The sequence below is a fragment of the Muntiacus reevesi genome, chromosome 3, assembly GCF_963930625.1.
Source record: "Muntiacus reevesi chromosome 3, mMunRee1.1, whole genome shotgun sequence".
NCBI classification, from domain to species: Eukaryota; Metazoa; Chordata; class Mammalia; order Artiodactyla; family Cervidae; genus Muntiacus; species Muntiacus reevesi.
In genome coordinates, this window is record NC_089251.1 from 32,489,775 (window position 1) to 32,603,537 (window position 113,763).

A 113,763-nucleotide genomic window follows, 5' to 3' on the forward strand; every position below is an offset into this window, starting at 1 on the left:
GAGGTTTTGAGGGACTTGCATGGGCCTGGGGCCCCACAGGGCTCTCTCCCTGGAGTCCCTCCCAGCCTCCCCGTTCCACAGCCAAGGAAACGGAAGCCCAGAGAGTAAGCAGAGAAGCTCCCCTGACTCAAGTTGAGGTGACTTTGCAGGCATGAAGCTAGGGATGGTTCTTAATCCTGCCACAGAGATGGGGACAGATGACCAGCCAGGGAGACCACGGTGGGGACCGAAGGGACACAGAAGAGAGACTCAGCATTGGATTGTGGCAGCAGGCAGCTGAGTCACTCCTAGAATCCCAGGGCGCCCCAGGATCTTCGCTCTCCCCAAACCCATTCCTACCAAAAGCAGAGTCCAGCTCCTCTGGGGCCCTTGGGAGTGTTCCAGGCCCACCTTTCTATGAGGAGAGAAAGAGCTGAAGCTCCAGTGACCACCAGAGTGAGGCGCAACAGACGTGGCAGGACGTCAGGGGCCCTTTCTGTCCACCTTCCTCCCTGCTACCCCCGCCCTCACTGGTACAGGATTCTGACTTTGGAGGCCCCTCTAAAATCTCCCCTTGGCCCTCTATGGGCTGAATTGTATCCCCCCAGATTCCTTTGCTGAAGTTCTAACCCCAAATATAATGTGCCTGTACTTTGGGGAGGTAATTAGGGTAGAACAAAGCCAGTGGGGTGGGCCTGAATCCAGTGTGGCTGGACTTCTTATAAGAAGAGGAAGTTTGGACCCAGATGTATATAGAAGGAAGACCATGTGGAGAAACAGGGAGAAGATGACTATCCGCAAGACGTGGAGAGAGACCTCAGAAGAAACAACCCCACCGGCACCTTGAACTTGGACCTCCAGCCTCTAGAAATGTGAGGAAATAAGTATATGTTGTTGTCTAATCACCCCCCTCCACCTCTCTACTGCTGCCTGCAGTACCTTGTGTGTCAGCAAACGAATACAGCCCTCACCTACCATCTGGATCTCACTGTTACAGCGGCATCCACAGGATGACGGGCTTGTTCGACAATGGAAGTGAGCACTGGGTCCATTACAGACAGTGGGTGTGAGGGGGGGTGGGAGGCGGGGAGAGGAGGTGAAACGTCACAGCAGACCTAGGGCGTGGGCTGTTCAAGGCAGCAAGGCTGGGGTCCACGCAGGTGAATGGGAAGCAGAAGGAATGGGTCCCTGTGCGCTTGGGTGCACGAGTGCATGCTTGGTCAGTCAGTCATGTCTGACTTTTTGCAGCTTCATGTCCACCAGGCTCCTCTGTCCTTGGAATAATCCAGGTAAGAATACTGGAAGTGAAAGTAAAGTCGCTCAGTCGTGTCCGACTCTGTGCAACCCCGTGGACCCACCAGGCTCCTCCGTCCATGGGATTCTCCAGGCAAGATACTAGAGTGGGTTGCCATTTCCTTCTCCAGGGGATCTTCCCAACCCAGGGATCAAAGCTACATCTCTTGTGTCTCCTGCATTGGCAGATGAATTCTTTACCACTGAGCCACCTGGGAGTCCCTGATGTGCTTGGGAGGGAGTCCCAGAAACCCTTGGCCTTTTCCACTGGCACCTCTGGGGCAGAGGACATTGATTCAGAAGGAAAACTGTAGAACTCACAGCTGGAAGAGAGCTCTGCAAGTCCCAGACTCACCTCTGACCTCCTGGCAGGGAAGAACAGCAGGCCTCCGGCCCAGGGAGAAACCCAAAGGGAAAGCAACCCAAGTAGATCATGACATCTGTTCAGGCATTTAAATTAGAAGATGACTGTAAAAAGAGAGGCCAAACACATTGGTAAAGAACCTTCCTATCCTTTCACACAGCTGAGACACACATGTTCTTCCTGACAACTCGGAGGGGGGTTGTTGCACACGAGGTAGTGAGATCGCCAGAGTAGGAAGGAACCCAGGCCTGGCACGGACAGTCTGAAGCCTGACTCTGACTGTGGCTCTGTGACCCAGGCAAGCTACTCATCCCCCGTTAGCCCCACTGCAGGCTCTGGCAGCGCCCACCACCCCATGAATGGCAGCAGTGGCTAGTTTCATCACAGTTCCATAGCAATGCATTCAGGGAGGCTGAGCAGGCCGTGTGGCAAAAGCTTACCCACTCTCTTACACCCAAGTCACAGACTTGGACACCCTGGTACCCACCAAGGAGTCGTGGCCACATAAATGAGGTATCGGCCTTAAAAATTGCCTTCACAGCCCTATTTCAGGATGGTTACATAAGAAAGGCTCAGAGGGTAGTGGCCTTGGGGTCTAGGACTTGGGTGGGGCTTAGGCGGTTTAAGCAACTCTGAAAGGTTGTCACTAGCTATTGAATAAAATCGGTCACCCTCAGTTCCCAAGCAGAGACACTAATGTACCATAACATCTCGAATTTATTTGGTGTCTTTCTGCCAGGAAGATCAAAGCACTTGAAAATAATTTCCTCTAAACTTTTCAGAGAAAGAAGCCAGTGGGGAGAAAACACATTTCACCTATGAGTTCTGTTTGACATCAATCTCTGAGCCTTCATAATTCTATATGCTCTAACGAGACTTTTGCACATCTCCTCAGTGGCATTCTGAGCAATAAACAGGTGAGGCTGACCCCATTTTACAGATGGGTAAGTGGGAGCCCAGGGAGCCTAAACTGCCTTTCCTCAGTGAGGACTTTCCCATCGTGCACTGCTGCACATTGGTACCTCCGTACACTGTCATGTTTGCTAGTTTCTCCTTCCAGGGACTCCCCTGAATTCTTCATGTATTCTCAAAGCCTTCTCCACTCCCTTTGTCCCAGGACTCACTTTCTTCAATCCTCTGCACCTCTGTCTGCCTTTTGCATTCAGCTTCTTGCTCTTCACATGGCCGTGTCTTTGAACCTGGAAAAACCTTCCCCCAAACCCTGCTGCCCCTCCTCTTAGCCCTGCTGGCCCTTCCTCTCCCTGACAAGTTTCCCCTGGACTGTGGACAGTGGTTGCTTCTATCTTTTCACCACACACTTCACTCTTTGCATTGCAGCTGCTCACCAGGCACCATTCTGTCTCCTGAGTCATAATAGCCACCAAACACTGAGGGGCCCACTGCTGCGGGCGCTGTGCCATCCATCCTTAAATGCCCTTGAGAGATGGATAATGTTAGCCCAGGCTACTGACGTGGTAATGCAAACATTCAACCTATAGCAGAGTAGACATTCAGAGCAGCCCCCATACTTCTATAGGTTTTACTTCCAGGAACCCCACTGAAGTTCTCATGGTGAAAACTGGAGAAAATTCCCCTTGGAGAAATTTCTGGCATGGGATGGGAAAAGTAACTATTTTGAAATAAGCCTGGAGGGTTATTCATAATAAGGACCTTCCAAGGGCAATTATCCAGTTTTGGTCCCCTGTAGACTTTCTGTCTCATGTAAGGAAAGAATGGAAAAAAGCTTGAGAATTGTTTCTGTAGGTCATAACCCAGGAACTCAGTCCTGCTTAAAAAAAAAATGAATGAGATTTAATCATAGGATTTTAGAACACTCACCAACACATTTCCACCACATCAACAGGCTCCAGGACAATAATAGCAGATCACAACTGAAAAAGCTGCAAGTCACAGGATCTATTTAAGAAAGGGTTCCTAGTCCCTCTTACACTGTTGGTGGGAATGCAAACTAGTACAGTCACTATGGAGAACAGTGTGGAGATTCCTTAAAAAACTGGAAATAGAACTGCCATATGACCCAGCAATCCCACTCCTGGGCATATACACTGAGGAAACCAGATCTGAAAGAGACACATGTACCCCAATGTTCATCGAAGCACTGTTTATAATAGTGAGGACATGGAAGCAACCTAAATGCCCATCAGCAGACGAATGGATAAGGAAGCTGTGGTACATATACACTATGGAATATTACTCAGCCATTAAAAAGAATACATTTGAATCAGTTCTAATGAGATGGATGAAACTGGAGCCCAATATACAGAGTGAAGTAAGCCAGAAAGATAAACACCAATACAGTATACTAACGCATATATATGGAATTTAGAAAGATGGTAATGATAACCCTATATGCAAGACAGAAAAAGAGACACAGATGTACTGAACAGACTTTTAGACTCTGTGGGAGAAGGCGAGGGTGGGATGTTCAGAGAGAACAGCATTGAAACAAGTATACTATCAAGGTTGAAACGATCACCAGCCCAGGTTGGATGCATGAGACGGGTGCTCAGGGCTGGTGCACTGGGAAGACCCAGAGGGATGGGATGGAGAGGGAGGTGGGAGGGGGGGATTGGGATGGGGAACACATGTAAATCCATGGCTGATTCATGTCAATGTATGGCAAATACCACTACAATATTGTAAAGTAATTAGCCTCTAACAAATAAAAATAAATGGAAAAAAAAATAAAGGTCACAATGTTTAACTTAAAAAAAATAAATAAATAAAATAATATTAAATTAAAAAAAGAAAGGGTTCCTAGGGAAACCCAAAGATAACAGGGGAAGACAAGAAACAAAGAAATTAGAGGAAACAATCTTTGGCACCCAGAATGATTATTCAACACAGCCCAGCTTCTACACAGATTATCATAAAGCCTTGTATTGAAAGCTTAACTACCTCAGTTTCTCTCTTTTTTAAAAGATTTATTTATTTATGACTGTGACTTCATTGCTGCATGTGGGCTTTCTCCAGTTGTGGTAAGTGGGGACTACTCATGGCAGTGCATAGGCTTCTCATTGTAGTGGTTTCTCTTATGGAACACGGGTTCTAGGCATGTGGACTTCAGTATTTGCGGTACATGGGCTCAGTAGCTGTGGATCACAGGCTCTAGGGCACTGGCTCAGTAGTCGTGGTGTGTGGGTTTAGTTGTCCCACGGCATATGGGATCTTCCCGATCCAGGGGTTGAACCCATATCTCCTGCGCTGGCAGACAGTTTCTTTACCACTGAGCCTCCAGGGAAGCCCTACCTCAGTTTCTCTTGTCAATGCATCATGTCGGGCTTTCAACAAATATGGTAGATATTAATCCAACTATATCAAGAGTCACTTTAAGTGTGAATGTTCTAAGGATACCAATTAAGAGACAAAAATTGTCAAAGTGAGTTAAAAAAAAAAGACCTGACCACATGCTGTCTACAAGAAACTCATTTTAAGTATAAAGACAAACACAGATTAAAGGTAAAAAGATAGAAAAAGATACACCGTGGTAACACTAATCAAAGTAAAATTGAAGTGACCATGTTAATCTTAGACACAGAGACTTCTGTACAAGGAAATTTATCAGAGACAAAGAGTTTCATTACATACTGATAAAGGGGTCTTTTTTTTTAAATGTAGCAAGACATGACAAGCAATTGTAACAAATACACTATACTAATGTAAAATGTTAACTATAAGGAAAATTCTGTGGTGTGTGTTTATGTGTTACATGTCTTGGAAGATATATGGAGACTGTACTATCTGCTTAATTTTTCTGTACCTCTAAAACTGTTCTAAAAAACAAGGTTTACTAATTTCTAATAGGTAATACACACTGATTTTTTTAACTTGGAAGAATCGTTAAAATAGAAAATAAAAATTCTGAAGACTTTATCATCCAAAGACAACTGATACTGACAATTTGATAAAGTGCTACCAGACTTCTTTGTGTAATCTTTTACTAATAGAAATTTCTTTATATCTATATTATACCCTGTACCTTCGTCTATCTTCTATTATAGCTGTCTGTCTCTTCCACAAGGTCTTAAGTTCTCCAAGGGCAAGAACCACAACTTAATTTTCATATTTCACATGGTTCTTGCCGTAAAATCTGGACATAGTAGGACTTCAACAAATTTTTATTAAACTGAATTTAATAGAGAAGAATCTTCCCCACATCAAATCTATACTTTCTGGGGAAAAAATTTACAGAATGATTAGGGAGAAAATATATATATATGTGAGAAACTCTTATTTTAGAGTTTACACATTTAGATAGATAGAGATGGGCTGGAGACCTTAACACAACAGAACCAAGGAAAAAGAAACACACAATTTACCTTTGAAGACTTTTGAAGGTGTCTCAACACTGTTACACTTTGGTGCTCACATTGCTCAGAGGGCTAACCTCTGACCATGCTGTCCAGGAACCAGGCTGGGAGACTTGTAAAGAGCATGTGGCTCTTCCAGGCTGGATCTGCAGAGCCCACTGTGAATGCATTTCCTCATGAGAACGAGCACCTGATGGCACTTATAGTGTTAACACCACCTGTCTGTGCTGGCCGCTGGGCAGGGACCCTATTCCTCTTCAGGGACCTACCTAGACTTGAATAAGCACACAAAACCTGTTGAGTGGATAAAACATTCCACATACAAGATTAGGCCTAGTCCTTAGGGTTTTTTCCTTTTCATAGCATGGCAAATTCTGATTTGATTTTCTCCCTTACATACTCAATATGAAGAATCCTCAAACAAGTAAATGAACCTCCTTCTCCACCTTAAGTCAGTTTGAAATTTAAATTTCCATTTTCAGAAAAAGTGGTACATTTGTCTGGAAGAATTTTCTTTGATAAACTTCGTAATTCTTTAATTTATCTGTTCTTGGAATATAGTGGAACAACAGATTTTACAAATTATACCTGTCATGATTTCTATCAATTCAGGTGATATGTAAGGGCTGCTGACCAACTCCCCCACACATACGTCAAAAAGAGAGCAAAACCAGAGGATTATTTGGACCTCAGGTCAAATTATAATGACAGTAATAACTGGTGTTGATTTAGTGCTTTATATTCAATTCAACAAAAAGTTGGTAATTTCATAAATGTTCTCACTTGATTAGCGCCCTAAGGTATTGTCTGGTCCCTGGGCACTTTGTCTGGATTCGAATGAGCCCAGTTCCCAGAATAAACAGAGCTCTGCTGACATGTCTCAAAGAATACCTAAATTGTAGCCAGTCTGAGCACAGGCTCCCCCCTAAGAGAATAAAGCTGGAGTGAGTCAAAGGGAAAATCGTGTGTCTGTCCACCTTCTGGTTCTGGTACCCAAGATGTAAAGCACCTACTGGTGGGCTGATGGCCATTGTTCCAATCCTCCTCTTTGGGGAGTCCCTGGCTGTGGTCCCCTGGCTCTCTGCAGGGAGTAGGGCACTGAATGTTAAGCCCAGAAGTCTTGGTACACGGTGTCCTTGCCAGAAAAGGACAGGAGAGGGAGGCAGGTGGTGGTCTGTGCTTGGATAATAATGAGAATAATTGCTAATAATTTGTGAGCAATTAATAGAGCAGATCTGATTTATTAACTCCTCATAAGCCCTACAGAAGTAGGTAATCTGCTATAACAGTACATTTCAAATGTATGGTGCTTTACACACTTAATTTTTCACCTGTTAGTTACAAGCCATCAAATGAACACTGAACACCATGCATAATCCATGGCACCTTGTATATTACCGCACTTGCTCCCCACACGCACCCTATCGCTAGGCTCTGAACTGTCCTTCTTGCGCAGCGAAGGGTACTGAGACTTGGAGATGCAGCATCACTTGATCTCACAGCTAAGTGAATGATTCAGGCAGGTGTCCAAAAAGTGCCCCACCCTTCCAAAGTCTGGGCCTTCATTCTGCCTCTTTTGACCTTCACAATAACAGAGCAGATAATCACTGCCCTACAGTTAACGAAATTGAAGGCGGGAAGAGAAGGGGACGACAGAGGATGAGACGGTTGGATGGCATCACCAACTCAATGGACATGAGTTTGAGTAAAATCTGGGAGTTTGTGATGGACAGGGAGGCCTGGTGTGCTGTAGTCCATGGGGTCGCAAAGAGTTGGACACGACTGAGCGACTGAACTGAACTGAACAGTTGGGAAGCAGAGTCTCAGCTGAGGCAAGAGACTTATTCTGGGTCACCCAGGCATTTGACCTACTGGCCACACAGACCAAGTCCTTCTTCTACATGCTCCAGAACACTGTAAGATTGAACAGCAGGACACCTGGTTCCCTGGTCCCTCCATCGGGGCTCTTCTCCTGAAAGTGAAGAGGCAAACTAATCAAATTCAACAAAATCTCCAAGCTGGGTGGGATGACTGCTACCCTGAATATTACAATGTGAATCCAAATCACCATTGTAGGTTTGAGAAAAGGGCAAGTGTGGACGTTCAATAACAAAGCAGTGTGGGCTAAAGAAACAAACAGGGATCTTGGAGTCAGACCTGGATCTTGAATTCAGCTCCGCCCCTTTGAGCTATTGGACTCTAGGTGAGCTCCTGGCCTTTGAGATCCTGTTTCCCTCTTCTCTTCCACAAGTGGGCTTCCCACTTCCAGTTCCCTTCCCACTTCCACAAATGGGCTTCCCTTGTGGCTCGGCTGGTAAAGAATCTTCCTGCAATGCAGGAAACCTGGTTCGATCCCTGGGTTGGGAAGATCCCCTGGAGAAGGGAAAGGCTACCCACTCCAGTATTCTGGCCCGGAAAATTCCATGGACTGTACAGTCCATGGGGTCGAAAGAGTTGGACACAACTGGGCGACTTTCATTTTTTTCCCTCTTCCATAAAATGGGTGTCAGGATATCTTTCTCTTAAAGGGATTAAAATATTTACATAAAATATGCAGAAAAGCCTAGATAAATGTTTGCTTTAATTCCTATTGAGAAAGGTTTTGATTAATGCAACTATAGAGGAAAAAATAGCTCAACAGAAGGGCTGGTTTCATAAAAGAGTACCAGAAAAAAAATCAGGTGAAGGCAGTAATGGGTGGTTGGTTTTTTTTTTAACTGTTGTATTGATATTTCTTTGGACTCATTTGACACATGAAAATCCAACTCCAACTTGGTGGCTAGAGTGAGGGGATTCTTTCCAATATTCTCAGCTCCCCAGGTCTGGTCAAGGGTTAATAATGCTTTGTGTTGTGGAGGGTGACAGGTGAAAAACAAAAAGATGACTAAAGATTTGACTCTCAGAGTAACTCTTTTGTTCTCTGAAGGTGTTTGTATATATGTGAGTTGTGTTTCTTGTCCTATTAATCTTGCTAATAGATTGAATTTTATTTTTTAATGGAGAAAATGGCTTAAAACAAAGCCTCCTTATCCTTACCTGTATAATGTTTGTATTGTGAGACTATGAAATTTCTAGGTTCCTTCTGGCTTGAAGAATCATCATATGAGTGTGAAACAAATACAAATTTAAAACTGTAGATTTCCACAATGGGGCCAGGACATTTGGTAGCATCCCTTCTTTAGGGTGGTTAACGATCACTCACTTTCCAAGAGAAGATAAACTTTTATTTCAAAACTAAACTTTGAAATTTAAAAATAAAGGGAGAGGAGTGGGAGGGGGTGGGAGGTGGGAAGGAGGTTCAAGAGGGAAGGGACATACACAAAGGTATACTCACGGTGATTCATGTTGATATATGGCAGAAATCAAAACAATATTGTAAAGCAATCATCCTCCAATTAAAAGTTAATTTAAAAAGAAAAGAAAAGGTTTCCAAGGTCAGAAGGAAAGATTTAAAGTTTTGAAGAGCTCGCCAGCATTTCAAGGGTGGTGATAAGCCACAGGAATTTACTTTGCTGTTTTCAGCTCAAGCACTGCCACCCCCAGCCTCCCCGGGTCTCCTCTCCCGTGACTCTGTGTCAGGCTGGGTGGCCACAGCTCTGGGGTCTGAAACTTTCAGTCTCACTCTCCTCTGTTCCTGTTTATCTGATTTTCTTCATGCTTCCTCTGTTTTCTCGCAATGTCCATTTGTCCATCTTGCTGATGCCTTTTTGGCCCCTGCCTGGTGATGCTGACCTGAAATTTGACTGCTAGCTCACAATTTTTTTTTTTTTTTAATTGGCTAATGAGTTCTCCAGAGTAGGGTTATCATGGAGTGTGAGCCAAGGGAAGAGGTGGAAAGAGAAAGCAGAGGAAGAAATTTAGCATGAAGGTCCTCAGGGATGTTGGAGAACACCCTTCTCAGAGGACCAGGTGAAACTAGGAGGAACCTCTGGGTGCCAGTGACTTGTCTCGGCTTCCCTTGAGAGTCATTCAGAGTCACTATAGTCTGTCACCTTCTGCAGGGGAGGGCAGGCTGGAGCAGGAAGAGCTCAGCTTTGCATCAGGTAGATGGGGCCCAGAATAACATGGTTCTGCTGCTCTGAGTCTCGGGATGTGGATCTCCTTGTCTGCAAGAAACGAGCTGTGCTACTGCCATATGTGGGGTGGTGGAAAGGCTCAAATGTGTTCTAAAAACACCTACCTAGAGACTTCCCTGGTGATCCAGTGGCTAAGACTCTGAGCTCCCAATGCAGGGGCCCCAGGTTTAATTCCTGGTCAGAGAAATAGACCCCATATGCTGCAACGGAGAGTTCACTTGCTGCAACTAAAGATCCCAAATGTGGCAACTAAGACCCAGTGCAGCCAAATAAATAAATATTTAAAAACCAAACAAATAACACCTACTAGTCTTTCCTCCCTCCCTTTTTATGATAGTCCTTTGCATGCCAATTATTCAGAAGATTACTATAGGAGACTTCCCTGGTGGTTCAGTAGTTGAGACTTTGCCTTCCAATGCCACATGATGGGGGAGGAGTGGCGGGTGGTGTGTTGATCCCTGGTTGGGGAGCTAAGATCCCACCTGCCTCAAGGCCAAAAAACCAGGACATAAAACAGAAACAACATTGCAACACATTCAAGAAAGACTTTAGAAAAGCTCGACATTAAAAAAAAAGTTAGAAAAATAAACAAAAAACTCTTAGAAAAAGAAAAAAGCATGCTGTTAAGGCAATTTGGAACCCCTAACACATTTTCTCATAAAAGCCAGTAGTCCTGAGTTTTGTGAAGGCCCTGACTCCAGCCTACCTTGCCATTCCCCTCTCTTCCCACCTCCATCCACAAACTTGACTTTTAAGCCATGATGGGATCCTCAGCTGTCTTCCCCTCAGCTTTGCTACCCACAGACTTTTACTCCATCCTGAAATCTCAGACCTCTGCTTAGAAGAATCCAGCAAGTCAATATCCAGGTGAAATTCAAATCCAGCTGATGATCTTTCACCTAAGCTGGTCATGGGAGCTTTACAATCAAAGTCACAACATATTTCCTTTTGTGATTGTTATAATGGTAGCACACTGTTCAGTATTCAGTAACCACTTTTTGTTGAATAAATGAACAATAATAGCTAAATTTGTTGAGTGTATGCTATATGTTAGGTAGTATACTATGCCTTTTATATGCATTTCCTCATGTAATTATCACAGCAAGGTTAAAAGAATGCATTATGTTCCCCACACTCAGGGCTTCCCAGGTGGCGCTGATCAGTTAAGAACCCCCCTGACAAAGCAGAGACGTTAAAAGATGCAGGTTCTACCCCTGCATCGGGAAGATCCCCTGGAAAAGGGCACGGCAACCCACTCCAGTTTTCTTGCCTGGAAAATCCCATGGACAGAGGAACCTGGCGGGCTGCAGTCCATAGGATCGCACAGAGTCAGACGCAACTGAAGCGATTTAGCACACACACATGGTCCCCACACTCTGGGGAGCTAAGGCTCAGATGGACCAAGCAACTCTCTCAAATTCAGGTATCCAGAAAATAGAGCAAATATTCTAACCTAGAAATGTGCGAACCCCAAACCCTGTTTTCCTTCTACTTTCCAAGAGATAGAGCCTAAGTTAAAAATACATAGAACTAAAATCAACAACTAAAATCAATAACCTCATTTTTGGATGTGGCTTTTAGCAATGCCCCAGGCCAACAAATTACCTCTAGGCAGCTCTTTTCTGACCTGGGGGAGCAGGCCCAAGAAAGCAAAGAAAGCAGAAGTCCAAACGTGAGGTCCATTAAATGCTGCAAAGAAAGCTTACTACCACTAGAGGGCTCCCTCCTCCTTAGGCAAAAAGTGCAGCCTGGCCCGTGCAAGTGGACCCAGCTGCCCTGAGCCCGCTGCACTCCACCTCCCTCAAGTTCAACCCATTTTACCCAAATCCCTGGGACAGCAGCAGAAGTTGGCCAGCCTTAGGGGAATCCCTTGGTACTTCCCCAAGCCGGAGCAGTGGGGGAAGGAGGAGCCATTTGCCCCATGTTTTCACAACCACATTCCATCCTCCTCTGGATTAGAGATGCTTTGAGGTCGTCAGTTGAGGCTTCAATACTTTGGCCACCTGATGCAAAGAGTCGACTCATTGGAAAATACCCTGATGCTGGGAAAGATTAAGGGCAAGAGGAGAAGTGGGGGCGACAGAGGATGAGATGGTTGGACAGTATCACCTACTCAATGAACATGAGATTTTGGAAACTCCAGGAGATAGTGATGGTCTGGGAAGCCTGGTGTGCTGCAGTCCATGGAATCGCAAATGGTCGGAAATGACTTGGAGACTGAATAACTAACAACTAACAGTGTTCAATGCAGGAGGCTGGGGGTAAGGGGGTGGGGTGGGGGTGGGAGTTGGTCTCCCTGCATAAGTTCAGGATGTGAGAAGGAGCAGAAAAGAAAACCTTCCTCCCAGGAGAAGTGGAGGCTCGGTGGTGGTAATCCAGAAGTGAGGCCCAACTCCCAGCCTGGTGGGCTGCAATCTCTGAGCCAACAGCAAAGGAGTACAGAGCAAGGGACCCAAGGAGACTTCACTCCCATGGGCTCTCTGGAGGCCGGGCACCCTTAGATTTTGCTGAGACGGGGTTGGGGGTTGGGTGGTGGTTGGTGGGAAGGCCTTTGGGTGTAATGAAGTACAGTTTTGTTTGAAAATATCCTGCCGGGAGAAACATCTCTTAGGGCCATGGTTGTGCGGCTACAGTCAGGGAACTCTCCCATCTTCACCACTTCCCAGGGCCCCTGCTGGGGAGGGGCTTCTGCAACAGCCCCTTGGGGTTCCCAGGGTTGGAATGAGGACTCAACGCTGCATTTTAACACTGTATCAACAGCAACGCATTAAGTGAAAACAGTCAAATTACTGAACTATATCTAAGCTATTATTACAACTACAGGAAAGAACAGATAGCTGGGTAAAGGGTTGAGAGGCTATCTGGAAGGAGATAAAGGCCTGGCGATCCTCCCCTCTTTCTTTTTTCTTTTTTCCCCCTCTTTAGACTTGCTGACTTTGTTAGATTATGTGTAAATGCAAAAGTTGAAGAAAAAGGGTGAAGCGAAGGTAAATTGAGTTACAAAACATTTCCAAAGGCTTCATTCACCACGCCCTGGTAGGAGGTTTCAGAAATGGGACGGGCAGCTTGGACCTGAGAGCCCTGAATGGAGAAGCGGTAGCCGAGAGCATGAACTCCGGGTTCGAGGCCCCAGAAGGGACAGATGCGAACTGAGGTGATCCCGCGTGGCCGATCACTTTGTATATGGGAACATTTTCCTATAACTACATCCCGCCCTCTCCATCCTACAATTCCGCCGGGCGCCCAGGGTAGGACTGGGTCTCGGCGGTAATCAGGCGGTCTTAGCCCGGCCTGCAGAGAAGGGCAGGCCCGGCAGCAGCCAGCAGACGGGGAGAGGCGGCGAGGACATTGTTCCAGCTTCTCGGGTGGGGTCCTGCGGGGGGAGGGGACGCGGTAGCCGTCCCAGGGGACCCGTGCATCAGCGCGTTCAAGCGCCCGGGCTTTGTGAAGTGTCTTGAGTCACCATGGAAATCCGAAGGAACGCGGAGAAGGGCGCCCGGGGTCGGCTGGTTCTCGGGCCGCGCCCTTCGTCCCCTCTCGGACCCTGGCCCCGCGGCAGGGCCTGTCGGGAGTTGTAGTCCCCAGGCGGTGGCCGCGCGCGGCGCCGAGGATGCAGGGCGCCGCCGGTCCCCGCCTCCCCCTAACCTGCTAGCGCGAGGTGGGGAGCGCTGGGGAGGAGCTGTCGCTCCCGTGATTGGCGGAGGCCTCCTCCAGCCCCCACCCAAGTCCCCTCCCCCGCTCGCGGCTTCGGACTCCGAAGCCCCCGCGCGCCAAGGCGGCGATCAAGCGAGCGCGCGTGCAGCCGCGCCGCCCAGAGCACCCGCAGCGCCGGCGCCGCGGCGAGACAGGAGGAGAACCCACCCACCGACAGAACCCCGCAGCCGCGGCATCCCGGAGGAGTGGGTGATGGCAGGGAGGGCGGTGGGCTTATTCTCCCCGGGCTGGGACGTCCATCTCAGACAGTCTGTTTCTCTGGGAGGAGCACAATAGGGCTGGGGTCGGAGTGCGCCCCGAGAACCGGCTGCTGGGAACGTGGCGGGAGGTGTGGTTTGGAATTCGGGGCAGCCTTCTCGGGCTAAATTGGGACCCGAATCGGTTCCTCTTTGTAAGCCTACAGAGTTCCCGGAGCGCCGAGCGGTACCTTATTCATAGTAGGCGTTTAATAGATGCTCATGGGATTGCAAAAAACTGGGGTGAGGAGGCTGGCTTGGTGGAAGGCGTTCGCTGCTAGCAACACAGTAGACGCCCAGCCTCGTCGAGGTGCAGTGAATGGCTGGAGGGCTGGGCGGGAGCTTCTCTGGCCGTGGGCCCGTCCTGCCCGATACCTTAGATCTGCGCGCGGTCCTCTGCCCGCACGGATCACCGCCAGCCCACCCCGCCCCCCCACCGCCCCCAGCATACACACACACACCCTCTGACCCTCTCGCCTCCGGGTTGGAGTTTGCCCAGCCTGGACCGGACCCAGCGGTCCGCCCACCCGTCCGGCTAACGGGTGGACTATTAGCCGGCCGCCTCTGGAGGCACCTGTCTGAACCACAAAGGCCGCCTTTCGCTGCCCAGCCCAGAGCGGGCGCCAAGCTGAGTCCCTTCTCCCGAGCCCAGCGCGGGAGCCCTCCCGGGGGCATCGATCTTGGCGGGAGACGCCCCAGGCCGGGGGAGGAGGCAGGAGTCCGAGTTGGAGAGGAGCTGAGATGGAGAGAGGCGGAGGCGAGGCCTCCGTTTGAGCAAAGATGAGAAAGATGGAAGATAGGGATGGGTGGGAGGAGGGGGCACTGAAGACAGGTTTGAGGAAAGAGAAGGGTCTGAGCAGGGAGGGTCGGAGTTCGGAGCAGGTGGCGCAAGGCGAGGCTGGGGCTGATGAAGAATGTGGAGGGGAGGAGGGATGCGGGAGGGTGGAGACTGCCTGGGTTAGAGAAGAGTAGACGCTGGGGAGGAGGAGACCCACGCGATGAGAGGGAGGGGTCTCCCTGGGGAGGGAGGTCTCCCGGGAAGGGAGGGGCAGGCAGCTGGAGGTGGGGGGAGGCGGGTCTCGGGCCCAAAGACCCTTAGCCCCGGCGAGGGACCCGGCGGTCCTGTGGCTGGCTGGGCGTGGCTCTTGGACCCGGCGACAGACTTGGGATGGCGGATCGGGGGCCGAGCCGGCTGTCCCTACGAGGAGCTTTGTCTCCCGGCTTGACACCAGCCCTTAGGGACTCGTTTAGGGTTTTGTGATAATCCGCAGCGCCACAGGCACACCCTTTTCTTCGCAGAGCTGAAAGGCTTGGTCCAGCGGCAGGTGATGCCAGGGAGGCGGAATGGGGACCGCCTCCCGCCCGGGAGACCCGGAGAACAATAGCCGGCACTGGTGTCCTCCACACCACGAGCTAGGGCACCCCTAGAGCCCGACTGTGCGGTTTTCCGGTGCAGAAAACACTCCTGGAGAAATCAAAGGGCACGTGCTCTTCTCTTGGGGTTTGTGTTAGGGCAACAAACCCCGCTGGTAATTCTCTGATGTGAGTCGCGCATCCCCGCCCCCCAGACTGTGGGACCCGCAGACAGACGCCGCCCCTGGCTTTGGTACCTTCTGGCTGCGGCGCCGCCCCCTGCCCCTTGCTGCTGACCAACCACCGAGACGGTCGGGGTGGGGGAAGACCTGTGGAGGTCGCCTCGGTGCTGAGCGGGCTCCCTGAGTAGCCGGCTTTGTCTGACGAGGCGGACGCGTGTGCTGTGCGTTCTGAGAGGGGGCAATCAGGGCTGGTGCGATTTGTGATAGAATGGAGAGAAGCAGTCGTGGAGATCACCCGCCACGGGCGCAGCTCCTGGACTTTAAGCCGGCAGCTAGGGGACCAATGCTTCCCTTTGCCGGTGACCACACCCAAGCCAATGTATCCATCCTTTGCAAATTTCACTTGTAGTGTCTGCTGACCTAAGAGAGGGACGACTCTGTGATAGGAGGCGTCTTCTTGCCATGGAAAAGCAGATGGACAGAAATGGAAACACAAAAAGGAGCTCAACAGAGCTTTCCATGCATTCAGTCTTGCTTGCTGTCTAAGCATCTTTCACACCAGGCTAGCAGCGTCTTAGCATGTGAGATGACAGCCAGAAACCAACGTTCAGTTTTACAGGTTTTCTTTGATGATTGTTCAGTTGATATTAAAGGTGACTCTTTAGCATAGACATACTTTTAAATGGTTATTCATTTTATTTTTATTTTTTTAAAATGGTCATTCATTTTAAAAAGACAAAACAAACAAAAAGCAAGCCAGAAGCGTTTTTATTCCAAGAGTGAAGGAAGAAGCTTGGCTCGATGACAAGCAGACCGTCATAGGAAAAATCGCTGTGACATATTTGGCCTGAAGTTGACTGATGAGCCTTTGGGCTCTCATAACCTGGCTTTGAAACCTCAGGATTTTACTCGGGCTGGTATAAGGTGAGGGACTGTGATGTGACTGTCGCCTATTGCCCAGCACATATGGTAGCTGCCAACGTGAATGCTTCCTACCTGCGCTGTACCCAGCAGTAGCAACAGTAGGCTCTGTCCTGATGCTTTTATTAAAGGATGATGTTGTGCAGAGGTGCCTCTCGGAATTTACAAAGGACTAGCTGGAATGTTGTTCATTGGATGTATTTAACTAAAATAATAGACCGATCTATCTCCAGAGTAAGTGAAAACCAGGAATCTCTATATTGGATCCCTGGTGGCTCAAAGAGTAAAGAATCTGTCTGCAATGTGGGAGACTGGGGTTAAATTCCTGGGTCGGGAACATCCCATGGAGAAGGGAATGGCTACCCACTCCAGTATTCTTGCCAAGAGAATTCCATGGATAGAGGAGCCCAGAGTAAGTGAAAACCAAGAATCTCTATATTAGAATACCCAAAATCTGGTACTAAAGTTTTTTTTTCTTATGAAAAAACTCCCAATGAGACATATTTTGTTGGCTTGTTCTTCTTGAGAGAATTTTATGGACTTAAGGGTGTAATCCTATTATTTTAGAGCACTGTGTGAACATCCAGTCCAATTTTTTCCTCATGGGGAGTCAGTTCATAGATAAGGAATATTAGTATGACCGGCCCATTTCTTCAAGGAAGATAGAAAGCAGTATCCTCCTACCTGCCCTGTGAAAATGCCTGGGAGACAGATAAGAGAGGCAGGTGGCTGTAGAAAAGAACCTTATGTCCCTCGAGTGCCCACATAGGCAGCATGTGAGATCTTAGTATCCTGACCAGGGGTCGAACCAACACCTCCTGCAGTGGAGGCATGGAGTCTTAACCACTGGACCACCAGAGAAGTCCATAGAGTGCCATTCTTAACTCCCACCTCCCTGACTTTGGGAACCTCAGCTCGGTATGCAAAAGATGTTTGTGGGACATGAACACTTGGCCGTTTTCAGCATAACCTCTTCAGATTTAAGTCAGGGTAATAGTATTCTAAATACACTGCATGTTTCCACCACTGGAAGCAGTTACCCAGCGAGGCAAGTGTGTACAATTGGCCAAAATCAGGTTTGAGGACTTGGTATAGGCTTCATCTGTGGTACCTCTACCTCTTCCTGTCTTTCTGCCATGGATATCTGAGAATTCTCCCTCTTTGATAATAGCTCCTTTGACAATTCAGCTTCAGGGAATGGAACTGTAAGCCAAAGGCCATCACAACTGTGGATAAATTTCTGGAGTAAATCAGAATTTAGTTTAATATTGAGAACCAGGGGAGTTGGTACTATTAGAAAAAAGTATGTAAGACCCAGTCTATCTTTCTGGTGTCAAAGCTAATCAAATTCTGATAGAATCTAATCCTGTTCACACATTTTTGATTTCTGAGCTATAAGAAAATATTTCAGAAAAGTGTTCTAAAGACTTAATTGACAGTCACCTAGAGAAGAACAATGATACAGGAAACCTTTGTCAATGTGAAAACCTGTAAGGAGAAGTTGGTATAAAATGTAATCAAATGAGAGTAATCAAGTAAGAAGGTATTTGATTTTCTTGTACTGCTAGTGAACAAATAAGAAATAATTTCAAGATCACTTTGTCTTTAAATTTTTATATGAAAATGAAAGGTGCAAATACTGTGGTATGACTTTAATGAATGTTGATATTTATGTATAAAAGCAGATACATTATATACTTAAAAGAATTTCATGAAAGAATATTGTATATGGTTTGTTCTACTTCAATTTTGGAAATTTCTTCCATCTAAAATAAATGGACTTAACCATAGCATCCCCGACCCTCTCATGCCCTCTGATCAATCACAGCCCAGTTCTGTGCTGTTCCTTTGCCTCCTCCCACATGGACTCCCTCTTTACAATCCAGACTCAGAGGCAATGTACACAGGAAGGAGAACCTGGCTCTGAGCCAGAAAGCTGGAAGTTGAGTCCCAGCCCCAACACTTGCTGTCTGTCCATCCTTTTTTTTTTTTAATTTTTTTTTTTAAAGATAGCCCTATGTTTTACTTCATATCTGTGTCATCGTAGCTCAGTCATGTCTGACTCTTCGTGACCCCATGGGCTGTAGCTTACGAGGCTCCTTCGCCCATGGGATTTCCCAGGCAAGAGTACTGGAGTGGGTTGCCATTTCCTTCTCCATGTCTGTCCATCCTTAAATGACTAATTTTTATCTTAAGGACTTAGTTTCTTCATTTATTCAATGAGGTTTATATGAGTTAACATATGTATAGCCTGAGAACAGAGTCTGGCCCCTAGTAAGTTCTCAATAAATGTCAGTTACCGCCGTCAGCACCATCATCATACTCTCACCCCAGAATGTGTACCCCTAAAAATATTTCGATTCCTTGTTTAATCTTTCATCCCCAGAGGTCAGGGTAAGCGGCTATAGGGTTATCAATAGTGGGAATAGAAAGAATGATTAGGACTCTGTTCTGAAGGTCCCACTCTGTAAATAGTAGGAATAGCTCTGTGTTGACTGTCAGCCTCCTTAAGCACAGCTGTTTTGAGCAGCTGAGGACTTGCAGAGTTAAGAATGTTCCAGAACTGCTCTGACCCAGCTTTGCCAAAACTTTCCTGTGTATAGAGTTGGCCTGGCAACTGCTCCTGCTCCTACATCATCTAAAGAACAATTAGGCATCCTTAACTGGTTGAGACAGCTGTTCTGAGACTGTTCTGTTGGTATGGGAAAGAGTGATCATGTTTGGTTGATGGCAAATTCTTAGGAATAAAAATATCTCAAGTTTTCTACCTAAGAAATAAACTCAGCAGCACAGAATTACCCGTTTAACAAAAACTTTCAAAGTACTTGCTCTGTGCTAGGTGTTGTTTTAGTTACTATGAGTTGAGTACAGTACTGTTATTATCCCCATTTTACAGATGAAGCAAATGAGAAGTGACAGAGAAAAGCTTTGCATCCACTGGCTCTGCTCAGAGCCTATATGAGTCAGGGTTCTCCAGCAAAACAACCAATAAGGATTGGCTTATGAGACTGTGGGGGCTGGCAAGTCTGATGTATGTAGGGCAGGCTAGTGGGCTGGAAGTTTTCAGGTGGGAGCTAATGTTGCAAGGACCCCATAATGGTTAGTCTTAAAGCAGAATTTCTTCCTCTTCTGGGAAACCTTGGTTTTTCTCTTAAGGTCCTTCAGCTACATTCGACTACATTGTATGAGGCCCACCTACATTATTGGGGAAAATCTTAAAGTCAACTGGCATAACCATACCTATAAAATACCCTCCCAGCAACACATATAGATGTGTTTGACTGAATGACTGACTACTGTAGCCTAGCCAAGATGAAACACACACAAAAAAACTATCACAGGGTCCATGCTTTTTTAAACACTACCCCAAGCTAAGAGCCTTATTTGCAATAAACTAAAGAATTAGCAATGGCCTATTTATCCCACTACAAAATGCTGCCCCTTACCTTGTTGAAAATACAATTTGGATCTCTCTTTTTCACCCATGTAGCTTCTAGCACAAATTGTTGCTCACAGCAAGCATTTAATAGATAATATTTCATTTGACTCAAGTGAATTTGAGGTTTTACTAATGACTAGATTCTAGATTTTCTTGAATCAAGGCAGGAGAGGTACTGCCCTGGCAGTCCAGTGGATAAGACTCACTTCCCCAGCAGAAGGCACCAGCAGGAGGCACAGGTTCAATCCTCAGTTGGGGGACTAATATCCTGCATTCAGGACCGGCCAAAAAACAAAACAACGGGAGAATATCTGCATTCTGAATTAGGCATTGTGTCACTCTTCACCTCCCAACATCTGTCCATTTTCATTGGCTCGGCAAAGAGTTTGGGGTCTGTCACTGTCTCCACTCCTTGTGAAGGTGTCTTGTACAGAGTAGCAGTGCCTAGGACTCAGTCACACTACCTTCGTGTCCATTCGGTGTCCCCTGACAGACATTCCCTTTGTTGATTTCAAATCCGCCATGGGCTCCCTCCAGTTTCTCAGGCCTTTGGTCTTTATTCCCCCTGCCTTTGTCTGGTTCTTTCCTTCCCTTTGTCATCCCCCAGAGCATGACCCACTATTGATGGAGAAGTCGCCGCCTTTCTCATTTTTAGCACTTTAACCAGATTTATGTCTTTGTGGATCGATACATTCATTCTGTTGTAAAATTCAAATGTAGCCCCCAATTTTTTTCCTTTACTGCTTTTTTTGTTCCCTTACTGCTCTTTTTCAACAAATGTGAAACTCAACTTTAAGGAAGTTACTCAGAATGTTTTTAAGTTTGGCATGTTGCCGGTTATATGGGCCACACACTACATAAAATGGTAGTCTGGGGGGCTGAGCGTGTATTTTTAAAGTATTCTCATTTTTTAAACTTTTTAGTAAAGTGTAACAGATATATAAACCTGGAATGCTGCAGTCCATGGGGTCGCAAAGAGTCGGACACCGAGCAACTGAACTGAACCGAACAGATATACAGAAAAATATACAAATCATAAGTGTATAGCTGACTGAATTTTCACAAACTGAACATGGCCATGTAACCTCACCTGATCAAGAAACAGGTTACTAGCACATACCCCAAAGCCCCCCTTCAGTCGCCTCCTAGTCACTAATCTTCCAGCGTCTCTAACCACTATCAGCATAGATCAGCTTTGCCTATTTTTGAACTTTTTACAGATGGACACATACTGGGTACTCTTTCAGAAAGTGGCTTCTTTTGCTCACTATTACATTTGCTGCATTTCATATGCTCATTTTCATTGCTACATAGCATTCCATTGTGTAAAAGTACCATAGTTTACTATGCATTTTGTTGTTAATGGGTATTTGGCTAGTTTTTGTTTGATGCTACTGTGAATAGTTTTATTGTGACTATTCTAGCACACATCTTTTGGTGAACAAACTTGTGTTTCTCTTGGGTATATATTTAGGAGTAGAATTCGGGTCAAGGACATGCATATGTTATGTTTTAGTAGACCGTGCCAAATAGTAAGACTAATGGTGAACTTTTTAAAAAAAGTCAATCCCAAGGCATGCAATGCTGTGATTAAACTGTTTTTAGGAGCCCTAAATGCTGGCATGATTTTGTGGCTTGATCAGAGATTGGTTTTAAACTCTTACTCTTCAGTAAAAAATAGAACTCTGGCTATGTCTGGCTCCACAGTAGCTGAAATGAACATTTTAAAACTAATGGTTGTGCTTGGGCTTGCTACAACTACTTCCTTAACTTCTGTTTCTTAAGGAAAAGCTGAGAATCAGGTTATAGTTGCAGTGTGGGTCCAAAGATCATTTAGGAGATGACTAGTCAGATTTGAACAAGAATAACAAGCGATTTTTATTCTGCTAACTTTTCTTATATTAGGTCAAATTGCAGTTTTGAATTGTGTGATTTTGGTGACTTAAAAAATTCTTCAAAAAGTACCAACTTGGAATCAGAAAGTTCAGATTTTTTTTTTATTATAACTATTTTTTGGCATTTTTCTGTTTTTCTTTTAATTTTATTTATCGATTTATCTTATTTATTTGGCTGTGCTGAGTCTTCATTTCTCTAGTTGTGGCATGGTAGAGGGGGCTACTCTCTATTTGCTGTGCTCAGGCTTCTCATTGCGGTGGCTTCTCTTGTTGCAGAGCACCGGCTCTAGGTGTGCAGGGAGAAAGTTCAGATTTCTTACTTGGAAATAAGAATTATGGCATATATCCCATTTTTGTGGGTTTTTAAAAAAGACTTAAACTGCACAATTTGGGGGAGGGGGATGTTAATCTTGTTTAGGGTTTCTCTGGTGACTCAGGTGGTAAAAGAATCTTCCTGCAATGCAGGAGACCTGGATTGGATCCCTGGGTTGGGGAGATCCTCTGGAGAAGGGAATGGCTATCCATTCCAGGGTTCCTGCAGGGAGAATTTCATGGATAGAGGAGCCTGGCAGGCTACAGTCCATGGGGTTGCATAGAGTCGGATACAGCTAAGCAACTAACACTTTCACTTTTCACTAATCTTATTTATTTCCTTTTTTCTCTCTTTTTAATTCAAGTATAGTTCATTTACAATACTGTGTTAGTTTAGTCATACAGTAAAGTGATTCTGATAGATCTCTATCTGAATATATATATATATATATATATATATATATATATATATATATATATAAAACATACATATATATTCTTTTTCAGATTCTTTTCCTTTATGGGTTATTAAAAAATATTGAATATAGTTCCCAATGCACATTATTTTTACAATAGGATTATAATGAACATGAACAGTAGCCTCCAGATTGTGGATATAGGCAAATCCATCTCGTCTCCATAGCCAGTCTTCACTGTTGGCCCAGGAGAGATGGCAATGATAAATGTGGCCAAGCAGATCAAGGGCAGTAGTTTAGGTACAATTAGAGGATGGTGGTAAGAAACCTTTGCCACCAAAGGAGTGTGACAAGGTGGTCATGAACCCCTAACTTGCCTGGTTTTTTACGACACTCATTCACAGCCCAAGTTGTTCCTGAAAAAGAATTTTCTCTTGCCATGTAGCCTGCCATGTTTGATTGGTCCTCATACAAGCAAGTGAGATCAGATTTATCCACTGCTTTAAATATAGATTTACTGCTTAATCTCTAAGTCCCTTAAAGACATGGATATTTTCATATCTCTTTTAATATAGGATTTAGTTTCACACTTTAAAATGTATACTCCTCCAATATTTAATCAGTTATAAAACCACTTATAGACCATTTTGCTGGTACAGCTAGTGAAATGTTTGCTTGTTTCATCCAACTCTCATCCATATACTCAACATAATTTTTACAGAGTTGTAATCACAACATGAATCCACTATTGTGGATACTGTATTTTGTTCTTTCATTTGACATGAGAAAAAAACTTTTCTGTGTCTCTGCCTAATTTAGAAATGTAAACTTTCAATGACTGTCTATTGTTTCATTGAAATGGGCTATATTTGAGTTTACTTGTGAATATTTAGATTATGGTCGATTTTTAAATTTTTAGGTAGTGTTTACATCATTGTGAACATCACATACATGATTTTTTATTACCCAGCTGATAATATGTTTTTGAGAATCAAGATTCCCTTTAAAAAAAAAAAAGGAGTGGTGTGGGAGATGCAATTTTAGTCATAATACCGGATAGTTTTCACATGAGGAGAAATGTATAAATGCATGTTAATTCCTTGAAATGGATAATACATGTCATAGAATTTCCTGATCAGAGAATGCCTTCTAATTAGTCTTAGCTGGCAAGTTGTTTATCAAAGAAGTTGTGTAAAGGTAGGAATAATGTAAGAATTTGTGTAAATGTAGAGGTAATCAATCATTTTACAAACAGTACCTGTAATAATAATTTAGAAGACAAAGGACTCCAAGTAAAGCCAATTTTACTAATAAATTCTATAAAATTGTATTATCTTTTAATAGCAGATAGCACCAAAAGTTGGCCATTGTGGAAGAAATCAAATGGTCACCAAGTTGGGAAGAGATGAAACAGTTGTGAGAGGCATCCAATACTTTGTTAAATTCTAAATATCTGCCAGTAGAGTGCAAATAGCCAGGACCCAGAAATGACTGTTGGAACAGTCTGGCAAGTGAGAGGTTTACTCACAACCCAGTAACTGGACTTAAATTGCACTGAGTTGTTATTGGAGATGGGCTCAAACTTCCTCTCACGTATTTTCTTAGTGCCTGCAAGGAACAGTGCAACTTCCAGGAAGGAACTTGCACATGGGAGAGAGATGGAGTTTGAATCCTGACTGCTACTTTCTAGACACGAGAGACCTTAGACAAAGTCACCTGATCTTCCCAAGCCTCAGTTACCTTGTGATTTAAAGATCATAGGTTTATGAGGAGGACTCAGGGGAAAATATGCAGGGAGCCTGGGGGTCACATCGTAAATACTCAGTAAGTGGAGTTAATGTATTCTCCGGATGCTCAAGTTAGGTGCTTTTAGATACACAAAGATATATAACAATATTGTCAGAGTACATGCTTGTCAAGTGAACAGGCTGGACAACATGATAGCTGGTGCAGAGGGAATAGAGAGGACCTGAGAAGTTCAGCCACAAAGGCTCAGTTCCCTCCTCTGTTCAGTGAGAAGGTGGAGACTAGATTCTATCTGGCAGCTCAGATGTCCTGTACCAGCCATGCTGTGCTGCTGCCGAGACCATCATGATTCCTTCCTAGCTCGAACTAGCAGACTTGCAGCACCATCTATCAAAACGAAAACTTCTTACACCCTTTAACACAGCAATACCGCTTCTGGGAATTTATCCTAAAAATGTATAAGTGTATGTGCACAATGAAATATAGGAAAGGATATCGTTGCAGCATTATTAGTACTAGCAAAAAATAACTTAGACCCAACCTAAATTCTCAAAATTGAAGAGCTAGTTAAATACATCATGATCCACCCTTACAAAGAAATTGTTTGCCCCTCCATATGTGGGATCTTCGTTCCCTGACCAGGGATCAGACCCATGTCCCCTGTGTTGGAAAGGCAGTCTGGACTACCAGGAAAGTTCCAAGGCAGATAATTTCTGATCTGATAAAGAACAACCTCTAGTACGTATCACTGAATAGGAAGAAAGCAGGCAGGCCAATATTAAATGCATGTTGCCATCTGTGTAAAATGTATGTATATATGGACTTCCCTGTAGTTCAGATGGTAAAGAATCTGCCTGCAATGCAGGAGACCAGGGTTCGATCCCTGGGTTGGGAATTTCCTCTGGAGAAGGGAATGGCAATCCACTCCAGTATTCTTGCCTGGAGAATTCCATAGACAGAGAAGCCTGGCGGGCTACAGTCCGTGGGGTCGCAAAGAGTCGGACATGACTGAGCGACTAACACACATGTAAAATATATACATATGGGCTTCCCTGGCAAAGAACGTGCCTGCCAATGCAGGAGTCATAGGTTCGATCCCTGGGTGGGGAACATTCCCTGGAGGAGGGTGTGGCGACCCACTCCAGTATTCTTGCCTGGAAAATACCATGAAACAGAAAGAACCTGGTGGGCTACAGTCCATGGGGTTGTGAAAGAGTCAGGCGCAACTTAGAGACTAAAAACCACCACCAGCACAGTGGGCCAGGTGTCAGGATAGGGTATTCGGGCTAAAAAGAACCATAGACAACACTTAATCATTTCACAGAGGAAGAACCTCCAGGGCAATTTAAGTCCAGTGAGCTGAGTCAGTGCAGACAGTTTCTGATACTCTTCGGTCTCCAGTGACAGGCTAAGAGACCGCTGGATCCTCCTACGGAATTAGTTCCCTTGTGTAGACTGTTCGTTTCATTCTGCTTTGCATTCTGGTTACCTGTGGTCATGTTTTCTCTGTAAGGACCATAAAGGCAGACTCCTGAATTCACACCTTGGTGTGGTCTCTTCCTGTGACTTGCTTTTAACCAAGAGAACACAGTCAACATGATGGGGATATCATGCCATGACTGTTACATGATTTAAGACCCTGTCTTGTGAGCAGACTTGCTCTAGAGACATGCTTAATAAGTAAGTGGCTGTGCTGGGAAGGCCCGCTTGGCAAAAAATTATGTAGCCTCTGGGAGCTGAGTGGCCTCTAGCTAGAAGCCTGTGTCCATAAGGAAATGAATTCTGTCAACCTGAGTGAGCTTGCAATTGAGTTCTTCCCTGGCAGGCCTCCAGATGAGAGCACAGCCTGTCCAACACCGTGACTGTAGCCTGTGAGGCTCTAAGCCAAGAACTTAGGACTCCTGACCCACAGAAAGTGAGGTAATAAATAGGTGTTGTTTTAAACCACTACGTTTATGGTAATTTTTAAACAGCATAGAAAAATAATTCACAGCTCTCCTGTATCTCTGTTTCTAGTCCATGTTTTCTTCACCCATTTTACCTCCTATGAACCCACTGCTTTTTTATCATTATCTTTCTGAGTCTTTGCTCCCCGCCACCCCACCGCCCCACGCCTCCCTCCCCCACCACATGTGGAATCTTAATTACCAGACCAAGGATTGAACCCACGCCCCCTGCATTGGAAGGCGGGTTCTTAACCACTGGGCCACCAGGGATGTCCCTTTTCAGTTTTAATTGTTGACATTTTTTCCTTTCTTTTTTAAAAATTAGACTCTCCCCTCTCCCGTTTCCTCTCTCTTCCTCTTCTCCAACTAAATACCACCTCCTCACCCTCACTCATGTTTCATTCCTTATACATCACTGTGTATAAACATATGCGTGCCTGTGTGCTAAGTCATTTCAGTCATGTCCAATCTTTGTGACCCTATGGACTATAGCCCACCAGGCTCCTCTGTCCATGGGATTCTCCGGGAAAGAATACTGAAGCAGGTTGCCATTTCCTTCTCCAGGATCTTCCCGAACCAGGGATCAAACCCTGACTTAGGTCTTCTGCAATGGCAGGCAAGTTCTTTACCTCTAGTGCCATCCGGGAAGCCCATATTAATATAATATACCTAGGTATTTTTCACCTTTGTTCATTTTGCAAGAAGAGGATCTTTTTATGTTTATGTTTATGTGTAGATATCATGGATACATAATTTTTATTGGTAAAATATATCATCTATACAACTTGTCTTATTACATCTTGGAAGAACCTTTAAGACAATTGGTATAGATCTAACTTTAAAAACTGCATGATATTCTATGGCATGGATAATATGATATTGTGATATAATAAGAATATTTGGTTGTCATTCCTAGTTGGCACAGAGTTCATAAAACTCTTAATTTTCTGAGTGATTGGGATGAGAGGAGTGTCTTGTTATTCATAATAAGCCCCTTTCAACCTTACCTGAGTTTATGCTAATAAGGTAACTCTGAGGCTGGGAGCTGGTTGTCAAGGGAACCAACTAGGTGATTGATAGCTGGAACTTTCAGTCCCACCCCTCAGCCCTCACCCCACTTCCAGGGAGAGGAAAAGGAGCTAGAGATTGAGTTAATCACCAATGCCCATTGATTTATTCACTCGTGCGTTTGTAATGGAACCTCCATAAAAATCCAGAGGAGTTTAGAGAACTTCCTTATCGCTGAATGCATTGAGGTGTTGAGAGGGTAGTACACCAGTGAGGGTATGGGAGCTCCAAGTCCCTTCCCCAGCTCTGGCCCTGTGCGTGTCTTCCATTTGGCTGTTCCTAAGTTATATCCAGTGCTCTGCTGTGCTGTGATTAGTCGCTAAGTCGTGTCTGATTCTTTGTGACCTCATGGGCTTGCAGCCCTAAAGGCTTCTTTGTCCATGAAGATTCTCCAGGCAAGAATACTTAGTTCTAAGTTAAGTGTTTCTCTGAGGTTTGTGAGCTGTTCTGGTGAATTAACAAACTTGAGGAGGGCATTGTGGGAACCCCAGATTCATATTTGGATGGTCGGAAGTACAGGTGACAACCCAGGGGACTGGTGTCTGCAGCTGGAGACAATCTGATGGGACTGAGCCCTTAACCTGGGGAGCCTGCACTAACTTCCAGTGGTCGGTGTCGGAAGTGTTGTAAGTAGAGACACAGTTTTCCTTTGGAGAGTACCACAGATTTTTCCTCCATTCCGCACTGGTGGGTATTCAATTTGTTTCCAGTTTTCTAGTTTCACCCTACCAGCCATGCTGCAGTGGACTTTCTGTACATGTCTCCTCGCATTCTTGTGCTTTTATTTCTATGGATGGAACCCTATGAGTGAAGTTGCTGAGTCAGAGATCTTTTTAAAACTTTAATAGAGGCTTTCAGACTATTTCCCAAAAGCATGTAATAATTTTACATTTCTATCAACAATGTCTGTCCAAGCTCTCCCAGCCTGCACCCTCTGCCCCCAAGTCCTGCCAACATCAGGTATCACCCTGGATTTTTTGCCAATTCTAATGAATGTGAAATGATGCCTTATTGTGGCTTTTATTTACATCTCCTTGATTACTGGTAAGGTTGAACATCTTTTTATATGTTGTTGGTCATTTAGATTTGCTCTTCTATGTTACCTATCCATGTCCTGTGGCTATCTTTCTCTTGGTTGTATTTTGCTTATCAATTTGTAAGACTTATAGCTGTCATATGCATTCTACATGTTTTCTCAGGCTATTTACTGCTTATTGACTTTATTTCTATATCATTTTTATATCAAATTATCATTTTCTGTAATATCACATTTAAAAATTTTTATAAAGTCAGAAATTGACTTTTATGGCTTCTTGGTTTCTAGATTGATGTAAAAGGTCTCCCCTGCTACTGGGTTGTACATGTATTTTCCTGGCCTTCCTTCTAATATTTTTAATTGCTTAATATTTTACATTTAAATTAAAACCAGATGGATTACAGATTTGGATATATGCTGTAAGGTAAGGGAGCCTGCTTAATTTTCTTCCAGACAAATAGCCAATGATGCCAGCCCCATCTATTATCAAGTAAATCATTTTCCCCCTGCTGAACTGAAATATCTCTTTTGTTGGATTTAATTGAAACCTGCTACCAAGCACCTTACTCTGTTCCAATTATTTGTCTCATCATATGCTGATACCATACAGCTTTAATTACAGTAATTTCATATAGTATCTTTTATTATTCCAGTGAAGTCCTTTATCTAGCCCATAGTGTTTCTTTTCACAATTTTTTTTACTCTACTCAATTCCATTATCCATTTCAAAATAAACCCTTTGGGAATTCTAATAGGAATGTTACTACATTTATCTATCATTTTGCGGAGAATTGACATTTTATAATATTAGCTTTTCCTGTCTGAGAATATATTTGTTTCATTTTGTTTAGATCCTATTTTATGTACTTTGAGAAGTTCTATAGGAGTCTGTGCCTTAGTTTTTTTATTCTTGGTCTCTTTTTGTGTGAATTTGTATTGAGATATAACTTGCATACAATAAAATTTACGGATTTTAAGTGTACAATTAACTGATTATTAGTGTATTTAAAGAGTTACGCCACCATCAGGCAATTTAATTTTAGAAAATTTCTATCACCCCCAAAAAATTCATGCCCATCTGTATTTACTCTCTTTCCCACCCTCAACACTGGGCAGCCTCTGAACAAAATAAATACAAACAAATAAAATACTTTATATTTAGATTTGCCTTTTCTCAACTATTCTCAGTGTTTTTTTTTATGCTTAAGTGTTTTCCAATGTTTTTCACTACTGTGAACACAACATTTTTTCTTATTTCTATTTCTAGCTGGCTGGTTACTAGCATAGGAAATAATATTTTACTTTTATTATATTTACCTTATAATTGGTTATTTTACCAATTTTCTTAGGCTTTCTAGGTATACAATCATAGTATGTGTGTGAAGTCACTTCAGTCGTGTCCGAGTCTTTGTGAACTCCCCAAGCTCCTCTGTCCATGGGATTCTCCAGGCAAGAATACTGGAGTGGGTTGCCATTTCCTTCTCCAGGGGATCTTCCCAACCCAGAGACTGAACCTGCATCTCTTAAGTCCTGTGCATTGGCAGGCAGATTCTTTACCACTAGTGCCACCTGGGTACCACATAGATTGTATGATTCTAGGTATACAATCATAGCATAGCTTACCTCTTTTTCCATGTTTATCTTGAGGGTTTAATTATCTTACTTGCATTTTTTAGGAAATTGCAAACATCATTCAATAATTGTGGTCAGAGAAGGCATCCCTGCTTTTCTCCTGATTGTAATCTATGTGTGTGTTCGTCACTCAGCCATGTCCGACTCTTCAACTCTATGGATTATAGACCACCAGGCTCCTTTGTCTGTGGGATTCTCCAGGCAGGAATAATGAAGTGGGTTTCCATCCCCTCCTCCAGGGGATCTTCCCAACTCAGGGACTGAACCCAGGTCTCCCACATTGCAGGCAGATTCTTTACCATCTGAGCCACGAGGATAATGTTCCTTAATGTTGGAACAATAAGCTGAGAGGAGGGAGGTGGGGAGCATGAACTTTGTTTAGGGATGGTTGGGGATGGGATGACCTAACTGGAGAAGCGATATTTAGACATCTTCCTTACCATTATCAGTTGGAGGATGTCCAATATATATTTGTATTCTCTTTTAGGGTAAGTCAGAGCATCAAATGTAAATTTATAATTGGACTATATCACTTTAACCTTCAAAGAAATGTCATTGCTAAGTTAAGATTTAATAGAATTTCCCCAGCCTTTTATTGATGTTTGCTCTATATTAAAAATGGCCATTGGGAAAATATTTCTGCACCTTCTGCAAAACTGCAAATACATCTATGCTTATTTTCCTCAGAGTAATCCAATAAATTCCTTCTAGAATTATCTACATAGAGAACAGAACTGCTTTCTCTAAAACATTCTGACTGAAGCCTTCTTTTGACTGTTCCATTAGATAGAGGGGAGCAAGAAATTATTGGGGATTCAAAGTGTCTTTCCTGGTGGGTGAATCAGAGCTGCCCTTTTATTCAATAATAAGAAGAGTTTTCACCTTCCCTCCCAAACCATTTCCCCAGTTACTTGAACTGCCAGGAAGCTTGGCATTAAATATAATTCCTACTAAATTACATCTCTTCTTTTTCTGAGTTCCCTTTAGCAGTCCTTTTTTTTTTTAATGTGTTTTGTTGCTTTTAGGGTAACTTTGCTGAGGTGTAATTTATATGCAATGGACACAACCATTTTTAACATTCATTTAAGACATATTTATGTACCTGAGTAATCACTACAATTGAAATATGGAATACTTCTATTGCCACCCAAAGTTTCCTTATGCCTCTTTTATATATATGTATATGTATATATACACACTTTTGTAGCCATACTGCATGGCATGTGGGCTCTTAGTTCCACACCAGGGATTGAACCCATGCCCCCTGCGTTGGAAGCAAGGAGTCTAGTCACTGGTCCTCCAGGCAAGTTCCCCCTTGTGTCTCTTTCTGTTCAATCCCCTTCCCCTTTCCTCCCCAACCAGTGATGTGCTATCATTGTAGATCTGTGTTTCTCTACCATGGGAGTGGAGAAGGAAATGGCAACCCATTCCAGTATTCTTGCCTGGAGAATTCCGTGGACAGAGGAGCCAAGCAGGGGGCAGTCCATGGGGTCACAAAGAGTCGGACATGACTGAGTGACTTACTCACACACTCACTCACTCACTCACTACTATGGGAGACTTTGCCCCTTTAGGGGCCATATGACAGTGTCTGGAGACATTTTTAGTTGTCACAGCTGTGCAGGTACCACTGGCATTAGTGGGTAGAGGCCAAGAGTACTGCTAAATATCCTACAATGCACACGGTAGTCCCTGTAGCAAACAATTAACCAGCCCCAAATTTCAGTTGTGCCAAGACTGAGAAACACTACTAAATCTATAGATTGGGCACACAAATGATAGCCCACTGCTCAAATCTAGTCTCATTGCCTGTGTTCATACAGCCCATGAATTACAAGTGGTTTCTGTATGTACTCCAGTGTTAGTACTGCTTTCAATAAGCATGATGTTTTCAAGGTTCACCCATGTTTTATCATGAGTGAATATCTCTTCTCTTTTTATTGCTAAATAATGTTCCATTGCATGGCTTTGTGAAAATAATGCTGCTATAAACATTCTTGTGTAAGTTTTTATGTGCACATATCTTTTCATTTCTCTTGGGTATAAACTGAGAGTGGAGTTTCTGGGTTGTAGGGTGATTCTTTGTAACTTTTTGAAGAATCACCAGATTGTTTTCTAAAGCAGTGTATCACTTTACATTTCTACTGCAGTGTATGAGGGTTCCAACTGCTCTCCACATCCTTGCCAACACTTGTTATTATCTGTCTTTTTTATTATAATCATTCTAGTGGGTGTGAAGTGGTATTGCACTGTAGTGTTGATTTGCATAGCCTGATGAACATCTGTTCATGTGTTTATTGGCCATTCATGTATCTTCTTTGGAGAGATATTGATTCAGATCCTTTCCCTATTTTTAAACTGGGTCATGTCTTTTTATTACAGAGTTGTAGCAATTCTTTATATTCAGAATTTTCTTCCATTCTACATAAAAAATTAGTAGTGTTTTCACGATTTGTTTGTCCATTTACCTGCTAGTAGACACTAGGGTGGTTTCCAGTTTGGGGCTATAATGAAAAAATTACTACAAGGTAAGTCTTTGTGTGCACATATCTTTATATCTCTTGGGCAACTACCTACAAAGTGGGCTTGCTAAGCACTATGTTAACTTTATAAGAAATTGCCAAAATATCTTCCAAAAGAACTGCACCATTTTAAATTTCCACCAGCAATGTACAAGAGCTCCAGTTGTTCCATATCCATTCTAACTTTCATGTTATTGGTCTTTATAATGGGCAATGATATTTCATCATGGGCTTCCCTGGTAGCTCAGCTGGTAAAGAATCCGACTGCAATTCGGAAGACTCCGGTTCAATTCCTGGGTCAGAAAGATCCGCTGGAGAAGGGATAGGCTACCCAGTATTCTTGGGCTTCCTTGGTGGCTCAGCTAGCAAAGAATCCACCTGCAATGTGGGAGACCTGGGTTCTATTCCTGGGTTGGGAAGATCCCCTGGAGAAGGGAAAGGCTACCCACTCCAGTATTCTGACCTGGAGAATTTCATGAATTATATATAGTCCATGGGGTTGCAAAGAGTTGCAAATAATATAAAAACCTTCATATTATTGGTCTTTTTAATGGGCAATGATATTTCATTATGGTTTTAATTTGCACTTCCCTGATAATCAATGATGCTGACATCTTTTTATGTGCTTATTTGCCATCTGTACCTTCTTTGTGATGTGTCTTTTCAAACCTTTTGCTCATTAAAAAAAACTTTTTTTTAATTTATTTGGCCACATCGAGTCTTAGTTGCAGCCCATGGGATCTTTGTTGTGGTACACAGACCCAGTTGTGTAGACAAACTTAGTTGTGGCACAGGTGCTCTGGAGCATGAGAGCTCAGTAGTTCCCTCTGGCTTAGTTACCCCTGCTGGCAGGGAACCCAGGCACATGGCAGAAAACAGCAGGTAGAGCACAGTGACCGGAGTGTGGGCATAGGTGGTGAGAGGAGGCAGTTGGTGGCAGGAGTGTACCAATGGGTGGAGGGGCCTCAGATGCAGATGAGCAGGCCCCAACTCCCAGATAAGGTGATAGGCAACAAGAAGGATGAATATGCCAACCTACTGGGAATGAGATAGCGGGCCCTTGACCAAGCCAGACCTGGGCAAAGGGCATTGAGTACCTAATGTGGAATCTGGGGTTCTGACCTCCAGCAGCAGAAGAGGTGGAGCACACAGCCAGGACTTGTCCCGAGCCAGGTGTCCTAACTGGGTGCCTTAGCATGTTCAGCTCCAGTCTTTAGTCCCCAGAGGTAGCCAGGGACCGGGAACCTAGGGAATCTGGCCAAGCCTTCTGGGAAGGAAAGGCGGGGGGGGGGGGGGGGGGGGGAATAAATTGTGTTTATAAAGGTAATTGGGCATCTATCATCCATTCCAATCCCTCCTCTTTTCTAGTAGGAGCAGGTGAACAAGAAAAAGAGGAAATGCTGGCATTCAGGGTGAATTAGATGGGCAGACAACCAGACTTCTGTTACTCCCGTTTATTTGCTTTCAGAGATACAGACTTATTCATCCCTTTTGTTGGCAGTTACTCAGCAGGTGCTCCATAGCCCAGCAAGGGCTGAAGGAAAAGCTCATTACCTCTTTTTGTTTAAGTGAATGAAGGTATCTCTACTTTTTCAGACTCAGCCACCAGGAAAAGCTTTTGAACCCCAAACAATCCATCACTCCCTCTCTCCAACTGTTCATTCAAGAAAGGCAGCAGCCAGATGGGCTGGGTTAGAGAGGGTGTTCAGCTCCTATTTTGCAGCCATTTGAAAAGATGCTGTCTTGTCTGGGGCCCAGGTGAAAAGACTGAAAGAAGGGGGACATTCGCTATTGCCTGTGGAGGTGGCCCCCATCTGCTCACCTCCCTGAAGACGCTGCCCCTGATGCTGGCTTGTCTTTCAAGATGGGGTGTCTTTCACTGAAATGGGGGACACTGGGAGAGGAGCCAGGTGCCAACAAGAGTGTGATGAGTTTTAGATGCGATGAATTTGAAGGGCCAGTGAGACATCTGAGCAGAGCAATCCCATAAGCCGTGAGATACTGTACTGATGAATAGTAGTTGAATAAATGTACAAGAGATGTTGACTTGTTCATGGATTGCCTGCCCTGGCACAGACTTCCTCCGGTGCTACTGCCCCCTTGACCAGGGCTATCATCAATTCCACAGCTAGTTTTTTATTTTAAAAAATTTATAATCAAATAGTACAAAGAGATTGAGTCCTGATACAATTCTTTTTCTCTAAGACTGCAGCAGTTAATAGTGTTTTATGCAAAAAACTCATTATGTGTGAGTTTATGTACATATATATAAATATTTCGTGAGATTTCATATATATATATGAAATTTCATTTACATGTAAATACACAAGTAAATAACGTATCATGGTCCTGTTCTATAGCCTACTTTTCTTCACTTAATGTTGGATCATAGACAACCTCCCCTGTCAGTGTTTAGAGATCTACACAGTCCTTTACAATGGCTGCATAGCCTTCTGTTGTGTGAATATGCCATTATTTATTTAAACAGCCTTCATATTGACAGACCTTCAGCTTGTTCTTAAAATATTTGCTATTATAAAAACAATGCAATGAAATACCCACATAATACATTTTTGTGCGATGGTCCAATTATTTTCTTAGAAGTTTTTGGATGTGGAATGCACATTTCAAGTTTTCATATAGATGTTCAGATTTCCTTCTGGTAAGATTGTGCCAATTTGAACTGCTGTCTGAGTGCATGCTTTTCTCATTTGTTCTGGGCATTGTTCTCTCTTATTTATAGTAAGTGAAAATTATGATTTCATTGTTTTAACTCACATTTCTGTGATTATTAATAAAAATTAGCATCATCTGCTTTTTAGCTGTCTGTATTCCCCCCACTCCTGTGGGTTACCTATTCATATTCGTTGCCTATTTTTTTTTATACTGGAATATTTGTGTTTCTCTTAAGATTTATAAGTGCTCTTATGTATTATAGGTATCCTTGACTATATGTTGCAAACATGACATAACCAGCTTTTATTTCTCTTTATCATGATATCTTTTGCTGCAACACCGTTTTTCATTATTTTAGTTATATCCATATCAATCTTATGTTTTATAGTTTCTGGCTTTGAATTATGCTAAGAAAAGCTTAACCTATCAAAAAATTTATAAAAAGTATCTTTCTGTATTTCTTCTATTTTATACTTTTATTTTTTATGTAAAATGCAAATATAATGATGTCACTTCCTTGCTTGCCATATCAGCAACTCTTCCTGCTGCCCTCAGCATCTAGTCCACCCTCTTGGCATAGCCCACCAGACGGTGGATGATCCAGGCTTTGCCTCTTCTTCATCCTCATACATCACATATATCGACCATCCCAAATGCACCTCTCTCCTGCTGTTTGGAATACTCGTGCTTGTCTTCTCCCCCACCTTGCTGGTGAACTCCTAATTAGCTATCCAGACTCCCCTCAAGGGCACGTCGTCTGAGAAGCAGTCCTTTATCCCAGGCAGTGTTAAGTGCTTCCTGCCCACCCTCCCCGGCACTGACACAGCTATCATCTTAACTCATATTGAAATTATCCATTTATGAATTTTTTTCACTACAGACTTGTGAGCTCTGGGATTGGGGGGTGGGGTTCAGCATCTGGCACTTAATACAGTACTGTTTAGCAGGTGCTCAGCCTGCCCCTGTGATGTGATTTGCATCTTAGCAAGCTCAGTGCACCAACAGTGTGAAGGCTGGGGGACCAATTAGAAGTATCCTGGTAACAGTGATATCCTATCCAGGTAGCTGACAAGGACCTGGACTCAGGGGGTGTGTTTGGAGAAAAGAGGATAAAAAACAGACTTAGTGGGTAGAATGGACACTGAGTAGAGTGTTTTGTTTGCTGTGTCTCCTAAAAGTTTAACACACAAGTGATTAAAACTGCTAGCCCATTAGCATGACTCACACCTTTTGACTCTAGGTTTTTTTTGTGTAGATTTACCCCTACCCCAATTCCTTTCCATGCAGCTGTGTCATCTAAACTAATCATCCCCTCCAGTCTGTCTAGGGAGGTAGCCTATCATCTCCAAGGGCAAGTGTGACATTGTTTTAATTAAATACCCTGTGTTAAGAGCCTTCACAGCCCCTGACACATAGTACTACTATTGCTGCTCAGTCATCAAGTCATGCCTGACTCTTTGCAACCCCATGGACTGCTGCATGCCAGGCCTCCCTGTCCCTCACCATCTCCCAGAATTTGCCCAAGTTCATGTCCATTGACTCGGTGATTCCATCCAACCATCTCATCCTCTATCACTCTCTTCTCCTTCTGCCTTCAATCTTTGCCAGCATCAGCACTCAGTAAATACAAACTCACACTCTGGGCTCCTCCACCTCCTTACCTTGGGAGATTGGGTCAGTGGCCATCCTCTGACTGATCTAAGAGATTCCTAGAGAGAGAGGCTGAAATCACTGTTTATTATTGTGTTTCCACAAAGCACAGGCGTGCCCTGACAGCTGGCCTCCATCTGTCCGCAGTTCTCTGCTCCCTCTGTTTGCCCAGGCTGCCGTTCTTACTGTCATCCCCACTCTGTTTTCCTTTTCCTCCAGAGAACCACCATGTGGTCCTTCCCGAGCTTTGCTCCTGCCTCTTCTATTCTGTGAGCATCTTGTAATTAACCTACTGCATCCTCATGCCAAAGTCACCACCACTGTCACTCTTCTCCTAGCCTCCATTTAGCCTGTGACAGGTAAGAAGCAGGAAGACCAGCCCCCACATCATGGTTCTACCCCCCAACTGTATTTGGCATCCTTCTCTGAAGGCTCCAGGGCCCCCCAGACCCCCCAGGGCCCCCAGGTCTCATTCAGAAGCCAGAGCCTCTTGCTCTATCTACACTCTGTGACTTTACACCCTGGCTCTCGAAGCCCCTTCCTCATCCCTGCCTAACCTCTCGGCCCCAAGGCAGTTCCCCAAGTGCCATTCCCAGCCCATCCTTGCTTGCTTCTGCCTCTTGTCATTTTTTTCATCCCAAAGAATGCCTGCTTTGTTCTTCTGCCCCCAGGCTTGCACCAAACACCCTCACAACCATCACAGAACTCTCTTTTGAGACCCTTCCTTGCCATCGCTAGCAGCTGGTTCCTGTGGCTAACACTTCGTACTTGTAAAATGCTTTCCCACCACTATCTCATATGACCAATCCTCCTGCTTTCCTTCAACTGACATTTAATGATCCCGCTCTGCGTTCCAAGCCCTGGGAAGGATAAAATAAGGTATAGGCTTTGCTTTCAAGGCGCTCTAGTCTAGTCCATTTGAATTCCAACCCAATTTCCTCTGCCATAAAATGGGGATGATAATGTTTAATGACCTCATAGGGTTGTTGTAAGATTTATTTGAAATTATGTGTGAGCCTGGCACAAAAAGAGCTTAATAGCACTGGTGTGGGGGTGGTGCTGATGGCCACTTTACAGCTGGGAAGAGGGGCTTGGAGCAGTGAAGGATGTGCCCACAGTGACACAGCTAGAGGGACGAACCCAAGTTTGGTACTGGTGGCACTGCTCTACCCATTCCCCACTCCATCTCTTCTTCATACTCTCCCGGCTTCGATTGTGTCCCACTCACTCTCAGTTGCTGGTCCCTTAAACAGGTCTCTGAAACGAGGACACCATCAGGTTAATGGGATCACTACCCCCATCAAGGGGAAGTTGGTCATGTTCACCCCTAGTCCTTTCTTTTACCCCGCTAAGTATGCCCACTTGCCCCAACACGCCTAGAGCACGGTGCTTCCCGCAAGTGCCCAGCTGCTTCACCCATGTGAGCTAGTCTCCAGCAAGGAGTTGGTAAACTTGCAGTGGCTCACCCACCCTACTGTGCTCATCTCTGCAAAGCTGGGTTCCATTAGTCCCTCATGTCCACAAACACTGATGAGATTTTCTTCTCAGGCTCCAGGAATTCTGGATCGGGGTAGAAATATCCATTTGCCTCATGATGGTGATGAGTCGGGTCCATGAGAAGGCAGCTGGCAGAAGCAGGCACGGGAGGGGCAAGCTCATTGATTGAGCGGAAGCACTAGTGGTGTAATTCAATGGCTGGTAAAAGCATCGCGTTTGGGAGAGGGCTGGAAGCACATTTTAAGCTCAAGATGGAATATCTGACTCCTCTTTAAAGGAGTCAGAGAAAAGAAGTGTATGTCCTTCTGAATCTACTTAAGAGTCAAAATAAAGGAGGAGATTGGTTTGTCCTAAAGCCTGGTCATTTTAGACTTTAGGTGGTAGAAGGTGGCAGCTTGATGGCAAGACTTCCTAAAAAGAGGAACTTTTTCACCTTATGTCAGTCTTTTTCAAGCAATACAGAAGGATGTTGTTTTAAATTATCATATTTCTTTTTTGTTATAAAATTAATATGATATTATATAGAAAATTTGAAAAATTAGAAGGGGAAAATCACCTATAATCCCATAACAAACCTTGTTGTTTATTTTCATCTGGTCTATTTTTTGTATGTTTATTTTCATCCAGTTGTAATAATGCTTGATATATCATTTTTGTGTACAAGCATGCAGTTCAGTTTTTTTTTAATTTTTAAATATTTTGTGAGGTACATCCAGAAGAGCACAGATAATACATGGACAGTTTAAAGAATAATTGAAATTGTTTTAGTTCCCACCCTAGTAAAAAACTAGAGTATTTATAGCTCTCAAGAAACCTTGTGGTTGTCCCCACACATAGTCCCTTCTCCAGGGGATCTTCCCCACCCAGGGTTAGAACTGGCATCTCTTGCATCTCCTGCATTGGCAGGTGAATTCTTCATCACTAGCACCACCTGGGAAGGATTCTACTACTATATGCCTATAAATCATTTTTGCCTGTTTTTGGATGTTAGGTGACCTTACTTTATGTGTCTTGCATCTTTCCTTCTTTCCTTCAATTATATTGCTTTCAAGACATTGTATGTGTCTGTGGTTAGTTCATACTTATTTTCAATTTAAAAGAGAGAAAATCATTTTTATTTTCCTGTTCTATTTCTTTGCAAAATGCAGACTTTATCAGGTAGCCCAGGTCTGTGATGCTTTCACAGTTGAGAAAACTCATTCCTTTCCTCCATTTGTGTCTTTCCCCTCTGCCGCCTGAGAATCTTGGTCTCAGTGAGAAATGCACTGCCCCCTTCTTCTGGCCACGGACCTGGCCCTCTCTGCCATTTGGCTGGCGTTCTAGGCAGCAGCCACTCTGTGGGCCACTAACTCCCTTAAGCTGCAGCTGCTGTCCTTCCACGGGAGCTGATGGAATTATTTCTGGGGACTGGGGACAGCTGGCGAGAGCATGGACAGCACAGCAGGGCTGAGGAACCTCCCAGAGAGGGGTGATCAGAGCCGGGAGGGTGGCAGTGGCGGTGGTGACTCTACTGGTCGTGAAGAACCAGGTGTTCTCTGGCTAAAGCCTCAATCAGGAGGCAGGAAGTCATGTCTCCAGTGTGTGTGCCCCTTCCTCTGCCCTTCTTCCAGGGCCCTGGAGCAGCTGGGCTCATGGAAGGGAGATTTTGCATATACTTACTGGTGTTTGCTGGTGTTCAGCCTCCCAGGATCTCATATGAGCCTCGTGGCCTCAGTGAGTCAGTGGGTGCCTAAAAGGAGCTGGGTTTTTGCCCAAATGCAAAGACTGGCCAGGCCAGGCCAGGATGCCCACAGCAGGCACACGGAGAAGCCCGTCCTGGATCAGCAGTACACACACTCACATACGCACTTGGCTTTGCCTTCTAACAACTGCTCGATTCTCGTAGCTAATCTCATTGAACAAGTGGCCTGCAGCTCCATTTCTTACCACCCTCTCATGGCTAATCCTTTGGAATTTCATTTTTGCCCTCTTATGCTGCTCATGGTGCTTGCTCAGTAAGCCCACTCCTCCGGGCCAGGCTGGGCTGATGAACCCATGGGATTAAAAGCATTTACTTGATCTGAGCTTGTTAAGGACTCACCCCTGTTGGATTCATATATGCCATCCCAGAAGCCAGGCCTGCCCCTTGGGCTCCACTCATGGCACCTTCCTGGTCTAAGCTGGTAGTTCACACTTTCTCAGGAGCAAGCCCTTCCCTGGTCACCACATTCACGTCCATCACTTGACAGACTGCTTACTGAAGAGGCTGCCCTGGTGCTGGGCTCTCACCTGCAGTCTTGCCCTGTCCTGCCCTACCTGTCCCATGCTATCTTCTCTACCACATGGTGACCAAGGTGGTGGCAGTATCCCAGATGCAGATGCTTCATGGTCCCCAGTTACAAACATCCTGGGCCAGCTGGCACCTGCCACCAGAACCTAGATCCTGCTCAGCCCTTGGGTTATAGAGCCCGTGGGGTGTTAGCAACTTCCTGCCTGGCCAATTAGACGCAGAAATAGTGTGTTGCTGCTGGATGAAGGATCCAGTGTGTCTCGGGGGTGGGGGTGTAACATCGGCCACAACCACTCTAGCCTCTGCCCTCCCTGTGCTACCCCTCAGCCTCACTAGCTCTTCCTCCTGTCCAGGCCTGGAGGACCCAGTCTCCGGGTCCCCACTAGTCTTTGATGAGCCCCAGATGAGAGATGGAGGACCTACTCTTTTATCTTTCCCAGTTCTTCTCCCCATGGCTGGCTTCTACTTCCAGAATCCCTCAAAATATTTCGCACAAAACTCTGAGGTGCATGCCAGCCGTTCTGAACACTGATACTGGCCTAGGTTGGAGAGGAATCCAGAAGTCCCAGATTTCTGGATGGTTGATGGGAACAGTGCAGTTGGTTTTGAACTGATTGATGCTGCCTTGGGACAACTCAGCAGAATGGTCCAGTGGGCCTTTGGATGATGTTAAAGTGCCCCATGTGTGCATGCTCAGTCACTTCGGGCATGTCCAACTCTTTGTGACCCCGTGGACTGCAGCCTGCCAGGCTCCTCTGTCCATGGAGTTTTCTAGGCAGGAATACTCAAGTGGGTTGCTATACCCTCCGGGAATCTTCCTGACCCAGAGATCAAACACACTTCTTCTGAATCTCCTGCATTGCAGGCAGATTCTTTACCCACTGAGCCACCTGGGAAGCCCTAAAATGCCTCACTCCTTTGTTACTAGCATAGTGGAGGTTCTCCAATTTCTGCTTCAAGCAGAGAATTAGGTAGTAAAGGAAGCAGTCAGAAGTAGGTGAAGCATAACTTTGGGATATGGGAAGAGGTAGTCATGGGGTGGGAACATCTGTGATCTTGTCCTTTTTTTGTTACTTGTCACCTAATTGTTATTAGTCATTAGTTCATACAAATCCACTAGAGGAGTAGTTACCTCCGAGGAAGGGGATGTGAGCTGGGATGAAGGAGGTACCAGGATGAATGGTAATGACGATGCTGAGTTCACTGGGGTTTGTGTCATTATTCTTTATAGTAATACCTTACACGTAGGTTATAAAATTGTTTAAAATCTACTCAAGAGTTTATAAAGCCAGTTAAGAATTAGTGATAAAATTACACTGCACTTTAAGATTAGTTAAGAATTGTTTAGTGCTTTACTACATAGAAAGCAATTTACTTTTTTAAAAAATCAAACTTATTAATGTAAACACTTAGCTGTTTCCCCACTCACCTCAAACTTCCCTTTTTGGTTTTTGTGCTGTGTTGAACCATTCATTTGTTCTCATTTTTCAACGCCAAGAGAATCCCCTTTCAAAATCATCCCAGGATGCGCTAAGCACAAACACCCCTTCAGGAATGGCTCTCTCATTAGTCTATTTCTCTTCCCCATGTGCTAATCAGAAGAAAAATAGCTGCATAGTTTTCTTTTCTTTTCCACCCCGCTGACTTATATTACCTTTTGATCCTATAACAAATGTTATCAGCTTGGAGCAAGGGACCAGCCATCGCTGTTCAGCGTGTCCCCCATGACCTGATGGCTTCACCGCCCTTCCAGCCTCCACCCCAGGTTGCTCTTAGGGTCGGCTTAAATGCACAGGACCTTCATGTCACAGGGCAGTTGTGTAACTCTTGCATATTACTGGCTATCACAGTGACCAATTGTCTCTAAAGATCACATGGTTTCCTGTGGATTCTACCCAAAGGGGAAATGTGAGTCTTCAACCAATGCCTGTTAAGAGGGAATATACATCTTAAACCAATACCTGTTGGGTTAGTTTCAAGGTCTGTCTCCCTGTAAGAAGTGTCCCTTTGCGGTGTGTCTTTTGACTCGGATGTTTGTGCCGAGAGCTGGAGCCACTCAGCTTCCACCGGCTGAGCGGCTGGCAGGAGGCAGCTGTGCCGGACAGACTGCCACTCTCCTCGTCTCACACCTCCCTGCAGGCTCGGGGAACTGTGGAAGGTGTTGACAGAAGCAGGCAATTCCAAACGCAGTGTTGGGGTTGGCATTTCCTTGGCAGGACTTACATTGTGCACGTTCTAGGAGTGTGGGGTGTGTGCATTTCATGAATGAAAAGCAGAGCTGCTGTAACCTTGACTGTCCAGTGGGCAAAGTGCCCCCCCCCCCCATGCCTCACCCAACCATGCATTTCTTTGCTGGAGCTGTTCAATGACAGTCGAAACTGCAGGAAGGTGGGCAGTGTAGGAAATTCACTGTCATCCCGCAAGATGGTTGTGGGAGAGCAGATAGCAATAATTGTTACTATTTTAAACACGAAGAGTCTTTCTTAAGAAAGACTTGGCTTCCAGCTCACAGCGTTTTTCCCTCCCCACCGGCAAGTCCCTCTTTCCCCAGCCAGCATGTCACCTTAACTCTGACCCACTACTGGTTCAAGAACATAAGGATTAGGAAACTGGGAAGATATGAGCTGTGTACACTTGGATAAATCTTTGCATGTCAGAGGTATCCACCATCATTCTGAGGAAGACATCATTGCTTCCCTGAATATACTGTAAGATTCTTAAGCTCCCTGATATTTGTAGCAGAACACCACCCCTTTAGTCCTGGACTGGTTCCCTTCGATTCAAGGTCCCTGTAGGTAAAGTCCAGCACTGGAGGGAAAGGCAGGGTCCACTTGATGAATCTGTGTAGCTCTATAATTTTATACCTCTGAATTATTTTTTCTAATAGCATTTAACTATCTGGCGTTTTCCCCCATTTCTTCCTGGGAGGACAGAGATGTGATTTGGATGTTTTTGTTTCAATAGAAGAGCTGTATGATCAGTTTTTGGTTAAACCAATGGGAGTGTAGGATATAGCCAGAAGTCTTTAAAGGAGGTGTATTTATTTTAAGGCCCAGTTTTACTTAATGATGATTTGACTATAATGTTTATTACTATGTAATGTGGTATCTTAGTCACCTTGAGCTGCTATAATAAGAATACCATAGACTGGGTGCCTTAAACAACGGAAACTCCTTCCTCATAGCTCTGAAGGCTGAGAAGTCCAAGATCAATGTGCCAGCCAATTCAGTTCCTGGTGAGAGAGTTTCTTGCTTGTGGACAGTCTTTTCTCTGTGTCTTCATATGGCAGAAAGAGAGATCTCTTGTGTTTCTCCTTATTAGGAAACTACAAGATTGTCATGACCTAAGTAGCTCCCAAAGATCCCAACTCCAAATACCATCACACTGGGATTAAGGCTTCAACATATGAATGTGGTAGAGGTGAGCCTAAACATTCAATCCATAGCGTGTAATAAGCCAGTGGGCCAGACTGGCTCTGTATATAGTTATGGGGCTTCCCAGGTTGGTGCTAGTGGTAAAGAACCCACCTGCCAATGCAGAAGACATAAGAGATGTGGGTTCAATCCCTGGGTCAGGAAGATCCCCTGGAGGAGGGTATGGCAACCCACTCCAGTATTCTTGCCTGGAGAATCCTATAGATAGAGGAGCCTGACAGGCTACAGTCCTTAGGGTCGCAAAGAGTCAGGTTTTGGAATAAAATCAGTGACTCAAAGCATCATAAATGAGTAAAACCAATCCTGACCTTTTTGACTATGCCCACTGATAAGGATGTTCTCTGAATATGCTGCCCCAACTAGAGCAAAGGGAAAGACCATCATGGCCTATAGTATTTGCACTTTTTAAAAGCATGAGTTTCAACAACTGTGCTCAAATCCTTTCTTTTTGAGGGGACTCTCCTAGGAGGTCCAAGGTATCTCCCCATTCACACATACCCCTCGCTTTGTTATGTACATATACACATAGTACACGCACAGGCAGCAGGGACACTGTGGGGAAAGATGCCAGTGTGTCTCTCTTTTAGCAAAGACTAGCAGGGAAAACTCTAGGAATGAGGTGCTAATGAGGTTACTGGAGGAGGTGAGAATCATAATGAATGTCAACCATCACACAAGTCAACAGCAAGGGGGGACCAGGAGGGATGAGACATCTTGGTGATGCAGACCATTTGGAAATATGGAAATGTGTGGGAGGACACTGGTATAACAAAAGACATCCCTCCCATCACCAACCTGCTGGTCTCACCCAGTCACAGCTCTGGCATCTGGTACCTGGTGAGAGACACCTAGTTTAAATCAAGTTAGATTTAAGGTCTTTAAGCAAGAAGTGTCCCCTTGACACTTTAAAACTTAGTAATGCAATTATTTGTGTCTCTCTAACTCACTAGACTGAGTTTCTTTTCTTTTTTTTTTTTTTTTAATACTTTTTAAAAAAATATTTATTTATTTGGCTGTGCTGGGTTTTAGTTGTAGCATGTGGGATCTAGTTCCCTGACCAGGGACAGAACTCGAGAGCATGAAGTCTTTGCCACTGGACCACCAGGGAAGTCCCAAGACTGGGTTTCTTGAGAGCAAGTCCTGTGTCCTTTCAGAGTTGTCTCCAGTGCTTGACACTGGGAAGGAATGAAGTTATAGAATATTTCATGCACACAAATATTCATTTTTAAAAATATAGTCTCCAAAAACACCTTGGGCAGGGAGTTTAAGCAACCATGCTATATTATTATCCAAACACACCCGTCTAGGACTGGAGTGTTCCAAGGCCTTGGTAACCCCCAAAACACTGAAGATTTTCAGGTAACTGTGATGACAACACCCTCCAATCTGAAGCTGTAAGTCTGCAAGAGGGTTGGAGGGAGCTGATGATTCTATGCCAATCAGACCCATCAGTCGGGCCACTATTTACACTGAAGCCATTATTTACAGGATTGGTTTCTGGTGGGGGCTCTTTCTGGCTGGTAGCTGGCTGCCTTCTCTCTGTGTCCTCAAATGACCTTTCTTCTGGGCATAAGCACGGTTCACAGGGGTGAGAGTGGGTAGGGGAGAGAGGGAGAGCTCTCTGATATTTCATCTTATGAGGACACTAATCCTATTTGATCAGGGCCCCACCCTTATGACTTCATTTATCCTTAAAAACTTCCTGAAAGGCCCCATCTTCTAATATAGCCACTCTGGAAGTTAGAACTTCAGCACATGAATTTGGGAGGAGACAAACATTCAATTCATAACTGCTCTAAACAGGATGGTCTGGCTTTCAAACCCCACTCTGTTATAAGCCAGCTATATGACCTTGAAGAAGTTCCTTTAACTTTTCTAAGCATCAGTTTCTTTGTGGTAAAACTGGGGGCAATAATAGTATCTATCTCAGGGCATTGTAAGGATCAAAGAAGATAATGTATATGGTGGGCATTGGGAAGGGTCCAGAATATAGTAGATGTTTGCTAATTGTTAAGATCATTATTAGAATCCTCTAAATTCTGAGAAAGAGTTTCCTCTAAGGTAGTCCTAGAAGTCTAGTCCAGTCTGGAGTTCCAGGACTAAAGTAGGTTTCTGTGAATGGGATCCCCCAAGCAGAGAGGCTGCAGGACTCCCCGGATTTGTGGGAGCCCAGCCTCTTCAGAGCCTGGTTAGCCTTCAGGGATTTCCAACGAAGAAGTGGAAAAGGATAAGGTGAGTCATGGTGGCAGTCCAGATGTTCTAGAGAAGGATTTAGTGTTACAGCTGTCGGGAGCAGGTCTTTTTTTCATCTCCTCACATAGTCAGGATGGCAGAGGGAGGGACTGAGCCCACTGGACATTAGTGAAGGGTCATGTTGGATTCTTTCTGGCTTCTTGTAGCTTAAAAAACCTTCTTAACACAACTTTTTAGATTTTAAAGGGTAATACAAGTTTAATGTATAAAATCTGAAAAGTATAAAAAACTGTCAAGAACATAAAAATCATCTGAAACCCTTCTACCCAGAGTAACTCTGATAACCTTCCCTGTAAGTCCCAGACCCCGGAGTTGTATGACCTCTGATGGGTTACCTGTTATTTCAAAACCTCTATTACCTTCTCTTAAAATAGGTCTAATACTTCCCGCCTTGTTCTTACTTCTTGGGGTTGCTGTGTGAATTAAATTCCAGGCACAAAGTGTTAGCTTACTAAGAGCCTTGTTACTATTGTTACTATTGAAGAAGACTCTCTTGGCTTATGATGATTCCAGCATCACAGCTCAGACAAGAAAGCCCAGTAAATCATTCTTAACATCATTCTTCCAGGGTCTCCACCCTCCAGGTGTGTGCTATGAGTATGTGTTTTGGATTAATAAGCAAATCAATATTCTCATTTACCATGCTGACATAATGACTGTGCAGCAATTTCCCATCATAAATATTCCTATTTTCCATCTTACTTAAAGTTCTTTTCAAAGGTGAGGATTATATATTTGCACAGAGGGTTGTGTGTGTCTTATCACCATTATTTCTTGCTGAGAACTTGCATCTCTCCTTTTGTGGCCACTTCTGGTCTTGGAAGGAAGAAATTGCATCTCTGAAGGCTTTCAAGGCTTCCTTTGGCCAGAAAGGTTTTGTTCATCACCTAAGAACCAAATTCATTTCCTGATTATTGTGCATTAAATTAAAATTCTAGCTTTCAGATTTTAGGACAAAAGTTCTCCTGGCATATGTCAGCTTTATTCCAGCTTCAAACAACAGGCTTATTGCTGTGACAGTCCTGGTCTCCCCGTCCCTCTGGCCTCCCGGATTCCTCCCCTCTGCCTCTTCCCAGTTCCTTCCACACTAGGGGAGGGATCCCTTCTCCCCAAAGGTCAGAATGATGCCTGACAGGGACCCCATGTTCATGGGAGACAATGTAAGGAAAGGAGGCTTACTCCCAGCCACCTGTCTTATTTCCCAGCATCTCCCAGCAGCAGACCCCAATGGACCAGCCTCTCCTAACTGCAAGAGGACCTGACAGTCTAAGCTGAATTCAGACTGCAAACTTTCTTGGTGTGGAGATACCATGCACTCCAGCCTGGTCAATTTGACAAAAAACCAAAATAAACAAACAAAAAAAAACTGCCCAGCCAAGTGAGTTCAGGAGAGCAGGCTAAGCTCTCCAACTGGCTGACTTATTTCCTTACAAGAGTTATTCCTTCAACAGATTGTAAGACCTTTACATGCTGGGACACAGGCTTCCTGTACTTTGGCTGGTGGCAGGCAAAATAAAATGATGAGGATGAGAGATAGAGTGACGCTTTCTTTGCTCTGTTCACGGTGATGTGCTGTATTGGAAGAGGGATGAAAGTTGAACATTATCCTATATACAGAGTTGCCAAATGTCCCAGACAACACATGTGGAATTGGCCTACTGCTTTAAACCATTTGATTGTTGCACAAGTATCAATAGAGGCAGCCATTCATTCATTTTTTTTCACAGTTTGAATTTCCTGTACTGGATGCTGGGGGTGAGGACTGGGCAGATACAGTGCTCATTACTATGCCTTTGACTTTGAGGACTTAGTCCAGAGGTGGAGACAGAGTCCAGTGCCATGAAGTCAGTGAAGGTACAGAGGGAGTCAGGGAAGGCTTCTCAGAAGAGGGGACAATTGATTGGATCCTTAAGAATAAGTTTACTGAGTAAAAATGTTGGCTTTCTTTGAGCCCACAATGTCGTTGCAGTGTCATTGTGGGAGGGAGGTATATCTCCCTCTGCTTGGTCAGATTTATATTTTCTAAATCTAAATGAAAATCATTTCTATTCAGATATGGTATGGTCAAGAGAGTTGCCAAAATCGACCTGCATTAAACATGTGGATCAATTAGGGGAGAACTGATGTCTTTACTATGTTAAGTCTTCCGATCCATGAACATGGAATGTCTCTCCACTTATTTAGATCTTTGATTTCTTTCACCAGCATTTTGTACTTTTCAGCATACAAATCCTATATGTATTTTTAGATTTATGCCTAAGTATTTCAATTTTCTTGAGCATCTATGTGTTCATTGCTAGTATATAGAAAAACAATAGGTTTTTGTATGTTGATCTTATACCTTGTGACCTTGCTGAATTCACTTATTTGTTCTAGGAGATTTTTTTGTAGATTCTTTGGGATTTTCTGCATAGCCCCTATCACGTCACCTGCAAATAAGAACAACTTTTTTATTTTCAATTGATACATCTTTCATTTCATTTTCTTTTGTCATAATGCTAGCTAGGACTTTCTCTATTGAATAATAGTGGTAAGAGTAGACATCCTTGGCTTATTCCCAGTTTAGTGAGGAAAATGTTCAGTCTTTTGTCATTAATTCTGATACTAGCTACAGGTTTTTTGTTGATGTTCTTTATCAACTTGAGGAAGTTAACTTCTATTCCTACTTTCCTGAGAGTCTTCATCATGAATGGGTGTTGTATTTTGTCAAGTGCTTTTTCTGTATCAATTGATATGATTGTGTGATTTTTCTTCTTTAGCCTGTTAATATGGTGGATTACACGATTGATTTTCAAAAATTGAGCAAGCTTTGCATCCCTGGAGGTAATCCTATTTACATGGGTGAGGTTTTTTAATTCTTTTACATACTGCTAAATTCTGTTTGCTGAGGTTTGTTAGAAATTTTTGTATCTACATTCATTAGAGATCTCACTTTAGAGGTTTTATTTATTTATTTATTTTTGGTACTGTCTTTGTCTATCTTTGGTATCAGGGTAATACTGACTTCATAAAATGACTTGGGAAGGTTTCCTTCTCTATTTTCTGGAAGGGATTGGTGTTAATTCTTTAAGTGTATGGTAGAGGTCTGTGGCTTTTGAAAAATGGATTCTGGGGGCACAGCCTGAACCAAATAAAGCTGAGTCTTCAGGGGTGGAGCTTGAGCATGGATGCTTTTCAAAAGCTCCTCAGATGAGTTTACCAATATGCAGTCAGCTAGGGAGCTTCAGTGTGGTAGTGGACTTCTTGATGCAAACACAGGAGGGTGAACTGCAGCAGAATCCATCTGAAGAATGGCATGAATTAAACAGCTGTGAGGCTTGGAGAATTTGGTCCTCTGAGACACGCCCCAGGAGCTTCCGATATCTCCAGAACCATATATGGTTTAGTGGGGGCATTCCTCATGTAAGACCTCTGGGTTTGACTTGGCTAGTTAGTAGCCATAAATTCCTTAATAGCAATTTCAGTTTTCTCATCTGTGAAATGCCACTTCTTGGACTGTTGTAGTAATAAAATAAGAACCCAGGTCTCCCACATTGGAGGTGGATTCTTTACAGTCTGAGCCACCAAGGAAGCCCAAAATGAGACAAGAGATATGAAAACTCTTTACAACCCCCACAACATCTTGAGAAGCTGAAAACTGATGTTTCTTTGGGTTCTCAGTTCAGTTCAGTTCAGTCGCTCAGTCACGTCCGATTCTTTGTGACCCCATGAATCGCGTTTGGGTTCTAGCTTTACCTTAATTGCCGCAGTGTCCTGATTCCCAAGTAGTCCTGCTGTGAGGTTAGCGAGAGGCCTGTGACCCCAGCTGGCTGTAGGACCCGTGTCCTCAAGCTATGGAGAAATTTCTTCCCCATCCCTGCTCCCTCAACTCTGCACGTTGATTTTGGGCTCTCACAGGAAGGGGAGGGAACTTGGTGACCATGAAAAGGGACTTTGACCAATGCCCCCCTCTCACCTTTCACAGGAACATGCTTGCCAATTCAGCCAGTGTGCGGATTCTCATCAAGGGAGGCAAGGTTGTGAATGATGACTGCACCCACGAGGCTGATGTCTACATCGAGAATGGCATCATCCAGCAGGTGGGCCGTGAACTCATGATCCCTGGAGGGGCCAAGGTGATTGATGCCACGGGGAAGCTGGTGATCCCTGGAGGCATCGACACCAGCACCCACTTCCACCAGACCTTCATGAATGCCACGTGCGTGGACGACTTCTACCATGGGACCAAGGTAATGCTTCTGGGTGTTGAAGGTGCTTCCTCGGTGGCTTCCTCTGTTTCCTGGCCTGCTCCAGGCTAGACTCTCATGAACAGGGTGCTCCCACTGTATTGCTCAAAGAAGAAATTTGGCCTTGAAAGGGGCCACTGTGGCAACTAAAACAGGAAATTTGGGGCTAAATGTCATAGATTTCCATGATTATGGAAAAAGGAGGCATTTAGGCCCATTTTGCCAATCTTATCACTTAAATGAGGTACCGAGGCCAGGAACTGATTTTATTTTTGTGTTCTTATGTCGTGTAGTGCCAGTCTAGAGGAAGAGAATTAGTTTTGTTTGTTATTGTGCATGTATGTGGGTGGTGGGGGGAAAGGGGTTGGCCTAATGGACTCCTTTATGTATGATAAGCTAAATTAATTTCCCCCAAGTTGTGAAAAATAGATATGCTTCTTCTAGATGATTTTAATGGTAGAAATTATGAAACAGACATAGTTAGCTATCTTTGATTATCTTTCGAAGCTTGTTATTTTTAAAAACAGCTTGGAAACCACTGGTGGTGGGCCCTCTTTCCAGAGTGAATTATCATGGACAATATTTAAAATTTACTGAGCTGGGCTGGAGCTACTTCAATGCAAAATACAACAATTCAGACCTGTGAAACAAATAAATCAGGACAAATTACATTTTCTCAACAGCATCGCAAATATGCTTTTTCATCACTTGTCTGTGCTCCAGAATCCTGTCATTGCTGTCATCTCTGCATTGTAATTATCTGTCACATGCAAGCTTCTTTCTGAAGCTCAGACTATGGGCTTCTTAAGGGCAAGCCCTGACCGTATTCTTCTGTGTTTCTAGAGCCTGACCCTGACCTAGAATTAGAGTAGCTGACCAGTAAATGTTGTTGAATGAATAAGTGATTGATATTTATCCATGTGGGTCTCTACATTCAACTGTGCGTCAGATTCGCCTATGAAGATTTTTTTCAAATGCAGAATTGAATCAGAATCTCAAGGGCCAGAAGTCCCTGGCCTTGGCAGCAGCCCTTTGTACAGTCTGATCTATAAAGGACTTAGCCACTAATGCTCCTTGGATAAAAGGAGTCCACTGGCCACTGGCCCAGTGGCTACGGTCCTATGTCCTACTTTGGCCCACTGCCACAAATCCCCAGTGGCCCTGTACCCTAAAATCTCACCTCTGTTCTCTCTGGGGTCCTCAGGGAGCCCCTCTCCCATGCTCAGTGCTCTCTCTGGGATCCACATTCCTGCTGCCTTCAGTGCTCCTCCTGCTGGAGGTCCCCAAACCCACCCTGAAGAGCCAGGTTGGGGCAGGCAGAGGCTGGCCTTGGAGTTGCAACATTGCAGACTAGCCTCACCTCAGGCAGGTTGCCCTGAAGATCTTCCTGAGCATGTGCCTCCTTCCCAGTCCTGGAACAGCAGATCAGACCCCTGACGGCTGAGATGTGACGAGTCACTTTGGCCATGGCCCAGCCTGTGCTGAGGCAAGGATGATATCCCAGACCACAGCTGCCCACTGGAGCCAAGCCCAGGAAAGAGAGGTGTTTTGTGAACCCTGCCTAGTTTCTCCTCTGAGAATTACTCTGGGGCCCTGCAGGTGATGCCTGACTCGTGATATGGGGAGCCCCATCCTCATACACACTAGCAGGGTCCTCTCAAGGGTACCCAGGTGGCAGACAGGGCCTTTCTGAAGTGAGTGAGCACTTTCAACTCATCATGTCCATGCACTTGAGCCCTGCCAGGCCAGGCCTGCTTTGTTTATGGTAAATTTTTAAATTTTTTTTAAGTTTTTTTTTGCTGCACTGAGTCTTTGTTGCTGTGTGTGGGCTTTCTCTGTTTTTGCAAGTGGGGGCTACTCTCTGGTTGTGGTGCCCAGGCTTCTCGTTGCGGTGGCTTCTCTTGCTGGGGAGCACGGGGTCTAGATGCACAGCTTTCAGGAGTTATGGCACGTGGCAGTTGTGGTGCATGGGCTTAGTTGCCCTGCAGAATGTGGAATCTTCCTGGACCAGGGATCGAACTCATATCCCCTGCATTGGCAGGCAGGTTCTTAACCACTGGACCACCAGAAAGCCCTCCAGATATTTTTATTCAAGTGTAGCAGACATATAGAGAAGTGCACAGATTCTAAGTACAAAGAATTGTCACAACTGAATACACCCTTGTGAACAGCACCCAAATCAAGAAACCAAACATTGCCAGCACCCAGAATTCCCCCTTGTGTCCCCTCCCCAGTCACTACTCCTCACCAAGGAGAACCACTATCCTGACTTCTAATACCATAGTCTTTTTGTTTTGTAAATAACAGCTTAATTGAGATATACACGCCATACAATTTACCTGTTTAAAGTGCAGATGTCAGTGGTTTTCTGTGTATTCACCAGGTTGGTTTTGACTGTGCTTTATGTAAATGACTCAGGCAGTCTGTCCCCTTGTGTTAGCTTCCTTTGCTCAGTATTATTTTTGTGAAATTAACCCATGTTGTTGCACATCATACTTACTTCACTTTCATTGCTTGCTAGTATTCTACTATACAAAAGCCCATGTAGTTAGTACCCAGCCATTCCACCATCAACAAGGTCATTAGTTTGGGGCTATTAAAAATGCTATGGCTGTGAATGTTGTGTACATATCATTCAGCAAACCTATGTACATTTTTGCTGGGCATGTTCCTGGGAGTTGAAAGTGCCGGGTCATAGAAGACACACATGTTTAGCTTTAGGAGATGCTGCCAAATCACTTTCCAATCTGGTTGTAACAATTGATACTCCCAGCAGGATTCTAAGAGAGGCCCCAGTACTTATCATCAGTATAACTCTGATTACCACACCAATGCATGCCAAGGTCTATTCCGCAGTGTGTACCAAAAATTGTGTGTGGGGTGCTGCCTTGCTCCAAAATTGTAGCTTGCTGGTTACTGTCCCCCCTCCCTCCCCCTCCTTGAGAAATCTTTACTCCAGAGTCAGATGCCATGCTGTCACTGCGCTGCCTACCAGCCTCTTGGACGGCAGGCTGGCCTTCTTTGTCTTCTTTGCCTCATTGTCATCTGCCAGGGCCTCATTAGCCAGGAGTGATGAGTTTTCATCTGAGAGCCTGCAGCTCTTTATGGCTGGTGAAGACCTTTGCACGTGCATCTTTGCACAAGGCGGTGGGTAACTTTTGATCTTTTCCAAGCTTCTCATCCATGGAAGCAGCTGCCTCTGGAAAAACATATAAAAACCCCTGTGTGATTTAAAGGTCCCGCTTCTCCCAGTTCTTGCAGGTTCAGGCACCCCCAATCCATGCCAGGTGTTAGTTATAGGAAATGTTAGGCCCATAGACCCCAAGCCAGTCTGACTGCTTGTGTTACCTAAACTGGGCCTTTGTTATAACCACCCCCTAAGCAAGATCAGACTTTTTGCATGTTTCTCCTTGTGCCCCAGCTCGTATTTAGTGTCTGTTTCATAACACAGCCCCTGACCCATTCCTCCCCAGACCCCTTCAGGAGACCCTGCCCAGAGTCCTTCCTCAGACATCCCAGCCTCTTAAGACCTGGCTTCCTGCCCTGGTCCTCACTCCCCTCCACTCTTGGATTGCTCCTCCCTTTTGGTACACCTGCAGCTGGATTTTTTGGCTTCCTCTTACCTCTAATTCCTGGCAGTCTCCTAGGGCAAGAAGTGCTCTCAGAGACAATGCTGATCTCTGGATGTGTAGATTTAATTATTAATACAGCCTGTGGCACTCAAGCCGAGCCTGTGCACCCTGGTAGATCGTCAGTGACCTACTTCGTACCTTCTGAGAAAGGTAGCAGTTGATTCGCTGTAAGCAGCTGGGTTTATAATAGAATAACAGCCCCAAGGAAAAGCTCTCCTGTGTGATTAGCCTATAGAGAAAGAGAGATCAAGTTGCACCTTTTAGTTCTTGTATGACAGATCTGCAGGGCCTTGAACTCTGCACCCCCTGAGCTATTGCATGCTTGTCAATTTGGCGGCAGCAGCCAGGGCTGGGAAAACAAAACAGTTGAAATGCTGGCTTTTCTGCGAGCATCTGGGACTCCATTGTACTAGGTCTAAAGGGATTTCTCTAGCACTTCTTTAACAAATGCTTTGCCCGCCTCTGCTTCTGTTAGAGGCTGTGGCAGGCTCTGCCTGGCTCCCCAGCCTCGGCCCCCCCTTGCTCACAGCCCGCTCACTTGATCCTCTTGATCCTGCTGTCCGCCTCCTCCACACCCTCCCCACCTGCAGGCCCCGCCCTCTCAGAGGCCCAGGACCCCCTGCTTGTTAAAAATGCTCCCTCTGAAGAAGGTTATCTCCTTGGGGAGCCCAGGACAGGAGGGGAGGGAGGAGAGCCAGTGACACCAATTGTGTTAACAAAGGTATAGGATTTCACTTGGGTCATGGGGGTCTTTTATTATTATTCTGCTTAGCCTACTTATACATTATATTTACTCTTTTGTGTGAATTTAATATTACATAAGCAGAATGTTACTGCAGGCCATTGGGCTCCGCCCCACCAATGGCTCTCCATGGTCTGGTGGGAATATCAGAATCAGGCTTTTTCAACTACAGGCACAGCCCCTTCACTAAGACAGTGATAAAGGGGGCAGCCATGGACAATCGGAAAAAACTTCCTGGATGCCTTTTCTGCCTCTCACTCCTCCAAAGATACATTAAGAACTACTGTCCAGGCCAATGGTTTTCAACCTTTGAAAGCAAATGACAGTAAAACTACTTGGGAAATTTTTTTAAAAATATATGTCCAGGCCCCTCCCCTGTGCTGCCCCCACCCTTCACCCCAGACTAATTAAATCAATGTCTTTAGGTCTGCCTCTTCCCCCATCAGTATGTTTTTTGAAGCATCCTTGATGATTCTAACACTCGTGTGTGGATTATTAAGGAACTTTCTCGGCTGTTTTGAATGGCATGTTGTCCTGGCTGTTAGCCCTGTTGCCCATCTAACCCTCACCTTATGTGTCAGGCTGATACCTGAATCACCATGGAAAGCCTGAGCCTGCCTCGACTCACCCTTCCCAGTGTTATTTATTTGTTTCTCTCCTTCTAGTTACATTATAGGGTCCCATGATTAGGCTCCCAAACCCTAGCCTGGGGCCTAGAACCCCTGTACTTGCTAAGCGTCCCTTGTGCTGTGTTCTGCCCTCCTGTCTGTACCCCAGGAGGCAGCATCAGTGAGCTGGGAGCTGGCCATGGTCAAGTATTATCACTGGAAGTCCAGCTGGGCCTGTCCCTTTTCTTTGAGGACCCAGAATCTCCCTCTTGTCTGTGCCAGAGCCATCTGGTCACAGAGACTGCCTCCCACAAACTAAAAATCTGCAGCAGCAGGATATCTATTCTTGTAGTCAAACCACAAGGGGAGCCAAGTCCTAACTGGACAAGTGCTTGGCCAGCATGGACTCAGCCTAGCTGATGTTCGGTGGCACAGGCTAGAATGGCCTCTCACGTCCTCCCCCCAGTGTAAGGTCCTGACCCTCTCCCCTCCTCCCACTGCAGAGGACTAAACCTGTCAGAGTCCTGAGATATGACATGCTAGAACATAAATAAATTCCCTTTGGCGTCCAGCCTGCCAGCATTCTTACCAAGCAGCCCATTTATCCATTGGGCAGACTGTTTTTACTATTATGCCATTGAAGCTTGCTCCTTTGGAATTAAACCTTTACATGCTGCTCACTTCCTTTCTTCTTAACTCCAGTATTCTGTCCTTTTCTGTTTAATTCTAGCTAAAATGTCTTTCCAGTCTTTTAGCTGTGCAGTAATAGTTCCTGTTTATTGAGATCCAGACTCATACAGTCTTGCTTATTAATTGATGTTCCCAAGTTCACTTTATTCCTCTAAAAAGCTGGAGAGACCTTAGAAATCTACCTTAGAAATCTTAGAAGTCTCCCACCCTGGTATTATAGGGAGAGAGAATGAAGGAGTTGCCCCAAGTCCAAGACGTAGTTGGACCAGGATGTAAGTTTCTTAGTCTGAGGCCCTTTTTACCCTATCAATCAGGGACTCCTGAAACCCCAGATCTAGTCAGTCACCCCTTTCAGACAGCCTAGGACCTCTCTGTGGGCTGCATGCAAATAGTTAACTCGACAGTGTATGACTCCAAACTTGCCTGGACCAGATAAAGGCATCACAGAACCGACGCATCAGGCAGACCATGGTGTGAGATTTCTGCCTCTCTGAGATGGTGGCTTTATTAACATGCCACTGTCCCTAGAGGAGTAACATTGATGCCAATGCCTTAGAGCTGACTGTTTTTACCATCTGCAAACAGTCGTTGTGAGGATTAAACAAGATGATGCATGAAAAACACCTCACCCAGTCTCTGGCACAGAGGACATGCACGGTAAATGTCAGTCCCCAGGCTGTGACTGCCTGCTTCCACCCGAGGCCTGGCCTTGGCTCTCTCTGGTCCCTTGGGTTAGTTGATCCAACCACTTGGGCTTTGCAGAGAGACTGTTCTACTGTCCATGTAGTGCCCATGCTGCCTGTGTCCCCGGTTTAACCAACAGTGTCATGTCCTGCTTGAGAGCTTGCAGTGGTTCCCTGCTATCTGGTCTGGAATCCTGGATCTTCACTCTGGACGGCTTTCCCATCTGACCTTCCTCTCCATTCAGTCCTCACTCCCAACATGTGCCCATTCACCGGGAAAGGGGTTTTCTTAGCCCTCTCCCCTATGGACATCCCATGCTCCCTGCTGCTACCCCTTCCCGCCCATCCACAGATAAACCTTCACCACCTGCCAAGCTCGTGTCACGTCCTTCCTCCAGCTAATTCAGCTCCAGGAATCCACTTTTTTCTCCCCAGCTGAAATAATGGGTTATCCTGGGGCTTTCTAATTGCTTCCCATGTAATGTTTGTCTCTTAACTGATTTGAAAACTTTGAGGGGCAGAGACCACAATTTATATCTAACTCGTGAGTCACCACAGACTTATTTAGATTTAAACATGGAGTAGATGCTCAAGAAATAGATGAATGTCAGCATAGAATGGCAGTTGTGAGCACAGACTCAGATAGACACACCGGAGCCTGAGTTTGAATTTCAGCTCCACATTTACTGGCTGTGTGATTTGGACAAGTTAATCTGTGTCTCTGTTTCCTGGAAAGTGGAGATGATGATAATACTTTATGGGTGTTATTACTGGTAAAAAATTTAAAATAGTACTTCATAGTTCCCTGGTGCTCCAGGGTTTAGGACTCAGCGCTTTCACTGCCGTGGCCTGGATTCAGCCCCTGGTCAGGGAACTGAGATCCCACAAGCTGCCTGGCCAAAAATAAAAAATGAACAGAATAAAAAATATATTTAAAAGATAGTACTTGGTGCTTACTAAGCACTATATGACTGTTTGTTAGATAGATTCTGCCGATTGAGGACGAACCCCTGGAAAATCCATTTGTACAGTCTCCTCAGGAGCTGTTAGACATCAACTAGGAACTTAAGAAAAACTGGTTTCCGTCTCTATAGTCAGGGTTGACTCTGTGTTGCAGATTTCAAATGCAGCCTATATAGTACTGGTAATGACTTTTAGATCATTTTCTCTCTCCTTTCTTTCTCTTAGAAACAGAGACAGCCACTCATAAACTCAGCAGGTAGCAGACGCTATTTAAAGATGTCCTGCTTCCAATCAGGTATCTCCTGTTAGGAAAATTAGCTGATGACTTTCATTCTAACATCTACATTAACTGGCAGGCCAACACGTAGGCCAGGTGACCCTTCTTAGAACAAATATGGGAGAGGAGATCTATCGTTTCTTACACATTTTTACATCTAGTTTAGGAAGAAATCTCCTATGGTGACCAAGCAACTCCTCAATTCCTAGAATAAGAGTGTTTGCAAAGAATTGATCTATACAGAGAGACTGTTGCTTTTTAAAATCTTTGGGTCAAGAATAGAGATAAATATATCCTTTGTTATTAAACCCACGCATCTTGGAAACCGTTCATACCTCATACAGGTTCTGCTTTTATACTCTCATGCTCTGGGGTTTAAAAAAAGATCAAGAAAAATACATCATGTATTGTATGTATACTTTAGTGATGCTATAGTACATGAATGCTCTTTTTCTTTTTCCTTTTTTCTTTTCTTAAAGCTTGCATATTTTGTAATATTTTAAGAAATATTTGAATATGGTATTATAGAATGGTTCAAAAATCTCAGTGGGAAATATCTCTTCTCCCAACCCTCACTGAGGTTGCCTCCAATCTGAAGTTGCCATATGTCTACGTTGAAGGTCAGGTGCATGTCTTAGAATGGTCCATTGGCAGGTAGAAATGTGTGTAGACACCACATTTTTCCCCTTGGTTGTTTCTGCCTCATTTTTCTGTAAGCCTATCCCTGCCACCAATACCTTTTTCTCTCCTTCAGATCCTTTTTTTTCTTCTTGTTAATTAAAAGTTAGGAGCTATAAGATCCCTAATTAGTGACTATATGAGGATAAAGCTGTAGGCCAACTATTATTAAGAACTTTCTCACTTACCAATGTTTATCTCTTACACTATACACACACTCACACACTTAGACACTCTCACATACTCTCACACAGTATCACACTCACACACTCACTGTCACATACACACATATGAACTCACTCGTACACACTTTTAGAGTTGGAAGTGCCATTGCAGATTAGTGAATTCATCGTCTAATCTATAAATAACTTTCTGCTTTAGATTTCAACTCTCTACAGTGGTCTCAATATTTAAAAATAAAATTAAACTTGATATATGTTGGTGAACTTTGTTCTTGGTAAGAGTATGTATAGAATGAAGAAGATCATGATTGGGTAACCCAGGAAGCCACTTTAAAAAAAAAAAGGCAGGGAGACGCAGATTCGATTCCCTATCCAAGAAGATCCCACCTGCCACAGGGCAACTAAGCTTACTGGCTACAACGATTGAGCCTGTGCTCTAGATCCTGGAAGCCATAACTGCTAAGCCCACGTGCCGCAACTACTGAAACCCGTGTGCCCAAGAGCCCATGCTCCGCAACAAGAGAAGCCACCACAATGAGAAGCCCTCTCACTGCAACTATAGAAAGTCCCTGCTCACTGCAACTAGAGAAAAGCCCACCCAGCAACGAATACCCAGCACAGCCATAAATAAATAAATAAAACTTTTAAAAAGAGAACTAATGGCGAATATACCTTGATTCCTTTCCCACTTAAAAAAATATCCGATAGAAAAATTCTTTTTAAAAAATAAAAAAATTTTTTTATATTTTAAAAGTGTTTAACATTTTTTTCTCCAACAACTTGATTAAGGTATAGTTGACATACAGTAAGTTACATATGTGTTTTTGGCCATGCCTCGAAGCATGTGGGATCTTATTTCCCCAACTAAGGATAGAACCCATTCCCCTTGCATTGGAACCTCAGAGTCTTAACCACTGGACCACCAGGGAAGTCCCCACACATTTTTAAAATGTATACTTTGATATGTTTTGACATATGTATATACTGTAAAGCCATCACTATTAATATAATAAACATATCCATCACCCCCAAAAGTTTCTTCGTGTCTTTTATAATCCTTTCCTGCTCCAAGTAACTATTGATCTGTTTTTTGTCTCTATAGATTAATTTGCGTTTTTAATATTTATATATAAATGGAATACTACAGTATGTATTTCTTCTTTGGTCTGGTTTCTTTGACTTAGCATTATTAAGTTTTTGGCTATTACAGATAAAGCTACTGTGAATATCTGTATCTGTATGTTTGTGTCAACACTGGGGCTTCCCTGGTGGCTCAGAGGGTAAAGTGTCTGCCTGCAATGCGGGAAACTCGGGTTCGTTTCCTGGGTCGGGAAGATCCCCTGGAGAAGGAAATAGCAACCCACTCCAGTACCCTTGCCAGGAAAATCCCATGGACGGAGAAGCCTGGTAGGCTACAGTCCATGGGGTCGCAAAGAGCGACACGACTGAGCGACTTCACTTTCACCTTATGCTCACTATTCCTTGTGTAATTACCTAGAAGTGGGATGCCTAGAATATATGGTCAGTATACATTTAGCTTTTTAAGAATTGCCAAACCGGTTTCCAAAGCGGCTGTAACATTTTCTGTTCCTTCCACATTTTGTCATCACTGAGTTATGGTCAGTCTTTCTCGTTTTAGCCTTTCTAACAGATGTATCAGTGGTAGTTCACTGTAGTTTTATTTTTTTTTTTTTTTTTTAAATATTATTTTATTAGTTGGAGGCCAATCACTTTACAACATTTCAGTGGGTTTTGTCATACATTGACATGAATCAGCCATGTAGTTACACGTATTCCCCATCCCGATCCCCCCTCCCACTTCACTGTAGTTTTAAATTGCATTTCCCTAGTGTTGCATGTCTTTACATGTGCTTGTTTACCCTCCGTCTGTCTTTGGTGAAGCATTTGCGTATTTTCCCTATGTTTTGAGTCATTGGGTCTTTTTTTATGAAATGTAAAGAATAGGTAAATATTTTTTTTCTTTCTGAGTTTAGTTGTTCAGTCATGTCCTACTCTTTGTGACCCGATGAACACTAGCCCACCAGGCTCTTCTGTCCATGAGGGATTCTCCAGGAAAGAATACTTGAGTTGCCATTTCCTCCTCCAGGGGATCTTCCCAATTCAGGGACTGAACCCAGGTCTCCCACATTGCAGGTGGATTCTTTACTGTCTGAGCTACCAGGGAAGCCCAAATATTTTTTTCTTTCTAGTTTTATTGAAATATAGTTGATATAAGCACTGTATGAGTTTAAGATGTATAGAATAATGATTTGATTTGTATATGGCATGAAATGATTACCCCCAATAAGTTTTGTAAATATCCATCATCCCATATGTTAATAAATACAAAATAAAAGAAAAATTTTTTTCCTTGTGATGAGAATTCTCAGGATTTACTCTCTTAACAGCTTTCACTTATAATATTCAGCAGGGTTAGTTATATTTATCATGTTGGACATTACATCCCTGGGCTTCCCAGGTGATGCAGTGGTAAAGAATCCACCTGCCGATGAAGGAGACTCAAGAGATGTGAGTTGGCTCCCTAGGTCAGGAAGATACCCTGGAGGAGGAAATGGCAACCCACTCCAGTGGGTTGCCTGGGAAATCCCATGGACAGAGAAGCATGCAGGGCTACAGTTCATGGGGTCACAAAGAGTTGGACACCACTGAGCGACTGAGCACAAATATTTGCACAACATTACAACCCTAGTACTTATTTACCTTATAACTAAAAAATATTGTATGCTTCACAAGTCCGTGTGTCATCCTTGTGTGGGGACCATGCTAATCTCTATATTGTTCCAAGTTTACTGTTGCTGAAGTGAGCACTGTGTGGCTTCATTTTTTGTTTATTTTTAATTGGAGGATAGTAGTTTTACAGACCGTTTCTGCCACACATTAACATGAATCAGCCATAGGGGTACATATGACCCCTCCCTCTGGAACCGCCACCACTCCACCTCCCACCTCATGTTTGTCTTCTTTTTATTGGGTTGTCAGAGTTGTTTAAACATTCTAGCTACAAGTCGTTTGTTGGGTATATTTTTTGCAAATATCTTCTCTCAGGCTTTCCTCTTGATTTTCTTAACACTGCCATTGGAAGAGCAAAAGTTTTCATTTTGAAGTCAGTTTATAGATTTTTTCTTTCATGGTTTGATTTTTGTGTTGTAACTGAGAAATTTTTTGCAAAATCCAAGGTCATTAAGATTTCCTTCTATGTTTTCTTTTAGAAGTTTTATAATACTAGCTTTTACATTTAGGTCTGTGATACATTTTAAGTTAGTTTTTAAATATGATATTCAGTTTTTCACATATGGCTATCCAATTTTTCCAGCATCATTTGTTAAAAAGATCATCCCATGTCAAAAATCAGTTGACCATATAAGTGTGGGTCTATTTTAGCACTCTTTTTTCTATTCTTCTGATCTATTAATCCATCTTTATACCAATATGACATATTATAGTTTTACAAGTCTTGAAAGCCAGTAGTACATTTTCCAACTTGCCCTTTATTATTATTATTGCTTTATTACTTTATTGCCCTTTATAATTATTATTATTACTAATATTTAAACATTTTATTTATTTATTTGGCTGTGTCCAGTCTTCATTACAGCACACAGGATCCTCAAACTTCCTGTGACATGTGGAATCTTTTAGTTGCAGCAGTCGAACTGTTAGTTGGGGCATGTAGGATCTATTTCCCCAAGCAGCAACCAAACCCTCAGGTCTTCTGCATTGAGAATGCAAAGTCTTAGCCACTGGACCACCAGGGAAGTCCCTGTCCTTTTTCAAAGTTGTTTTGGCTATTCTATCTCCTTGGAAGCAAACTTTTTTGGTGCCAGCTATAAACTAAAAACTTAAGAGAACTGTAAAACTGAGTGCATTAACTGAGCACTTGATAAACATTTTCAGCCCTTAGCATGGTCCCTTTCTAAAAGTAAATAATTTTCTCTAAATTTTTCTAGTTGTTTGGAGAGAAAAAAATCTGTGATATGTGTGTGTGTGTGTGTGTGTGTGTGTGTGCTGAAAGAAACTTTATTGGGTGCTGGGGGTTCAGATGAGGTTCATAAGGATGTTGTCTTCTGTGGTACTTGGCTACATATTGATCTTGATATATTATCTTCACAAGATCCAGATCTTTTTGTACAATAAATTGTGATGATGTCATAGGGAAGAGTTTACTCTGCTCCTTCTTGCTCCCTCTTTGTCTTACATTTAGAGTCAGCAGAGAAGAGACACAGACTAGACTAGGCTAAAACTTCCACGGGCTGAAGTTCTATCCATTTAGCTGTTGCCACTCTCAACCTTTTTCTCTGTCAGGTTTCCAAGCTGTTTGGTACCCTTGTTATCACCAGGCCTAGGCTGTAGCTCTTTCCTGGTGTGCTGCCCTGACTCTCACTTTGCCAGTCTTAAGAAGCTGCATTTTATTTTATTTTTTATTATTTTTTGGCTGCACTGTGCAGCCCGAAGGATCTTTGTTCCCCAACCAAGGATTGAACCCACACTCCCTGCGTTGGAAGCACGGAGTCTTAACCACTGGACCACCAGGGAAGTCTCCTGCCAGGCTTAAGATAACTAGAGCACATATCTGGGCAAGCAGTCAAGCTCTTAATCTCTAAGTCCCAGATTTAGCAGCCCATCAAAGAGTCTATTTTTCCTGCTGTGTGGAAAATACAATGTTCAGAATGGAGGCTGGTGGAGCCTCTGGTGGGTTTGGGGCTCCCAGACCCCCAGCTGGCCCCTGGCTGTGCCTGGCTGTCCGTGAGACCTTGCAGCTAAGCTTCCAGCCCGTCCCCTCCAGTAGGGCTGGTCTGAGCTGTCAGTTCAGCACTTCTGCATTCCTTACACCCTTTTCACGATCTTTAAAGTCTCCCACAGGCAGGCCTTCTTTTCCTTCCTTTCCAGGTGGGGAAGCTGAGTCTCAGGGAGTGAAATACCGTGCCAAGCTTTACGTACAGCCATGGGTCTTGGTACCTCCCCAGCCTTGACCCCAGCCCACATTCCCCAACACCAGTGACCAGGGCAGCCTCCCTCAGCAGTTTGACACTGTTATCACTGAAATTTGGGACCAAAATGAAGACTTGCCAACACTGGAGTAGATGAGGGAAGAAGAGCAAATGGGGTTACATGTGGTTTATTTCTGGACTGATGATAAACCCCTCCTCTCCGGCATCTGTGGGCAACCTGGGCTTTTAATAAAGATGGTCATGCCCTGCTTGCCTGTAAGCTTCCCCCCTTTGGGTTCGGAAGGGGCTTTGCTAAGGAGGAGGATGACAAAAGGCGTCTCTGGGCTCTATTTTAGAACGGTTTTCCAAGGCCCCTTGCCTTCTCAGAAGCTGGCAGCCACTTTCTCTCTGCCACATAACTCCCTCTGAGAATCGTCTCCGGTCTCCATGGTAACTGCATGTCGGGAGACAGCCTGCTCTGTTCTGTGGCTTTGTATTAAACACAATGAATTTAAATCGGGTGCTCGGCAGTGAAGATAATCATTCTGGATTAGAGAGATGCCTGGAGCTCCTCGTTTCATAATTTTAGAAGTTGGCACAATTCTCAGCTTTCGGCCTTGTAATTCAAGCCCAAGCCCCACCTACCCCTCTGTTTCTAAACTGCAGTTAGATCCAATTTCACTTGGGCTTTCCTCCATCCTTTAACAGAGGAATCTTGGAGTCTGGGAGCCCCACAGTCATGTGGGGATCGTGTGAAGAGACGTGGGACTCCAGAGACAGATGGACACTCATTCCATCTGGCTGCGTGATTTCCTCTGAGCCCATTTTTCTTACCTATAAAATGAGAAGAGTAAGCTCTACCCTACAGAATCATATATTTTTAAAAAATTTTTATTGTGATAAAAAAAATATATATATATATGGGTCTTCCCTGGTGGCACTAGTGATCAATCCACTTGCAGTGCAGGAGATGCAGAAGACTCAGGTTTGATCCCTGGGTCAGGAAGATCCTCTGGAGGAGGAAATGGCAAGCCACTTCAATATTCCTGCCTGGAGAATTCCATGGACAGAGGAGCCTGGCAGGTCACAGTTCATGAAGCCACAAAGAGTTGGTCTCGACTAAGCACACACACAAGATACATATAACATAAGATTTCTCATTTTAACCATTTTAAGTGTATAGCTCAGTGACATTAAGTACATCCACAATGTTGTCACCACAATAATCCATCTCCAGAACTTTTCCATCGTTTCCAACTGAAACTCTGTACTCAGTAAATACTAATTTCCATTCTCCCCACTCCTCCCAGCCCCTGGAAAACACCATTTTACTTTCTATCTCTATGAAGTTGATTACTCCAACTTCATAAAAGTGGGATCGTACAGTTTTTGCCCATTTGTGAATGGCTTATTTCACAGAGCATAATGTCCTCAAGATTGAACCATGTTGTAGCATGAGTCATGATTTCCTTCTTTTTTAAGGCTGGATAACATCCACTTCCACTTTATGTATGTACCACATTTTGTTTATCCATTCATCTGTCGATTGACACTTGGTTGCTTCCGCATTTTGGCTATTATGAAAAATACTGCTATGAACATGGGTATACAGATATCTGAGTCCTTGCTTTCAATTATAGAGTCATTTTGAGGACCAAATAAGATAGTAAATATTAAGAACATTGCACAAAGCAGGCTGTCAGGAAATGTTCATTTCACTCCTGAAAGTGAGTTCAGCCTGGGTGCTATCTGCCACAGGGGTCCAATGGCTTCTGTGGGGGGGGTCACCTTGTGCTAGCAGGCTGCTTCTCTGTGCCTGGGACCTATGAATCTGTTGAGCCTGGGAAATTAATATAATTCATTTCAGGATTTAAAGGGCCTGTCTTACCTATGGAAATGTGTGTTGTTTCATGAAGAAAACCATATATGTTTTTACATTTCTCCCACCATTTGGTATTCATATATTCCTGATTACAAAGTGAGAAAATGTTATGGCTGATGTATATAATTCCCTATCTCTGGTCTATTTTAAGTATAGCCTCTGGGAGACCCTGAATCTGCAGTGGGATTGCCGCAGGCTATGAGGCTTTGCCCTTAGTTACTATTGGTTGGTATCAGATCTATTCTCCACGTTACCCAAGAGTATGAGATTTGGACTAAAAATACCTAGATCCGAGTCTTGTTTCATCTATCAAAAACTGAGATGGTGGAAACATCTGAACAACGCAGTGTTTGTGAAGATTAGGTGAGGGCAGCCTTCGCTGTGCAGGTGACTCTCCTCGTGCGCTTCTTGGGGGCCAGGTTGCTATCTTGGTCTGCATCCCTCCAGCAGAGTTTCTCTACTGGGGATTACTCTCTTGCTGCCTGGGGCCCCTCCAGGAATGAGAATCCCAGAGCCGAGGAAGCATCTTTCTCTGCCGGGTCCTCTGAAGTTAACCTTTCCAGATTCGGCCGGAGCTTCTGCCACCAGCCCTGGAGAGGGCTGGCACCTCTTTGTCTTCAGGAATTTGCAACAGAAAGGAAGGGGGAGCAATGCACAGCCTCCTGACCGGTGCCTGACCCAACTGTTCCCCGCAGCTCAGCGATCGGGTCTGCTCTCTATTGATGGGGCTGAAGGGGGGAGGGGATGTGGGATTTCACACTGAATCTTGGAACTTTCTCTCGGCAGGCCTGTTCTTGCTTGCAGCTGGTTGTTTTGTGAGCCCAGGGCCTACCTGTGGAGCAGGAGCCAGGCCGGCTTAAATCGGGCTTCCCGAATGGATATGCCCACTGTCCTTGAGACCTACAGGTTACCCTGCTCTGCTCACCCCTGAGAGCCTGAGTTTCCTGCGAGGGCATCTTAACTTCTAGGGCAGCTCACCTCTGCTTGAAGCCAGTGAGCCAGAAAGATGCTTGCTTTGGTGACACGGTTTTCTTGGCTTCCATAACTCCATGCCAGCCTGCCCTTCCTCCTTCCTCTTGGCTCTCCTCCCCGTGGTCTTGTCTTTGTCTAACTCCTCTCCTCCGTGGTCGCCTCTCAGGATCCTATCCCAGAATGCCTTCTCCTCTTCCCCACCTTCTCTCCCCAGGTGATTTGTTACTGATGACTCCCACGTCTGCAGCTACATCTTAGGCACCTCTGCGCACCTGCCCGAAACTCAGCACGTCCACCACAATCCCACTCCTCTACTGGGGACCCCTCCTCCTGGGAATGGCACCCTCATCGTCCCAGCCCAGAGCCCACTTGCTCAAAACCACAGGACTCCTCAGACCCAGGTCCGCCAGGCTCCAGAGTTCAGGTCACTTCCGGAGCCTCCTGCCTCCACACACTATCAGCCAATAGAAACGTATCTTGAACAAACGCAAAAATTCAAATGCCACTCTCAGCCCCAACCTGACTCTGCTCTGGGACCCCTCCCTGGATTTGGCTGTGCTGGACCTCACCTGGACCCCTTTGTTGGCCGTCCCTGGCCCCTGGGTGCCCACTCCCTTGGCAATCCCAGCCTGCTTTCTCTGTGCCTGCTCCTGACTTCACAGAACTGGCCCTCGAACATGGCATGTTCAGTTCAGCCTCTCGTTGATTCTGTAGTGAATTTCCCATATGCTTTTCTTTTCCTCCATCTTGGCTCAGACCAACACTTCTAATTTTCCCAGAACTTTCCCTCCATTTTACTAAGAAGTCTGGGACCAAGGGCCTGGACACCCTCAGCTCCCCTCCATGTCACCTCGGATCACCTCCTCCTCTATCGACCTCCCTCTAGAACAGATGGGGAGAGACGTCCTTCCCAGTCTAATAGAAGTGCAACCCTCAGTTTCCTCATCTGAACAATGGGGATAATACATGGATTTCACAGGACTGTTGTGAAAAACAAGCACAGAGCATGTGCGCAGTGGATATTGGTTATAATTAGCGATTTTCACTTCTGCTCCAGTGTCTCAGTCAGCTATACCTTAAGATGTCTAAAAACTCTCTTCTTGGAGAAGGAAATGGCAACCCACTCCACTCCAGTACTCTTGCCTGGAGAATCCCATGGACAGAGGAGCCTGGTAGGCTACAGTTCATGGGGTGGCAAAGAGTTGGACACAACTGAGTGACTTAACTTTCTTTCTTTCTTTTCCATTTGAAGTCCTGGCAGTCCAACACATACTTTGCTTACAGCACTTCTCAATCCGATCACTAAATTTTCAGCGAAATACTTGATCTGTATTTTGATTTCATAAAATTTATAATAGAAAAAGTAGATCCATATACCCAAATTGTTCCAAACACACTTGAAAGTTTTCCCATAGCTGAATGAGGATGGCTTTTAAATTTCAATTAATTTAAAGGAAATAAAATGAAAAAATTTGTTCCCTAGGTAAAAAAAAAATAAATAAATAAAAACTCTCTTCTGTCCTAAATTTGGTGGCTCCTCTCCTGATACTATTTTTTCAGCCATACGGTCATAAAACCTCCCATTATTTACATCACATCCTCTTCTGTCATTAAACCTAGCTGCCGCTTCTTCCGAGAAATGGGTTTCACATATGACCTTCATCCCAATCCCCAAGTTGAGGTTCATCATCTAAGCCCTGCAGTTGAGTTTGCACTGCATAGTCAGAGTCATGTTATGGAGTCTGATTTTCATGTTCTCTCTCTTCCCAGAAGCCTGCCGTGACTACAGACATGTCCAAGGATGGGGGTGACCAGAGTCCTTTCTGTAAATGTGCTCCTAAACCCCCACACTCCCGAAGCCCCTCATCACCACCACCTCCACAACACACTTTGCTGACCGATGGAGTCCAAGGTCACCAAGGTCCACCCACTTTGGTCATAATCAGTCCTGCCTCAACCAAACCAGCCAGGTGTTTTCTCTGTCCTCCAGCAGTGTCCCTGGCTCTGCCCACATCATTCCCTGCCCCCACCTCCTGCCCGCTTCCAGCCTTCAGCCTGCCCACCCTACTGTGTCCTCCCCTCCCCTTGTTTTTTGTTGAACTTGATGATGCTGTCACCATTGAGGAAAGTTATCTTGTGCTGTTTTGTACTCTCGTTATTTTGAAGTCATTTCTATTAGAAATGAACCTTTTTGTCTTATTTGGTTTGCTAACTGTACTTGTTATTTCTCACGGAAGCATCTTAAGGTAGCTATATTTCTCCCTTCTGGAGCATCTGATACACTTAACATGGTGTACACATTTGTGTTGCCCAGAAATTATGCTTAGTGATCATTAACTATAATAGTTATAATAGTAGTGTAAATCACTTGTATTTACTGGACTCCTACTATGTGCGGGTACCGTCCTTGGTGCTTTACACACATTATCTCATTTAATTCTCATAGTAACCCCACAAGCAGTGTATTATTACTCCATTTTACCAATGAGGAAAATGAAGCTCAAAGAGATTAAATAACTTGCCTAAGATTTTATAACCATAAGTGATGGAGCTAAGATATCTGTCTGGTTCTTGTCACTCTACCATTTTGCCTCTTAATACAGCATTAATGTGCTTTTAAATGGCAGGCAGATTAAGTGTAGAAAAATGTTCTTTTCCCAAAGTATATTGCAGGTTGAATGTTGCCTGTCTCCTCTGCTGAAAATTCAGAGAATGAAGGGTAAGTTTTAGATATGGTAATGCCTGGATAATGCATTTAGATAGATATGCATTTAGATATGGTAATGCCGGGTAATGGGTCTGGTCGGGAAGTGGGACCGTACCCTGGACGAGGCAATAGAGGCTGCAACCCAGAAGGTAGGAGTAAAAAGTGAAAGGATGTTTAGAAGTGCAATTCATTATAAATGTGCAATTTAGAGAAAACCAGTCAGCTGCAGAATGAACTCAACAGGTCAATTAAAAGGCCTGGGAGCTGTGTGCAGCTGAGGAACAGTGGGTGGCCCCAAGGAGCAATCCTGCATTCCTTGGTATCTGGGAGAAAAGGTGTTTCAGGGGAGGGTTTGTGTTGTCTTGTTTGTTTTTCAGAGAAAAGGAGCATTTAATAAAAAAGTGTTGGGGAGACTCTAAAAGAAAACAGAAGGGGACCTCCCTAGTGGTCCAGTGGTTAAGGCTCTGCGCTTCCACTGTAAAGCACACGGGTTCAATCTCTGGTCGGGAATAGGGTACAACCAAAAAAGGTAAAAATAAATTAAAAAAAAAAGAGGGTGGAGCAGTGGTCAACATTCCAGTGGCCTGGCAGGGAATTATGGCAGAAAGAGTCATGGTCCTGAGCCCTCAACGTGAGCTAGATGAATTGACAGTAAAGCCAACATAAACTTGTTAAAAGCATGATCTCCCTAGATCAGGTCAGTGTAGCTGATAAAAATGTGGGACTCCTCATTTAAAAATTATTAAGAATTTCAACATGACAGCAGGGATTAAACCAGGACAGAGCCTGCACAAGCTATATACCCACGGAGTTGGCTTTGGCTGGTGGGTGTATGTTTCAGGATGAAAAATGTGTTTACTGAGTGCCAGGCATGGTCCTAAATACCATCATACATCATCTCATTTGACAAAATACTCAGGTCCTTCTTTTGAGCGTCTCTCGAATCCCAAGGAGCACTGCTGCTTAAGAGCTGGCTTTCCAGAGGGCCCGTAAGCAGCCAACAGATATCTGAAGATGAAGGAAGTTATTCAGCACAAGGGAGAAACCACTGAGCTGGTTATTTCTTTTCTCTGTACTTAAAGCAAATATGAGTAAAAGATGGAAGATAATTTCAATGTGAAAAGAAAAGGAAACGGTTCAGCAATTCCAAGAGAAGCAGATCCATTCGAACAAGTGATGACTTTCTCAGTCATGTTAAGAAATGTTAAAATGTTTGCATTGGTCTTAGTTTACAGAGCACATACAAACACTTGTTATTTGAGGGACTTCCTTGGTGGTCCAGTGGTTGAGAATCCCCCTAGCAATTCAGGGGATACAGATTTGATCCCTGGTCAGGAAGCTAAGATCCCACATGTCTTGGGGCAAGTAACACCATGCAGCCAAAAAAAAAAAAGATTGTTATTTGATTCTCAGTGCAGGATTGTTCCCTCTGTGAAATTTGAGTTGCCCTTAATCTGTCCATCTAGATAGTAGCAGATCTAGCTCTTCTGATTCCAACAACCTCCCCCAAATACCCCCCTTTTCTGAGCATTAGTATGAAAATATGATCCAGGAAGTCCTTCCCTCATCCCTAATGAAATACCCCACAGATAAGCTCAGGCCCAAGTGCCTTCTCAACACCAGGGTACCAAGTTTGTGTCTTGACCTGTTGGTTCTTGGCCTTGGAGTTAGAGAATCAAACTTTTTCCTTTGGGGTGCAGAGTGGAGGGGTAGAGAAAAAAAAAGAAAAACATTGTTACTGGGAACTTAGCAATATGTGATCATACCTGCAGCAATGTAGGAGATGGGAACTCAACAATATGTGATTACACCTGCATCAATGTAGGAGATGCTAGAGAGTGACCCTCCAGATTTGTCCTGACAAAATCAGGAAAAGTCAAGGCACTATTCTATCCAACTCTGTGATATCAGCAAATAAATTACATATGAAATTTCTTTTCAACTTGCTGAGCAGGTCCACGGTCAGTACAAAGACCCCCGAATGCCCACTGTGGTCTGCCCACAGTGGTCTGTAACTTCTGAAGCATAAAGATGACATTTATAACCACAGGTTTAGGTTGAGTTCAGTATGAGTGCCTGCCAAGTGTATGCCTGGAAACTGTGTCATAAAATGGATCACTATTACGTTGACTGGTTTTCCTTAGGGGCAAGTGGAAGTGACATGACTGGGCATCAAATCAATCCAGATTTACTCAGCAGTATGTCATCAATATCAAAAATAAAATAATGGCAACCCTTTGAAGTAGTAAAATTCTGTTTCATATCCTGCCAAATGGATGTAATGATGCTGTGTCTGCTGGTTAAACAAATGGTCCTAAAGTCCATATTAACTCAGTAGTGAGAGATGTCATGTCTACATTCACAATAGAAATGAATGCCACATGCACAGTGGGGAATGCTTGGCTGGAAAGTAGTTTATGTCAAAAAAAAAAAAGGGGGCTTGGGTTGATAAGTGGGCCATTCTGGTCAGCCACCAGGTTCCAGGAGGCCCTGCTGAGTTAGCTGTTCCATGGTCAAGTCTGGCATGATTGGAGATGCTCATGTGTTGGGAAGCAGCATTTCCACTTCCTGGCAGCGTATACCCTGAATGCGGGGACTGCCCTGGTGTGGGTGAGGATGCGCCAGGACCGTGCATAGCAATGTCCCTGAACTCAGTAATGAATACATGCCCAGAGGAGTGTTCATACAGTGAATTAATTAAAGTAAATGAAATATCTGTACTTAAATGAATCTTAAAGATGTCAAATTAAAAAAGCAAGTTGCAAAAGAACACGAAAGTTATAAAACCATTTGTGTACCTTTTTTTAATTTGCAAAGCAAATACAGTGAAAGCGTAAAACATGGATGGGAGAAGTTTATATCAACCTCAGGGTTGAGGGATGGAAATTTTAAGATGAATAGCTCCTATTATATTGAAAATATTTTCTTTCATTTTTTAATTAAAAAATATGTAAGGTAAATGCAGTAAAAAGTTAGCATCTGTTAAATCTGAGTAATGGGTTCATGGGTATGTGTTGTATTATGTTCTGTACTTTTACTGTATGGTTGAAATGTTTCATAACTTTAAAAGAAAGTATTTTAAGCACATAAACATGGCTGACTAAATTTTAAATAGCTTTAGTTTCCCTCAAATTTATTTTTATGTATATTATGAAAGTAATATAGTCTAAGAGAGAAATTTCAGAAAATTAGAAAAAAAATAAATTACTTAGAATCTCATCACCCAAAAACAGTCATTGTTAATGTGTTGGTATATTTCCTTCCATTTTGTTTCTTTGTGTGGGTGTGTGTGTATTTAAACACACTTCTAAAGCATCTTGGGTACACATATTGAATGCTGCCTTTTTCACTCATTATAGCATCACCCCTGTTCCCTGTTGAGACTTAGCCTCACTGAACATCATTTCTACCGATTTCTAAAGATCTTTCACAGCTTCCTTTTCTTGCATAAACACAGTTCTGAACATTCAGCAGTCACACAGTCACATTTCCTTTTGATTATCGTAAACATCATCCTTCTGAAAGCCTCCGGAACAGGATTGGGTCACGCTCTGCTCTTGATTTCTATAAGGCTGTTTTGTGTGGGATGACAGTAAAAAGGTCTGTCACATCTGTGATACCACATTCCCGTGAAGACTGAGCTTGTCGGCATTCATCCTGTGGGTGGAAGCTGTGCATATTTTAGAAGTCAGCTCTGTGTGTATCTTGCCTGGGAGGAAACGAGTGATGCATCCAGCATCTGCTCTGGGCTCCAAACCTGCACTTGGAGGAATGTTTACTCCTGTTACACTTGCTTTGAGGCCTGGGGTAACAGCAGTAATGACTATTCCAGCTATTTATGTGCCCTTTGCAGCTGATAGATGCTCTCACATCCATTGCCACCTGACCTTCTCTGAGCAGAGGTAAGGCGCAGAGCAGAGCAGACACACAGGATTACAACCAGTAAATGTGATGGTCAGGACCACTGTTGGATGCTTCTGACTCCTTCCAGAACACTTTTCAGTTACTATCCTTGGACCCAGGCAAGAGGAGTTTCTGCTGTGAGCTCTGGACTCCAGGTGACCTCCAGGCCCAGAGCCCACTGTCCCAAAATCCTGAACCCTCTGGGGCCCTGGAATCCACTGACAAAGGGTCTCAGCACTGCCAGGGCCTATATTAGCCTGTATCTGTCTGCTTGGGGGCCAGACCCCCGCTGTGTCCAAGTCCCAGGGCAGCATCTTGCAGGGGTGAGCAGAGCTTAGATCTGCAGCTGCAGGACAGATCCAGGGTTGGGGGTGTGGGCTGGAGGCAGACACAGAGGCTGGAGGCCAACATCTCCTGCAGTGTATCTCAGAACTGCAAGGATTCTGAGAATTGCGAACTCAAGCCTGGCCTTCTCAGTCATTATGAAGTTGTATTAGTTAGAGTAGGTGCCTAGAATATATTCTATGTAACAGTTTGTTAGCTTGATCTGAGCCAATCTAAAGATTCAGCAGGTAGATCTGTCTACTCTCAGAAACCCACAGATATTAAGAACTGTCTTGGCTCTCTTATTCCACTGTGCTGTTTCCAGGTTCCCTTCTTTTTGACGCAAGGCCACAGATGGACGAGGGAGTGCAAAGGAAAACAATCTAGAACCCCAGAAGAAGTAAAACAATTTAGTGTGTAAAATCCCAGTATACCAGACACCCCCGTGTCCACACATAAAAGCAAGAAATGCATTTCAGGACAAAATAGACTACAACCACCTGCTACAAGGGTGAATCAGCCTGGCACCATCCAGCCAAATCCGAAATAGAAGCCAGCTAGTAAAGCTACAATCTGGTGCTCTTCCCCTTCCTCTATCTCTCTGCCTCCCACATCACGGTTCCTATGTGTGAACCAAAGAACTAGCACCCTCTGTTGGTTACTTCAAGCTATGAAAGAAGTCAGGCCCCTGTGTCTCCCAGGATAACAGGGGGACAAGTCTCACCCACCCAGCCAGGGTCAGCATGGAAAATCAGTGTTGCAAGAGCTTTCATTTTAATTGTTTGTTGGCCACTGAACTAATATTTTTCAGTTCCTTATTCCCCAGCAATATTTCTGATTTGTGATGAAGGATTTAACTGAAGAGAGAAGCATGAAATCGTCAAGACAGTCTCATTGGGCTGATTCCCTCCCATACAGAAAACAGGGACAAACAACTAAATTCTGAATACTTACACACACATATTAGAACAAAACGTTACAAAGTGATGCTCCTCTTGACTTTCACAGCCATCCAATGAGGAAGCTATTCCTATGGTACAGGTAAAGACTGCATCAAAATATTTTTAAAATGATAGGGATAATGTTAGTCACTCAGTCATGTCCAACTCTTTGCAACCCCATGGACTGTAACCCTCCAGACTCCTCTATCCGTGGGATTCTCAAGGCAAGAATACTGGAGTGGATTACCATTCCCTTCTCTAGGGGATCTTCCTGACCCAGGGATCACACCTGGGTAATTTTTCACTGATAAATCATACAGGGACCTAAAATGCTATCTCAAACAAATAAATGGAGATAAAGTTAATGTTCTTGGAAAAACTGAAAACAAAGATAATGATTTGAAATGTCAGAGAATAAAACAAAACAATATATTCAAATTAATATTTTATTCATTATGGTTTACATATATATCTAACTAAAATAATATTATTATAACTTCATTATGGTTTACATGTATATCTGTAACTAGATAATATTACAAATAATATTATAAAATTACCTCATCTATATATTCAGGGCTTCCCCTGTGGCCCAGCTGGTAAAGAATCCACCTGCAATGCAGGAGACCTGGGTTCGATCCCTGGGTTGGGAAGATCCCCTGGAGAAGGGAAAGACTACCCACTCCAGTATTCTGGCCTGGAGAATTCCATGGACAGTATAGTCTATGGGGCCGCAAAGAGTCGGACACAACTGAGCAACTTTCACTTGACTTCACTCCTATATTCAAGTTGGTCAGAAATCATCTGGGGGGAATTGTCTCATTGGCAAATAGAGGCTGAGGAAACACACTAAGTGGTTTTTCCAAAGCACCGAGCCACAACCTAAGATGAGGAAGAAGCAGGTTTGTGTGTTGGATCCATAGTAATGATGTAGGTTATACACCGGTTCCTGTGTGCAACCCAGGAACTCCAGCTCCTCGCAGTTTCCCGAACACTGCTGCATTTGGGCCTCCCTGCCTCCTGTGTGGGAGAGTCAATGGTTGTCCTGAATGTCCACCTGAGGACCCAGTGTCTTCCCATGCAACGACTCAGATGTGGGTAGAGATGTAACCAGATGGCTTTTCCCGTCTCCCTCAGGCAGCACTCGTTGGAGGCACCACCATGATCATTGGCCATGTCCTGCCTGACAAGGAGACCTCCCTTGTGGAAGCCTACGAGAAGTGCCGGGGTCTGGCCGACCCCAAGGTTTGCTGTGACTATGCCCTGCACGTGGGGATCACCTGGTGGGCTCCCAAGGTAACAGTGCTGGGTGGAACCCTGAAAGGAGAACCAGTGCTTTTGTTGGTGGAGGGACCATTCGGTGGGAGCCAGCTGTGGGTGACACTCTCCTACAGTGAGGAATGCCCCTCCCGCCAGCATCCTAACTCCCCCAAATGCTAAAACAAAAAACACTTAAGATTCTCTGTGGCGGGGGCTGTCTTGCTTAATTTAAAAAGTCAGTTTTCCAGCACATACACAGGGAGCACCAGCTCCTTGCTCTGACCACCAGGCTGTCAGCATGTCCTGACGCTTTACATTAGGTACCACTGACCGAAGGGGTCGCTGCTGAGCAGCGGGGTCAGCCCCCAGGGTCGAATCATTTTGTGCTGGAAATAACAGCACTGAGGTCTCAGAACAGAGGGTCCTGTCCTGGCTCAGTGCCACCTGTTAAGAATGGATCTTGCCATCTTACCCAGAAAGAATGGGTGCTTCTTTCCTGCTGGACCCCAGCTCCTGCTCTAAGCGCCCTGAGGCCACCTCCCACTGGGCCCTGTGTCAGTTCAGCCTCTGTGCCCCTGGCTATCCTGACCTCCGGTTGCCCAGGCCCCAGGGCCAGAGTCCAAGCCCCGCTCCTTGGCTTCCCACTTCCTTGTTCTTCCTGAAAACAGATTCACAGGCATTTAGATTTTGCTTCACTTCTGGAGTTTTTACTGCTTATTGCCCCTGGGGACGCAGACCGAATATTCATTCTTTCATCAAGTGTTCATTAATCACCATGTGCCAGTACTTGAGTTGGTGCCCTGGGATCTTAAAAATAAACAAGTATTAAGAGATTTTACAAAGTTCTCCAGCTGGGGACTCTGACCTAAAGAGCCTGATTCCCTTCTGAGCTGGTAACTAAAAGCCTGACTGCACTTCTGCCCTTGAGTATAAGCCTTGATTGTGAGATTCAGCCAGTCTCGCCCATTACTTCCAAAAGGGTGCTCATGAAAGGCTGCAGAGCCACCCACCTCCCACATGAAGACTCCCCTCCTGGTACCGGGCAGAAGATGCCATCTATACTGAATGTCAACCATCCCTTATCTTAGATGGAGGTTTTGTCCAATTCGGACACCCTTCTGGGTGGGTGACCCCTCCTACCCTGAGCCTCTCTCCCTTCCCTCCCCCAGCAAGGGACTGGAATCAAGGATCCACTCAGATCCTCAACATTGAGGCCAAGCCAGTCATCCCTAAGTCCCCAAAGATTGTGGGGATTTTCATGTATCTAGAATTTTAAATTCTTTTCTATGGTAATCAAAATTTTTTTCTAATTACAGATTTTAAAAATAGGAAAGAAAGGAAGTTCATAATCCAGTCACCCCCAGTATAATGACTATTGCTATTCTAGCTCATTTCATTCTGGTCTTTTTTCATACCTGCTTTTTACATAGTAACTCTTTTGCTTTAAGTATGAGCATTTTCCATTTGGCTGCATGGTTTTCATGACCATCAATGCCATGGCCACCTAGTGTTCTGTCAAGTAGATGAATCACAATTTATTTACCTATTGTCAGACCAATGTTTCTTCCATTTTTTCCCCTAGTATAAATAGTATTGGGATCAATCTCCTTATTCACATAGCTTTATTTCATGTTTGGCTTTGTCCCTGAATTATATTTTTCCCTAGGTCTCTGGATTTTTAGTATTAGTATGCCTTCTCTGTAACACCCCTTCCATTATGAGGATGGAGAGAACTGACCAAGGTATGAAAGTCATTAGTGCATTTACCAACAAGGCTGATTTGGAGACAGAAACATAGACAAGCTCATGTGATATGAGAAACATGCCCAGATAGGGTTTCTATATTTGTAGCACGCTGGACAATTTTCAAAGCACTTCCACATCCATTTGCTCTCGTGACCTCACAGCAGCCTGTGCAGTGGGAGGGGAGTGACATACTGTGAGGTTACGGGTGCTCACGCGGCAACTCCATCCACTGAGCTACCTCTGCTCCACGCCGGGCCAGCATCCGCCAGCCAACCTCTTGATAACCTGTACTCACTCGACATTGCCTTTGCGTTTTGCTCTCCAGGTGAAAGTGGAAATGGAGACCCTGGTGAGAGAGAAGGGAGTCAACTCTTTTCAGATGTTCATGACCTACAAGGACTTGTATATGCTTCGGGACAGCGAACTGTACCAAGTGTTTCACGCTTGCAAGGATATTGGAGCCATCGCCCGAGTCCATGCTGAAAATGGCGAGCTCGTGGCTGAGGCAAGGCAGTAGAGAATATTGGGCAAGAGGGGGCGGGGCACCAATTCTCAGGGGAATTCCTGACCACCCGTGACCCATCCTAAAGGGCTCAGATAAAACAAATTCTATAAGAAATTCTAATAAAGTGTGAGGTGTTAACACCCCAGATGACAGCTCTTTGCCCAAAAATCCAAACTTTTCTAGCGTCTATGAAAAAACAAATCTTCCTTTGTAGTTCAAAAAGGTTTCTAAGTCTTGAATGATAATGTCTTCATTCTAATATGATATTTAAATTCAGTTACCACAAAGGAATGTGGAGCATCTCTAAGAAATATTTTTAATGAGATGTGACATACAGAATAAATAAGAGTCAACCTTCCACTTTCCTGGACCTCCTCAGAGGAGCAGAGGTATTAGGGAGATCTTCTCACTGGGACCAAGACAGACAAGCCCCATTTTACTCCTGGATCTTAAGTAGGACACTTGGGGTGAAAGCTAATCTAGGCATTTCTAGAAGCTGGAGATTTAACTAGATTTCCAGTGAGGAAATTCTGATTTTTCAGATCAATAAAGAGTGCTTGTCTTTAGTGTCCCAGGCCTGCTGGCTGATGACTGAACTGTATTTCTAAGAGGAAAAAAATATTTTCAATCATTATGAAGTGAGTCTCAGGGGAGCCCTGTATTAATCCTGCCCTTTTTAGAAGATGAGTATTACAGAAGTGAGAAAAGCAGCAAGCCTATTGACATGGGCTGAGCTGAGCATATTTTATAGTCCCTTGGATTATGTTTTTTGTATCTCTCTGATTCTCTCTCACTTTCTTTCTTTTGATCTTATTCAGGGAGCAAAGGAAGCACTAGATTTGGGTATCACAGGCCCAGAAGGCATTGAGATCAGCCGTCCAGAGGAGGTGAGAAAGACGTCTGCGTTCTTTGTCAACGTCCTTCTTATAGATTCATAGAATCTTTGGGATGCATGAGACATCAGTGAATACAGGTTGTATGGTATTGCTTTCTCCACGGGTGAAATTCCCATCTGGAAGCTTCCCAAGGAGCAGCCTCCTCCATGCTACAGCTGGGACTTCACTGGTGGCTCAGATGGTAAATAATCTGCCTGCAATGTGGGAGGCCTGGGTTCGATCCCTGGGTCAAGAAGATACCCTGGAGAAGGCAATGGCAACTCACTCCAGTATCCTTGCCTGGAGAATTCCATGGACAGAGGAGCCTGCCAGGCTACAGTCCATGGGGTCGCCAAGAGTCGGACAGGAGTGTGCAACTAATAATACTACTACGCTGCTGCCATGCTACCGCTGACCAGGCCTCGAACTTCCCTGGGGAAGACCACTTTGGGGAAACAGAACTGCCTGGGTCGGGTTCTGATGTCAAGGGTCTGAGAGAGGCCGTGTGAGCATGCCAGGGGTTGCAGTGGCCAAAACCAAATTGGGAGAGAAAAGACAGACTGAAAGAGCCTTCGGATGCTAGAAGAAACTCCAGGCTATAAGCCAGTGAATCAGCATTTGGGGGCTGAGATCCCTTTGAGTGTCTGAGGAAAACTCTGGACTGTTCCCACTAGAAACAAGAGGCACATGTGTGTGCTCTCTCCCTCTTTTCCTGTTTGTCGCTGAGAATGGTAACTGAGGCATGCCCTTCCTCTGCCCTCTGATTTTACCCTTGCATGGTTTTGCAAGATGTTGACACAAATGCCCTCCAGTTCCCATTTTCTGAAGAATTTGACTCTGGAGGATCACATTAGATAAATAATGCATTCTTGCCCTATGGCCCTGTTCAGATATCCCCCAGCACTGGTGAAGGGAAGGCTATTTTCTGTTTCTTCAAAGCCTTAAATGAAGAGTGGTGGTTGGATGCCCATGAAGGATTGATGGGGAAGCCTTGAGGGATGAGCTGGAGACAGGATGTGATGGTTCTACCATCTGACAGGAGCTAAGTCAGCTTATACTTGGTCAGCCCACCTCACTCCTGCCCTGGGTCTGTCCCTGTCTGTCCGAGCCCTTGAATGTAGCTCCAATCTGGGCACCTCAGAGTTGATAAAGACACACCAACTTCAATAAAGGCAATGCACTGAGAGTGCCTGTGAGAACAGGGGTGGGCAGGTAATGGGCACAGGACTGCCCTTTGTGGAGTTCTGCCAGGAGAGGAGCAAGGCACTGACTATAGTGGTAATAAAAGCAAGAATTACCACCATCTTCATCTACTGATTAAAGGGGAGCATCTGGGGAGATTTTGCTCCCCAGGGACATTCGGTGATGTCCAGAGATAATTTGTTGTTCAGTCACTCAGTCATATCTGACTCTTTGCGACCCCATGGGCCGCAGCATGCCACACTTTCCTGTCCTACACCATCTCCCAGAGCTTGCTCAAACTCATGTCCATTGAGGCAGTGATGCCATCCAACCATCTTGACCTCTGTCATTCCCTTCTCCTCCTGCCTTTACTCTTTCCCGGCATCAGGGTCTTTTCCAGTGAGTCGGCTCTTTGCATCAGATGGCTAAAGTATTGGAGCTTCAGATATTTTGGGTTATCCCAACTCAGGGGGAGGATGTTACTCTATCTAGTAGGTAGAGGTAGGGGCTGCTGCTGAAGAGCCCACAATGTCCATTCAGCCTCCACCACAAAGAATTATCTCACCCAAAATGTCAATAGTGTCAAGATTCAGAAATCCTGATCTAGGCTAATTTCCAGCTTAAAATCAATCAGTGTTGCTCCTTTGCTACAGTTCTGAGATGGCTGTGGAGAGAAGGCACCAGAAACCAATGGAGATGTTTTTGTTTGCCCTTGTTTTGTTGCCTTTGAATTAAGCCCTGAGTAGCATCCAGCGAAGACACGCCCGGAACACTAAGTCCTGGGATGCTCTCAGTTTGAACAGAGGTGGCTGGAGCTTGATGCCCCTGCTCAGGGTTTCCTCCCAGGCCACTGCCTGTGGGTTCAGTTAGCCCCTCCAGCTCTGAGTCAGACATTCCAGCACTTTCTGCAAGGTGGGGTATCAGGCAGAGGTAAGCTTGCTTGAGAAGATGATGAAGTTTGTTTTCTTCCTTTCCTCTGTTCCTAACAGCTGGAAGCAGAAGCTACTCACCGAGTTATCACCATTGCAAACAGAGTAAGTACACCCCAGCTCACTCTCAGCCCATTCTCAACTCTGGGGTCAGAAACCAACCTAGACAGTGGAGTCCCAGTCTGCTCTGGGTGCTACCACCAGGTATGGCTCACAGGACCCCAAATGGACATCGTTTGCTAACCGAACGTTGTTATTCCCACAGCCGTGACAGGAGCGCTCCTTGCCACTGGCTCTCTCTTCCACCCCACTGAGTTTACTGACACCTGGTTCATTGCTCAAGTGGAAACGACTCCCAAGGGAGGTGGGGCAAGGTGGGGACCACAGAGCCTTATGGCAACTGGAACCTCTTGCTTCTAGAGGAACAAAGTTATTTACTTAGAGATTCACGATTTAGACCTCTAGCTCTCGGCCATTCGTGACTTTTTTCTTGGTATAGTTCAGGGTAAGGGGGCACTGATGCAGTGTGGTGGTGGCAACCAGCAAGAGACGTGGGGCCTTGACCAAAGACAAGCTTCCGGTCACATGCCAGTCAATCAACCATTCCAATAGACTATTTCATTGGAGTGATGTTATCACCCACTCCTTACAGGAGGGTTGTGAGGATCAAAGGAATCATGGAAGGAAAAAGTACTTTATACCCAGTAGAACACTGTATCAAGGTCATTTCCTCTCCTGAACTGTTGTTAGAGGGTTCCCTTTGCTCAGATAATCTGAATTACCTTCTCTAAAACACTAGTTTTCTAAGTGCGGTCTCTGGACTAGCTGCATCCACATTGTTTATTAGAAATAGGAACTCAGAAAAGCAAATGTTCAGGCTTGTCCAGACCTGCTGAATCAGAAACTGGGGGTGATGCCCAGCAATCCATGTTTTAACAAGCCCACTAATGATTTTAATGGGCACTCACACTTGAGAACTTCTCCTCTGAAAAGGCCTGAGCTACCTCGAAGGCTGTGAGCAGAGGGTGAAGGGTGTGGTGTTAGGGATACCAGGGGAACACAAAAGTCAGAGGTCCAGTTGGTCTCAGAATTAGTTGGGAAACTTGTACCAAGCACCTCAGATGTCAGGCCAGTTCCTAAATTCTATATCCTCCTAATTTGATAAGAAGGCACTAGAATAACATTTGGGGAAAATTTTCCATTAGCCCTTTTTAAGTCTAGAAGCTGGACAAAGACATCATTTTACTGTTATAGCAATAATTATGCTAGCAATTACTTCCTGGTGGAAACTTACCCCAGAATAAGGAAAGATCTGAACAACAAAAGGGCAATTCCTCATTTTTTAGCTCAAACATATTCCCAGAGAAGTGAGACGGTGGACCATGGTTGCACAGTTCAGTAGAGGAAAAGCTACTCAGTGTTATAATCCAGGTGTCCATTTGTAAGACTTGGTCCTGTCTGATGTAGACTGAATCCTGAACCTCTTGTGTAACATTCTTCTCCAGGGTAGGGTACATTCTGTCTGCTGATAAAGCAGCCTTCAGATGGCAGGCATCATAATTTTAGATATGGGACATAATACACAACTGTATCTAGGTCTTCACGTTCATGAACAGGACATTAGAAGTCCCTCATTTTAAATTGTAAATAGTCTTGGTGTTGGCTGGTAGAAAATGTGAGGTTCAGCACTCGACATCTTACCCAGATTTTCCTCTTATGGGCTCTGGTGCCAGGAATCACCTGTCCCCTCCTTGTTTTGTGGGGTTTCTCCAGCCTGCAGCCACCTGGCCCGCATTCTGTGCAGAAGACCATCAGCCTAAGAGGGTGCTGAGTGATGCAGGGGGAAGTGCTGGGGCCAGGACTAATCTGATCTGGTCATCTTGATGCCTGTTAAGTTATGGGGTTGATGCTCTCTCCTTCCCACCATGTTTCCTGTGTTTAGACTCACTGTCCCATCTATCTGGTCAACGTGTCCAGCATCTCAGCCGGTGATGTTATTGCAGCTGCTAAGATGCAAGGTGAGTCAGTAGGGTGGGCTGTGCTGTTAACCCTTGTGTGAGGGGCACCCAGCAGCTCCATGCACTTTCCCTCCCAGCTCCTGAGGCCAGGCCCTGAGCCTGCCCTGCCCTTCTCTTCCCTGCTGTCTTCCTGCACAGACCTGGGGTTGGTCCTTTAGAATCAGTGTTTTCCTCTTCACATGTATGCATAACAGCTTTACAGAAGTATCTGTCACCTGTCCTCTGACTGGTAAAATTAAATTTTCCAAGTTTTTAAATTCACTCATTAGTTGGTTTTTTGTTTTTTGTGGGTGTGTGTTTTGTTTTTTTTTTTTTTTTTTTTTTGGTCTCTTGGGTTTTGCTAGTGGTTGCCTTGGTAGCCAACATAAAATCCTGGATGAGTTCCAGCGGACATTTCAAGGGGAAATGCCTGGGAAGTCCTTGGGGAAATGACAGCGTTGGAGCTGAACATCCCCTTCAGGGACCCAGGGTACCAGCCCTGGGACACCTGTGTGTCTGAGCACCTGGCCACACCTAAAGGCTTTGTCCATGCTTGTACTCTCGGCCCAGCTCAGGGTGCCAATGAGGGGCTGATAACGGGTGTAAAAGATCACAGTCACGAACCTGGGGATATAAATCAGGGCCTTCCAGCCCTCCCGCCACACTGCCTTCTGCGTCCCGCCTCCTACCTCTCCTCTAGCTAAACCTCCTCCAGGGTCTCACCTGCACTGTGGACCCAGCCTTCCACCTCTGTCTCCTGGGATCAGGGAGCACTCTGGCCTTGACCCAAGCTGAGGTCTCCAATGCCCAGCCGAGCTCAGGCTAGTCCCTTCCTTTCTGACCAGCTCCTTTCCTTGCCCAGGGAGAGGCTCAGACCGATGCTCCCCCAGGTTCACTGGCCTCCTGGTGATGGTCGGACTCCCCTTTTCTTCCAGGGAAGGTCGTGCTGGCTGAGACCACCACCGCACACGCCACGCTCACGGGCTTACACTACTACCACCAGGACTGGTCCCACGCGGCCGCCTATGTCACGGTGCCTCCCCTGAGACTGGACACCAACACGTCAACCTACCTCATGAGCCTGCTGGCCAAGTAAGGCACCTCGGCTGGACCATGATGCAGCCTTGCGTCATAATTCGGGCCATGCTGGGCACTTGTAGACCTTTAAGGGGATATCGTAGAGGCCCCGAATCCGACCTAAGTTTGGTTTCCTTGTGTCCAGCGAATGGGTTTTGCTTTTGTTACCTTCTCCAAAGCCTCTACCATACCATGGTGCTCCTGTGACCACTTGACTGGGAGTGAGAGCTTCTGAGGTGACAAGTAAAGAGTGCATATAAAACTGTGAACAGTGGCTATTCAGAATTTCAAAGGACCTTGCTATCACACACTGAAGACCACTGGAGCTATAGGATGTAGACTCTGACTTATCTGAGAATATTTGTGGATCTTTCTCTTCTTTTTTCCTTCACCTCCCCCTCTCATTGTTTCCTACGTGGTTCCCTCTCATTGTGTGTCCCTCCCTTCTTCTGTGTTGCTCCCTCCCTTTTTTCCTCTTTTCCTTTTTCTTCCACACCTTCTCCCTCTTTCTCCTTAACCTCTTCCTCCAGACCTTCTTTTCTCCAGTTCCTGTTTTTTCCAAAACTGCTTTTCCCATTCAATCTGAATCTAGATAATATGCTTCAATGGATGGTCTGATTTTGGTGGGACAAAAACATAGAAAGATTTTGTTTGGTTCCAGTACTGGCTTGCAAATTCTTTCTTGCCTCTAGTAACCCTTAGGTAATGGTAAAAACCATTGCTTTTTCTTCCCTTTTGGTTATTAAAGTCCAGGTTCAGTTTAAAAGTCAGTCTCCTCTCCTCCTGACTCTCAGCTTGGGGAATTTGGTGGGGATTAGGATTAAAGGAGTGGGGGACCCTGCTCCACACCCAAACATGGCCTGTACCCCTGTACTAACTGATGCTGCTTCTTCTCTGGAAGAAGGTGATTGGCTTCTGGGCCCTCCTTATGCAGGGTATGTGCCCAGATAAGGGCTCTCTTGAGCCACTCTCATGCCGTCCTCTGACACAGAAGATGGAATCCAGCTTGACTTCTTCTTTTAAAAAAGAAATTATTTCTTTGGCTTTGCTGGGTCTTAGTTGCAGCACTCGGTATCTTTGATCTTCCTTATGGCATGTGGTATCTTTAGTGGGACCTAGTACCCTGGCCGGGGATTGAACCCAGGGCCCCTGCTGTGGAAATGCAATGTTTTAGTCACTGGACCACCAGGGGCGTCCCCATCTTTACTTCCTCTAACCTGTCCCTTCCCAGCTTCCCTGTGAACAAGAACTTGGGCCGGCAGCTTAAGCCCCATCACCTTCTGCAGAGTCTGGGCCTAGATGAGGCTCACGCAGCTTTGCTGCTCCCTCTGATGGGATTACAGGCTGCCCGACCCCCATGACCTGGCTCTCCTCACTCAGAGGCTCAGGCAGGCCCACCTGCCTATCTTCCAAGCAGGGGCCTGCTCCTGTCACCTCTGTTCTTCACAGGTGAACCTCTTCAAATGTCTCTTCTTGACTCTGAGGTAGACTAATTGGGGGAGAGGAAAAGTACCATTCAACTCATGAAAACAGGAAGAAGGGCAAGACTACAGGACTCTCCATTCTACCAAACACCTCAGTTGCCCTCCCTGTCTTCTGCTTTTATAGATGTGGGGGTGGTGATACACTTCTGCTAGATTGATGTTGGGGGTGTTGAGGGAAGTGACTAGCCCCAGTTGGAGGTGGCTGTCATTAGCTAATGGGGTATTTATGTCATCCATGTCCTTAGTTTCCAGTCCTGGTTGGTTGACTAACAACTGAAAAATTTCCACGCAACATCTTGCTCTGTTAAGAACCTAAAGAGCATTGTGGGGCTTTCCAAATATACCTGGAGTGCAGGTGGTAGGGTTCTAGGGCCATAGTGGCCCTTGGAAGGGTAAGATATGCTGTGGCACAGTGGCAGTAATTATAGTCTGTCCCATAAATTGCTAAGATTCTGAGCAGTGGCAGCTCTGAGAGTTTTAACCAATTTGAGAAAGTAAAGGGAGAAATGCTAGATCAGCTCTTACTTTTAAAAATGCTTGTTTGGGGGAAAAACCAGCCTCCTTTTCACTATTATCAACACAACAAAAACAAACCAGTATCAAGAACCCATGATAATAGTTTGGGCTCCGTTCCAAGGTCAAAGAATCTTTCGAAATACCTCACAAGCAAATTTATGGAAAGAACAAAAAGGTAATGAATTCCCCAACTCACCCAAATTACAGTGCCCAAACCCACACAAATTTAAATAGGCAGAGGAAGAAAAGTATTATTAATTGAATAATTTCAAGTTTTTATTTCTAGCTTATTTTGTCAAATATATTTAAATTATTCAACTAAATTCTATTCATTTAAAAAGAATTATAATTTCATGTGAATAATTATAAGAATAGTTTGGATCCCTTTTTTAATCAGTGCATATTGTAAACTTGTATAATTTTATAGAATTTGGAGCATATTTTTAACATTTTTAGGAATTCATGATTACTATAATTTTGCTTTAATGACATTTTAGTGATAATTGGTATTATGCAAAGTACTTGATGGAAAACCCACGCACTAATTAATGTATTTCTATAAGAAAATATGAGCTGCTTTATAATGATCTATTTTAGGATATGATCTCTTTAGGTATATCAGGGTAAAAAGTACAATCTGTAGATGTCAGGATTTGTCCTTTATTTAAAATCTGACTTCTTAAAGAGACCAGAAATTCTTTCATTTAAGCTTACATATTTTTAAAGTGGGCTTCCCTGGTGGCTCAGACGGTAAAGAGTCCACCTGCAATGTGGGAGACCTGGGTTCGATCCCTGGATTGGAAGATCCCCTGGAGGAGGACATGGTAACCCACTCCAATATTCTTGCCTGGAGAATCCCTATAGGCGGAGGAGCCTGGCAGGCTTCAGTCCATCGGGTCACAAAGAGTCAGATACGACTCAAAGAGTCGGAGCGACTAAGCACAGGTCAGCATGTTTTTAACAAAAGTTAGTGATGTTTTAAAGAGTAGGGATGGGTGTGTCATATCTCCCAGATTCCTGGCAGCACTGGGGGGTCCCCAAAAGCCCTTCTGGAATGTGCCCCCCTCATTCACTCCTGCCTAGCGAACACTTAGTCGTGTATGGGTCTTTTATGAAAGGTGAGGGCTCAGTTAGACTTGTCTGTTAAAGCATGGGGTCCATGGGTCCTCAGCCCCTGATGCTAATGAGCATTTTTGGATCTGAGCCCCACCCAGAGGGTCTGGAGAACACTGGAGAGAAAGTGAAAACTGAAGATTCTGTTTATCGCTGGCAGGTTCTGTGGGTCTGGGGGAGGTGGGGGTCTCTGGGAACACGAAAACAAACCATCTGCTCAGTGGAGGAGGCCCTCCTGCAGTTCTCAGGGGCGCCACAGCAGCATCTTTGGCGCCGGAAGCTGCAAGCCCCTGCCACGGAGGAGTTAAGTCATGTCACTGTGGGTTCTGCCAAGGATAGTAGTCATTTGGGGAAAGCCCTGCCAGGCCCCTAGTGGAGGCAGCCCCATGTGCAGCCTGACCCTGAATGTCTGAGAGCCTTAAGAATATGCCTCCTCACCAAGCCAAATAATGCCTTCTGCTCAAAGATTCCCCTCTGAGGATGGCATCCTGGTTGGCCCACATGCACACACAAGGCTTGGTAACTCCTACAAGTTAAACTGGACTCCAGGCAGGGCCCCGGCTGTGCCGTCCCCTCTCCCACCAGGCCCCCGGGTTCCAGCTAGGCCCCTCCCTGCCCTCTTAGCGTGTTTCGTCCTGAGCCTGTCCTGGTCTGGGCAATGGAGGCGTCCCTCCCCGCTCCCTCTCACCACCTCTGAGGCCTACAGAGATCTCTGAACACGGGCCAGTCATCTGCCTGCCTCCTCAGGCAGAGGGTCTGCCACCGTGTGAACTCTCACCGACATAAGTCTCCGCCCCGAGTTCTGAACTGGCCCAGGAGTCCTTCAAGAGCCCCGCCATGCCTTGCCCACCACAGCCTCAGCAACCATCTGAGGACCATGGTCACGGATGGCAACGGCGATGACCCACTGCCGTGTCATCGCTGGCTCATCAAGCCAGACTTCTCTTCTATCTTGTCCATCCTCTTTCCACAAAGCTTAACATAGAACTTGAATATTTCACCAAGCACGTGCTTGTTGCCAGCAGGGCCTGGTGGGGGTTGAGCAGGGTGATGAGAAGGACTTGGTATATGTTTCTGGGGAAGTAAAACTTCCTCCACCCCCCTCTCACTTTAAACTCTTAAGTTCAATTTTTCTCTGTTCGTTCTCTTAACTCTTAAAGTCAACATCTCAAAGACTACTCTCGATATCTTCTATGATCTTGGCATTCTGTGCCACGGTCAGCACATATTCCCATTCTGCAGATGTGTAAACTGAGGTTCTCACAGATTAACTCATTAGAGGTCATACAGCTCTGAAGTATCAGAGCGGAGACTGAAACCAGCTTTGCCAGGTTCCCAAGCGAAGGCTTTTTCTCATCACTGTCCTCACCCTCTGGGACCCTGGCCTCCCCTCCCCTTACTGGTCACGTCCTTCTCTTTACCCAGTGATACTCTGAACATTGTGGCATCAGATCACCGGCCTTTCACCACGAAGCAGAAAGCTATGGGCAAGGAGGACTTCACCAAGATCCCACACGGTGTGACCGGGGTTCAGGACCGCATGAGCGTCATCTGGGAGAGAGGCGTGGTACGTTCCCAGGGCCCCACCCGGCACTGGGCCACGGAAGAATTTTCACACTTAGGAGGGCTGGGTCAACCACAGCTCCTGTTTCACTTAAAGACAAAACAGAAAAGGTCTTTTTTATTTTCCTGATCAGAAAAGTAAGAAGTCCTAGCATGACAATTTGGAAAATACAGAAAAGTACTAGAAAAAAACATAATTCCATACTGAGAAATCATTAATATTTTGGTATATTTCTTCCCAAGCTCTATGCATGCAGCATACATTATTTTAATTACTGGGTTTATCTTGTTTTTTTCATATGACAGTGTATTTTGAGTGTCTTCCTATATCAGTAAAAGTTCTTTAAAAACGTCTTTGTTAATAACTAAACAAGATTTCCTTCCATGGAAGCACCATATTCAGTTCCAGCTTCCCTGATGTTTGCAACTTTCAACTGCTTCAAATTTTTGCACTTACCAATAACACTGCACAGAATTTCTTTGTTCATGAGTGTATATCAGCATTTCTAATTGTTTCCTGAGGACAGATTCCTAGAAATGGATTTCTGGGCCAGGGGATATGAACTTTCTTTAAGGATCTTGGTATCTTTCGTCCAATAGTAAAGACAGAGACTAGGACTTCATTTGAATACTACCTGTTCTGCCCCTGAAGAATAAGTAGTTTGGTCTTGACCTATCACAGATTAGATGCAGTTTTAGGGGATGAGCCTGAAGAAATTTGAAATACACAAGGCTAAGCCACCAGCTCAGGGAAGACCCTGAGGCAGCTCAGGAATCTCTTTTTAAAATTTATTTATTTATTTGGCTTTGCCGAGTTTTGGATGAGGCACTTGGGATCTTTCAATGTGGCTCACAGGTTTCTCTTTAGTTGGGGTGGACAGGCTTATTTGCTTAGCAGCATGTGGGATATTAGTTCCCCAACCAAGGATCAAACTCATGTCCCCTGCATTGGAGGCGATTCTTAACACCTAGACCACCAGGGAAGTTCTAGGAATCGCCTTTAAAGAATGTCCATGGTGCACTCGTGGGTGGGGCTACAAGATGCCTTTCCAGCAAAGAATATATGTCCCTTCGTGGATCTAGGAAAGCTCCCAATTTATCCATAGTGAGCACATGAGTAGATCTGCCTTTACAAACAAGAGGTAGATTTGCCCCAAGAAAGCCACTATTTGGAAGAAGGGCCCACCCACCTCTGTTACTAGCAGGAGAGAGGAGGAAATGAGCACGTGGGAACCAAGTCATGCAGATTGTCTCATTCGAGATGATTCCATGGCATTGTTCTTCTCAGCACCATTGTTCGGACCAACTAAAAGCACACAACGGTGACAGGGAGTGTGAGGCGCACACACACAGGACCTTGGTTGACCTGACCCTTTGGCCATGTTTCAGGTTGGAGGAAAGATGGATGAGAACCGTTTTGTGGCCGTTACCAGTTCCAATGCAGCCAAGATTCTCAACCTGTATCCCCGAAAGGGCCGCATCATCCCTGGAGCTGATGCCGACGTGGTGGTGTGGGACCCTGAAGCCACCAAGTAAAGCCTGCTGCTTGTCTCCAGGGCTGGAGGATGGGGTTTTAAAGGACCTCGTGTTATAGAACTCCAAAGCATCATCTTTGCCCTACTTCTAGCATAGAGCAGGATGTCCCTGAGATGTGTTCAATTCAACAAATACTTGAGGGTTTCCCATGGTCCAAGCACTAGGGATGCAATAGTGAACAAGAAGGTCTGAAGACTTGCTACAGGGCAAGCTCCATGTGCAGAGCACTTTACAGTTTCTCACAACAGCATCACATCAATGATCTTATTTGCTAATCTCACAGCCCTGAGAAGCACTCAAGGCTGGAGTTCTTACTTCCATTTTATTACGGAAAAAACTTGGAGAAGGAAATGGCAACCCACTCTAGTATTCTTGCCTGGAGAATTCCACGAACAGAGGAGCCTGGCAGGCTACAGTCCATGGGATCACAAAGAGTCAGACACAATTGAGCGAGTATCACTCACTGAAGAAACCAAGAGCAGAGAGTAGAGGGACTCCCCATATCACATAGCTAATAAGAGGCTGAACCAGACAGATGTCCTGACACTCAGTTCCAGACTCTTCCACCAACCCTCTGCTTCCCTCATTGAGGGTGTGTGTGCATTCTCTCAAGCACACAGCACTTGACACCCACAGCATTTATGAACACAACTTGAGTGAACAAATGAAATGCATCAGGAATTATCAAGCTGCAGGATACAGGGCATCATCTTTACTCAGGAGATTTGACCAGTTTTTTAATACTAAACTTCATTCAGTCACTCAACAAATATCTGTTAAGTGCTACCATTTGCCAAGCACTTTTCTAGATGCACAAGCTAACAGTGAACAAGACAAAAATGTGCTGGGATTTTGAAGGTTAAAAAGTTGAACGGCAGAAAAAGTTCTCCCTGTGTACCACCACCCAGCCCCTTGCCCAGATCCCTTCCCTGCTTCTCCATTAGGGCACTTGAGAAGTCAGATTCTGCATCCAGCCTGGGGCTGGTCCCTGTTGCTCTTGTGGGTCTGGCTGTTAGTGATTGCTGTTGGCAGAAAGACCCCTAGAGCGTAGCCCAGTACGTTAGTCAGCTAGGGCGCTCCCATAACAAAATACCACAGACAGGAGGCTTGAACAATAGAAATTCATTTTCTCACAGTCCTGAAGGCAAGATCAAGGTGTCAGCAGAGCTGATTTCATTCTGAGACTCTTGGTTTGTAGAGGTCATCTCTTCCCTGTGTCTCTACACGGCACTTCCTCTGTGTATGCACTTCTGACGTCTCGATTTCCCTTATAAAGACACCCATTTGATTGGATTAGGGCCCACCTGTATGACCTCACTTTAATTAGTTCTTTAAAGGCCTTATCTCTGAATATAATCACCTTCTGAGGTACTGGGGACTGGGACGTCAACAGATAAATTTGTGGTGACGTAATTCATTCTAGCCTTTGGGAGTCCTTCCTTTCCACTGAGCATCATCACCTCTTCCCCTGAGCACCTTCCCTTCCGTTGAGCTGTGACATCTTTACCTCCTCTTATAGCGTTCTCTCCCGCCACTGCCTTCCCACCAGGACCATCTCCGCCAGCACCCAGGTGCAGGGAGGAGACTTCAACCTGTACGAGAACATGCGTTGCCACGGCGTCCCGCTGGTCACCATCAGCCGAGGCCGGGTCGTGTACGAGAACGGCGTCTTCATGTGTGCTGAGGGCACCGGCAAGTTCTGTCCCCTGCGATCCTTCCCAGACACTGTCTACAAGAAGCTGGTCCAGAGAGAAAAGGTATGGTGAGGGAGAGGAGAGAACACATGTGGGAAGGGGTTGAAGACCCCTGCTGGTGACTTCTTATATGACTACTGTAAATCTCAAAGATGTTCTCACTCTGTTTTTTCCACCAGAATCCTATTGCCTGAATAGTCGCTTTGGGAACAATCAAAATAGTAGAAAAGGATCTCCTGTAACAGAGTAAAATTTATTGGGAAGAGTCCCCAAGTCCCTTGGAGCTGGGGACACTATGAGGTGCTCACAGCTACTCCTGACACCCAGGCTTCTTGTGGTCCCTCAAGGCAGGGGGCTCCTTGCTTAGCCAGGGTTAGCATATTTGCACTGGAGATCCTGTTTCCCCAAACTCCCACAATTGCCCTGTGTCTGCTGTGGAGGGGGTGGGCTTTGCTGAGTCTCCAACATTGAAGGGGTCAGGGCAGGTCTGGAATAGCTCACTGCCATGTGGGGGTAGCTTGAGGTCTTATCTTGAGAATTTCACCCAGTCCTTGGATTCCATTAGCACCACAGCTGTTCAGTGAAGCTCGAGGCTCCTTCCTCATCTCCAGGGATACCGATCGCTGGGGAGAGTTTCACCCAAAAGAACTGGCTCTTCCCTCACTGCTCCGGGATTGACTGTCCAGCCTTATCTTTGAGCACTGCCCTGGCCTTCCTGATAACTCCAGGTGCTGGGAACCAATAGCAGCCCTGGCCTCATGGTGGAGGACCCAAATCATCAGAAAAGAGCAAGTCTGACAAACTGACAGGTGGAAGCATCATGTGGTTTCCCCTCTGGCAGAAAGTACTATCATCATGGTTCAAAATGCTGCTGCCTAGCTATCTCCAGATTCTGTCCAGAAATGGTGGGTGTTCTTAGAAACACCATGACCAATGGCCTAGGAGTCCCAGCCCCAATCCAGGTCTTCTTTCGGGGAGCAGACTTGAACTACCCAAACAAAGCATGACTGTAGTTATCCCAGTATTCAATCTGAAGGCAGACTCAGGATCTCTCAGGTAGGTGAAGGGTCCCATCTCCACTATGCTTCCCAGATAGGGACAGTGGCAGGAGGCTTCAGCCCACATCTGGAGGACGTGCCAGAAAGAGGTGGAAAAGCGATCCATTCACACACAAGATCACCTGACAGAGGGTGGCAATGACTTAAAATAAGAAAATGGAAAACGTGTCAGTGATGATGTAGAGAAATCGGAACACTCATTCACTGTAAAATCAATGTAAAATGGTGCAGCCATTTTGGAAAACAGTTTGGCGATTCCCAAAAAGTTATAGAGTTGCCAAAATAACTCAGCAATTACTTTCTTGGGTATGGACATCCTCAAGAGAAATGAAAATATATGTCTGCAAAAAATCTTATCCATGAATGTTGATAGCAGGATTTTTTTCATAATAGCCAAAAAGTGGGAACAACTCAAATGCCCATCAACTATTGAATAAACAAAATGTGATGTTAATATAGCCATACAATGGAATGGAGTGCTAATATCTGTATACAACATTGCATGAACCTTAAAAACATTATGCTAAGTGAAAGAATCCAATCACAAAAGACCACATATTATATGGTTCCATTTGTTGGAAATGTCCAGAAGAAGCAAATCCATAGACAGAAAATAGACTAGCGGTTGCCTAGGGCTGGTCAGAGAGAATGGGAGTGACTGCTCATGGGTATCGGGATTTTTGAGGGGTGATGAAGATATTTTGAATTTACACAGTGGTGATGGTGGCACAACCTTGTGAATTACACTAAACACAACTATACTGTATACTTTTAAATGGTGAGTTTTATGGTATGTGAATTATATCTCAATTAAAAAAAAAAATCTGTCAACAGTTCTGTGACTTTCCCAAAAAAAGGACATTTTAGTCAGGAAATAGGGTCAAAAGAGGGCAGAGAAAGTGTTTGAAGCCCTTCACAAAGCCAACCTCACAAAAATGTCAGACAGATACCAGTTTGTGCTGCTCTGAGGACCAGCCACAGTGAAAGAGCCCAGCTTTTATGGCTGACATAAATTTAACTCAGAGTCCCTTTATCCAAAGCACTTATCATAATGACAAAGTAAGGTCCTCAAGAAAAAGCCATCTCTATTTCCTATTCTCCGGTATAGCCCTTATGTAACAGAATGCTGGGCTTCCCCAGTGGCTCAGCAGTAAAGAATCCACCAAAATGCAGGAGATGCAAAAGACACAAGTTCGCTCTCTGGGTGGAGAAGATCCCCTGCAGGAGGCAATGACAACTCACTTTGGTATTCTTGCCTGGGACACCTCCATGGGGTCGCAAAGAGTCGGACACAAGTGAATGACTGAGCAGGCAATAGAATACAGGTATGCGAAAAACCTCATTTCCCCCAAATTATAAATAAGCAGTCCCCATAGAGCAGGGTCCTCGGGGAGAAAGCAGCCCTGGGGTTGGGACTAGGTCACTCACCCAGGGTTCACCGAGTCCATATTCCCACCTACACCACCCAGACCCCAAAGTGCAGCCTGGTAAAGGCTAAAACACTCCAAACCAGCTTTGACATTCTGAGGGCTGAGCTCAACTACAGATCTGATGGAGAATACAAAGGAATATGTAAGCTGAGGAGCATTCCAGAAATCACCCATATCTATTGTTTCTCTCAACAAGGTTTTCAATAAGCATTGAGCAGCAAGGAGATTGAGGTTCTGCCTCTGATGAGTGCCTGGGGTGTAGATTATGTACGCTGCTCCTTCAGATCTTATGCACACACTCCAACACACTCTCACAATACCACTTTAAAATGATAAAGCCCCATAAATGACCTATGCAATAATAACAACTGCTGGTACTTTTGTGTCACTCACCATATGCCAGAGCTTTACGTGTTCTATGTCATTTGATCTCATAACAACTCTGTAGTCTTACAAATCAGAAAACAGGCACAGAAAGTTTACTTAACTTGGATAAGGTCACACAGCTTCCAAGTAACAGAGCTGAGAGTGAAACATAGGCAGTCTGGTTGCAGAATATAGGCTCTTAATTCTACTGCCTTTGTAAGTACAAAATTAACTACTATTGCTAGTGGGGAATTCTAATCTTCAAATCAGCTGTATTTATCTCTAGTCCTACAAAGTTGTCAGATCGATCCCAGTAAAAGCTCCAGTACTTTGTCCACCTGATGCGAAACCGACTCATTGGAAAAGACCCAGAGGCTGGGAAAGAGTGAAAGCAAAAGGAGAAGGGGGAGACAGAGGATGAGATGGTTGGATAGCACCACCAACTCAATGGAAATGAATTTGAGCAAACTTCAAAAGAGAGCAGAGGACAGGAAAGCCTGGCATCCTGCAGTCCATGGGGTCGCCAAGAGTTAGACATGACTTAGCGACTGAACAACAACAGTTTGAGAGCCTGGCAAGTGAAGGGATCACTGCTCCATGTGAGGGATGCTCTCTAAAGCTGAATATATCCAAAGCCTACCTACTGCTTTGGAAAGCGGTGTCAAGGGAGAGCCAGTGGATATCTCCTTTATGCACATACCTGCACATGCTCACACATATGCCCTGTTTAGGAAGTACAAGAGGATTCTTTACCCTTGGGCTCAAGATGTAGGAAGGCTTTGTCACATGCAGTAATTTGGGTTCTGAACAGAGTGGCAGTGTCTAGACTCTCATCAGCCATCAGGGAAGCTCTGGTGGTGGTGGTTTTTGGCCCTGGTGGTTGATCATGTCCGTGCTCTGATGGTATCATCTTTTCCCTTTTTCTCTTTCTCTGCCATCACTAGACCTTAAAGGTGAGGGGAGTGGACCGCACGCCCTACCTGGGGGATGTAGCTGTCATTGTGCATCCTGGGAAAAAAGAGATGGGAACGCCGCTGGCAGACACTCCAACCCGGCCTGTCACCCGACACGGGGGCATGAGGGACCTTCATGAATCCAGCTTCAGCCTTTCTGGTAAGAGCAAGGGCCACTTGGCCTGGCACTTGGGTCTCCACGACAGTGGGGTGTAGGGAGATGGGCGGAGGGGCCAGGAGTCCCACCCAGGTGGGGGGCTTACTCCACCTCCTCCCTCCATCTCCAATCCCCTGCCTGGTGATGAGTGCTGGGTCCCCTGTTAGAGACACACAAATACTGGGGATGGGAAAGGAGGGCTCTCCCAGTCAACAGGTACATGCCACTCCACCCGGCCACGGCTCTTCTGGGGCTTGCCCCATGGTTACCAAGTTCAAATGTTTTCATCCCTTGAAACATCTTGAGGGCCCGGCACTTAGGGTGCCCCTAGAGATGATCAGAGCTCAGAAGGGTTAACTGTGCCACATGGTTCTGCACCCCCGTTTCCCACCCCATCCTCACCAGCCTCTCTGGAAGACATGGTGTTTCCCTTATACCCTCTCCTCCCTCATCTTAGCCTGTTTGCTTCTCTGCCACCTTCTTTTTTTGCCAGGAGTTGTCCTGTATAGAATATACCAAACAGAAATGTGTGGCTGTGTCTATGCTTAGAGACTTTATTGCTGATGGCCGCATGCCTCCCAGGTGCTCAGTGGTAGTTAAAGGTGGGGATCATTGCGGGCATAAGCCGCAAGCCTCCCTGGAGAACAGGCAGAGAGGCCCGTAAGAGGCCCTGACCTGCAAGCAGCTTTGCTGGAAAGCGTGCTGCTGCTGCTGCTGCTAAGTCGCTTCAGTTGTGTCCAACTCTGTGCGACCCCAGAGACGGTACCCACCAGGTTCCCCCGTCCCTGGGACTCTCCAGGCAAGAACACTGGAGTGGGGTGCCATTTCCTTCTCAACTGGAAAGCGTGAGCCCCACGTAAAATGGGTCAGGGCCGGGTCTTGCTGAGTGGCCTCCAGGACTGGCCCGCATGCAGACCTAGCCTCTGCTCTGCAGGCTCTGTTCCGGGGCCAGAGGGTGAGAGGACCTAGATCCACATGCCTCCGCACAGAGCATGGCGTCTCCTGGGGCCGGGGAGACACCGCCGCAAACCGGCCTAACCTGAAAGGCAAAGAGCTGAACCTAGGGCTGCCAAGGGGCACGGCTGGCCGCTGAGCTTCTTTTGTGCCCAACCGTGTGCTGAGAGCAGCTCAGGCGGCTCCTGTCTGAGTTGCTGACCGGCCTTTTTTTTTTGGGGGGGGGGGGGGGGGGCGGGGTCCTCTCCCCACCCCTCCCCCATCATCTCAGAGCCAGTCTCACTACAGAGATAACTTCTCCCTCACCCTGAGGGCCACTGTTAAAACTCCCACCAGTGACGGGAGTGCAGTCAGAAAGAGGTCCGCCGAGTGGAGTGTCCGTGGGCGCCCCCGCCTGGCCAATCCAGGAGGTGTCGCTCCCCACGGCTGTCGGGGCCTGGCCCCTCCTGCAGGGGTCAGCCCCAAGAGAAGCGGCCAGGCCTCAGAGGCGCCAGTCCCCTCGAGCCCCTGGCTTCTGCTCCCACCCAAGTCCGGGTAGAGCCAAGACTGGACAGAACCGCTCTCAGGTGCAGCAGACACTAGGCAGCCTCTCACCTTCCTCAAACCCTGTCTGCTGTGAGACAGGCGGAAGAATGTTCCATGGCACTCCCTGGGGCACCACGACTTCTTTTCTAAGCCTCGAGATTTCAAGACGTGGGGGCCTTTGGGGGTGCTGTTCTATGTTTTTCCAAGACAACGGCGCCCCCTCCTCCCTCTCTTGTTCACTGAGTCATATGTACAAAGGCCCACTTGCTAACAGGAGGCTCCATGGTCTGTGTGCTTGACAAGAGATGGTACCTCCAGGGCTGGGAGTGGTGAAGGCAGGTGTAGCAAGGCAGTGAAGTTAACTGTGGAGGCTCTCAATCAGGAAGACCTGGGTTCAAGTACAGGCTCTACATATTCATACACTATGGGACAAGGCAGGCAAGTTAACTTCCCTGAGCCTCAGTCTTCCCACCTGTAAAATGGGATGGTGTTGTGTTGAGGGTTAAATTAAATCTAAGCATGGGAGGACCTGGTTTTATTACCCAGGGGAACTCACCCTCTGCTTCCTTCCTTCCAGGTTCTCAGATCGATGACCATGTTCCAAAGCGAGCCTCGGCTCGGATCCTCGCTCCCCCCGGAGGCAGGTCAAGCGGCATTTGGTAAAGACACTGCCCAGCCCCCCAAGTGAAGATGCACCAACGCCACCAGCCCCACGCCCTCCGGCCGCAGCTGCAGGGGTGGGGCGGGAGAGGCCGCGCTGGACAGCTCACCACCCGAGGGGCCCCGGGACTCCGGGGCCCTCCCCATGTCTGACACGTGATTCACTGTGCTTCGAGCCAACCCTAACAGGCACTTTGAGATGTGTTCCTCCTGCTGCAGTCCTTTCCTGCCTCGGCCCCCGCGGGCTTCCCTGGGGCCCAGGAAGCCCATACTATGCACAGAACCCACTTGCATAGAGCCCGGCCCCGCCCCTCCCTCGCACCCGCCCCCTGCTGGCCTTGGGCAACCCCGCCCTCAGTGCCCTGCCCCTGGCTGACCCGCCAGTTGTCCAGAGCACTTTAGCAGATGTGTTTTAAAAGAAAAGGACCCCCTCCCCGATCCCCTTCGGCCCGTGGTCGTTTTCCCCAAGGCAGACAGGTGTTCGCATCCCAGCCGTGCCCCAGGACCTCCCGTTTCTCCCAATTCAACTCCTGCCCCTGTTTGGGAGTGGCTGGGACACGCTGCGCCCTTTGCTGGCTGCCTCCTCCCGGAATCCTGGCAGTCCCAGGCTCAGAAGGGCTGGCCGGGCGGGCATGAGGCTGGTGCCAGGCGCGTGTATATGATTTCGTTTTGCACGTTTGGTTTGCGCAGTGGTTTGGTTTGACTTGTTCGTGCATCCTGTGAAAACTGACGGTGCTTTGTGTCACTAGCATAGCATAGAAACAGGAATAGATGTGGACCTAAGAGATGCTGCTTCGCCACCAACCAGACAGCCTAGGGCACCAAGGACAGGGGCCAGAGGGGGATACTGGACTCTCGGGGCCCTTCTTTTCTCTATCTGGAGTCTTCCTGTCCCCTCCTCCCCTCCTGGTTTCCTGCATCCTGAGAGGGTGCCCGGAATGCTGGCCCTAGAGACCTTCAGGAAGCAAGGTGGCCTTTCTCATGTGTGGTCCTGGTCACTCCCAGCACTAACCAGCCCCCCACACACAAACACAACTGCCTGTAGGTATCCCCCTGCTGTACAGAGGCCCAGTTGCTCCTCCTGTGTGATTGGCAAGAGGCCTCATGCCTGCTAAGGGGGGGCGGGGGGTGGCGTGATAGGGGGAGCAGGCTGGCTGTATGCCAGGTATGAGGCCAGGCCAGTAGGACCTGGCTATAGCCAACAGCGCTACACAGGGTCTGCGGGCTCCTGTGGTCAGCACCTTGCCTTCACCTGCTTGTGGTCTCCATCTCCTCTCAGCTGGGCCTTCCCTGCCTCCAAAACTCCAGGAGGTTTCCATGGAAACACTAGAGGCTGCCCTTGCTAAGCCTTGTTCCCCCTTGGGGAGTGACGTCACATTGCACCTGGGCTGACACGCGGCTCCTGGACTCTTGGGCCGGTGCTCATACCCTGCACATTTCTGCAGTGCTCTTCATGTTTTCAAAGCCCTCTCATGTATGAGTTCTCAATTGCTCCTCACAACCACAAAGCATGCATTATTCTCCCCATTTCTCAGATGTGGCCCAGAAAGCTCAGGCCTTCTGACTCCAGAACGGTCCAGACTGCCGTTTTTAGAACTTGGCTGTCTACCCCAGCAGTGGACAGAAGGAGTGGAGTGACATCTCTTGCAGATCCCCCCTGAGAGTTTAACCAGCTAGATGACTTACTCCCTCAGTAGGCATTCTGCTTTGTTTTGCACAGATAGATAGATTTTTCTTGTAAACAAACTAATGCATATTCACTATTTGAGCCAGAACTAGTTACATGCTGGAGGCTTGCCATGTGGTTTGAGCTGCCTCCGCATCCTCACCCCTCCCTTCACGCTCCCCTTCCTCACTTAGGGGCTGAGAGGACCCAGACGGTCATCCAGCAAGCAGAGGCAGCAAAGGCACTCATGGAGAGTGGTAGCCATGGGGACAGTCAGCAGGGATCTGAGCCTGGGAAACCGTGACACTGATCCCTTGGTACAGTGCACATCATCTTTATCCCTTTCAGCCCTTGCTGGGTCATGGGCCTTGGGCAGATGCCAAAGAGCCAAGCAGTGGTGATAGCCAGCGGGCAGAGCATCCCTGCTTGGGCCAGGAAAGCTTTACCTTCTCTGAGTGCCTCCGCCCGAGAGATGCGTGGTCTGTGGCTCTGGGAGACCACCTGTTGGTGTGGTCCGTCGAAGGCCTTCCACTTCATTCACCCCCGACCCTTACATAGACTCACCCTTGCCCAGGAGCATCTAGATGAAAATCAGAAGGAGGTTCAAGGAACCGAATGAAAGGTCAGCCCTGTCACCCATTCCCTGCCCCTGTGCTGAGTTCCAGCCAGCCCCATCACCAGCCCCACCGGCTCCTGGTTGGAATGAAAAGGGTCTCTGGTTGCACTGAATGCAGCTCTCAAACTTGGTCTTGTACTTGCTGAATAAATACTGTTGTTCTTGCCTTAGCTGCTCTCTAGGTTTGTGGGGTTAAGTTACCAGAAAATTGTGCTACTGTGTGTGCGTGTGTATGTGTGCGTGTGTGTAGTGCTAGGAGTCCACAGTAGGTCTCGGTCAAGGCAATGCCGAGATGAGGGCTTTTCCAATACTGACCCAGAAACCACTCGGAAACCCAAACCCCCTCCAGCTACCCAGGCGGCGGGCACAGCCTGGGGTCGGGATGGAGCCTCGAACACCCCAGCACCCAAGTGACTTCCTCACTCCTCTATAAACGTCATGGTGCTAAGATTGTGTCAACCCCAGGACGACACATGGTCTTGTGCTTTGGCCACCCGATTGAGGCAAACACAAAACAGCCCGACTCGTTGTGTTCTGGTGCAGGTTTGTATTAAACTATAGCTACTTCTCGCTTGGTCTCAGTTGTGTTTCTTCAAAGAAGAGGGAGTTTGGTGGGAGGACCTCTTCTTCCATAGTGGCTGGGGTGAGGCTTGAACCACTAAAAAAAATGGCAAAAAAACTCAGCTTTTGTTCTTTACTTGTGTTGCATGGCAGATGGCAGTTCACTGGGAGGCCTGAACAGAGTTTGAAGATTAAAAAAACACTGAAAGCTTTCCTGGTGGCCCAATGGTTAAGACCGTGCACTTCTACTGCAAGAGTCACAGGTTTGACCCCTGGTCAGAAAAGTTCCACATGCCTTGCAGTCTGGTCAAAAAAAAAAAAACAACATGTTGAGAGATGGGAGCCTCAGTATCCCATCAGTCCTTTCTCCTGGTGGGAACAAAACAAAGTTTTTTGGTGCCAAATTTCCCAAGACAAGGTTGGGTTGAGTTATCTGAAACAGGAATAATTAGATGAAGATGTTAGATACAAAAGGAGGGCAGGAGAAGGGGTTGGACTAGACTTTCCCCACCCACCATTGGTCACTTATTTTCTTGGCTACCATTTTGGAACACCATAGCCTACTCTTCACATTGGAACCCTTGGCTGTTGGAACCATGGACTCACAAAATCACATTTCAAAGGACTGTGCGAGGCCAATGTGTCTCTGAGGAGTTCTCAGGCTGCTCTCCGGCTCCACTGAGCCCACTGTGCATTCAAACCCTTCCCTCTGCATCAAGGCTAACTCGGGCAGAGCTTGGGGTTTCTCTGATCAAACACTTTCACACTAAAGACTGAGTGAAATTATTGCTACCAGTACTATGGGGTCTTGGGTGCGTGCTAAGTCACTTCTTCAGTCATGCCTGACTCTTTGCGACCCCATGGACTGTAGCCCATCAGGCTTCTCTGTCCATGGGATTTTCCAGGCAAGAATACTGGAGTGGATTGCCATGCCCTCCTCCAGGGAATCTTCCCAACCCAGGGACCAAACCCACATCTCATATCTCCTGCATTGGCAGGCGGGTTCTTTACCACTAGTGCCACCTGGGAAGCCCACTATGGGGTCGCTTGTACTTATTTCTTAGCCTCCAAAATAAAGCCTTAAAGAGGGAATTCTAGGTAGAATGGGGAAATAGTTGGCTACAGGGGCACTTTCACAGCTCTCCTGCAAATAAGGCAGCCCATGACCTAAAGAAACACCCAGAGCACTACAGTTAATAATGAAGTGATCTGTGCGTAAAAGTTCTACTGGGGCTTCTGAGCCAGATGGAAATAACCATTGTCTGATTTGTGAAGGATGCTGAGTTGCTGGGATGGTACTAAGCCAAAACATCTGTTTCCCCATAACATGGGAGCACACCAGAATGTGATTAAATGCCAAAAATCCCTTGTGTAAGTGTCTGAATGAAAAATGGCATGGCTGCACATTTGGCAGACCATGTGCATGGTATCAGGAAGTTCATACAGGAAAAAAACAAAACAAGATACCAGGAAGACACTGGTCTTCTTTGCAGTTGTGGATAAACAAAAGACCACAGATTCAGACTTTAAAATAAGGCTTGGTCCTTTATAAGAATCTGCACTTGAAACCTGAACCAGCCAGCAGTCAAGCAACAGTCACCCTCAAATTCTTAACTCCAATTACAGGCTGACTTTTAGACACAGGTACAACCTAACACTCAGAACTGCCTTGCAGTTAGTGAAGGAGAAAGAGTCTCATGACATCTGACGCAAAGAAGAAACCTCACAATACACCGGGAGGGTAGACATTGTTCTAAGTTAATAAAAGGTTATTTGATAGTTGCTAATAACACACTTGAAAGGGTTCTTAGTGCTTTTCCAGTAAAACATTAAAGGATCTAACATTTGTTGATACTTGATACATCTTACAAAGATGGAAGCTGAGTTCTTCACTTGCTTGCCTTCATATATTTACAAACCACACATTAATACCTAGAGGGATCTGTCTAGGTTTTAAGTCTGTTGCCCCCAGAATAATTCTTAACAGTGCCCTCTTTCACTCTCAAATATGTCTTGGTTTGGACAATAAAATTGTATGGTCACCTTACATATACCTATACACTAGACTATTAAAATGCTTGTCATGAGTCAAATGTTTTTCCATCACCGAAAGATGGGGGACAGGGCAAGGAAAGTGGGTCCTTTTTCATGATTGAGGACCAGAGTTTTCTACGACAAGCCCTGAGGCTCCACACAGCTTGGAGACCTCATGAGACCTCAGTGGCTGTGGATATAGCAGAGGGTGAAGGCTTGGGGGCACCTTCCTAAGCTTTTCAGGTTAGCTTATAGACTTTATTATTCCATTAAAGGCTGTAAGCCTACCAAATTTTATCACTTACTTTTAAGGGGGCTTTGAGTCAATTCATAAACTTAAATACTTTACTTTACTATATTTTAAACTACATTTAAAATTCTACTTCCTTTCCAAGTAACTTTCCCAAGTATTAAATGATTATTACCAATTTAATATACTGATAAATATAGTGAGCTTAGAGGTTTATTAGATATTTCTCTACCAAGCATAAACATAGTAAGATTTCAATATAACCCATAAGTCTTAAGTTACACATTTTAAGTTAGTTCTGGGGCGCTCACTCTAATAAGCCAAAATTTCTCTTACAAGTACATAAACTATCCAAATATGTGCAGATTCTCTCTTTTTTTTTTTATTTTATTGAAGTATAGTTGATTTACAAAGTTGTTTTAGTTTCAGGTGCACACCCCCGTGATGTATGAGTGTCTAGACATCATCAAGACTTTTCTAAAGAATGGAACTTCTTCCATTCTAAAGAATGCCTCAAGAGCTAGCAAGAGAAAGGTACTAGCTGCGCACAAGGAATGGGACATTGAATGTCTGTCACCTGGTTTGTCAACAAAATGCTAGAAGATGGAAGATCCTGGAGTATGTTTTCTAACTTTTGAGGGAAAATAATTTCCAACCTAGAATTCTGCCCCCAGTCAATCTGTCAACCAAGTATCTGTGAAGTCATTTTCAGGTCAGTCGCTCAGTCATCTCTGACTCTTTGCGACCCCATGGACATCTGCACACCAGGCCTCCCTGTCCATCACCAACTCCCGGAGTTTACTCAAACTCATGTCCATTGAGTCAGTAATGCCATCCAACCATCTCATCCTCTGTCATCCCCTTCTCCTCCTGTCTTCAATCTTTCCCAGCATCAGGGTCTCTTCAAATGAATCAGCTCTTCCCATCAGGTGGCCAAAATATTGGAGTTTCAGCTTCAACATCACTCCTTCCAATGAACACACAGGACTGATCTGCTTTAAGATGGACTGGTTGGATCTCCTTGCAGTCCAAGGGACTCTCAAGAGTCTTCTCCAACACCACAGTTCAGAAGCATCAATTCTTCTGCACTCAGCTTTCTTTATAGTCCAACTCTCACATCCATACATGACTACTGGAAAAACCATAGCCTTGACTAGACAGACCTTTGTTGGCAAAGTAGTATCTCTGTTTTTAATATGCTGTCTAGGTTGGTCATAACTTTCCTTCCAAGGAGTAAGTGTCTTTTTATTTCATGGCTGCAGTCACCATCTGCAGTATTTTTTTGGAGCCCAAAAAAATAAAGTCTGCCACTGTTCCACTGTTCCATCTATTTGCCATGAAGTGATGGAACCGGATGCCATGATCTTAGTTTTCTGAATGTTGAACTTTAAGCCAACTTTTTCACTCTCCTCTTTCACTTTCATCAAGAGGCTCTTTAGTTCTTCACTTTCTGCCATAAGGGTGGTGTCATTTGCATATCTGAGATTATTGATATTTCTCCCAGCAATTTTGATTTCGGCTTGTGCTTCATCCAGCCCAGCGTTTCTCATGATGTACTCTGCATATAAGTTAAATAAGCACGGTGACAATATACAGCCTTGACGTACTCCTTTTCCTATTTGGAACCTGTCTGTTGTTCCATGTCCAGTTCTAACTGTTGCTTCCTGACCTGCATACAGATTTCTCAAGAGGCAGGTCAGGGACTTCCCTGGTGGTCCAATGGCTGAGATTCCGAGCTTCCAATACAGAGGGCCCAGGTTCATTCCCTGGTTAGGGGACTAGATCCCACATGCAGCAACTAAGACTTGGTGCACTCAAATAAATAAATTAAATTATCTTTTTTAAAAAAAGAGGCAGGTCAGGTGGTCTTGTATTCCCATCTCTTTCAGAATTTTCCACAGTCAAAGGCTGTGATCCACACAGTCAAAGGCTTTGGCATAGTCAATAAAGCAGAAATAGATGTTTTTCTGGAACTCTCTTGCTTTTTCGATGATCCAGAGGATGTTGGCAATTTGACCTCTAGTTCCTCTGCCTTTTCTCTTTTTTTTAATGTAATTTTAATTTTTATGTATTTATTTTTTCATTTATTTTTATTAGTTGGAGGCTAATTACTTTACAATATTATAGTGGGTTTTGCCATACGTTGACATGAATCAGCCATGGATTTACATGTGTTCCTTATTCTGATCCCCCCTCCCACCTCCCTCTGCATCCCATCCCTCTGCCTTTTCTAAAACCAGCTTGGACATCTGCAAGTTCATGGTTCACATATTGCTAAAGCCTGGCTTGGAGAATTTTGAGCATTAATTTGCTAGCGTGTGAGATGAGTACAATTGTGTGGTAGTCTGAGCATTCTTTGTCATTGCCTTTCTTAGGCATTTTCAGACATGCAAGATTGAAAAATTTTACCTTCTTTGTGCCCCTTTTTTTGGAATCTATTTGAGGGTATGTCCCAACATACTAAACTGCAAAAAAAAAAAAAAAAAAAAAAAAATCAGAAAGACATGGGATAAAGGGAATAGGAGATTCAGCATAAGTAAGAGGATCAGAAATGGTGTAGAGGGAAACCCCTGGAAGACAGCTGGGCAGCAGCCTGGAGGACAGTTGGACCTGAGGAAGCAGTCCTGAGTTAAATCCTGACCAGGAAGCTAGAAAAGCCACTGGGGAGACTTTCCTGGTGGTCCAGTGGCTAAGGCTACATGCTCCCAAGGCAGGAGGCCCAGGGTTTGATGACTGGCCAGGGAACTATATCTGACATGCCACAACCAAGATCCAGTGCAGCCAAATAAAATAAATAAATTTTTTTAAAAGAAAAGCCATTTAGTCCTTTATTTGCTCTTTTGTAATAATATGGTATAAATACTTAGCTGAAAGAGGTTCTCAAAACAACCAGAAATATTGCTTTACTCTTGATAAAAGAGAACTGAAAAAGGAAAGATGATTTGCAAAAGACGAATGGGTTTATGGATTCTCTGAGTTTAGGGATTCTTTACACACATCTAATTTAACCTCTGCAGAAATTTCTACCACATCCATGACAAATCATCTAGCCTAGGAACCAGGACATTTAGTCCAGGGACAGAGACCTACCTTCCCCAGGCATCCTCTCCTAGTCCCCCAGAGCTCTGTTTGTTCAGTATGACTTCCTTAATTGAAACTGAATTCTGTCTCTTGGCAACTCATGCCTTTTGCTCTAGCTCTTGCCTCTGGAGGCACAGAGAACAAATAGCCACCTCATTCACGTATCAGCTCTTTCTCTATGTGCCCTGCAACATGGGCTGCATCCTGCTCACCCACTCGTGTTTCCTCTAAGCCGGTAGTTCTCCAACTTAAGCTTTGCATCAAAGTCACCTAAGTGGGGACTTCCCTGGAGGTTCAGAGGCTAAGACTCCATGTTTCCAAAGCAGGAGGCCCAGGTTTGATCCTTGGTGGGGAAATTACATCCCTCATGCTTCACCTAAGAGTTTGCATGCTGAAACAAACGTCTAAGATCCCATGTACCACAATTAAGACCCAGCACAGGGAAACACATGTAAATCCATGGCTGATTTATGTAAATGTATGGCAAAAACCACTACAATATTGTAAAGTAATTAGCCTCCAACTAATAAAAATGAATGGAAAAAAAAAAAAAGACCCAGCACAGACAGATAAATAATTTTTAAAAACTAATAAAATTTTTAAAAAAGAATCACCTGGAGGACTTATTTAAATGCAGCCCACTGGAACCCAGCCCCACAGCTTCTGACTCAGTAGGTCTGCAGTGGGGACAAAGAATTTGTCTTATAAGACAAAGACTCCCTGGAGACTGCAAGGAACAGCCTGGGAGGTAGAGGGCCCTGGAGAAGTACAGCCCTAAGAAGTGATCTCCTTTGGAAAGAGTGCCTTCAGTTCCCGGGGGTCCAGAGCAGCAGGCATACACTGAAAATGCAGGAAGATATTTGTTACCCTGCTCCTTGATGGACTGTCCTCCTCTTCTACCCTGTCTCTGCCTTGTTTGGCCTTTCTCTGCTTCCCAAGGTTCCGGATCCAAGAGATGGCCCCTGGCCACAGTACTACCCACAACGGCCTCCAGGTGGCGCTTTAAGCTTATCAGTGCCTGCTTCTTTGGTTTAAAGTGCCAAGGCTGACCTAACCTAATATGCAGAGAGTCTGTACATCATGCAAAATACTGGGCTGGATGAATCACAAGCTGGAATCAAGATTGCCAGGAAAAATATCAACAACCTCAGATATGCAGATGATACCACTCTAATGGCAGAAAGTGAAGAGAGTTAAAGAGGCTCTTGATGAGGGTGAAAGAGAAGAGTGAAAAAGCTGGCTTAAAACTCAACATTCAAAAAACTAGGATCATGGCATTTAGTCCCATCACCTCATGGCAAATAGAAGGGGGAAAAGTACAAGCAGTGACATATTTTAATTTTTTGGGTTCCAAAATCACTGCAGATGGTGACAGCTATGAAATTAAAAGACATTTGCTCCTTGGAAGGAAAGCTATGACAAAACTAGACAGCTTATTAAAAAGCAGAGATATCACTTTGCTGACAAAGGTCCATATAGTCAAAGCTGTGGTTTTTCCAGTAGCCAAGTATGGGTGTGAGATTTGGATTATAAAGAAGGCTGAGCACCGAAGAATTGATGCTTTTGAATTGTGGTGTTGGAGAAGACTCTTGAGAGTCCCTTGGACTTCAGGGAGAACAAACCAGTCATTCCTAAAGGAAATGAACCCTGAATATTCATTGAAAGGGTTTATGCTGAAGCTGAAGCTCCAATAATTTAGCCACCTGATGTGAAGAGCCAACTTATTGGAAAAGACCCTGACGCTGGGAAAGACAGAAGGAGAAAAGAGAAAGGGGCAGAAGAGGACGAGATGGTTAGATAGCATTACCGATTCAATGGACATGAATTTGAGCTCTGAGAAATAATGAAAGACAGGGGAGCCTGGATTGCTGCAGTCTATGGCATCTCAAAGAGTCGGACATGACTTAGCAACTGAACAACAACAAGAAACCTAAGAAAGGCCAATATATCCACGTCACTGTGGCCTCAACCCCAGACCCCAGAGCAACCCAGGACTAGGTCAACCTTGAGTGTGAGTGAGGGGCCACAGCAGCCCTTCTGCTATCAGGAGAACCCCTGGGGAAGTTGTCCCTTTCAAAACCAATCTCAAGGTTTAGGTTAAAGTTGCAAGTTTTAACAAACAAAAATAAAGGATGCTCAGTTAAATCTGAATTTCAGATAGCAAATCATTTTTAGAAATTTTGCATATAGATATGTCTCAAATAGTGTCTGTGGCATACTTATACTAAAAAATTATTTGTTGTTTGTCTGAAATTCAAATTTACCTAGGCATCTTATATTCATCTGGCAAGTCTAGGTTTACTTTCATGAGTTTTAGATCTTTTATGTAATACAGGCTTATGGAGTATCTGCCAGGCATGTGTTAGATACAAAAATGAATCAAGTGCAGCTTCTGCATTTAGAGATTAATTTGAGGAAAATATATATTGATAAATAATTATAGTACAGTAGACTTAGGAAGCATGGGATAATAGCCATTTGGGTTTTAATGTTGACTTTAGTTCAAGCTCTGCTTCTGATGTTCACTAGCTGTGTGATCTTAGGCAAGTTAGTTAACTTCTCTGGGTCTCTATTGTTTATTGTAAAAATGGAAATGATACCAACCTCAGGGGATGACCAGGGCAGTTATAGGAAATGGTACACATCTCATGCCTGGCTATAGTAGCAGCTAAATAAATGTTAATTTCCCTTTTATAAAAAAGAAATGCTATGTGAGAGAGAGAGAGACAAATAAAAGTACCAACAAAGAGCTTTACTTGTATTGTGAAGGTCTTTACAAAGAATATAGTACTCTTTTTTTTGGCTGCGCTGAGTCTTCATTGCTGCATGCAGGCTTTCTCTAGTTGCCATGAACAGGGGCTACTCTCTAGTTACGGTGCACGGACTTATTGCGGTGGCTTCTCTTGTTGCAGATCAAGGTCTCTAGGGTGTGCGGGCTTCAGTAGATGTGGCACACGGGCTTAGTTGCTCGGAGGCACGTGGAATCCTGCCAGACCAGGGATCAAACTGGTGTCCCCTGTATTGGCAGACAGATTTTCAACCACTGGACTACCAGGGAAGTCCACACTTCACTTTTTATATAAAAATAATAACAGATACTGTTTATTGAATGCCCACAACATGGCAAGCACTGTACTGAGAACCTGATAAACAAGATCCCATCGAATCCTTATGTCAAGTCTCTGAGGTTTTTACTGTTATTATCCCTACTTTTTTTTTTTTTTACCAGAATTACCAAAGTTTTATTAAGTTGTTCATGATATATTATAAAACAATTTTATCATATGATTATAATTTCTACATGGATAATCACATATCTTCAGACATCAGCATTATAAAGAGGTTAGTAATATGGTTATTATCATGGGGCGTCAGTAACTTATAGAAAGTGAAGATCTCATTTGTTCTGAGGAACTAGTTGAATGTTTTTTTTGTTTATCTAAAATTGTAAAGTGTTTATTAGTTATGAACTGCATTTTACATACTTATTCTCAGTAGCAACAAGGTGAAGTATATTATCCCTACTTTACAGATGAAGAAACTGAGTTAAATAGCCTGCCATAGAGTTAGTTAGTGATAGATTTAGTATTTCATCAACTCAAGTTCTTGTAGCTTCCAAAGCATGCCCTAATCTCTGTCTAACACTGCCTTTCCACAACTCGGCCTTTGACATTTGAGAGGAGGGGATCTCTACAAGGAGAAGCCCAACTTGTGTCCATCGAGCTGCAGAAACAGGGGAAGCAGATGCAAATGCTGGGGCAGACAAAAGAGAGTCCTGGGAGACACATGCAGTTCTATGTTCATTGCAGCACTGTTTACAATAGCCAGGACTTGGAAGCAACCTGTTAATAAATGTCCATCAACAGATGAATGGATAAAGAAGATGTAAGACATATGTGTATATATATATACACACACACATATGTATATGTATATACACACGCATATATGTATATGTATATATACACACATATTGAATAGGAAATGGCAAACCATACACATATGTAACATATGTGTGTATATATACACATATATGTATATACACACATATATGTATATGTATGTATATATATATATATACACACACATATTGAATAGGAAATGGCAACCCACCCCACTATTCTTGCCTGGACAATTCCACAGACAGAGGATACTGGCAGGTTATAGTCCAAGGGATTGCAAAGAGTCAGACACAACTGAGTGTGCACACACACACACACACACACACTCACAATATATTACTCAGCCATAGAAAAGAATGAAATAATGCCATTTGCGGCTACATGGATGGACCTAGAGATTATCATACTGAGTGAAGTAAGTCAGACAGAGAAAGAGAAATATCATATGATATTGGTTATACATGGAATCTAACATATGACACAAATGAACTTATCTATAACACAGAAATAGAGTTACAGATATAGACAACAAACTTATTGTAACCAGGGGGTAAGTGAGGGAAGGGATAAATTGGGAGATTGGATTGACATATATGCACTACTATACACAAAACAGATAACTAATAAGGATCTACTGTATAGCATAGCGTACTCTACTCAACATCCTATAATGGTCTGTATGGGAAAAGAATGGTCTATATGGGAAATGAGTGGATATAAGTACATGTATAACTGATTCACTCTGCTGTACACTTGAAGGTAACACAATGTTGTGAATCAACTACACTCCAATAAAAAGAATTAAGAAAAAAAACTGTTGGGGCCTGGAGGCCACCTCAGACACTTCCAAGTTAATCCAAGCCTTTATCACCCACCTGATCTTCATGGTGGCATTTTCCACAAAAGCAAGGTGACATCTTGCAATCTAAGCCACTGGTCTAAAGGTGCTGTTTATTCTGGATACAGTGGGTCATTAACGTTCACACGAGGTTTGTCTTAAGACCTTTGCAAATTCTAAATTTGTATATTTGACCTTATATGATGTAACAGGATATAACTGAGGGGGAGAATCAAATGACCTTTTGAACCGAATAAGAGTTTGGTTACTATTGATAGTTACCATTTATTGGGTATTTACTGTATTTTGAGTACTGCCGGGCATTTTTTATATGTTATCTCATTTAACCATCACAACTACAAATGAGGAAAACCACGGCCCAAGGTCACATCAAAAAGGAATTACTGGACCCAAGGCTTGTGCAGCTCCAGCAGGGAGAAGGATTAGAGTCACTCTCTAAATAAGGTCACTTCAAGTCTTGTGATTAAAATTCATTCCTTAACAAAATTACACGTTGCTTCCACAAGCCCCTGTACATTTTAAAGTCATGTCAAGGGTATCGTATATCTATCTGGGCATCAGTCCTATTTGAATGCCCTATTCCACTTTTGTGTGCTAAGTTGCTTCAGTCATGTGCGACTCTTTGTGACCCCATGGACTGTAGCCCACCAGGCTCCTCTATTCCTGGGATTCTCCAGGCAAGAATACTGGAGTGGGTTGCCATTTCCTTCTCTAGGGGATCTTCCCGACCCAGAGATCAGAACTGCATCTCTTAACATCTCCTGCATGGGCAGATGGGTTCTTTTCCACTAGAGCCGCCTGGGGAGTGAAAGTGAAAGTGGCTTAGTCATGTCTTACTCTTTGTGACCCCATGGACTGTGTAGTACAACTGGGAAGTATCAGAAGAATAATTAACACTGTTGGTAACAATGACCAGCATCACAGCTCCTCTATGCCCCTACTTCACAACCAGGGCAGGCCTGCAAGTGCCAATCTAAAATCTAGCTCCCCCACCAGCCAGAGTCGACCCACTCTCTCAGACTCCCTCCACCACCTTCCCCAGTCACCTTGGTCAAAGTACAAAAGGTTAAATTGTTTTTCACTTGCTTGGCAGTTTTCAGTCCCCTGTGAAGTGCTGAGAATACAAAAGTAAATAAGATATGGTCTCTGAGAGTGAGAACCTCCAGCAATGAGATTTGTGAACAAGCCTGATAATATAAGGTGATGAGGGGCCATAAGAAAGGACCTGGTACGAAAAAGAACATATCAGTAGTCTGGATGAGGTCCCTGACAGTGTCACAGAGGAGATGACACTACTGCTGATCTTGGAGAATGAGTGGGACTTCACAGAATGAAGGGCAAGGGAGATTCCAAGTGAGATGGCCCCCATAACACTTGCTTGGCTGTGAAACAGAACTGCTTTCTTGAACAACTACAAGTCCTTGCTCTTTGGGGCTGACATGTAGGGTGGTAAGTAGTGAGGTTGAGGGCACCAGAGGAGTGGAAAATGAGGTGGAAATGGTTAGTGGGAGCCAGATTATAACAGAGCTTCTCTACCATGTGAAAAAGTCTGAACTTTCATTCTTCAAGCCAGTGTTTCTCAAACTTCCCACTAATGTACCCCATAAGGCAGATTGGAGCATTCAGGCTTAGAGGTGTCTTGAGTTCAAACTCTCTTTAAACGTCTTATCTTTAAAAGTATGTGATTCTTGCATTCTACTTCATCGTATGTCTGTTTAAAAAATATTTTAAGATGTTGTCCCAAATCTGTAAATAAAATTTAAGCTTGAGGAAGACATAACTATTCTACAGCTCCTTGTTCTGTTTCTTTACAAGACTCCCCCATGCCCAGGAGTTGCTTCACCCAGTTTGAGAAGAGCAGCCATAGGGATTTAAGCAGAGGAGTTATGTTGATAAGATTTCTCTTCTAGAAAGAGACTTCTAGCAGTGGTGTTGAGGATGGATCGAGGAGGGAGACACTAGAGGCATAAAGACCAGGTGGAGGTTCTGCAGTAACCCAAGCAAGAGATGCTAAAGGTGATGGAGATTAATAAGGGGAACAGAAATGAGAGTCATTTTTAAGTGAAATCAGGGCTGCCCTTGTGGTTCAGAAATTAAGACTTCATACTTCCATTGCAGGGGCACAGGTTCAATACCTGGTCAGAAACTAAGATCCCACATGCAGTGCAGTGCAGCCAAAAAAGAATATATATATACACACACACACACATATATATACCTGTGAAAGTGCTGCACTCAATATGCCAGCAAATTTGGAAAACTCAGCAGTGGTCACAGGACTGGAAAAGGTCAGTTTTCATTCCAATCTCAAAAAAAGGCAATGCGAAAGAATCCTCAAACTACCACACAACTGCACTTATCTCGCATGCTAGTAAAGTAATACTCGAAATTCTCCAAGCCAGGTTTTACCAATATATGAATCGTGAACTTCCAGATGTTCAAACTGGTTTTAGAAAAGGCAGAGGAACCAGAGATCAAATTGCCAACATCTGTTGGATCATTGAAAAAACAAGAGAGTTCCAGACAAACATCTATTTCTGCTTTATCGACTATGCCAAAGCCTTTGACTGTGTGGATCACAATAAACTGTGGAAAATTCTGAAAGAGATGGGAAT

General features: G+C 44.9%; 1 protein-coding gene and 1 pseudogene across 1 annotated transcript; one reads left to right on the forward strand and one right to left on the reverse strand.

Moving 5' to 3' along the window:
* The first annotated feature begins 13,823 nt into the window (after positions 1-13,823).
* Positions 13,824-98,200, forward strand: DPYSL5 (dihydropyrimidinase like 5). Its single transcript, XM_065927215.1, has 13 exons — positions 13,824-13,942; positions 50,205-50,469; positions 75,737-75,895; positions 77,931-78,110; positions 78,929-78,997; positions 81,157-81,201; positions 83,039-83,114; positions 84,029-84,185; positions 88,709-88,850; positions 90,236-90,378; positions 91,932-92,139; positions 95,875-96,043; positions 98,097-98,200. Exons 2-13 carry the CDS (start codon positions 50,209-50,211, stop codon positions 98,180-98,182), a joined length of 1,695 nt encoding a protein of 564 aa, XP_065783287.1. The 5' UTR covers positions 13,824-13,942; positions 50,205-50,208; the 3' UTR covers positions 98,183-98,200.
* Positions 61,653-61,752, reverse strand: LOC136165730 (U6 spliceosomal RNA; annotated as a pseudogene).
* Positions 98,201-113,763: the final 15,563 nt, after the last annotated feature.

Coding starts and splice junctions, on each gene's coding strand:
- DPYSL5 (XM_065927215.1), top strand. CDS start 50,209: ATGCTTGCCAATTCAGCCAGTGTGCGGATTCTCATCAAGGGAGGCAAG. Junction 84,186..88,708: donor CTCATGAGCCTGCTGGCCAA/GTAAGGCACCTC, acceptor CTCTTTACCCAG/TGATACTCTGAACATTGTGG. Junction 96,044..98,096: donor ATCCAGCTTCAGCCTTTCTG/GTAAGAGCAAGG, acceptor CCTTCCTTCCAG/GTTCTCAGATCGATGACCAT.